Source organism: Lissotriton helveticus, chromosome 7, assembly GCF_964261635.1.
Source record: "Lissotriton helveticus chromosome 7, aLisHel1.1, whole genome shotgun sequence".
Classification (NCBI taxonomy): domain Eukaryota; kingdom Metazoa; phylum Chordata; class Amphibia; order Caudata; family Salamandridae; genus Lissotriton; species Lissotriton helveticus.
In genome coordinates, this window is record NC_136068.1 from 1,649,561,592 (window position 1) to 1,649,705,770 (window position 144,179).

Consider the following 144,179-nt stretch of genomic DNA (forward strand, 5'->3'; position numbering starts at 1 on the left):
CCCAAATATGTGCAATAGGAACGAAACGCTCCTTCGTATGCTTTCCTTGTCCTGAGGGCTAGACTCGCTGCCACGAGGTCTTGTAATCCGAGGCACCGATTAACCACATTGCTTCTGGGAATGGAGCTGCCTCTGGGTCTGCTGTGGGCAGATAACCCCTGAATGCCTGCATATGTGAACGAGAGAGTGCATCAGCCGCATGGTTCAGTACACCTGGCACATGTCTTGCCCTGAACAGTACATCCAGTCTCATGCACAGCAGCACAATCTCTTTCAACAACCTCAGGATCATTTTGCAGCGTGCTGCCTGTTGGTTAATGCAATCAACAACCGTCATATTGTCGGACGAAAACACCACTGAGCGACCCCTGAAGTCGTCAGCCCATGTCATCAGAGCAACCCAAATTGGGAATAACTCCAAGAACCCAATGTTACCTGTGAGACCGTTGGAGTGCCACCATGTCGGCCATGTTTGCGCTGACCATCGATCACCTAAGATGGCGCCAAACCCCACGCTCCCTGCCGAGTCGGTCCATAGACCTAATTCCTCCGAAGACTCTGGCGGGGAGGTCCAGACGACTCGACCGTTGAAGTCCGCCAGAAATGCCAACCAAATACGCATATCCTGGCGAACCTCTCCAGACAGTCTCGTACGGTGGTGAGCCTCTTTGAGACCACCCATAGCTTGCGCGATAGAGCGCGAAAACGGGCGGGCCATAGGAATCACCCTCAAGGCAAAATTAAGCTGACCCACTGTTTGTTGTAACTGGTGCAGGGTCACTTTCTCCCCCCCAAGGCATTGCATCAAGGAAGCCTGGAATTTGATCACTTTGTCTACTGGTAGTCGGAAACACCCCTCCACAGAATCGAGTTCAATTCCCAGAAACTCCAGTGAAGTAGATGGTCCGACCGTCTTACCTGGTGCCAATGGGACACCAAATTCATTCATGAGGATGCAGAAATCATACAGCGCCTGTGCGCAGTTCGTATCACCGGCTGCCCCCAAAAACAGAAAGTCATCCAGATAATGCATAACATGTCTATGCCCTGTAGCCTCGGTAAATGCCCATTCCAAAAAACAGCTAAACATCTCAAAATATGCACACGAAATGGAGCAACCCATGGGCATGCATTTATCCATGTAATAACTTCCCTGAAATGCAAAACCTAGCAGGCGCTGATCCTGCGGGTGCACCGGAAGCAACCGGAATGCTGATTCGATATCACATTTTGCCATCAGCGCCCCAGGGCCTAGGTGGTTCAATATGGCCACGGCATCGTCGAACGATGCGTATCGTACCGAACAAACTTCTGGGTCAATGGCATCATTCACCGAGGAACCCCTAGGAGCAGAAAGGTCATGTATGAGTCTAAACTCCCCCGGATCTTTCTTCGGGACAACCCCTAACGGGGAACAGATGAACTCGGCAACCGGCGGGCAGGAAAAGGGGCCAGCCACTCGTCCTAAACTGACCTCTTTTGCTTTTCTCTTTTCTGCCACGCCTGGGTTGTGCCGTACCGATAACTGGTTTCTACAAAAGGATTTCCCCCGAACTTCCCCCGCCGGGATGTGGAAGCCATGTAAGAATCCCTTCCTCAACACCCCAGCGGATACATGATCAGGGTATTTGTTTAACCACGGAATCATAACCATGAGATCAACGGGTGTAGGCAATCGGTTACAAAGGTCTACCTCACTCTTGCGTAGGTCCACCTTTTCCTCCCGTCCCGCCATTTTTCGATCTACATGCACTTTCCGGGTGTGAGGAATTCCCACAGCCGGCACACACATGCTTAAACTTGCATGTCCCCTGCGGTCTGTTACAATTGCCTCGATTGAAGCCCCAACAGACCCCTCCTTTTCCGCCATTCCCGCCAACTCTAGGCTGATAGCCCCCACCTGTGCCTGCTCGAAAGGGCACCCCAGGCTTTTGGCGGACCACCCCGGACCCGCTCCCGCCTGGCGAGGACGTACCTGTCGCCCCTGGCAGGAGTTGCTTGTGCCATGACACCGAGTCCAAACAATCCCAAGACAAAGAAGCATCATATTCTTTTGCTTTACGGAACTTCATGTCATAGCCTTTCCATTCTTCCCCCTCATACATTGAATAAAAATCCATAATGCGATTCTGATAGCAAACCAACTCAGTCATAACCTCAGGTTTACGTTCACCCATAACTGCGGTAAATATAGAGAAGGCCTTAACCCAATTTGTCACAGTCTCTTCCACCCTGAACTCAGCCATCTTGGCGCGCCAGACACTAGGGTGCCACAAATCTTTCTGCGTTTTAGCATACTCCATCTCACGATGGTCCGTTAACAATGAAAACATGTTGACATACTTGTCTCCCCATATTAACTCTTTCGTGGCCAAGGGAATGTGCTGTGCAACCTTTTCCCGCCTTGAGGGTATCAAGCCCTCCCCCACCATTGGCAATGCGAGCTTACCCGGATCGGCTGCTGTTGCCGCCGTCTTTTCTTGACCAGCTGCTGGTACTCCCGGCGCCACCTGTGGGGGAACAAGAGGAACACTCGCCTTCGCGACATCTCTCGATTGCCGCAACTGCTTCATTAACACTCTGGCTTCTTCGGCCGGATCTCCCGGGGTCGCTGTGCCCCCCACCTTTGTTTTGAGCCATGCCGTCAACTGTGCGGCCAATTCTGGGGGTATGTCATCGTCCTCGACAGAGGTGACCACCACCGGGATAGGCTGGCCTACATCTAGGCTTTGAACAGGGTTATCGACCGGTACGAGGGGGGCGATGAGAGGTACCACTGGAACTGGGACCCCCCCCGAAACCGCCCTTTCCTTGACCCGCTTCCCTCTTCCCCCGGGGACTATCCCCGGCAAAGCCGGGCCTATAACCTTTTTAGGCTGACCTGGGTCGTTCAATGCGGCCAATTGTTTCTTTACCTCCGCTAAACCTCTCCTGAGCGATTGGACTTGTCCGAGCTTTCGGTCCATACAAGCCATCCGATTCGACAACAGGCGTAACATCCTCTCTGTCTCGGAACCCTTTCCTGCTTTCTTGCTAGGCATGGTTTCGAGTCTTCCGCCCTTGGTCGATCCACGAGGTCCTGAAATCTGTGGGCCCTCGAAACTGAAAGAGAAAAAACAAGATTACCACATTCAAAATTGCTGCTTGTTCCGTCGAGGGCTCACGAGCAACGAGTGGGTGCAGCCTTCCGATCCGAGGAACAAGAGGACGATCTTCTGGATTCCCGCTCCTTTATCCATCTGCGGGAGGGCGTGTACCCGTCCCCGATACGCCTACTGGGCGTGGTCTTCCATCGAGGTGTCTAGGACAACCCCTCTCGGGCCGGGGAAGGCGCGCCCCGGCCACGCCGCTTTGGGCATACCAGCCGGGCAACGGCCACCCCGCCCAAAATGGTTTCCCGGGAGGTTCGGGCACCCATCCATACGTTCGGGGGGACCGAGTGGTCGCCCCTTTCCAGTAGCTTAACACGAGCAGCCAGGCTTATCTCCGAAGGCCCGAGTGTACAGTATGTGCAACCACGCTCAGAGCAACCCAATGATGTCTCCACAAAAAGACTCCACATAAGTTTTTATAATATGAGTATAAACTTTATTTAGGAAGGTATACAATATGATTACATGATACAAAATCAACATACAAGAATGGGTAGGATTCTTTCTGGTGGGTTGGTAGGTTCTAATCCCAAATACCGCTTCTAACCAACAGTTAAGTTAACTTCTAACCGTTTCCAAAAGGTTAGGCCAGTCATATTGCTAGAATCACACACATTGCAAATTAAAACAAATACTGCAATGCGTAACGATATTCTCTGGTACAGTGCAACAGAGAAACAATGCCATACATAGCGCCACAGTCATGTACGTTGCAATAGAAGGAATAATGCAATATGTATCACTACCAGCATGTCCTGTTCCAGGAAGAAACAAAGCAATGTGTCACGCTACAATCCTGTACTGTGCAATGAAGAACTAATGCACTGTGCCACATTATTATCAGATACTGTGCAATGAAGAAATAAAGCAATGCCCCACGTTACAGTTAGGTAATCTGCAAGGGAAAAACAACGCAGTACGTTGCGCACCAAGGATGTAGTTCGTCAGGCACAAATTAAGTCAGGCGTCATACGACAGTTCGATAGTTCGTTAGCAGCAATAATGCAAAGTGTAATACGACAGTTGGTACACAGTCTAAATATCGATTTTTAAATATCGACCTACCTTAATATTGAGTTTTGAATATCGTAGGGACAGAATATCAAAGTCAAGAATATCGTTGACCAGAATATCGACCTTAAGGTAAGTAATATCATTTTTTTTAATATCGAAGTAAGTAATATCGAAGTCAGTAGTATTGTTAGCAAAATTGTTGTTGTCAATAATATTGAACATTATTAAATAACTGGTAATTAATTATTAATTGGTAATTACGTTTTATTAATTGGTTAAATTATCATTATATTAATTATAACAAATGTATTATTAAATTGTATTTAATGTTAATGTTAATTAATTATTAATTGGTAATTACTGTTTATTAAGTGATTAATTGATAATTAAATTAACTATGTGATTTTGTATGTGTAATGGGTTGTGGGTTTATAATCAATTAATATTGTTATTGATTATTAATTTACTGGTAATTAATTTTTCTTTGCTAAATAATTTTTATTAATTGATTAATTATTGAATTCATAATTACATTGTGTTTTTTATGTGTAGTGTGTTGTGTGTTAATGTGGGAAGAGTGTGGGAAGTAATGTAATACTATTTAAGTAAATATGAATTTAATTTTGTTGGCAGTTTTTAATATTTGTTTTGTTAATTAATTATCAATATGTTATTTATTTAGGTCGATATTCTGACCTTCGATATTTTGTCAGTGATTCACGGCAGTTTAGGTGCTCCATTAACAGTTCCCCCGCTATGGATCAAGGATGACATAAAAGTACTGCTTCCCACTACAGCCCCAGTACTGCCCCTCCTTGAGTCAGCACAGGCTGGGATCCGAGCTGAAGCAACAGGCTCGCGCAGTTGACAGAAGCGAGAGGACGCGAGTGTTTCCCTCCAGGCCCGCTCCCCACCCCAGGTGATGATCCACGTTACCCGGAGGGGGGGGGCGCGATCCCACTCTCCTCTCTGACATCCGCGACTTGAGCCTTGATCCAGGACTCCGCCACGGGTTGCGGTGACCTCGGGCTGACAGTTCCGTTCCTCCAGGGCTGCCGGTCTGGGCTGCTGTGGGTCTACTCCAAGGGCCCAATGACTTGGCCCGCCTTCCGGCGGTCTCAGTCAACACCGATATTCGGCCTCAACACTGTGGAGACTTTACTTAAAATTTGGTGCACACCCTACCCCGGCACTCCTCAACAGCCCCTCTGGTAGCACCTCGACACGCACACCATGTGTACGAGACTCGCCTCTTCTCTGGTGCTCCCAATGACCCGGTGCTCTTCACCAATGCCCTGCTTGCACCTTGACATGCACCCTGTGCGCCCGAGTTTCACCTCTTCTCCCGGTGCACACAATGTCCAGGCGCTCTTCACCAATGCCCTGGCTGCACCACGACACACACTATGCGTGTCTGAGACTCACCTCTTCTCCCGGTGTACGCGATGTTCAGGCTCTCTTCACCAATGCCCTGGCTGCACCACAATACACACACTGCGAATCGGAGTCTCACTCTTCTCCCGGTGCACATGATGACCAGGCGCTCCTCACCAACAATTATATTTTTGACATCGATATTTTTTCCATGATATTTTTGTACTTACCATAATATAGATAGGAGGTTGATTTTGATATTCTTGCTGCGATATTTCTGTAGGTCGATATTCTGACCTTCGATATTTTGTCAGTGATACACGGCAGTTTAGCTGCTCCATTAACAGTTCCCCCGCTATGGATCAATGATGACATAAAAGTACTGCTTCCCACTACAGCCCCAGTACTGCCCCTCCTTGAGTCAGCACAGGCCGGGATCCGAGCTGAAGCAACAGGCTCGCGCAGTTGACAGAAGTGAGAGGACGTGAGCGTTTCCCTCCAGGCCCGCACCCCACCCCAGGTGATGATCCACGTTACCCGGGGGGGGCGCGATCCCACTCTCCTCTCTGACATCAGGGAATTGAGCCTTGATCCAGGACTCCGCCACGGGTTGCGGTGACCTCGGGCTGACAGTTATGCTCCTCCGGGGCTGCCGGTCCGGGCTGCTGGGGGTCTACTCCAAGGGCACAATGACTTGGCCCTCCTTCTGGCGGTCTCAGTCAACACCGATATCCGCCCTCAGCACTGTGGAAACTTTACTTACAATTTGGCGCACACCCTACCCCGGCACTCCTCAACAGCCCCTCTCGTAGCACCTCGACACGCACAACGCGTGTACGAGACTCGCCTCTTCTCTGGTGCTCCCAATGACCCAGCGCTCTTCACCAATGCCCTGCTTGCACCTTGACACGCACCCTGTGCGTCCGAGTTTCACCTCTTCTCCCGGTGCACACGATGTCCAGGCGCTCTTCACCAATGCCCTGGCTGCACCACGACACACACTCTGCGTGTCTGAGTCTCACCTCTTCTCCCGGTGTATGCGATATTCAGGCTCTCTTCACCGTTGCCCTGGCTGCACCACAACACACACACTGCGCATCAGAGTCTCACTCTTCTTCCGGTGCACATGACGACCAGGCGCTCCTCACCAATGCCCTGGCCAGGGAAACATCCTTTACAACGCAACTTTTACCACGCAACGCTTTTACATCGCAACTTTTACAACGCAAACCATTACAACGCATTGCACTGGGGGTGCTCTAATATTATTATTATTATTATTTCAGACTCTTATATAGCGCATGGCTACTCAGGAGCATCCCAGCGCTTGTACGGAGCCCAGAGGGTACACAGCGACGGGATCAGGAGCTATTTACATCACTGTATAAATCTAGCTTTATACTCTGCTGAAAAGCCAAGTCTTCAATTTCCTTCTAAAGATCAGCAGGTTGGGTTCATGTCGCAGCGGGGGGGGGTAGCGAATTCCACAGCCTAGCTGCGTTCAGAGAAAAGAGACTACCCCCGGTCCTGGATCTACGGATTCTCGGGATCTCAGCTAAATTCTGATCGTCTGAGCGCAGGTCTCTCCGGGCCTTATAGGGCCTAATCAAGGTCCTCAGAATGGCCGGACCCTGTCCATGCATGACCCTATGTGTAATACATAAGGCCTTAAAAGAAATCCGTTCCCTCACTGGGAGCCAGTGGAGCTTCTTCAGGGCCGGTTTGGCCGACATCCTGGGGCCAGTGCCTGGCAGGATTCTAGCTGCAAAATTTTGTGCGATCTGGAGCCGCTGGATTACCCCTGCAGGGGCGCCCAGGTAGATGGCGTTGCCATAATCTATCCTTGATAGAACCAGAGATTGGACAAGTGTCCTTTTTGCTGCCTCAGGTAACAGGGGGAGGATCTTACGGATCATCCTTAATAATCCAAAACAAGTGGCCGTGGTTTTCCTAGCCTGATAACGGAAGGAAAGCTCCGTGTCAAGCCAGAAACCAAGGCTCTTGATCTCTGGTTTCGGCAATGGTCCTAATCCCATACAGAGTGGCCAAGCCTCTGAGTTATCGAGGGAGGCTCCCTTCCCCAGGAGCATCACCTCCGTTTTTCCTCCATTTAGCTTTAACTGAGACTGGTCCATCCATCCCGCGACCACCTCAAGGCACATCCTCAGATTAACAGAGGAGGACCCGTTCCTGTTCAAGGAGACCACAAGCTGGGTGTCATCAGCGTAGCTCACCAGCTGGATCCCGAATGGTGCCACTAGTCCCGCCAGGGGAGCCATGTACACATTAAACAGCGTGGGGCTCAGGGAGGATCCCTGCGGAACCCCACACTGCAATGGTACCGGGCACGAGGAGATGTTTTCCTCGAACACCTTGAAGGCCCTTCCCTCCAGGAAGGATTTGAGCCAACTCAAGGCGCTCCCCGTGACTCCCAAGTTGTTAAGGCGGGCCAGAAGGGTATCATGGTTCACCGTATCGAACGCGGCGCTGAGGTCCAGGAGGATAATGGCCACGCTCCCACCAGTGTCCAGAATCCTCCTGGATTCCTCCACCACGCTCAGCAGCGCCGTCTCGGTACCCTGCCCTCTCCTGAATCCAGTCTGGGAAGAGTGAAGCAAGTTGTTGGTCTCCAAAAAGGAGGCCAGCTGATGGTTGATGTGCTTCTCAGTAAGCTTGCTAATGCCCGGGAGAAGAGAGATGGGTCTATAATTGGAAAAATCACTGGGGTCAAGTGAGGGCTTCTTTAATAAAGTTTTTACCATTGCCAGTTTCCAATCCTTCGGAACGACTCCTGCCCTAATAGAGGAGTTCACGAGATTGGCAATGGGTGTGGATAAAGCAGGAAGCATTGATTTTATTACGCTCATAGGGGCGGGATCAAGTGGAGACCCGCTTTTAACAGAATTAATAAGAGCCGGTAGGGCTTCCTCCTTAAGGATGTCAAAGGCCTCGAGTCGTGGCCTGTCGTTCCCTCCCAATATATCGGGGCAATCAGCTGGGCCAGCTAAGGAGACAGGGGGAATAGAAATCAAGATTTTTTTTAATTTAGTGTCGAAGAAAGCCGCCAGATCTACGCAGCGGGTGCCGACTTGATCAGGGGAGGAAGGGGGATCAGAAGTTTTTAACAGTGACCTAGCAATCTGAAAGAGCTCCCTTGGAGCATTTGAGGCAGTTTCAATTCTCTGGGCATAGTAAGATGCTTTGGCCCGAGTAAGCGCCGCTTTGTAGAATTTAATGGATGCTCTGTAGATGTTCTTTTTCTCAGAGTCGAAATCTTTGCGCCATTGGCGCTCCTCTCTTTTGCACGTTTGTTTCAAGGTCTTAAGCTCGGCATTATACCATGGTTGGTGATGATTGGTTTTTTTCTTGACCATAGTTTTTACCGGAAGTACCTAGGATAGGGAATAGATTTAATTTACTATCCAACACCTTCCCTACTATCCACGGGGACTGGAGTTGGAATAGTAAATTAAACTATTCACTGTCCAGCACCTCAAAGCGCTATGCATTGTAAAGGCATACGTTGTAAAACTTGCGATGTAAAAGCATGCGTGGTAAAAGCATGCGTTGTAATGTAATACATCCCCCTGGCCAGCACCACGATCCGCACACTGTGGGTCTGAGTCTCGCTTCATCTCCCCATGCACACCACGACCAGGCGCTCCTCACCAACGCCTCAGCCTGCACCCCGACATGTGCCCAGCGCGTTGGAGACTCAGGTTACTCCTGCATGCCCACAATCACAAGGCGCAACTTCTGAAGGCACACGCACACCGCATTGCTTGGGACTTCTCCTGAAACGTTTATGATCCTGTATTTCCAAACAGGGAGCCAGCTCACCTCGGGCCCTTTGGGTTACAAGACACAGCACAAAGCACTCTCTTCTTCAAGCAGAGGGACCCAGCGCCTCCAAGCACAGTTCCAACAGCCTCTCCCTTAGTTAGAACAGCAAACTGCAGACCAGCCCCAGATCACGAAGCAAGGATTGGTTTGTCCACAGCAGGTGCTCCTTCTTTAGCAGAGGTTTCTCTTGACCACAGACTGGGCCCATGCCTTCTCAGTCTCAATCCATATTTGTTTCATTCCAACGTTCAGGGGTTTCAACTCTCATAGTTATACCCCTTAATGTCTTTGAAGTTCGTGTGTGCTCAGGGGTCCCTGACCCCTCCCTAAATCAGTTATGGGTGTCTCGCTCCCAGTGTCACCTCTCTCCCTTTGATACTGGGGGTCTGGGTCCTTAATCACTCAGCTGGGAGAGGTCTTGACATAGGATGGGGTGGAGATGGCACCAGGCTGCCCTGCATCTGGACAGTAGGGGGAGAAGTCCTCTCACCTTTCAGATCCAGACAGACAATCCACACTTCAGCAGAGACACACAGAAATGATTAGAGCACAAAACTCAGCCACTTCATATAAGAGTGGCTTCTGAACACACAGTGACAAAACCACCTTCACAAGAAGATGTGTTATGACACTGCGAGTTCATAGATACTAAACTTCACCCCTCCATTATAAACTGACAGGAAACTAGGCTAACAAACACAACACCCAGCCTCCCCTATTCTGTCCTATGGGCAGAATGGCCTTTCATCACACCTTAGTATATGTCCTGCCTCCTACCTACACTGTACCCTGCCCAGGGATTACCCGGGACCTACCACAGGAGTGCCCCATGTGTATGTAAAAGGGAAAGTCAGGCCTGACAAGTGGTTGCACTATTCAGGACAATCATACTAACTTAGTATTCTGTGCGCCGGCCCTACACTGCAGGCCTGAGTTCGCTTCTCTGCGCGCCTTTGCATTACTAGCCCCTGCACACACAGTGCACACCATTAGGGACTTTACTAGTAAGGCAAACATACCAATCATGGCCAAACAATCACCATTACATTTTACATAGGGAGCACTTGTACTTTGTCACTGATTAGCAGTGGCAAAGTACCCACAGCACCTAGATTGCAACTCTGTGTTAGGAAACCGGTATAGGGGGAAAGCAAAAAGTTTTAGGAAACTTTAGGCAAAAAGGCCAAGTTTTACACTTACCATGCCTACCTACCTTACTAATTGGTGTCTGAGGAAGGTCTCCTTCTGCACTGTGCCTTTTGCACGACCGGTCTGTAACTATGTGAGGTGTATGCCAAGGATTGGAGCCTGCTTCAAGTCCATGTAGTTTTGACTGGTGCTTTTGTTTATATGTCGTTAAGTAGACATCTTTTGTTCACAGCCTTATAATGAAATTCATTGTGGGACCTTCCCAACTTCCCCTGTAAAATTGCATTTAAGCTGTATTTAGTTTTCAGCATTGTCAAAGACAATGTTCACCACTAAGTTCCCATAGTGTCTCTTTTAAATTTGTGGCAAGTTAAATTAAAACTTGACTTACAAAGTTGGAAGTTTTAATAAACTTCACACTTTATGACGCAGATGTTGTTTTCTAACGTTTCCTAACTTTACTTGAGGTAAGATGAATCCCTTCAGGCTTTGCAGGTGTGATGATTTTCTGATGTAGAATGCTCCATGTGGGACATCCGCCAGTAAAAATATGTTGGGTTTGTAGGCTACACATCCACCACCTCAGGTAAGAGATGTGGGAGTGAGGGTTCGGAGATGAGGCCAGTACATTTTTGTTAAAGAATTGCATTTCACAGTGATTGAGCAGTTCAGAAAATACACAAAGTTACGAATCAGTCAATTTTACAAATGTACACCCCCCTACTGTAAATCCCAACCTATTGATAGGATTTTAAGTTGGACTGTCGAAAGCTGATTGAATGTGGCTTTGAAATGAACCTTAAAAAAACCCACCTCTTTCTTTACATAGAATCATACAATGTGCACCCTGAATATCAAAACCAGAATATCTATGGGGCAGAATATTGAGGACAGAATATTGAATATGAAATATTGGCAGGTAAGTATACATTTCTATAGCTTATTCCACATATATGTAACTACACAATATACATTACTTTAAGGTACGTAGATGTAAGTTAGGAATAGTAAATCTATACTTTCTTATATGAACTTGCTTTCAATATTATGTCTTCGAAATGCTTGTTCTAGAATATTCTGGCGGGTCAATATTGAGTAGTACCACCAATAACACCAATTACAAAAATATTGTGTGCTTAAAACCTTTGATACTGCACCTGTTTCCCTACAAATATTTAGGAACAATTCACCTAGAGTGCACGGCTTTACAGTTTGGGAAATGCCGAGAGCCAGAAAATATACTTCTAGCTACAAGAAGTTGCACCCTCTCTACAACATGGTCACTACAGTGCGATTGCCTGAAGTGATTTAGCCTGCGGCTGAATCAACAGTGGAATTTCAGATATTTAGCTGGCCACTGCATAAATACCAGATATTATCTACTATTTAGCTTGTCACTGTGTAAATGGCAGAGATTATCTACTATTTGGGTGAGAGCCAGATAAACCGTTACTTCCATTTTAACACCCCTGATTCATCTAGATTCTGTGAGGTTTCTTATTGGAGTAGGAAGAGGTATGGCGCCGAGGCCAGGGTGACTGACTCTGGAATCTGGGGATCACGGTTCTATCCCCGGCAGATCAGCCCAGCACCATGTGAATCTGGGCAATAGCTTGCTTAATTGGACACTATTTCTTTGCTTCTGTGAGTGGGCAACCAATGATGATATACGTGGGCATACTGGCAAGATCCTGCTGGTAGCCTCACTGGTGTTGCATAGGTGAGGTGCCCTCTCACTTCGTCACTCATTTTCAGTAAGTGTTCTTCACTCACATGTTGTGGGGTAGGATATACACAGTTGGGCGGATTGACTGACAGCAGTTCTTCGGTTTCAACAATTGATTTGAGAGTTCTGGGACTGCAATATATTGGACAGGGTGCCAGAGAGTAGGCAGAGATAGATACCCCCACTTCAGCAGCAGGTCCTAAGACTGACACTTAATAAACTCTCTTCCAGCCAGGCCTTTAATGTATTGATGATTTATGAGAGGAGGGCGGCCTGGTGATTTCCCTCTATAGCTACTTAGTGTGAAGAATCTTTTTTTTTGCTGCCTCCTCTTTCTCTCATTTCATGGTAAAGGAGCTCTTTTTTCTCCCCTTTCAGGCTGCGGCAACTCAACCCCTACAGGAATGTTTTTTTTTTTTTAAAGTATCAGAACTGAATTGATCAAACGTCGTTCCCCCTTTCCCTTGGCCACTTCGGCCTCTGGGTTTCCACTCGCAATCGATAATCAATTGCGAGCAACAGAGGAACTTTCATCTTAAAAGTATACAGCTCTTCGCTGCTCATTCATGCTGGATGTTTTGCGGGTGAGTATATGGATAAATGAATGGAGTACTCAGACCATGGCTTCATTTCTATTGGAACAGATAAGAGCTTGGATGAATGAAGTGAGTTCATGGCTTTGTGGGTAGATGGATTAATGAATAGATGTGTGAAAATGGGAGATGTATTAATACATGCACTCAGTTAGTCATCCACTCATCGATTAATGCACTTCTTTATGCATGCCAGGATCTTTCTCACAGTCATGCACCCATCTATCCATGGATATTCACAAAAATTAGCCAATCAACAAAGAAGAACTTTCACTCATAAAAGAGCAAGACCTTGTATCTTTTCCAATGCTGGTTTGTCTCCTCTATGGAGCACACAATGTGGTGTATGTAGAGAGAATCCTCAACAATGATGCTGCCGACGCAACTGAACATCAATGCATTGTACAGCGATTTATAATGGCATTCTATCATTTGTTTCATGAAAAGCCTCTGTTCTTCATGCAGCATGTTTTTGAGGACTTTAGATATTGAATTCTATGCTTACCTCCCCCTCCCCCAGGTCTGTTGTGTGCAAAGTCTTTCTGATCAAATTCAGTATCAAAGCAAGTTAAAACGTTCACACCTTGAATGCCCCCACCAACTTCTAAGTCTTTGGGGAACAGTAGCATCACAGGGCATTTGCACTAACCTTTGGGGTTTCTAAAGCAGTTTTGTATTGCAGGTGAACCAGGAGCTGTGCTTCTGTGGACACATTTGTAATGTTCAATGTGAAGTGTGGACATTCTCTTGTTTGCTTATCTTATTTGTTTCAATATGTTGCTCCACACAAATGAGGGAGCAAACCCACCTGTGTTATAGTAATGATGCTGACACACAAGCAGAAAGGGGTTAGGAGTACATGCTTGGTGTTTGCCACCACGAACAGTGCACAGCTGCTGTGCCTATTGACAGATCATGAGGGGTCTCATATCCTCTATTCATTCTATGTACTGGAGCAGAGGCGTGATGGCCCCACATAGGTGGATGCAGTCATAGACTGGATACCCATGTGTCCGGTCCTTGTTTCCTTAGAAAGGCAAACCAAGATGCACCTGAGAAAACTTTGACAATGTAGCTCTGCTATGCTATTGTTTGTGTGGGCATGTGTGTGGATGGGTGAGGCTCTCTGTAAAGTTATTTTAAATTAGTGGCAAGTTAAATTACAACTTCACTTACATAGTTGACACTATTTAGTAAACTGCACATGTTACAAAGCAAGTGAAGTGCCCTACTTTACTTGAGGCAAGGTTAATTTTTTTTAGCCTTCAAGGTGTGATGATTTCCTGGTTCAGAATGTCCAAGGTAAGACATCCTCCAGCAAAAATATGTTGAGTGTAGAGGCTGAACATCCACCACCTAACGTAAGAGATGTGGAAGTGAGGGTTCTGCCCTGAGGCAGTTTCTATATTTTAAATTCATCCTTTGAATAGAGTTAAGTAGGCTACCACGAGGTTATGTGTAGAAATAATATATATATATATATGTATATTTATATATATAATTTTTATTTTTATTTATAGTACATTTATATGATTTATTCATTAAAAAATGTAATCAAATCTTACAAAATAAAACAATAATTAGCCTCTCCACTCCTGTACCGCCCATATTTAGTACTAAAAAGTAGTAGTGTATGTGGATATCTTCTGAGTCAGGGCAGAGATCTCGAAACATATAAGGTAGGGAATGCGGAGACCTACCCTTGTAGGTTAGTGAACAGCATTTTGTAGTATGTGAGCAATACTATTGTAGAACTACTAAAGGTACTACCAAATACAGTTTGTGAATAGGCCCATTCGTAATCTACACAGGGTCTGGTGTTAAATACCCACTGATAAATGTGATTAAAGAATGTATATGTTAGAAACAGAAGTTATTCACCAATTAACTTGGCAAGTACCTTACAGCATTCATCATTATGAATTACAGAGCAGTATGTTTGGGTGAGATACCCTTCTTCATCTATACAACATGATCCGGTCTCTAAGGCAATTCTATATTCATATATTTTTTAAACAATGTGCAAAATCCTGTAGTTTTCTACATAACAAACACTCCTCTTTTTTTATTTTTAGGAGGTAGTATGCAACATGTTTTCTTGCCTTTCATAAAAAACTGTTCTTGCAAACTACTGAAACATCTTTGGGCGCCATTATGGCGCCCAGCCTTGCATGTATTTATGTCGGGCAGTTTGAGGAGCACGTCGTCTATCAATCCACCAATCCCTTCCAGAGGCATGTTCACTTCTGGAAGAGGTATATAGATGATGTGCTCTGTATCTGGTCAGGATCTGAAAAAGATCTTTCGAATTTTCTTAATTGGTTAGACAATCAAGATCCCAATCTCAGATTCACATGGTCATACAGTCATGATACTGCAGTATATTTTGATATGGACATTGAAGCTAATGGGGACTCATTGAATACATGTGTCCATCAAAAACCAACTGATAGGAATTCACTTTTATTTTATGATTCCTATCACCCGAGTTCATTGAGGGACAATCTCCCTGTGGGGCAGTTCCTGCGTTACTGCAGATATGGCTCCTCCACGAAAGTCTATATGGAGCAAGCTCAGGAATTAAGTAAAAAACTCCAGGAGAGGAATTATCCTTCAAGAACAATAAAGCATACCAAAAAAAGAGCACTTAATACTCCTCATAGTATGCTCTTGGAGAAAAATGTAAAAGGAAAAGATTAATGTGTCCCGACAATCATGACTTTTGACCCGTTAGCAACAAAGATCAGGCAATCTATTCACAAACATTGGTCGCTGCTGTCTAATAAGGACTTTATGATGCCTCCACCCAGGTTTGCGTTTAAGAGATCAAGCAACCTCAAGGACAAATTGGTCCATACCCGCGCACTTCCTGTACAAAAATCTAAGGAAAGTACCATTCCAAAGGGTCATTTTCCGTGTGGATCCTGTTCAGTGTGCCCCCTTACAAAGAAGACCACAAGTGTGGTTTTAACATCAGGAAGGGAGTGGTTTCTCACCCATTTTAGTAACTGTAATACCACGAATGTGGTTTACAGATTACTATGTGAATGTGGTCTACAATATATAGGGCTCAACTCAAGAAAAATTAAGATGAGGGTACAGGAACAACTCAGCACTATAAAGGGGGATAAATTGACAACTAGATTGGTACAACATTGTCACACAACAAAACACAGCTTCACCTGGGTAGTACTGTGGTAACCCACACAATATTGGAAGGATCCGCCTCTCTAAAGAAGCGCAATGGATCTTCCAGAAGGAGAGTGACCAACAGGGGTTGAATGTACTTCTTGAGTGGAATAGGGTGGGTTAATTAGCAGTTTTGAAGTCAGTAATAGCTAAGCCTGGATCATGCCTTTGGATTGATACGAACTACTTTGGTATTGCTGAGAGGAGGAAAACATGTTGTCATGTCCCTTATCCCTATATCCAGTTCTCTAGTAGCTCCATTTATTGACTATAGCACCTATGTGCATTGAAAAGAAAAACTTTATTGACATTATAGTGGCACTCCATATTATAAAAAGCTGCTATTTTTTAAGTTAGAACTGTATCGGGTAGATGCAAGATAGTGGTCTGGATTCTACAGTTTTGTCAATAAATTCAATGACATATATAGGAATTTAAAATTTATCGAAATCACAATAATACATCGTTGGGAATAAGATGCCTTTTCTTTCTCTTTTTTGAAGGGAAAGAGGGGTGACTTTGCAGATTTGCCCGATTAGGAATTCACTCTATATTAAGAGGTCCTAACACTGAAATAATAATCTTTTATTAAATTCTTGCTAGTTGCGAGCGTTTCTCGTTTCATGCTCGGCTTTCATTCCCATTCCAAAATGGCAATTGTAATCTCGCGTTAGCAGCGTAAGCTTGCGATTTGCCGCGTGGTTTATTTATTTATTTATTTGCTTGTATAGCGCAGGAATTCGACCGCCGAAGGGGTATCTCCGCGCTTGTGTTCTTACCAAAGCTATGTACAAATAAAGATAATCAGGGCAGGAAGGGAAAATGTCTACATAGTCAGGAACAGATGAGTCTTTAAGCATTTCCTAAAAATGGCTAAATTGGGATTTTGCCTAAGGGTGAGGGGCAGGGAGTTCCAGAGAGTAGGGCCTCTATAAGAGAGAGCTCGGCCTCCCTGTCTTTCCTTTTTGATCCGTGGTACCTGGAGCAAGGATTGATTCTGAGAGCGCAGAAAGCGGCCTGGCTCATAAGGTCTAAGTTTTTCTGATAGGTACTTTGGACCAATGCAAAACAGGCATTTATGAATTGCACAGCATATCTTGAATTTCACCCTCTGGCGAATGGGCAGCCAATGTAATTTGTTCAACAGGGGACGAGAGGGGGATCTAGATGGAACGTTCAGGGTCAGTCTAGCAGCTGTATTTTGGGCTACCTGTAGCCTGCCAAGTTGCTCCTCATTCGCAGAAATAAGCAACCCATTACAGTAGTCTAATCTACTGATTACCATTGCCTGAACTAAGGTCTTCATTTGGCTATCCGCTAGATAGGGGAAGACCCTTCTCAGGAGTCCAATGACCCTAAGACAAGATCCCGTTACCTGATTAACATGCTCTTTGAATATCAAAGATTGATCAAGTCGGACCCCCAAGTTTTTTACTATCTCTTTGGGACAGGGGGCAGAGCCTAAGTCGGGAGGCCACCACTCAGGTGACCACAGGAGCGGGGCCTCTCCGAAGAGCATGACCTCCGTCTTGTCCACATTACATTGCAGGCAATTGGAGGTCATCCAGTTGGATACAGCTCTCATTCCTGCAGCGAAGGAGTTTTTAACTGCTGGCGTCATTGTCTGAAAAGGGAACAGAAGCTGAGTATCATCTGCGTATGATATCCGTGTGAACCCATATTCTCTCACAATTTCAGCCAAGGGGGCCACATACACATTGAACAATGTGGGGCTTAGGCATGAGCCCTGTGGAACCCCCATGGTGAGCTCCCTGGAGATGGAAAAATGGGGGCCCAGTCGACCACTTTGTGAGCGGCCAGTAATGAAACTTTCTAGCCATGCCAGAGCAGTTCCACCTATCCCTACCCTCTTCAGACGACTGATAAGAATGTCATGTGACACTGTGTCGAAGGCAGCGGACAAATCCAACTGCACCAGAATCATGGAGCCTCCTCTATCCTGTGCCATCCGGATGGTATTTGTCACAGAGAGGAGAGCTGATTCGGTGCTGTGATTAGGTCTGAACCCAGATTGAGAAGGGTCCAGACCGTCCGCTGCCTCGATGTATTTAGATACATGTGTATTAACATGTTTCTCAGTCATCTTACTCAGATGGGGCAAGAGGGAGATCGGGCGGAGGTTGTTCAAGTCTGACCATGGCAACGCCGCGTTTTTACGAATAGGGTTCACAATCGCCTTTTTCCAGACACTGGGCACTTGCCCTTCCTTAAGAGAGAGGTTGATTAATGTTCGAAAACCTGGGGAGAGCAGGCTTCCCAGAGGAGCTATCATTTTAGTGGGCAGGAGATCGTTTGGGGATCCTGATTTAATTTGACTGTACAAAGCATTGAACTCAGACAAACTAACCTCCGGAATCGTAGTAAATCGTCTGCTTTCATTCTTTGGTTTCCGAGAAGAAAAAGAGTCAGCATTGCTCTTACTGTTTGAGGATTGTGTTATTTTCTCATATATAGACTCAATTTTGTTCTGGAAAAATGCGGAAATGTCATCACATAACATTTGCGTAAAATCATCAGGGCTTTCGCAGGCCACAGGTTTTACAAATGATTGAAGAATTTTATAAAGTTCTCTAGAAGAATTCCCTGCATCCGCTAGTTGTAAGGCAAGACTGTTTTTCCTAGCCAATTTTATATTTTTATGATAGTTAGCTAGGGCCTCCAAGTACAACTTTCTACTACTGGGTGTGTGCGTCTTTCTCCAGGCTTTCTCCAACTTTCTACACCCCTGTTTCTCTACCCTCAATTCTTCTGAGTACCATACTTCCTGCTTGCATTTGGGATACTGTTTGTGCAGTTTCAAAGGTGCAAGCGAATCCACTGCCTCTAAAAGAGCTTCATTAAACTTAATGAGACCTATTTCAACATTGTCGTTCTCAGAGATAGAGGGTTCTTTCTAAGCCTTCTGAAGTCCTTCAAAGGTTATTTTATGCCATTGTCTACGCCATATTGCAGGGAGTGGCTTTTGATGTGGCAAATGAAGACCTAGTAGGGTAAATCCTACCATGTAGTGATCAGACCAACTAACAGGGGTTGGCGGACAGCATTTTATTTTAGGGCAGTTAGTTAGAATGAGATCCAGGGTATGTCCACCCAAGTGTGTTGGGCCACTATTCTGGATTTTCAGTCCTAATATCAAAAGATCAGAGAGCAGGGAAATTGTGTCTGGGTGATTAGGTAGGTCAGTGTGAATATTTAAATCTCCAAGGAGAATAAAATCTTCCTTGGCTTTAAAATAAGGGGCTAAAAGCTCCATAAGAGTGAGCGAAAAGCCTGTACACGGTCCAGGGGGTCGATAGACCAATGCTCCCTTCCAGTGTGTTTTAGAGGAGGAGCAGATCCTAAAAATCATGACCTCCATTTGAGCGCAACATCTTTGGTCAAGCAGGGAAACTTTCAGACCTTCTTTATATACCACTGCAATACCCCCACCAATTTTAGTAGGGCGATCTAAATTGAGAATCTTGTACCCAGCCGGAATCCCCAACATAATGGCAGGCACTGTGTGGGGTTTTAACCAAGTCTCCGTGAGAAAGCATATATCTGGCATAACTGTATTAATATGATCCTATAGTTCCTGGGAATGTTTGGGCAGGGAGCGGATGTTTAACAAGAAACTTCTTCGCCCAATTAACCCCATTTGTATAGAGTTTTCTTCGGTATTTCTACGGATGGAACGGTTCGTAGTAGATCTCAGACAATATAACTCTGCAGGGGCTGAGGTAGGAGCTGTAGTATAGTTGCCGATGACAGGGTGAGTAAGGGATGCCTGGAAGCGACAGATGATACAAGAGACAGGGCCTTCAATGCACGGCCAATTGTCACGATTACAGGCTACTGGGAAAACTGGTTTTAATCTTCGCAGTACCTGTGCTGAATAAGAGATAATATTGCTACCTGCTATTCCTGGGATCCTAGATATAGAGCCCATGGCCCCTGGTCCCGTCAGGTCGTGGACGGGCGCAGACGGGCTTCTCTTCGGCTTGTCTTAGGCGCGTTTTTAGCCGCACCACTGCGCGCACCCCTGCGCACAACCGCTGCGCGCTTGGAGCGAGGACGTGGCTAAATAGCCCTATGAGAATGACCACTAGAGCGCTAACCTCTGCTCTTAGCGGAAGTGCTTGGCTCTTACCTGTCCGCCCTCCGCTCTACGGCTCTAATTGCCGAGTCGGACCGGGGCGGGCAGGCTGCAATATCGAGCCCAGGCAATGCAGGGATAGTACTAACAATGTGGGTGACAGATTAGGCAAATGAAATTAGAATAAAAAATGTCAACAAATGCGGCGAAATTCTTAATAGCACATTTTCTGGCTCCTAATGGCCCCACTCATCAATGCCTGATAGTCAGATATTTCAAAACAGCTTACAGGTGAACAGCGGGTCGGGGAGACTCTGCCACCGTCCTCCCTTCCGCAGTCAGCCGGCCGCTCCTTCCGGTCTAAATAGCCCTATGAGAAGGAGTTAGTTTTAAAAAAAAAGTCAGGCCACGGGAGACACACAGGTGGAGACAAACATGCTTAGTGATGCCCCGGTTGGTAAGGAGTAGGGGGGCCTTAAGATATTGAATCGCTGGTCAGGGATATGGCCATACAACAATACGGATTCGGTAAGAGACTGCAAGATGCGAGCTACTTGCTTGCGCCTTCCGGTTTTAAACGGCATCTGTATATTGAAGTCTAATTGCGGGCGCCATGTAATTCAGTTAAATGCAATCAGCAACTAGGAATGCCTGACTGCAGATGTAAATGGTGACTTGTGAAAGTGATAATGGAAAGAGGAATTGAAGATATTGAGGAGTTAAACTTGGTCACGAGGAGACTACTGTAGCTAGAGTACTAGTTATGACGTTTTTAAACGCTTATATTTGTATTGGCAAAGATTTTGTGAACTCAAAACCCACATGTGCCTTTCTTTCTTGGATGGGGGGGCCTTGGGTTTAGATTCACATAACGACGGAAGGCTGAATCACATAGGAGGACTCACATAAGGAGCCTGTTCCTTTCTATTTGTTCCTCAAAGTCGGTAGGAGACACAGTGGCTGATTGAGTGTAAATATGACTAATAATGAGTGTATATAATAGAATTTCATGGAATGAGTAGTGTATTATTGACATGGTGTGTATTTTTATGTATGTTTAATTATCTTTTTCATTCGACAGACTATTAGAACGCTGTGTCCAACTTTTGTGCTGTGGCTAACTATCTGGCCCTGAAGAATTTGCCAAAAATGTTCCTGGCAAAGAAACATGTTGGCATTCGGTAATGGTATGCATGAATAGCATCCTGCCTAGTTTTTTAATTTGATAGGTTTCACTTAGTGAATAATAAAGTGGTTGCGAGAACCGTGTACCTGTCAATTTTAATCACTTCTTGTCACAACGTGGAGTGTGATTTCTTGGCACTTCACTGCATTTACACTTCTTTCGTTTTGGACACTTTTTCTTTTGGGCAAAATGACCCCCGATGATGAGAAAAATGGGCTTATCTGGTGAGTACCTGCCAGTTACCCTGTTGGTGGTGCGCCTGTGAGGGGTAATTTTGTCCCTGCACTTTTTTTTCACAACATGTGCGTTGGGTACTGAATGCATTTGGAATTTGTGGAAATAAACTTCAGTCACCTTTTGTAGTTCTTCTTGACTGTCTTTTGGGAAAAGGGCTTTTTATGAAAGGCAAGAAAACATGTTGCATACTACCTCCTAAAAATAAAAAAAGAGGAGTGTTGGTTATGTAAAAAACTACAGGATTTTGCACATTGTTTAAGGAATATATGAATATAGAATTGCCTTTGAGACTGGGTCATGTTGTATAGATGATTTTTGAGTGGAGGGCGACACGTGTTTCTTTTCCCTCTGTGCTCCCTATTGAATGTATGAGATACCCTTCAATTGAAAACTCTGTTTCATGTTTATAAGCAGACACAGTAAATTACAATATAAGTCAACATAGAGCGATGGTTTGCTGATTGTCATAATTTGAAATTGTTTAATGAAACTGTATTACACGTATAACTTTCAAAAGTATTCCAGTTGGAAGTGCAACAGTGCGCGTCAGGTCAAGCGGTTTGCGCTTGAATCGTTGTGTTATTAGTTCATGCACGAGAGGGACATCGTGCCTACCTACGCAGCACGCATAGATAAGTTAGAGCTAAGAAGTTTAATCATCTTAGATATAGGTGTGCCCAGCCTCTACCATATCAGTGAGATACCCTTCTGCCTGATCTGGACTGGCCCTGTGTTCCCACAGACAATTTTGCTTGTTGCTGGATCACACCCTACAACCCTAACAGGCAGCTGAGATCATCCCTTGCCTTCCAGGTCATCATCCCAGATACAAAAGAGAAAGAAGCGGAGGGAGAATGTTCTCTACTAACGCAGCAAGGCTCTGGAACTCCCTTCCACTTTCCATCCACTCAGAACCAAATATCCTACTATTCCGTAAAAAATTAAAAACTTTTTTCTTCAGGAAATAATTCCAGACCTGCCTTTCCACACCGTATTCAGTTATAGCGCTGGGACGCCTGCGGGTAGCTATCGCGCTTTACAAAAACATATTCCATTCCAAAAAACATATTCCATTCCATTCCATTCCATCACCAGACCCAATTATATTTGCTGGTAATTCCTGCCAGTAAAATTGCATGATTCTTTAGAGACACCAGCAGCCCAGCCTCTCACTCTGAATGAGCATTTTTATTAAAACAGGTTGTAAGTGTGAGCATTAAGGCCCCTAGAGCAGTGTAGACCTTGTGGAAAATCAGGCCCTTCTCTCATTGGGGGGAATAAATTGCAATTGCATAGTACTTACGGGGTACTACTGCAAAGTAACATTAACTGTGGAATTTGCACCATGCCACGAGTCCTGAAATAGTACATGTGACAACGAAATCTATCTTTAGTTATAATAACTTCTCTCAAAACTAAAATGAACTGCAGTCATCCTGGTGCTGTGGCAGAAAGTTGGAGTCATAAGGCACATAACTGGGCTTTCTTCCAATCTCTAAAAGCACAAGAGCAGAGAGCTGGTGCCAAGAATGCAGCTTCTGTCAGCACAGTGGATCAAACTGTGCTTGGGGCCATGTTAGAAATCCGGCTTGCTAACCTCTGTGAATCACTACAAATCGAAAGCTGCAACTGCTGATGAGGCACACTGAATCCTGTTTCTAGTGTAAATCCTTATTCCTAGCATTAACTCTTGCATTCACAAAGATTTTTTGCTCCTGCAACTACTAGTGATGCCATGTACATTCGAGCACGCCAATAAGGTTAGATGGGGCAAGTCGTATGATATTTGGTTACAAGTTGAGGAGGGTAGAACCCTACTCGGGCATAAACCACATTCCTTATCAGGGTGAATAAGCAAACCATAAAATAATCTGTGCCAAACCCCCTGTTAGCTTTGCACAGATCAGTCAGGTTTAACTTAGTGCAATGTGAAAAGTATTTTTGCTACACTGCAAACAGTAACACAGTGAAAACACACCGCAAAAGGACCCCACACCAGATGTGGAAAATAGATTAATCTTTAATAAATAAAACTGGACCAAAACGACAAAAATCCAATCATTTGATCTCGAAATAAGCAGTTTTAAAGATTTCAGTGAAAATAGCATCAAAAGTCACAAATTGCCAACTGTGGACACCTGAACATGCTGGACAGGAGACAAAAGTCCAAGCTTAACACAATGGAGCCTGGGCCAGCTACAGGGTCCCATTTAGGTCCACTAAATAAGAGTACCTTAAATCCTGGTGGCAGATTGTTGCTAGTTCCCTGTAAAGGATGCATTGCACAGCCAGTGCGATGTGACAGTTCTGAGAATTTGCGGTGCTGCAATGCGAGGTCCTGCCTCATCACTCAGGATCCTGCCTATCAGGACATGCAAAGTCTGGTGTGGAATTGTGTGGCACAGTCGAGGTGATGCTTCGGTTCCAAGTAGCTTCAAGGCTGTGATGCAATTGACAAGAGATTTCCCATGCGGACTACGAGGTGAATGAAGATTCCTTGCACCAAGAGAAAACTCGCAGCAGGGGCCAGACAATTTGCCCTTGGGGTCCTGGGTTCAATAGATACAGGTCCAGTCCTACTTATCCAGGCAAGGGATTAGCAGGTAAGTACAGCAAGGCAGCAGTCCTTCAGAGTAGCTGTCCAGCAGAGTGGCATTCCTATCAGCAGCACAGCAGTTCTTCTTCCTAGTCCAGAAGTATACTGAAGAGTTGGTGTCTGAGTTCCAATATTTATTCGTGGGCCTTCCTTTGACATGGGAGTAGCTTCTAGAGTTTTCCCCTTTAATGTCCACAGGCTTCCTACTTTCCCTGCCCTGGTTCCAGACGATAAACAGGGTTATGCGGTCCTTTTTTGTGAAGCAGTACACAGCCTATTCAAGTGTAAGTAGGTCTGTTTCCAGCTGCGCTATTACGTCGTGCCAGTAGTGGCCTATCCAGTATGTGTGGCTTTCTTTGAAGAATACACAAAGCCCAACTGCACCCAGTCATGTGACCTACAGAAAGATTATAGGCACTAAAGGGCTATGGTAAGAAAATGCCAACTTTCTAAAAGTCAATCAACAAAAGGGGTTAGGCCCAAAGGACAAGGATCAGGTAGGGCTGTGTAAATTATTGCAAAAATGGGGAAACCTGATACCTTATGAATTTTAAAGCAAATTCTTTGAAGCTACGATCAAACAAAATCCTTTTAGTTTGATCAGGTTATTTATTTAACCTTTCCATTTATAGATATTCATATTTTTTTTCCAAAGAAGTTAAATTGTGAAAAAGATAACATCACTTCAGAGTCATGTACAATAACCAATAAAACATTGGACAATTACAAAAAACATCATGAACAACACACATTGAAAATGTGACATCATTACATATCACAAATAACATGACTATTCTTACACCATTTCATAATATGCCAAATAGGCACCCTTGAGGCTACCAATTAATGTTATGTTATGTTATGTTATATGTTCTTGTATAGCGCACGGCTGCCCCAGCTAAGGGGTGTCCCGGCGCTAGATGTAGAGCAGAAAAACCAGCTGCCGCAGAATGGAATGGCGGCAATAACACAACAGCATTCTAGCGGAAGAGGTGGGTCTTAACGGCCTTTCGGAACAACAAAAGATCATTTAAGCCACGTATATGGAGCGGCAGCACGGAGTCGGCCCTGACTGTGGTGCTCAATAACATCCGCACCACAGTCAATAAGGGTTTGAGTACTCTGCTGATCCTGCTAGATCTCACGGCTGCGTTTGATACCCTGTCTCCCTTCGTCCTAACATCGCGACTGAGGGAGATAGGGGTGGAGGGGCCTTCTTTAAGTCTGTTGGCCTCCTTCCTGGACCAGAGGGAACAGAGAGTGAAGCTGGGGGAGTTCCTATCTCCATCCCTGCCGGTGAAGTGTGGGGTCCCACAGGGGTCGGCGTTAAGTCCGACCCTGTTCAACATCTATGTGACCCCACTGGCCAGGCTTATTAGATCATTCGGGATGGAGGTAGTTTCCTACGCCGATGACACTCAGATCCTGCTGTCTCTCGCCCAGCCTGCCAGCTCTTCTGCCTCCAAGTTTAGACACTGTATGGAGGCAGTTGCGCAGTGGATGATTGACAATTCATTGAGGCTAAATGGTGAAAAGACAGAGATCCTTGTTTTCGTCGAGAAGGAAGACATCTGGTCGACGGAATGGTGGCCCTTATCTCTGGGGACTTGCCCGGTTCCAACCCTCTTAGCACAGAACCTGGGGGTCATGATCGATCCGGCCCTTGCTATGGGTCATCAAGTCAATAGGACCATCTCCACTTGTTGGGGCATTATCAAGATCTTGCGGAAAATTAAGCACTATTTGTCCGTTCAAGCCCGGAAGCAAACTGTGGTAGCATTGATAGCCTCTCGGCTTGATTATTGCAATGCTCTATACGCTGGAGTTAATAAATGCTTGTTACAAAGACTTCAAACTGTGCAAAATGCCGTGGCAAAGTTTGTACTGGACCTACCCAGGAGGTCATCAGCAACTCTCGCCAGGAAATCCTTGCACTGGCTTCCAATTGATGCCAGGATTTCCTTTAAAGTTCTCTGTTTGGTTTACGGAGCCTTGAACAGAAAAGAGACTGGAGGAGTAAAAGATCTCCTGATTCCCTATGTCCCCTCTAGAAATCTCCGCTCTTCAAAGAAGTTTCTTCTATCAGTCCCCCGAGTCCGAAGAGCCAAGTGGGGAGGTAGAGCCTTTTCCAGTCTTGCTCCTAGATGGTGGAATATCGTTCCCCATGAAATTAGGACTCTGCCTTCAATACAAACTTTCAGAAAGGCCCTAAAGACATGGCTTTTTGCCAAAGCTTACCCTTAGTTCCCTGGTTTTGCCTTTTATGATTCTTTACAGGTGCATTGATGCCTCCGGGCAAACTTGCGCGTTATAAGTTTTATTTCATTTCATTTCATAGGGCAATCCACAGTTTCGCCACAAGATAGCGGAAAGAGCGTCCTCCCATACGAGAGCGCTTAATTCTGGGAACTACTGCCAGATACTGGCCTTCTGATCTAAGGGTTCGCCGCGGGGCATACGGGGTCAGGAGGGGACAAAGCACAGGTGGAGAGGCAGATTTCAGGATTTTAAATGACATGCAGAGAGCCTCAAATTGAATCCTCTTGTCCACCGGCAGCCGGTGAAGTTTGACCAGGGTGCCAGCCACTGAGTGAAAGTGCGGGAGCCCTATCAAAGCTCTGGCTGCCGCGTTTTGCACTCGTTGCAGTCTTCTGGCCTCAGTCTGGTTATCCCCTAGCAATAGAGAGCTCGCGTAATCCAGGCGAGAGAGGATCGAAGACTGCACCATGAGCTGGTGAGTGGGAGGATCAAAAAATTTGAGAATCGGTTTAAGGTTCCGAAGGGTCCCAAAACATGTGGCGGTAACGTTTTTTGTATGGTGGATAAAGTTGAGTGAGGTGTCAACCCAAACTCCTAGGTTTTTTACCTCACTTTTTGGCTCAGGAGGGTTACCTAGAATCTTATTATTATTAGGGGTATTTGTAAAGCGCATGGTTACGCAGAAAGCGTGTCCCCGCGCTGAAACTGGGGCTTAGAAACAGAAGGAGGGGGAGGCCTAATTAACTTTGAAAGAGGTGCGTTTTAAGTTTCTTTCGGAAACTTGCTTCAGAGGGGTCCAGGCGAAGGTTGAGGGGTAAGTCATTCCAACTTTTCGCCGCCAGGTAGCGGAAGGACCTCCCTCCCATGCGAGTCCTGCTAACCCTAGGGACTTTTAACAGGCCTCCGTGAGAGGAGCGCAAGGCGCGTGTTGGTGTATACCTGGTGATAAGGCTATGGAGTGGGGCTGGCGCCTTTCCAGCCAAAATGCGATGACAGGTGCATAGTGCCTTGAATGCAATTCTGCTTTTAACTGGCAGCCAGTGGAGGGTCTGAAGGGCAGCTTTGGAGTTGGATCTTTTGGGGAGATTGAGTATAAGGCGGGCTGCTGCATTCTGTAGCACCTGAAGGCGGTTAGTTGCCTTACAGGTTGCTCCCAGATACAGCAGGTTACCGTAGTCCAACCGTGATGTGACGAGTGCGTGCACCAGCGTTCTACGGGCGGACGTCGGCAAGAGAACAAGGACCTTCCGCAGGCTTTTCAAAACACTGAAGCAGACACCCACCACCCGGTCTATCTGGGGTCCAAAGGAAAGATCCGCGTCGAGCCAAATGCCTAAGTTTTTGACTTCCTGTCGGGGCGTTGGAGCTTCCCCCAGGCATGGTGGCCACCACGCCGATGACCAAGCAGACGGATTCTTCCCTCAGGCCACCAGTTGTCTTTGTCTCCCCAAGCGGAGACATCTTTTCCTACCAGCAAGACCTCAGTCTTGCTGGCATTGAGCTGTAGGTAGTTAGCTGACATCCAGTTAGTTACTGCTGTTAAGCCTTGTTTGAACTTGGATGCGCTCAGCCCGGAGTCTTCACTCAGCATCACCACCAGCTGAGTGTCATCCGCGTATGAGGTTATGGGTAACTCCCACCATTTGGCGACCTCAGCCAGTGGCTGGACGTAAAGATTGAATAACGTCGGGCTGAGTGCAGACCCCTGGGGAACACCCTGCTCAATAGACCGTTCCTTAGAAAGGAACGGGGGTGGAGACTCGGAAGGATCTTCCGGTCAGGAATGCTCTGAACCACTCCAGTGCCTGTCCACCAATCCCCGCCGCTTCCAATCTGTACAGCAGAACCTCGTGTGATACCGTGTGGAAGGCAGGGCTGAGGTCTAATAAAATCAGCGCTGCCGTCTGGCCGGAATCCAAAATGGTCCGCAGATGTTCCGTCACACTTAGTAGCGCAGTTTCGGTGCTGTTGCCTGCACGAAAACCATGCTGAGAGGAGTCCAGAATGTTATGGAATAGAGAAATTTCAGCAGAGTGTTATTGACGTGAGACTCAGCCACCTTGGCTGGCCAGGGGAGCAGCGAAATAGGCCTAAAATTCTCTGGCCTAGTGGGGTCTAGCGTAGGTGTTTTAATAATGGCGGAGACCCAGGCCTGCTTCCATCTGGTGGGTATGGTGGCAGATTTAAATGAAGAGTTGATAATCTGCCAAAGAGGATCGAGCACAAGCATGGATGCCTCTCTAAACTGGGCGGGCTTTAGAGGATCTGCAGGGGAGCCTGATTTAATTTTCCCACACAGTTTAAGGAAGTCATCCAAATTTAAATCAAGTATAATCATAAGTTTATTAGCTGGCTCAGTATTTGAGGGAGTAGGACAGGGTGAGGTTGGGAAGGAATCATAGATCGCCCGCACTTTGTCTATGAAAAAAGAGGTCCGTTTCTCACAGTGTAGGTAGGAGGCGGCCGATGATACAACCATTTTTGTGGCACTAAGATCCTTCAGAATCTTGAAAATGGTTTTGAAAGGGTTCTGGCTTATTCTGATCTCGTTAGCATAGTAAGCGGCTTGCGTCCTACAGATATTTCTATGGTAGTTTTTTTGTGCTGAAAGATATTGAGTCTTTATTACTGGATCATACGATTTTCTCCATTTACGTTCGATTACTTTACACATTTTTCTGAGGATGGTAAGCGCTTCATTATACCAAGGGCTGGACTCCTGCAAGCGCGCCCTGATGCAATCCGCCGGGATCAGTAAATCCAGAGCCTGGGTAAGCTCAAGGGAATGGTGAACACAGAGAACACACTTCTGCATACAACAGGGGATAATTATTATTTCATTGCCCTTAATCATAACGCATATTATTTCACAGTTCCTCAGTGTTATTGAATTCCAACGCATTTTGAGTCCCAGGCGAAAAGTACAGGGGCTCTCATCAGGGCTTATTATTTATGGATACTGGTGTGGTCTGATGGAGATTATTATCACAATCAGTAATGTTCTCACTGGGTCTTGAAGGGGATTTATATCAATCCTGCAAAGTTACACTGTTAATCCTTCTTGTGTCCTTTACGGGTCGATTTTAACAAATGTCTTATGGCTTCTGATATTATCTGCAACGGAGGGAATCTCAGGAAGCAGATTCGCTTCAGACGCTTTGTTCAATTGTAACATTTCCCACATTCCTGTGAGGATAACTCATGTCAGTTTGACATGAACATTGGGTCCTAACAGTGATGTATTCTACTCGTGGCAACTAGACACTTACTTCAATTAGACATGACTCTAGAATGAATAAGTGTTGTTTTCTTTTTCACAATTGAGCTTATTTGGAAAAGAAATATATGAAAAACCAATAAATGGAAAGGTTAAATAAATAACCTGATCAAACTACAAGGGTTTTGTTTGACCATTGCTTCAAAGATTTAGCTTTAAAATTGATAAGGTCTCAGGTTTCCCCCTTTTTTCTAATAACTTTCTAAAAGTGGCATTTTCAAATGTATAATGTAAAGTTCAACTTCACCATAAAAGATGACTTTCCTTTACAATACCAAATACATCAAACATAATCTGGGTCCCTGCTACCATCAGGAAGTTACTGCATATTAAATGTAACTTTATCAATTAAGTAAGGTAACTCAAATGTTATCATATAGGAGAGGTAGGCCTTGCAGTAGTGAAAAACAAATTTAAAATGTTTTTCACTATCAGGACATATAAAACTTAAAGGTGTATGTCCAACATTATATATACACTGCACCCTGCCCTCTCGGCTGTACAGGGCCTACCTTAGAGGTGATTTATATTTAGTAAAAAGACCAGACCAGTGTGTGCTTTGCAAAAGGTTTATTTTGCTAAAGCGGAATGGCAGTTTAAAACAGTCCACACAGGCTGCAATGGCAGGCCTGAGACATGTTTGATAGAGATAAATAAAATGTGCCAATTGGGGATAAGCCAATGTTACCATATTTTAAGGAGTGAGCATACACACGTTAACACTGGTTGGCAGTGGTTACGTGCACAAAGTCTGAAGGCCAGCAAAAGCAAGATCAGCAAAAATAGAAGGGATGAAGGCAAAAGGTTTGAGGGGAGACCACCCTAAGGTTAACAGGTCTAAAAAAAAAAACTAAAGGTCCATCATTTTAAGCAAAATCATGACTTGTGCTTCTCCATCAGGACCCACTGAAAGTGTCTATCTCTTTCAAACCTCATCCCAATGTACATACTTCAAATTCTCTTCCTTCCTTCTACACAGTTTTCTCTACCCATTCTGCTCCTATGTAGTGAATGAACAACCCTCTATTCTTTAGCACCCCATTGTGCAATTTTACTGCTTTGTAGCTGAGTTCACATTTTATATTTTCTTGATTTCCTACAATACACAAATGTGTCCCATCCTAATCTTTCGTGTCACAACCATGCGACCCACTAAAACAGTTTTTTCTTTTTCAATTCACCAGATGTTCTCTGCCCTTCTGGTGGAGATCTCCCTATGGTAAAGTACAAGAAAAGTTCATTAAACTTAAGAAAATATAAATATATATCTGTTAAATGTTAATGTAGATTAATGTTATATATAATGATAAATGTAGAACAATATAAACCATGCCACAGCACTACTAATGTAATTTTAATTTAGTACATTAAATTTAAAAAAAATAGAATTAATACGTGATGTATAGAATTTAACAAATGAATTCTAAATAATTCTTACAGTATTATAATGATCTAAGATAAAATAATAAACATGCTTGGTTTTAGAGAAAAAAATAACAAATTACATGTATTAGTAGTAAGTATGCCCCCTTTCCTAGCCACCTTCCTGGTTACTCCCACATTTACAACTAAGGAATAAACTTACATTTGTGAGGATATCCCCACACATAGGAGGTTAATGTCTCTTTGGATTGTTTGTGTGCAAGGCTGCATCTTTTTCTTCACAAAAACAAGCCAGCAAACAGTCCACATATCTTTGTACATATGAAGTAATTCTGGTCTCTCCCTTTCAATCTACTCAACTCAGCAAGTTCCCTTATTGAGATGAAAAAGAATGTTACGCTGCAACTAGACAAAAAGACCTGCTAAAAATGGTTGCTTGTGAGAATTTTACGGCAAAAATATCACCTTGCCAAAATATTTTGGAAAAAAATCGACAACCAGAATTTCATGAGATAAGTACACATAGAAAAATACTATGCTATGCATAATTCCTTGCCTATGTATTTTAAAGTATGAAAACTCCTTTTATTGACTCCTCCTGTCTCTATTTTCCTCACTTCTCTCTCTTGAAATTATCCACACTACTGTACAGCAGTCTGTTGCTTTGTAAAACCCTAACACAATACAAATGTGCATATATTAATACAGAGAGGAAAAGAGGGATGGCAATTAAGATGGACATAGAGAGAGGGAAAGGATGTCAGAATGTACACACTTTACAATTTGTATCCAACCTAGAGCTGTGTTCTTCTGCACTTCTCCAAAGTCTCTGCAAACCTTACACTGACTATATGCCTGTTGGAAGTAGAACCAGTGAAAGGAGAATTAGATAAGAGTGAGAAACATGGATCCTGTATAACCTCAATCAGCCTGGTTTCACAGCTGCGGAAGGTCTGCAGTGCAGGTGCAATGTTATAATAGGGCAGTAGGAAGCTTTCGGTGATTTTATTTTTCTAGCTCCAGCACCTAATTCCTCATGTAGTATGAGATACCTTTTCACAATCTCTGTATTTTCAACTCACTATATGAAAATCTGTGTTATCTTGGAGCTGAAAGACAATCTGAATCTATGTAACATTTCAAAAGAGCACTGTGAGCTTGTAAATGTTTATGGCTATAAACAACTAGTTTGAGATTGTATACGAAAATGTAATCATAATAGGCTCATAAACTGCCACATAATAAATGCACATTAATGTTAGAAAGCTTACCTACCACCAAGCAATAACTTTTCCGCCTAAGTCAATATCGTAATACCATATATGTCCCAAATGAAATATTAGCAGTATCCGTGCAAAGATGAGGATCATTTTTGCTCAGCTCATGGAAACAAAACACGACAATTATAAGAGTTCATAATCCTCAAAGGATGACTACTTCAATCAGAGAGCCTATTTTCCTAAAGACTTGTATTGTCCTAGAGCATTTTTCTGTATTTAGTTCAGTCTTTCATCGATTCCTATGATAATAACCTTCAGCACAGTTGCAAAACTTTGACAATAAGGTCCAGACTGCAGCAATTGTGTATCTTGATTGCCTAGCAAGGAAACTCTGGACAACAAGGAACACAATACTTATATTCAATGGGCCAGATTCAGAAGCTACATTTTATGTAAAGTACTTTTACAATAGTACTACTTACTTATTGAAAAATGCAATTCACAAACCTACGAGTGCAAATCTCCACCTCTCCTATCTTTTCTATGGGTGTTGGTCTCGTATGTAAGTTTAATATGTAATAGTTTATGTGGGAAAAGCTAGGGGAGTGACGGGAAAAAGGGAACACTTAGTACTAAAGAGGTTAGGAAGGAGCAAGAAGAGATTTAGGTAAGGCTAAGGAGGAATTTAGAGTGGGGCACCCTGTTCACAAACTTCACATCGACAGGTACTACAGCCGAAAAGGACTCAAAGCAGTAGTGCAGGTACTCCAAGTCAGACCTGGAGCAAACCCAGTACCACATATGGCCAGCCACAACACCCTCCCATAGAAATTCATTTTTAAAATAGTACTTCATAGGAAATCTAGGGTTTAGGGCTGTTTCGGGGGTTCAGTGCGGTTTACCATGGTTTTTGCGTTGAATTTGGTAGGGTTCCAGGAGTCTCTAGGGCTCAGGGCCCGATGCAGGCTCGTTCATAATGATGTTGGCAAGGTTTTAGGGGGGTTTGGCATTTTTTGGTCCAGAATTGGCCGAATATTTGCCTTTTTTGGTGTTTTGCGTGCGCGTATGTTTGGGTGAAAAGTCGTACACCTTCCAGTGGATCAATTTTGTTCTGCCTTGCTGAAATTCTAGGAAATCGCTGGAACAAGTGTCCTGGTATGTTTCAAGAGGATCGAAGTAGGGGAAGTGCTGAAAACAGCAATTTTTTGTCAAGGCGCGATTTATTTGCCATGTTTTGGGGATAGCAGTATTCCATGTTTTTCGGGGGCTGTTTGGGAGTGTTCTAGATTTTTGGGAGTGGGTTGAGGGGTCTGGGAGCACTGCCGGGAAGGTCTAATTTTGATTGCAAGTGCTTTGAAGAAAATCCATGGTAGAAAAGGGGGGTTTGGGCCTAGTTGCAGAGAGAGTTTTGGCACGATTTGTACTTAGGCCTAGCAGTACTGCATGTTTTTGGGAGGCTGTTTGGGGGTGTTCTAGATTTTTGGGGGTGGGTAGAGGGGTCTGTGAGCACTGCTGGGAAGGTCTAATTTTGATTGCAAGTGCTTTGAAGAAAATCCATGGTGGAAAAGGGGGGTTTGGGCCTAGTTGCAGAGAGCGTTTTGGCACGATTTAAACTTAGGCCTAGTAGTACTGCATGTTTCTGGGGGGCTGTTTGGGGGTGTTCTAGATTTTTGGGGGTGGGTTGAGGGGTCTGGGAGCACTGCTTGGAAGGTCTAATTTTGATTGCAAGTGCTTTGAAGAAGATCCATGGTTGAAAAGGGGGGTTTGGGGCCTAGTTGCAGAGAGCGTTTTTGCACGATTTAAACTTAGGCCTAGTAGTACTGCATGTTTCTGGGGGAATGTTTGGGGGTGTTCTGGGTTTTTGGGGGTGGGTTGAGGGGTCTGGGAGCTCTGCTGGGAAGGTCTAATTTCGTGTAAAAGTAGCAGTTTGGTCGTAGGTTGAGGGGAAAGGGGAATTTGGCCCTGTTTCTGTGGTGCATTTCGGCGCATAGGCTAACATTGCCGGTAATGCGTTATTGCAGATGTCACTGGAGACAACTATTCTGGCACTTTACGCAGCTGTAGTGTAGGAAAAGCACTATACATTTACCCAACGAGGTAGCACTTACCGGATTAGCCAGTAGAAAGTACTCCAGTAATAGTTATGCAAATCGCAACATAATCCGCGAGTTTGTAGGAAAATCTGCGAATTTTCAGATTTTTTTGCAATTTTGCACAAATTTGTGGTTTTTTGGCGATTTCGTGCGAATTCGCGGACCATAGATCCACAGTATTTCGCCCATAGTTACTAATTACTATCCTTGAAAAGGAGACTCAGAGTACGCACTTTCGAAATGATGCTTGTATGTAATACTGTCACCTCTGAAACTGAAAGTGTTATTTTTGCACTACACAGCGTACCTTATATGTTTTTCTCCGTAGTGTTTAATATCACTCCCTGTGTTTCCATCAACAATTACATGCCGGCTTTTACCCTGTGCCATGGAACAAACGATTAACTCAGGCTTACCATTAGCGATTCGCAATTCCGCATCAGGCAGGCAGTGTACAGTGTCTCTGGTCACCAAGATTGATCGACGGAGCGTCAGATGGAATGGAGGAGTACCGCGAATAAGAAGAATGGCTGGATGCATGCTACCTCACAAATTCAACAGGACAACTACAATATACAGTTACAGTATCCTCTTAACTTCTCCTTATCTTTTAAATGTTATTGTTGTGAACTTGAACTTCTACGAGTGTGACTCTGTGCGTTTGTTTGCTCTCTGCTTCAAATTCATCCCCCCAGCTATTTCATAAGTTACTTTGCTATTTATAAAACTAATTTAATGTACTAATAAGTGTTTATTCTCTCTGTGGGCAGAGAGGCAAGTGAAAATGCGTAATTATTCCTGCAGCCCTGTACTGTGAAATTGCTTCTTCATCGTTACTAGTAAGTTGTAGTAAGTACTACTTTTCAGTAACCTAACCATCCATTTAGCAAACAACTTCATGCATGCAGTAGTGCACTTCCTTTATGTCCCTTAAAAGATTTATGGATATCTTCGAATCCAAAGATTTGTTTTTCTTCATTTGTGCTATGTTTTTTTTCCTCTCTCCACAAAACTTTCCCAAAAAACCCCATTCCCATCCAATTTTCAAACCCTACCCCTTTTCCCCCGGGCTGTGTGGTTTTTCATTGATGTGTGACTAGATGACAACACTAAATTCCACACACTTGCTGGGGAGGATAAGGCCAAAGCAACAGAAAAATCATTCTAATCAGAATTTCATTGCGCCATCGTGGATTGATCATCAACAACATCCTCCTACTACACATGACAAATCGAATGCTTAATTCTTACGATGCTGTGTCCTTTTCCTTAATACTATTTCTTATAGTAGCCATACTCCACGTGACGCAACTAGTACTTATCTTTTGAATACTTTAGCACTGCTTAGGCTACAATTTATGGCACTGTTCTCTACCGTACTATTTATCGTATTGTTTCTAATGCTACGCTCAGGCCACTCAATGTTTCATTTCCTTTTTTTTCATATGATGCTACTGCCAGTGTGTAACACTACTACTACCAGCACAACAATGATATTTCAACCATCCAGGATTCAAGTCAACACCCAACCTTAATCGCCATTTGCCATGCAGCCAGCCCTGTGCCTAGCCCTATTCTCAAACACGAATCACAGGTAAGATAAGCATTTTGGGGAGGTAGAATAATGGGCTAGGACTCGGAGGAGAGGAGATACTGACAGTAGTACGGAAGTAAAACTTTATTGTTTAGGTTAATTAAAACCATTACAAAAGAATACATTGAAGGCAAGTATCCACAGATAAAGGTTAAAAGAAGAGGTTTAAAAACAAGAAAACTTTAGTTAAAAAGTAAAACTACTAAGAAACAGTGAAATATATGAGGTGGGCATTGTTCATTGCGGCTTGTCATGGCCATGGTTCGTTATGTTTAATCTGGGCCGAATTCATGGCTTATTTGTTTCCGCTCCACTCATTTCAGGAATTTCACCAACTTCCCGTTTAGTGGCGGAAGACCAGGATCGAAGCAAGCGAGGACTGCTTGTCTGCGTGTGCGGATATTATGTTCATTAAAGGCAGTTATTAGCAGGGCAACTCTTTCATCGTTCAGCGTCGGGCAGGTGCATAGCAGATGTTCGAAATCTTCATTCCCTGCACCGCACAGCCTGCATCTTGTCCCACAGTTCCTTCTCAGCCATGGTTGTAGATGTGGAATAGCTGTTAAAATTCCTAGCCTGTGTTTTAAAAAGGCTTCTTTGGCTTTCCTGCCATACCCCAGACCAAAATAAGCTTGAAGGCCCGGTGTCTTGTATGTGCACAGTGTCATCCAGACATGACGCCTGTGAGAAAAGGTGGCTTTGTCTGCCACATGCGAATGTCTCTTTAAGCTCTTATTTACTACACGCTTAAATTGCGCAAGCGATAGTGGAGTTTCCCATAGTTCTTTTAGTCCTGTGACAGTCAGGGACTCCTCTAAGTATTTTTTCGCCGGCATTTTGGAGGAGCTATTCAGATCTTGCCAAAGCTGATGGTTCAGTGTGTTTTCTGATGAGTTCTTTATTTTGTGCCAGCACTTTATGTATGACCCTCTTCGTGCAAGGGTTTGGCCGGTCAGTCCAAATTCTAACCGGATCTGGGCTTACGAGGTTGGCAGGTTGAAGAGAAGTCTGTAGGCCTTTGAAATGGTTATGTCCAGCAGTTTCGCGTCTGTGCCTCTTAGAGCCTCACTGCCGTACGTGATAGATGACTCTATTTTGACTTTGGCCACGCGAAGCAGTGGCAGAAGAGTATGGCCACTCAAGTTCGACTTTAGCTGTTTAAGTGTCGTAGCTATTAACATACCTTTTCTCTTGATCGCCTCTAGTTGGTTTGAGTAGCGGCCGCCTTTGTCGACTAGGATCCCAAGATATTTATATTCCGAGCAGTTTATCACTGCCTTTGTTCCAAAGAACCAAGTGTGAGGCTTTTTATACCCAGTTATGGACAAGACTTTGGTCTTGTTGATGTTTACTTCTAGTAGATTTTCTTCAGCGTATCCGTGCAGCGTGTTGATAATATTCTGAAGGCCTACTTTCGTGTGGCTAACCAAGAGCACATCGTCTGCATAGGATATGCTGGGCAACGCTTTGCCCCCCAATCGGGGTGCGTGCAAATTACAAGCCTCTAGAGCAGGTGGCAGATCGGATGTAAATAAATTAAAGAGGGTGGGCGCTAACACGCACCCCTGCTTTAGGCCTTTTGTGGTCGGAATGCGCTTAGAGAGGTGTGTTCCATTACCGAGCTTTACCTGAACCCACGTGTTCGTGTGCAATTCAATCAGGAGATTTAATAGAGACGCGGGGATCCCCCAGGAGGCCAGTTACCTCCAAAGTTTGCCTCTATTGACATTGTCAAATGCCGCCTTGAAGTCAACAAAGCAAAGGTGAATAGCCTGTTTGGTCACCCTTGCCTTGTCGATAAGTAGCGAGATAGCCACCAGATTAGTTGTTGTTCCCGTGTCTCTGCAAAATCCTGTTTAGCTAGATGGAATTAAATTACGGTTTGTTGCCCATTCACGCAGCTGGGTCAGTAAGAGCCCCGCGAAATATTTAGCCTCAATGTCTAGGAGAGCAATCAGGCGGTAGTTTTTTGGTAGCGTTCTATCCCCCGCCTTAAATATTGGTGAAATGATTGAGACCCTCCATGAGGCAGGAAGGCGCCCAGAGTTGCTGACAGACATATAAAGCGGGGTCAAGTTTTCTGCCCAGTATTCCGACTCGAATTTAAAGAGGGCCGGAGGGATTCCGTTTGGCCCTGCTGCGCCATCTTTCCTTCCTTTGGGGATTAGTTTCCTGAGTGAAGCTGCAGTGGGTTCAAATTTGGCTTCTTCACACGGTGTAGCTGTTTGTGGTGGTTGGCCCTCCGGAGCAACCTGGGGCTTGCTTGTTATTGCGACCTGTAGGTTGAAGTGTGTGTCTAGATAGGATTCCCATGAGGATTTGGTTATATAAGAGGTTATGCCGCTGTTTTTCGGATTCAGCATTTTGTTTATTGTGGACCAGAACTGGGCGCTGTTGTTGCCCTTGGAGTCGTAATGAAGTTTGGCCCAGAAGTTCTCTTCATTGGATCTTTTGACTGCCCATTTCAATTTCTTGAGGTTCGCCCGGTGCTTATGGAGCTGTGCAAGAAGGGCTCCATCCCACGGGCTTTTTCTCAACAGTCTTAGGGATTAATTAATCGCTTTTTTGTGGATTTTTAACACAAGTTTCTGGGTATATGAGATCTTCCTTGTGACACCGGAGCCTAGAGATGGAAAATGCTGAACAGTTGTTGAGTAAACGTTTGCAAAGCCGGTCGTGAATTGTTCCCATCCTGCTACTGGGTTCCCCGAAGGGTAATTTAAGCTGTTTAGTTAGTTTTTTGCTGCTTGAAGTACCTCCACAGTGTTTGCTACCGAGGTTTTGATTCGTTTGAGGTTTATGGTGTAACTGTCGTGCGGTCCTGTTGGATTTGAGAGAATTAAGTCCGGAAGGGCACCAAGAGAGACTTCTTGAGGGCGGTGGTCACTATCGCCCTTGTCCCCTAGGTTAAAGCCCAGTACGTGGTGAAAAATTGAAAGATAGACTAACGTGTAGTCTATTGTAGAAGTTGCATTGCCTGAGATGAACGAGGCCACCAATGGGGAATCTTCAGGAAATCTTCTGTTTAGAACTCTCAGGCCCGTGTGTTCCAAGTCTTCCAGCAGCTCCTTTTCAAGCTTGGGGACTTTGCTTTGGCTGCAGAATGATTGGGTTGGAATATTCCAGTGGTAAGACTGGGCCTGAATGTCACTATTTGAGGATGACCCTAAAATACATTGATTAAAATCTCCGGAAAGAATTAGATCAGATGATGTTTGAGTAGTCGTGATATGATGTAGGTGATCCATTAGAAGTTTCACCTCTTGTTTCTTCTTTTTTGGGTTGATGTAGGTGTTAATCAACTGGATCTCTTTCTTCTTTCCCCCAAAGTTTAGTGAAATCCCAACTGTGTTTATAGCCGAAGAGTTGGTGGTAAATGCCTGGCATTGCCAATGGTTGAGATTTTAATGTAGGTTGCTAAGCCTCCTGCCAGCCGACCAAACTTGCTTTTCCTTGTGGCTGGGGAATGGTAACAGGTGTACCTCTCTATGTGAACTGGCTCTTCCAGCCAGGTTCCCTGGAGGAGGATGATGTCGAATGATTTCACATATTGTAGGAAATCGGTATCTGCTACTTTGTTGTTAAGCCCGTTTAAATTCCATGAGCATAGTTTCAAGTGTTAGTTCAAGGGTAGTCCTGCTGACCGCCACAGCCGCCGGAGCCGATTGCCTCTTCTCATCTCTCGGCTGCGGCAGGCCGTGACCGGTGGGTTGGGGCTAGAGGCTTGAGGCTTGTGGCGTTAGCTGCTCAGTGCTGCTCAGTGCTGCTCTCTACCGCTCACAGGAAACGCTCACAGGAAACGCTCGCTCAGTGCTCTCTACTGACAGTAGCACTATAAAAGTACTAGTAGGGCAATTCAATTCACTAACTCTGTTAGTGGCACTTTTGTACATTTTTGGACGTTTAGATAATTCATGCTGGTAAGTTTGAAGAAAGCAAATGTACAGTAACCCCCGCCCACCACCACACAAAATATTATGAGTGCGTATACTATGTTTAAATATGTAAAATAAATGAATATATTTCCGCTAACAAAAATAAACTAACCCAACTCGCCCCCCTCCCTAACCCCAGCCAATGTCCAAATGTCCTTCTTCAAGTCTCTTTCCCCAACGCCCAATTCCCACCTCCCCAACAGTCTTTAAAAAAGGGGCAAGGGAAATTCACTTCCTCCAGCGGTGTCCTGTGGACAGGTGGTCCCGCAGCTCTTTGCGGAGGTCCCGGAGCTGGCGCTGTTGCTTCTCTGCTAATCGCTCCAGGTAGTCCACTCTCTTGCTGAGGCGGCGCAGACATGCCATCCAGGCTTTGGGGGGGGCAGCTGTTGTTTTTGCTGCTGTGTGGCGACTGCGGGAGGCTGTCGGGCCATGGCGCCATTTCGATGGAGGCTGGTGGACCCGGGGCACTGGAGGAGGATGCAGTAGTTACAGTCTCCTCCTGCTCCTGAGCCCAGAGCGGCTGATATTCTGCGCAAATGGCTTCCATCTTACGGGCCCTGGCCCGGACGGCCATCTCCTTCCGGGTGAGCTTGTTTGGTTGTGGAGCATCTATATGAAGAAAGAAAGAAAAATACTGTAGCCAATAGTCTTTAACATTAAGTCAGTAGTAACTTGCAAGCACAGTATAACATTTTGGCTTGTATCTTTCTGCCGTCTTTGTAGGCCTGTGACATTAGTGGGAGTTTCAGGAATTCTACTAGCAGCACTGTATGGACTCACTACTACATAGTCAGAGAGTCAGAGACTACACCAGTCTTCTTCTTTTTTTCTCTTGTTTTGCAAAATAAATTACTTGTACGTGAACTTGTGGTAGCCGGCATAATGCCAGCTCACTCAGCTTGCACGCAAGAAAAACAGACACAAGCCATGATGACGCAGACTCGCATTACTTTAAGCAGTACATGCAGGTGTGGATAGGAAGCTCTTACTTTTCTATAGGGGTGGCACTGGCCATACTCGGTTACATCAAGGGCTACTGCTCAATGAAATGTATATTTTGCACAGCCCCCCCCCCCGGCCTTGACTATTACAAAAGATAAATGAAGATTATTCATTTCTGATCATATACCCTGCCGATCACATGATCTTTGCTTATATGTGGATGACTTTAGGTGCTTTGTTCTGATAGATTGAGTGAACAACAGCAATAGTCCACCCATGACACAGCTGAAAGAAAATTATTAACATAGGGAGTGAGTGTGGTACACATAATTGCCAGAGGAAGGGACTTGACTTGATATAATGTCAACTATACAATACATATACAATATATGCTGTGCTTGCAAACTAAACTACTGTACTGTTAGTCAAGGGAGTATTTAAATTTTCTGAACAATCACAACTTTTAGTATTTGGATTTCCTCAGCTTTGCTACTCTGGCATGGACATGCTGTTCAAAGTAACACTGTTCATCCACTGAGCGTCTGCTCTACTACATACACCTCTGCTATCTATGAGGAAGAAGAAGATACCATGAAGGCTTCCAAAGTAAACGTCTATCATTCTTCTTAATGTCTCAACTGTACCAAGTTTACTTTTTCTCAACAACCAACTAACACCCTTTTCATTTTATTTGGTAAACCAACGTCGTGACTTGCATTTGTGTTTGACCCAAATGATATATTGCAATGCACACCACACATGCATTTTCTGATTCACCCACACAGGCAGTCATCTTTTTTTTCTCTTCCAAGCATCCTTGCTTCAAGCAGCCATGCATCTGATTCCTTCCTATCAGCCACCTCTGCTGCATTCAAAAACACGTATCATTCTTTACAGTCATAAATGTTACGACTCGCTTGTCCTTCCTTTTACCCTTCTTTCTCTTTTCGTTCTTCACATCCCTCAAGTTCATCTGATATGACTTGGCTTCACGATAAAAGTTTCCCAGCTGAGTTGAAGTCAAATAGAGGGGGCCATTGCTTACCCGAGAACTACTGCCGCTAATGCTATTATTAAGTCAAGGTTGACTGTCTTCTCCGTGATTGCCAAAAATTTAGTTCTAAATTAGTAACAGTACAGTGTACTTGTACTAGTGTACTGTCTACTGTACAGTACATCACACACTCCTTTGCGAGCCTACTAAAAAATGTCAATAAGTAAGGAGTATGTTAACTTACCACCGTCCGCTGCCGCTGAGCCATTCCCCACAGCTCCTCCTTGTTGTGCTGCCGCATCATCCCCTGGAGTGGACCCCTCCGACCTGCTGGCCCCGGCACTGGTGGTGTTAGGTGCCGCATCTGATGTTTCGTCTCGTAATGGAAGAAAATGTTATTACATAACATAACCAATTTTTAATTATTGGGAATGAAAAAAGTGACGGTTTTAGGGAGGGTGTTAACCTTTTATATGGTTAGCCATTAAATGCTACACTTTTTGGCACAACTGATGAATGCTTGCTTTTTAACGTGCACCATTTTTCTAATTACAGAGAGAAGATTCCATTGCCCTTCTGCCAACAGGACAATTCACCACCTACTCCTCGTCACCAGCAGTACTCTAAGTACTTTAAAGAAGGTGGGGGCTCCCGCACAGTTATTCTAATAATTTGATGTGTTAACTGTTAAGTTGAAGCATATTGATTCAAGGGAATGTTGTTTAAACTTTAACGTCATCTATCACCAGTGTTCGCTCGGAATACTGCTCTATTAAAAATAAAGAAATATTTTTTTTTATTTCTTATTTGAAAATAAAACTTTAACACTAACAAACACTGTGTGGTTTTTGTTCACTAGTGAGTGAGCGGAAGGGTTTGAACTACTGCACTTTGCAGGCATGTTTCCGTGACTCTTATAGGTCGGTACCTGGCGGTAGTCTTCCTCTGTTCTTCTGGGTCGTAATCATTGGTCAGACACACTAGATAGTCGGTCAGGGGATTGGGGGTTCAACTTCTGTTCGGGCTGAGGTATGTGGAAAGTCAAACTGTACCTATCATCAACAATGTCCTATTTCTCTTATCCATACTTCTGTATGTGCAGAATAGTCCCTGAAACGCTAGCGGTATGGTATGTGCTCCTATCAAATCAAAAAAGCCAACTACTAGCTTATTCTTGGTGGACACATTGAAATTTTGTTGTTGGAAATTGTCAAAGCACTTACATTAAGAAGACCAGAGTAGACAGCAAGGGCAACCCAGAGGTCTGCACTCAGTGCCTAGAGCTATTGCTGGATCAGAATTTTGTTTAACACCGTTTGCTGACTGGGCAAGCTTAGCTACCTACACAGACCGACTCATATTAATAGTGAATAGTAGTAGCACAGAGAGTGATGGTAGAGGCAGGATAAGAATGTAGAAACAGGCTAGAAGAAGATCAAAGACTATTTTGTAAAAAATAGAATTAGGAAACAGTTTGTAATGAATAGGAGCTGTAAAAGTTAGGGAAGTATAAGTAGTAATATAACAATAGAACAACTTACTGGGGCCAGCAGAAGAGCCTGCAGAGGACCGATCCTGCTGCCCACCTTGTTCCACTGGAGTCTCTATTGTGGAAGTCTCCTTGCCCCTGGGAGGTGCTGATGAACATGAAATAAACACAACATGATGAATGTTTTTTTATGTCAAAAATCTTTTTATTAGAATTATATTGCATAGAATGCATAGCATGGTGATCCAATAATGACATTCGGAGCTCCCACACAGGGGACAGGAAGGCATCATAGCAATCAATACATTTAGCAAAAGATAATAGTCACAGTAAATCAGCTCTGAAGCTACGTGGATAGCTACATAGAGGGTACAGCTGCTGAACATACAGAGCATTTCATGTGACATGACCCAACAGTGTCGTGGCAGGAGTACTACAGTGTCAGACAAACGGGCCACATGAGAACTCAGTCCTAGAGAGCTATGGGAGGTTAAACCTGGCGCAATCGGATATTTCCCACATGGGAGTGGCCAAACATGTGGTAGGGACTATGCGAAAACCTAAAAAAAAAAACCCAAGACAGAGAACACAAACCCCCCCCCCCTTTATCCCTCCCTCCCCCCGTGATGGCGGCTATAGCTAACTAGTAGATTACTGGGTGTAGAGTTCGGTTAATACTGAGGGAGATGAAGGGCTCTGATGGTGGGGGGACAAACTGCTGAGGGCAGGCCTCGCGAGAGGAAGGAAACCAAGGGGCCCCATTTGAATTCAAAATTCTTATAGTCGTCCCTGAAGATGTCAGCCATACGCTCTAGACTGAGCAGTCTCCAGAGGCGAGAATGCCAGAGGGTAATTGCTGGGGCCTCCCTTTTCTTTCAAGCAGCTGCGAGTGTCACCTTGGCCGCGCTAATGCAGAGCCACATGATTTATTTGTCAGCTCGGGTTTGGTGCTCTGGAGCAGGATCACGTAGGCTCAGGAAGGTCTCCGCTATGGTGGTGGGGATAGGGTAGCCGAGGATGTCCTTTATTTGAGCCAGAATTTCCTCCCTGAAAGGGCGGATGTTGGGGCAATCCCACCAAATATGTCGGAAGTCGCCCAATAACCCACAACACCTCCAGCACCTGTCCGAGGAAGTGGGGAAAATCTGTCGAAGTTTTGAGGGGTGCAAGTACCAGTCCATCATCTCTCTGAGGTCAGCAGAGTGATTGAAGCGTGAGATGTCGGACCAGAGATGTGACCATTCGGCCTCGGAGATAGGGCGCTGAACCCGGTCTTCCCACATGGCCATGTAGTGAGGGCGCAGTGTAATTGTCGTCTCAGGTAAGTGGTCATAGATAAAGGAAATCACCCCCTTCATAGAGGACGTTTTGCAGAGGTAGGCTTCGAATTTTGAGGGAGGACGAGTAGCGGCCTCTCGAACCTTAGGCGAGAGGGCCCAGTGCATCAGTTGTGTGTAGTGGTATTGCTCCCCTTTCCCAAGATCAAATTTCCATCTGCAGTCTTCGAAGGAGAGGGGTTCAGAGTTGTCAAATAAGTGAATGAGGGCAAGGCACCCGCCCCGTCTCCATGCTTCAAAGGGCCCTTTAAGGTGAGCTGGGGGGAAAGCTGTTTTGAAGTGAATGGGGGTAAAAGGTGACGGAAAAGAGGTCCATCTGTCATCACCTGAGACCATGTCCCATACTTTCAAAGTGGACCGTGTGGGGGTGCTGATATAAGTGTTTGGAGGTCTATCCTTACGAGGGCGCCAAACCAGATCCCAAATGGTCCTGCCCGTCACACTACGATCCATACGGAGCCAGTGCTTCTCCGAATCTTTCTGGGTCCATTCCACCAGTACTCTCAGTTGGGCCGCTATATAATATAGCTGGATATCCGGCAGGCTAACCCCTCCTTTAGTGTGGGGGCGTCGCAACAAAGAATAGGAGAAGCGAGCCTGGCCTCCCTGCCAAATAAACCTCAGGATCAGGGACTTAATTTTTTGGGAGAAGTCACTGTCTAGCTCGATAGGCAATGCCTGAAAAAGATAAAGCAACTTGGGCAAGAGAGTCATTTTCACAGCGTGAATGCGGCCCAACCAAGATAGGAAGAGTGGTTTCCATTTTGTTAGTTCGGCCTGGATATGCATAAGCAGCGGGGTAAAATTAGCCGTATAGAGCCCGCTTACCATGGACTTCAATTGGACTCCCAGGTATTGAATAGCCGAAGTGGCCCAGGCTAGAGTCGTAATGGGTCGCAGTGCGCGAACTGCCTCCGCCGAGAGTGTGAGGTTTAAAATGAAGGATTTGTTGGTATTTATCTTAAATCCTGAGACCCGCTCAAAGCGCTCCAGTTCCTCCTATAAGCTCAGTAGAGATGTTTCCGATTCGGTCAGGGATAAGAGCACATCGTCCGCAAATAAAGATATCTTATGGGGCTCCCCAGCAAAAGGAATCCCCCGAATAGTAGGGTTGTTTCTGATAGCGAGCGCCAGGGGGTTAATACTTAAAGCAAAAAGTAGGGGGGAGAGGGGACAACCCTGCCTAGTCCCTCTAGAGTGTGGAAAGGGAGGCGAGGGTACTCCATTGACTACCACCCTGGAGCACAGAAAGCGATAGTTAGCTCGAATCATACTCAGGAATTTGGGGGAGAAGCCGAAGGCCGTGAGTGTATGGAAAAGGAAAGTCCAGTCGACCCGGTCAAAGGCCTTCTTGGCATCAAGGCCTACAAGAACCGCTGGAATATGGCGCCTGTTTACCTTCTCTATAAGGTGGATAACCCTGCGCGTATTATCGTGTGTCTGGCGTCCTTTGATAAATCCGGATTGGTCCGGGTGGATAAGAATGGGCATGAGATCATTGAAACGTTTGGCAAGGATGGAAGAATAGAGTTTTGCGTCTAAATTCAATAGGACTGTAGGCCTATAGGAGGCACATGATTGGGGGTCTTTCCCGGGGTTGGGAATTACTGAGATCATGGCTTCAGCCATGGAGCCAGAGGTCGTCCCCTCTTCCGCCATTTTATTAAAGAGCATCACCAAATAGGGAGAAAGATCAGGAGCAAAGGTTTTATAAAAAAGAGCCGTGAAGCCGCCAGGCCCGGGTGCTTTGTAAGACTTGAGAGCGGCTATAGCCGCTGTGACATCCTCTGAGGTAATGGGCGCGGATAGGACACCATTCCACGTTTCTGAGAGCTGAGGGAGAGGGAGCGATCGGAGGTACTCGCGTTGCGCATCCCCCTCTAAGGTGTCTCCCGTGTACAGGTCCCGGTAGAAGGACCCGAAGAGAGGAGCCTTGTCCCCATCCTTATGCTCTAGCCCCCCCAGAAGGATCCCGAATGCCGCCAACATATTCCCTCTCACGCTTACCTCGCAACTGCCGAGCTAGGTGCTTACCCACTTTGTTCCCCTGGGCATATGAGTGGTGGCATAGCTTAAGAAGGGTCAATTCCGCTCTTTTAGTATAAATGGGCCGCAATTTGGCCCGCACCCCTGTAAGTTGCCGTATTATCTGCCTTGTGGGATTAGCTTTATGCCGCAGTTCTAGGGCGGAAAGTGCAGACTCCAAAGCCTCCCTCTCACGAGCGCGTTGCTTATTCAGGGAAGCATTAAGGGCAATACACTCACCCCGAAGGACAGCTTTTAGAGCGTCCCAAGTTATAAATTCTGTGGTGTCTTCAGGCGGGTTGGCCGTAAGAAATTCGGTGATAGCGGTTCGAAGTTTAGTACAGGAGTCCTTGTCGCGGGTGAGAGAAGGTGGGAAGTACCACTTGGGAGCAGCAGGCACGGGGCCACGCCAGTGGAGACAAATAGAAGATAGACCATGATCAGAGACGGAAAGGGGGAAGATTTTTGCTTCCTGCAGCTCACCTTGAAGGGACTGGCTAATAAAAATATAATCCAGCCGGGAATAGGTGTGATGGACATGGGAAAAGAATGTGTAATCCCTCGCCTGTGGGTATAGCACCCGCCAAGAGTCAAGGAGACCGAGATCATGCATTGTCTGCTGCATGCCCCCCGAAAAGGAACCCGTGACTGCACGTTGGGAGTGGGAGCTGTCCAAATCTCTCTGCCAAATCAAGTTAAAATTATCCATTAATATTAGTTGTCCCTCTGCAAAGTCCGTGAGTTTCCCCAGAAAGGTGTGTAAGAATGTTGTGTGACCTACATTGGGAGCGTATAAAGCAGCAAAGGTACAAAGACCCCCTCTCAAGTGGCCCTTGACCATGAACCATCTACCCTCTCTATCGGAATGAACCCCCAGGGGCTGGAAGTGAGTAGCAGCACGGAACAGTATGGCCACCCCTCAGTGCTTAGTGTGTGCAGAGGAGCGGTATATGAGAGGTAAAGCTTGTGCTTTAGACGGAGTTCATCGGTCCTGGCCAAATGTGTCTCCTGCAGAGCAACAACATCCAAGTGGTGGTCTACAATACTTTGAGCCACTTCTGTGGGGAGTTAAGGCCCTTAACTTTCCAAGTTGCTAATGTGACCGGCGCCATGGTCCCTAGAAGAAACCTCCCCTCCCTGCGTTCTAAACCCGTGGAACCCCTCTACCCCCTCCTCCCCTAGGAGTCCTAAGCCTGAGCACACTACACTGAGATAGAAAGTAAAAAAGCCCATACAACAAAAAAAAGAAAAAAACGCCACCACGTCCCTCCCACACCCACCCCAAACCCCACAATAACCCACAAACAATCACTAATAGAAATAACCAATGGAAAACATTGTCAGATCGCACAGTGGGGCGGAATCGCCCCCACATGGATCAGGGGGAACAACGGGTCCAGGGATCCAGTCCGCATCCCACCCCGGCGCGTATTCAAAAAGGAATCATCAGACCCCCAATAAAGCGAAATCGTACATGAACTACCCCAACATGCTACAGACCAACAAGCAAAGAGGCCATACCATAGGAGGGCAATCGTGTTCCAAGGCATCGGAGACCCCCTCCCCCTCGCGCCATCAAGAGTGAAAGAGCAGAGGCCGCTCACAGGTCCCAGAGTGTCTTAAGCCTCGAAAGTCTAGGAGCAGGTCATGCCGGAATAATCAGTAGAAGCTTAAGGCCCCAATTGAGAAGGTACACCGCCACTAGCTGTGCCAGAGTCCTAGCGTGGTGCCCCCCTCTGTCAAATAGGGAAGAATATTGGCTCACCTTACGCCGAAGCCCTGGCCTCTTTGGGACCTCTCTCCCATAAATGTGTCGGTTCAAGGCACAGCAGAGCCCCTTTGGAAGGCCAGGGAAACCCACCTCTATAGAGCCTGAGTCAATGTCATCAGCGCCTGCCCCTTCTCGAGCTCGGCAACCAGGTCGAAGTGGGTGATGCACCCTGAGAGGATTCTCCAGACGCCTCAGGAGGGGGCCTCCCCTCGTCCGACGGGAGGCCCAGGAGATTTTGGCCGTCTTTCAAGTCGGTGATATGTCTCCGCTTATTGCGATATTCAAAACTCAATCCAAAAGGGTATGTCCAGCGGTACCGGATGCCATCTGCCTGTAGTTTGGTGGTGATAGGCCGCAGCGCCTGCCTGCGCGCCAACGTATCAGGGGCCACATCTTGATAGATAGCACAGGAATAATTCTGAAAAGAGATGGAGTCCTTCGCCCTTGCTGCCTGCAGCACCGCTTCTTTGATCTTATAGGAGTGGAACTTTGCCAACACATCACGTGGCCGTTTCCGATTACCATTCTGCTGGGGTCCCACTCTATACACTCTGCCCAGTTTCATCTTAAGTTTCTGGGGGCTCAGGATTTCCGCGAATAGCCCTTCCACAAAAGCTGCAATGTCCGGCCCCTCTGAGCCCTCCTCCAGGTCTCTGATCCGAACATTCTCTCTACGTGCCTGGTTTTCAAGGACTTCAGCCTTAAGTTGTGTGTGCTGCAGTTGTTCTTTAAGGGCCTGTAGATCGTCCCGGCACTCCCCAGCGAACTGCCTATGCTCCTGGTACTGCATCTCTAGGTCCAGGACTCTGGTCCCGACCGAGTCTAAATCTTGTTGAAGAGATGTCAGTCGCTCCGATAGATCGGTTCGAAGTTGATCAATGGAGGACTTGATGTCCTGGCAGAGTTCAGTGCGTAGCTCGGTCCTTAAGTATGGACATTAAGTCCGCTTTCGAGAGGGCCATGGTGGTTTTGTCAGTTCTCCCCCGGAGAGTCGGGCGTTTATCTGCAGAAGCGAAGAAGTCCGACACCTTACTGTTCCCCTTGTTCATGCCCTTCTTTGGCGGCATAAGGAGGGGGCCCGCCCGGACAAAGGGCCCCAGATATCAAAGCGTCCCCTTATCCGGACTCGTGGCAATCATGGGGGGGAAGAAGCAGAGGCTTGCCTCAGTGCCCGACACCCCCTTCAGGATTAGCATAGGTTGCCCTCAGCGCCGTCGGAGTTCAGGATTGGCGGTAGGAAGAAAGCACAGCCGAGAGAACCAGGCCAAAGACACAAGGTTAATGGCGACCGGGGCCTCCAGACCAGAGCAAGGGAAGGGGGCAGCGCCCCGGGAGCCGCAGCAAGAGACTCAAGACCATCTGTGCACTAGCGCGCCCTCCAGGGCTCCACTCTTAACACAGGCTAGGCCGGGGGGAGGGCCCCTTCATTTGTGTTCCCTTCTCCCGCAGGTCGCAATGGTGGCTGGGCCCCAGGGGGAAATTCCTCAGAGACTCATTCCACAGCGCTCATAGCTCCTCAGATTCAGGCAGGGGGGAGCATGGAAAAGGCCCCCAGAGCCCCGCAGCACCTCGCAGGACCACCGCGGGTGCCATCTTAGAGTCAGGCAGGGGAGTGCTCACCTCCTCGCAATGTCCGCCGAGGTTCCAGTTCTCCGCCACTGCCTCGGGGCTCACCGCAGCAGTTCCCGCTGATCCGCTGTCCCCCGCAGCCCCAGGTAATGCCTTAACGGCCGTGGCGCGGCCCCCTTCACCGCCGCTCACTGCCATCCGTTAGCCGCCATTTTGTCTGCGAGTCCCCCTTTGCCGCTGCCACCAGCGCTTGGAGACCCCTCAGGGTCCTGGAGAGCCTTCTATACCCTGCCACCAGTGCTTCACATCGTCCGCTGCCCGAGGGTGCACTGGAGGGGGTATTCCTCTGCTAGAAGCCGCCGGTAGAACTCGCCAGACAAAGCATGGACCAGGAGCCGATGCAGGCTACGTCTGCTCGGCCATCTTGCCCGGCCACTCCCCCGATGATAGTTTTTTAGAAATATTTGATCTCTTTGACCACAATCTAAAATTATCACGGGGAAACAAATTACCAACAATTGCACTACATGTATTGACCTATCTGATCTGGTCAACTAGGAGGATAGTACAGTATTGCTGGATTTGCAGACCGTCTACTAGGAAAGGTATGTAAATCACTAACTACACCAGCAAAGGTTCTACTACGACTGCCAGCACTCAGCAGCACGCCACGTGACAGACACAGTCCGTCATCATGATTTCAGACCACTAAAAATGTCCTACTACTAAATAACAAGTGATAAATAATATACTCAACCTATCAATCCACCACTATCTCTTCTTAGTGGCAGCAGGAGTACAAAGGAAGGACTAGACTTGAGTCTCTAGTCTCTCTAGCATTACGCAGTTCTGAACTCAAATGAGCACAAAGTTGCAAACAAGTAAGCATAGTAGCAACGCCCCTGAGCAGGCGAACACCTGCAATCACAGAAGCTATTTAAAACTTAATTTACCTGCAATGTAATCGAATTGGCAGCATTCTTGCTCTTCGGGAAAAACAAATATTAGCAATATAACACAGAGCAGAAGAAAACAAAGTAGTTATTAAATAGGTACTCACCAAGGCCAGGGATCTCCACACCTAGCAGGTGGAGCAGGTACCTCTCCCAGTCAAGGAGGTCCGACCACCGGTGCGTCGCTTACTGGTAGGTGCGCCGGACCACCGACTCCCTACGCATGGCCCGGCACACCTTCTCCCACAGCTGGCGACGCTCCCGGAGGCCATACCGGGAAGCGAGCCTGCTCCCTGCTGCCACGGTCTTCGGGAGATGGTGCTCCACATAGAAGATGAGTGCGGCCACCTCCACCACAGTAAAGACTTCCCTGGCATGTACATTTACCACCCTCAAGCGCCCGCAAGAGAGCCGGCTACGGGGTGCGGGACCCTTACCCTTTGACTTGCCGGCTCCCTTTCCCATGGTCCTGGGCAAAAGAAGAAAAGAATAGGGGGAAAAAAATAAATAAAAGAGAGAGCTAAACAAAAAAAAGTAGTTATTAAAGCAACACAAAGTTGAAGAAAACACAAAATATAGATCTAGACAAATAGATAGATAGATAATGAGCAAAAAAGAGCATGAGTGACTGTGTAATCCCAGTGCACACAGAAGTTCACGAGCAGATTCAAGAACACACTTATTGGTTGTGCACTATCGATGTGATCGCCTTATACACATCCATCCCCCACAATGAGGGCATTGAAGCTCTCTTATGGAGCCTTCTGAATAGTGATTTAGAAGAGTCACAAAAAAATTATCATCATGGAATTAATGCAATTCACATTATATCATAGCTATTTTGAATGGCAGGGTCAATTTTTTAACCAATGCAATGGCACTCAATGGGCTTTGGGGGGGCGCCCTCATATGCCAACATTTTTATGCATAAATTTGAAACTGATCACATTCTACATGAACAATATTGGACTGAGGGTCTCATCATGTTTAAGCGTTACATTGATGATATTTTTTTAATTTGGCACGGTTCTAGTCATCAATTGGAAGAAAACATCAAAGTACTGAATACGTTAAATGATCGCATCAAATTCACTCATAAGATCGAACCAGAAACAATCCCGTTTCTAGACGTACAAGTCACATTGTGCAACAACAGCATCACTACTAAAGTCTATACTAAAAAGACGGATAAAAATGCCAGCTTGCTGTTCCAGAGCTTCCAACCGGAATCGTTAAAAAAACACCTACCTACGTCTCAGTATAACAGACTCAAAAGAATCACCACAAATGACCAGGACTTACAAGATTCCCTTGAAAAACAAACTCTCAAATACCAACAAAGAGGATATCCTCAAGATATCTTGGATACATCTCTTAAAAAAATCTCAGAATTACCAAGAGAGACATTATTACAAGAGAAGACAAAAATCACAGAGAAAAAAATTGTATGTGTTTTGAAGTATTCCACGGAGTCCACCAGAATCAAACGCATTATCAACAAACATTGGCCATTGATAAAAATGGAACCAGACCGTAAGGATTTATACAGTGAAAAAGTAACTTTTGCATTCCAAAGATCCAAGAATTTGAAATAATTACTAAACGTTCCTGAGAAAACCAAGGTAATATGGAAAGGAATGCAGAGATGTTTAAATTGCACGCATTGCAATAATGCCATAGTAGGGCAAATATTCACTCACCCCACACAAGGTCATCAAATTGCGTTAAGACACTCCAGTACTTGTGACACCACCAATTGTATCTATGCTATCAAATGCCAGTGTGGCAAAATATATGTGGGACAAACTAAGCGCAAAATCAAAGTTCGAATTACCGAACACAAGAGTAACATTCGTTTGGCCAATATGAAATCAACAATAGCCAGCCATTGGAAAGAAGCTGGTTGTTGGAACCTAATGATGTCAGGTCACCTAGGGTAGCCTGGCCTAGGGTAAGACATTATCCATAGAGGCACATGTGCAAAGGTTGCAAACCACCCAGCAGTAATCCAACGCAATATCACTCAAAAATGACGCTACACCAATGTTTGGAAAAATACGAGCTTGTTTATAAAAATATTCTTTGCTCTCTTGTCTTTACAAATTACAGTTCAATACATTTCAACACACTTAACCTTAGTACTTTATCACATTTAGCAAGTACCCCCTTTTTGTCTTTCAATTGGTAAAGTGCAACAATTCAGCTTCTCAAGGTTTTCTTCACTCCCCTCACAGGAATTATTCTCTTGCCACAAGTTTAGTTTATAATACCATAAGTTTCAATTGCGATACAGTGGAGGGCACAACTAACTCTCAGGAGGCTTAGGGCTGGCAATCTCCTAGCTGGACCCACCAGGCGTTAATCCCTTACTTGGTTTGCGAGGAAAGAAGGTCACACCCAACTAAGCCTGTTATAGAACACGTGAGCACAACCAGAATTACCACCCCAAGCCCCTCCTTTACATTAGCGTGAGCTTTCACCCTCGACCAGAATCACTCGATCCTGTTGAATTCCCGCAGGACTCTTCCCCGTTACTCCCAGGACGTGTGGGGGGTCACTGGAGATACTGTAGCTCAATATGGTACCACTCCTTAATACTGAAGGTTTTATGATCTTATACTGAACCCAGAGAGAGTGTTGTCTCTTTTTCAAGTTGGGTACTGTTCTGCTTTCACGTTCAGTGAAGTCCGCCTCTCCGGACTAGTTCCCCGCCCTCCCCACCTTCCCGGCTTACTTCAGCTCAGTCAGAAGTCGGAGTCAGACGCCTCCCCGACCTTCCGGTTGGAAAGCCACCTGGCCGGCAGTTCTCGCGGAGAATCCCCACTCTTCCCACGCTACCTGGGGAAGCAGGCGTTCCGCTGGCTCGCTTGGCCGCCCCTGGCGCTTCTTCAACAATGGGGCGAGATACCGTTACCTCACGGTGCACTCCGGTGTCAGCGAACCTCCGCACGACCCTCGGCGGCTCCCTCAGCGGCTCCTCCCACAGGGGGTCCGCCTTACGCCGAGCTTCGATACTGTGCCCCGCCTCCGGCCGTCCTCTTCCGGGGTATTCTCCACCTCCCAGCCGGCAGCTGATCTTCCGGTGACAGAACTTCCTCAGCGCTGCAACCCTCTTTACGCGTCACAGCAGCCTTCGTGAATGGCGCTCCTAATCGCGGAATTGGCAGCTACGGAGTAAGCTCTCTCCCACCTTGCCAACAGTCAGGGTTAGTGCCACGCTGCTGCGAGGGGGTGGGGGTCCAATTCGGCACCCAGTCGGAGAGTTCTTCTCCACGAGCAGGGGGGAGCTGTTTTCTCACAAAGGTGGTGTCACGCCAGAGCCCAATTCAGCACCCCTTTTTCCCTCTGTGTTGAGGACTTAAAGCAATCAGGGTTCAGTCCTTGGGTCAAGCGCTTCCTTTTTCAGGGACAGGGCTGGGTAGGCAAGCAAGCGGGCCCGTCAGTCTGCAGGGGAAAGCTGCCCTTTTGACCAGTCTCTCCCTACACCAGTGCGCGCTCCTTCTCACTAGTCACCTTACTCCTGTCCAGGCTCACTGCAAGACAAAATGGCTGACCAGCATTCCGCCTTATATAGGCTGTCCCTCTGAGGTCCAGAAGGGACCAGAAGGTTCTGGAATGCCCTACTCTTTCCTATGGGACTGGTTCCAGGTATGTCAGTTATGACAGTTGGTAGCCACCATTTTGTGACTCCAAGGGAATTCCTGTCAGGAAAGGCCTCTGAACTGAGGTGAATGATTATGAGGGTAAAAGAGCACCTATCCCCCCAGGACAACACCATAAAAATCTAGTGGACTCAAAAATAAATAAAGGCATGAGGGGCAGAAAGGGGACAAAATAAATAATAAATTGGAGGGACTACACAAAAGGTCAGACAGGACTAACACTGGTCATCAAATTTCGCAACTCAGATTCATGGTTTTGGAGACTGTAACACAACGTCGCGACATGGATCCTTTGAAACAGACACTAAGAATGGAGTATTTTTGGATTAAAAAATTTAACTCGATGCATCCGATCGGGATGAATGATCGGATCGAACATTCATGTTTTTTGTAATGAACTACTTTATTTTCAGCATTGACTTGAGAAATGTTCTGGGCCCTGATTCGCATCGCATTATCCGCTACTCGTAATTTCAAATTGTATTCACCTTGTTTTATGACACTTGTTTAGCAGCATATGTTTTTACTGTTTGTTGCACAAACCTCTTCAAGGCGTCCATTACTGTAGTCCATTCGTGTATATTGTTTACATTTGTTGTCATGATGTTCCGAGACTCACATCACATGGTACACCTCAGGGTCTATCCGGCTTTTTCACTGGTGTCTTTGCACGCGTCACATGACCCCTTAACGCTGATATCTTCCAATAACCAGTCTATTTAGGTAAAACCTTCTGCATTTTGAAACGCAAGAGACGCGGCACCGTCCAGTCCGATGTAAGTCGTTTATGGAATTGTTTAGCATTCGTTTATATATTTGCATGGAAACCACCGGTATTTGGAAACACGATAGGCGGTATTTCACTGATACTTTGATATTTAACTCGTGTATCGTTTGCACGTATCACAAGCACTTGGTTCCTTTTTCTTCCTGTTTTTAAATCGCACATTGATCCTTGAGCACGAAGCCAATATTCGCACAGCTTTATTTTCTTTGAATCAGACTTCTCATTTATTCGGCTCGCCTTTCAGTTTGCATGTACGCCTTTAACATTCTTTAATGCATGAAATGCCAGTATGATATCATTATGTGGATGTTTTGAACTGGTCCTGTTTAACTTCTTTTACAGACCCCTGATGAAGGGTCCCCGTTTTGTTGACCCGAAATGCATTGGGTATATATACAACACATGGACACCTATGATTTGAAAATTGCACCATAAGAACTTCATTATGTTTGCAAAGATACATTGAATCAAATGACTTTAAAATCTTGTTGAAAGCTTTAAAACAAACTTTGAAATATTGTGAAGAAACATACGTTTCAAGTTTACAGCGCGAACATTCTGTTGGGTAGATTCTTCTACCCACAACAGGGACACAAAAAAGAGCATGCCCAGAACCATAGCAATGAATGAAAAACAAGATGGCCGCGTCCATAGAGGACCGCGTGGGTAAGTTTGCGTCATATTTTCCCCACGAGCACGAAAAAACGCCCATGAACACGTAATCGCGCCCCGCGCACAACGCGATCATGCAACTAGCACCCGGAAACAGAAATACGCAATGCGGTCAAGATGGCCGCGCCCATGTACGACCGCATGGGTGCCCGATGAGCACGCTAAAAAAAAACAATCCGCAAATTCACACGAATTTGCGGATTATGCGAACGCGAATTCGCGCATTTCGCGCATTTCGCCCATACTTAGTGCATGTGTATTGACAAGGAGATGGCTGGACTGCATCAGCAGTGCTCAGGGGATTGTAGCAGTACATGTGTTAATGCCTGTGTCATTTCATGAGTACTTGGGTAGTTCCTGGATGATTACAGTACTACAAGGACATTGCATGGTGAATTTATAAGTGCTTGTGTTTTGGCGCAGTGATTAGATAAGTACATGGAACTGGCTGGGTGATTGGAGAAGTGCATGGTTAGTGACAAGGAGTTGGCTGGTCTGCATCAGCTGTGCTCAGGGGATTTTAGCAGAGCATGTGTTAGTACATGGGTTTTTGCATGAGTACATGGGTAGTGACTAGATGATTAGAGTACTGGAAGGAGAGTGCATGGTGAAAGTATAGGTGCCGGGGTTTTGGCAGAGTGATTGGATAAGTACATGGAACTGGCTGGGTGACTGGAGGAGTGCATGGGTAATCACAAGTAGATTTCTGGACTGCATCAGTAGTGTTTAGGGGATTGTAGCAGTGCATGTGTTAGTGCCTGGGTCATTGCATGAGTACATGGGTAGTGACTGGATGATTAAAGTACTGCAAGGAGAGTGCATGGTGAATTTATAAGTGCTTGTGTTTTGGGACAGTGATTAGAAAAGGACATGGAATGGGCTGGGTGATTGGAGGAATGCATGGGTAGTGACAAACAGATGGCTGGACTGCATAAGTAGTGCTTAGGGGATTGTAGCAGTGCATGTGTTAGTGCATGGGCCATTGCATAAGTACATGGGTACTGGCTTGGAGATTAGAGTACTGCAAGGAGAGTGCATGGTGAATTTATAAGTGCTTGGGTTTTGGCGGAGTGATTGGATAAGTACATGGAACTGGCTGGGTGATTGGGGGAGTGCATGGGTAGTGACGAGGAAATGGCTGACTGCATCAGTAGTGCTCAGGGGACTGTAGCAGTGCATGTGGTAGCGCCTGGGTCATTGCATAAGTACATGGGTAGTGACGGATGATTAGAGTACCTCAAGGAGAGTAAATGGTGAATTTATAGGTGCTTGTGTTTTGGCGCAGTGATTAGATAAGGACATGTAACTAGCTGGGTGATTGGAGGAGTGCACGGGTAGTGACAAGGAGATGGCTGGACTGCATCAGTAGTGGACAGGGGATTGTAGCAGTGCATGTGTTACTGCCTGGGACATTGCATACATGGGTTGACTGGATGATTAGAGTACTGCAAGGAGAGTGCATTGTGAATTTATAAGTGCTTGTGTTTTGGCACAGTGATTAGATAAGGACATGGAATTGGCTGGGTAATTGGAGCAGTGCATGGGTAGCTACGAGGAGATGGCTGGTCTGCATTAGTAGTGCTCAGGGGATTGTAGCAGTGCATGTGTTAGTGCCTGGGTCATTGCATGAGTTCATCGGTAGTGACTGGATGATTAGAGTACTGCAAGGAGAGTGCATGGGGAATTTATAGGTGCCTGGGTTTTGACAGAGTGATTGGATAAGTACATGGATCTGGCTGGGTGACTGGAGAAGTGCATGGGTAATCACAAGGAGATTGCTGTAGTACATCAGTAGTGTTTAGGGGATTGTAGCAGTGTATGTGTTAGTGCCTGGGTCATTGCATGAGTACATGGGTAGTGACTGGATGATTTGAGTACTGCAAGCAGAGTGCATAGTGAATTGTTAAATGCTTATGTTTTGGGACAGTGATTAGAAAAGTACATGGAACTGGCTGGCTGATTGGAGGAGTGCATGAGTAGTGACAAGGAGATGGCTGGACTGCATCAGTAGTGCTCAGGGGATTTTAGCAGTCTATGTGCTAGCGCGTGGGCCATTTCATAAGTACATGCATACTGACTTGGAGATTAGAGTACTGCAAGGAGAGTGCATGGTAGATTTATAAGTGATTCTGTTTTGGCATACTGATTAGATAAGGCCATTGGAACTGGTTGTGTGAATGAAGGGGTGGATGGGTAGTGACAAGGAGATGTCTGAACTGCATCAGTAGTGCTCAAGGGATTGTAGCAGTGCATGTGTTAGTGCCTGGGACATTGAATGAGTACATGGGCAGTAACTGGATGATTAGAGTACTGCAAGGAGACTGCATGGTGAATTTATAAGTGCTTGTGTTTTGGCGCAGTGATTAGATAAGTACATGGAACTGGCTGGGTGATTGGAGGAGTGCACGGGTAGAGACAAGGACATGGCTGGACCTCATCAGTAGTGCTCAGGGGATTGTAGCAGTGCATGTGTTAGTGCCTGGATCATTGCATGAGTTCATGGGTAGTGACTGGATGATTAGAGTACTGCAAGGAGAGTGCATGGTGAATTAATAAGTGCCTGTGTTTTGGCGCAGTGATTAGATAAGGACATGGAACTGGCTGGGTGATTGGAGGAGTGCATGAGTAGTGACAAGGATATGGCTGGCCCTCATCAGTGGTGCTCAGGGGATTGTAGCAGTACATGTATTAGTGCATGGGTCAATGCATGAGTACATGGGTAGTGACTGGATGATTAGACTACTGCAAAGAGAGTGCATGCTGCATTTATAAGTGCTTGTTTTTTGGCGCAGTGATTAGATAAGGACATGGAACTGGCTGGGTGATTGGAGGAGTGCATGGGTAGTGACAAGGACATGGCTGGACCTCATCAGTAGTGTTCCACGGATTGTAACAGTGCATGTGTTAGTGCATGGGTCAATGCATGAGTACATGGGCAGTGACTGGATGATTAGACTGCTGCAAGGAGAGTGCATGCTGAATTTATAAGTGCTTGTGTTTTGGCGCAGTGACTAGATAAGGACCTGGACTGTCTGGGTGATTGGAGGAGTGCATGGGTAGTAAAAGCTGATAGCTGGACTGCATCAGTAGTCCTCTGGGGATTGTAGCAGTGCATGTGTTTGTGCCTGGGTCATTGCATGAGTACATGGGTAGTGACTGGATGATTAGCGTACTACAAGGAGAGAGCATGGTGAATTTATAAGTACTTGTGTTTTGTCGCAGTGGTTAGATAAGGACATGGAACTGGCTGGGTGAATATAGGAGTGCTTGGGTAGTGACAAGGAGATGGCTGGACTGCATCAGTAGCACTCAGGGGATTGTAGCAGTGCATGTGTTAGTGCCCGGGTCATTGCATGAGTACCTGGATAGTGACTGGATGATAAAAGTACTGCAGGAAGAGTGCATGGTGAATTTATAAGTGCTTGTATTTTGGTGCTGTGATTAGATAAGGACATGGGACTGGATGAGTGATTGCAGGAGTGCATGGGTAGTGACAAAGAGATGGCTGACTGCATCAGTAGTGTTCAGGGGATTGTAGCAGTGCATGTGTTAGCGCCTGGGTCATTGCATAAATGTATGGTTTCTGACTGGATTATTAGAGTACTGCAAGGAGAGTGCATGGGGAATTTATAAGTGCCTGGGTTTTGACAGAGTGATTGGATAAGTACATGGAACTGGCTGGGTGACTGGAGAAGTGCATGGGAAATCACAAGGAGATTGCTATAGTACATCAGTAGTGTTTAGGGGATTGTAGCAGTGCATGTGTTAGTGCCTAAGTCATTGCATGAGTATATGGGTAGTGACTGGATGATTAGAGTACTGCAAGGGGAGTGCATGGTGAATTTTTAAGTGCTTGTGTTTTGGGACAGTGATTAGAAAAGTACAAGGAACTGGCTGGCTGATTGGAGGAGTGCATGGGTAGTGACAAGGAGATGGCTGGACTGCATCAGTAGTGCTCAGGGGATTTTAGCAGTCCATGTGTTAGTGCGTGGGCCATTGCATAAGTACATGCCTACTGACTTGGAGATTAGAGTACTGCAAGGAGAGTGCATGGTAGATTTATAAGTGATTCTGTTTTGGCATAGTGATTAGATAAGTACATGGAACTGGCTAAGTGATTGGAGGAGTGCACGGGTAGCGACAAGGAGAGGCCTGGACTGCATCAGTAGTGCTCAGGGATTTGTAGCAGTGCATGTGTTAGTGCCTGGGTCATTGCATGAGTATATGGTTAATGACTGGATGATTAGAGTACTGCAAGTAGAGTGCATGGTGAATTTATAAGTGCTTGTGATTTGGCGCAGAGGTTAGATAAGGACATGGAACTGGCTGGGTAATTGGAGGAGTGCATGAGTAGGGACAAGGAGATGGCTGGACTGCATCAGTAGTGCTCAAGGGATTGTAGCATTGCATGTGTTAGTGACTGGGTCATTGCATTAGTACATGGGTACTTATTGGATGATTAGAGTAATGCAAGGAGAGTGCATGCTAAATGTATAAGTGCTTTGGTTTTAGCGGAGTGAGTGAATAAGTACATGGCGCTCGCTAGGTGACTGGAGGAGTGCATGGGTAGTGACAGTGCGTTGGCTGGGCTGCATGGGTAGTGCGCAGGGTATTGTAGCAGTGCATGAGTTAATGCATGGGTCTTTGCATGATTGCATGGGTAGTGACTGGATGATTAGAGTGCTGCAAGGAGAGTGTATGGTGAATTTATAAGTGCTTGGGTTTTGGCGGAGGTCATTGGATAAATACACACATGTCACATCACGCCCGCCCCCTCCCTTCACCACAATGCAAACGTGCCTCCTAGCGGGTTGTAAGTTTGGGGATTAATTCCCCTTGAAGCCTGAGGGTCCCTGGGGGCCAACTAGCCCACCATGTACCTCCAGTAAATGCCACAGAGCTGTGTTGCAGAGAGGTGTCTCCAAGGCCACACCCTTATTACACCTCTCTGCAATGCAGCTCTGTGGCGCTTGCTTGAGGTACCTGGTGGGCTGGTTGGATCCAAGGGACCCTCAGGATACAAGAGTATTTCATCCCTCAACTTACAATGTGGCACAGGGCCCGTTTGCACAGTGGTGAAGGGAGGGGTGGGGCCTGATGTTACAGGTGTGCAATCGCTCCTGCGGCGCCTTTTTAGTGGGGGGATTGAGTCCCCTTGAATCCTGAGGGTCCCTGGGGCCCACTTAGCCCACTAGGTACCTTCAGTAAGCAGCACAGAGCTGTGTTGCACAGTGGTGAAGGCAGGGGGTGAGGCCTGGCTGCTCGTGCCAAGCTACTAAGGTGGTGAGCAGGGCTATCTCAAACGGTGTCCTTTCTTAGCCTAACATTGAGTGAGGAGTCCTGGGTCTCGTATTTAGTGACAGTGATGCGGGACGGGGACTCCAGCTTCCAACATAGATCAGACATGTTCAATGGGTGCTGAGTAGTTTCGGGAACCAGGCATTTGCATAGATGACACGTTTTAAGTTTCCTTTCAACTTGTTTGTCAAGATGCAGGAACCTCACAAAATCCCCAGTGGATCTTTCAGTTGCAGCAATACTACGATGTCTGTTGGGTGCCAGTTCAATAAGCTGTTGCCATAGGCTTTCAGGATTACCTATTTTTACACCATCATGAGTAACAGAAATCTCTTCATGAACATTTTTTGAATTTCAGGTATTCAACATCATCTGTAAGAGGTCGAGTATGCTACCTCCATTATTGTGTTGTAATGTTTTCATACATGTCATTTTCTCTCTCTCTCTCTCTAGATATATATGTTTATATATATATATATATATATATATATATATATATATATATATATATATATATATATATATATATATATATTCACTGACAAAACCATAGGTTTCAGACCTTATATAGTTAGGAATTAGCAATTAAAAAACCTTTGAAATTCACTTAAAAAAACATAGGTTTCAGGCCTCATATAGTTAGGAATTAGCATTTCAAAAACCTTTGAAATTCACTGAAAAAACCATAGGTTTCAGGCCTTATATAGTTAGGAATTAGCATTTCAAAAACCTTTGAAATTCACTCAAAAAACTATAAGTTTTAGGGGTGTTATAGTTTTCTGGACATTTCACTCATACAAAACCATTGAAATTGCTCCTATATAGTTAGTTGTACTAACTATATTTCGCGCACCCGCAATCCACTGCTGATGATGTCACATATTACATCATTCATGACATGGTCAGTGACATCACTGATGACATCTCCAATGACATCACTGATGACATCACTGATGACATCATCCACGTGACAATCACATACAACTTTTCATACACTAGTAAAATCTTTCATCACTCTTTGTAAAATAAAGAGTATCATATTTGAATCCATTGACACAGCAATACAAGTATCTAAAAACCCACTCAGTGATTCCTAGATGTATACACACATCTAATCACTTACCTGTAAATTCACTCATACATGCTGTCAATGAACAATAGAACACTATCAAAAATACTTATACACCTATATCGACATTACACACCAGCACACAACCTATTCACATATGAAGTTATCCTACTTACTTATGCAAACAATGGATCATACTTACATACTTACTTGGCTACACACTTATACAAACACCACTTCATCTATTCATTTAGATAGTAAGTCATACTTAGTGTATTATAACATCATTATTACAAGTGTACAGTCACTTACACAATCATTGAGTCTTATGTATACTTATACTGTCACATACACTGCCTTTTATTTTTCTAGTTTGTTGGACATGTACCATTGAGAAATATATTTGCTCATCACCACACCCATAAATATATTCACTCACCCAAACAACTGTTAGAATATGTAGTTTTAACTTCATATATCTACTGAATCAACTATTCACACATTCTTGGGCAGTCACACACCCCCCACCAAACCACACACACATTCACTCTCCCATACAAATACTCAGTTAACTAATTAATAACTAATATACACTTTCACATAGCTAGTAAGCAACTGGAGAACCAGTTTACACAACAACTGACAAAGTGATACAGATATTCACACAGTTTAGTCACTATCCACTATATTTAGTGAGACACTATACATTGTTAAAGTAAACAGTCAATTACACTGCTACTAAATCCTCCATCCAAATATTTATTTTTATATATACACTCATTCCTCAATGCAAATTGCTATATAAATAATGCATATTTAAATAACAAAGCAAACCACATTCACTGGATGATGTCATCAGTGATGTCATCAGTGATGTCATTTGAGATGTCATCAGTGATGTCACCGTACAAGTACCGTACAAGTACGGTGCGCACACCCTGCGATTTTTCTCCCCCCCCAAAAAAAATTGGGGGCCTGGGGGGTCCTTGTGGGACCCCCTGAGGAGGCCTAGGGGGTCAGGGTGCTTCTACACTACCCCCTTTTTGAGTTCTACACGTTTGTTTTTCTGCTTTCCTGTGCCTCAGCCTACCGAGGTACAAGATGGCTGCCTACAATTTCTGTTTTGGAGTGTTGACAAACATTGGCAGCCAATCAGAATGCAGCTCGTACTCGGGAAGGTACAGAGTACAGTAAGCTTACAGTAAGCTTATATAGATATATATTTTTTTTCAAATTCAATTTTCTCAACAACTACTGGAGGGATTTGCACCATTTAAACAAAAGGCCGTACTGCGTACCAGTCCCTACCTTTTTGCCAAGTTTGGTGTAATTCCGTTCAGCGGTTCGGGCTGTAGCCGTGTCTAATCGTCCTATGGAAAATAACATGGGGAAAACACGTTTTGGGACCCCCCTTTTTTCTCAGCCCCCACCTGACGAATCCCCCATAACTTTCAGTGAAGTAGCGGGCAATCTTCTTTGAGAAATTCGCGGAGATTCATCAACCGGCGTCAAAGTTATTCCCAATAGAATGTTGCGGATTTTCAATGGAAACTAGGTCCTAACTATATATACCTACTGGCGACCGCCAGTAGGTAATATATATATCTATATATACATATATATATAGATATATATATATCATCTCCTCATGGCTCCCTCCTTTCCCAAATCGGCGCTACAAGTGTGGTCGCGTCGCTCCTGCAGTTGAGCCCAACTGCTATCTATTCCACAAAGTTTCTCCCCCTCGAGGTAAAAAACATGGAGTCGCACTCAGAAAACCAATTCCAGTACAGCGCAGCGGTTATAATTCCATCATGGTTTTATTCATCCATGGGGTCAGAAAAACAAAAACCAACGCGTTTCGACAGCGTCTGCTGTCTTGATCACGGTCAGTGTGTGGATATTACTCACAGTATTTTGTAACATTTCCTTTTGCTGTAGGTACCGCCCCTTTTGGGTGTATCCCATTAAGCATTATGGGAGTTGTAGTTTTCCCCTTTATGCAATTCTTCATTTCATGATTTAACAATATTGGACAGATTTATAGCGACGTCCCGCCCTCCAGTGGGCTTATAAAATACATTGTATTGTTAACATTGTAAACCTTACCATGTGGGATATGTTAAGTCGATACATAATTATTATCTGCGTTCCATAATTCAATATAATTATAAATTATCCCAACTAATTTTGGAGATGACGTCCCGCCCTCCAGTGGGCTCACAAAATACATTGTGTGGTCAACATTGTAGAGTGGGCAATATGGGATGTTTCAGTCACTACATTACCATTTTAGGCGTACCACAAACCATTGCAATAAGTTACAATACTTCGTGTGAGTTTCTGTATCAAAAAGTGAGGGAAGGTGGTGTACAAGGAAGTTAAACGAAAACAAGATTTTTTAAAAAAATTTAACTGGATAAGCGAGGGGGAGAAACTTTGTGGAATATATATATATATATATATATATATATATTACCTACTGGCGGTCGCCAGTAGGTATATATAGTTAGGATTTTTTCTCTATGGGTTGTTTGAAAATTCTATGTCTAATAACTTTGGCGTTTGTGGACGGAATTGGCTGAAATTTTCAGGAAAATGGCACATTTTGTTTCTGAGCAGCCCTTGAAAATTTGGGGGGGGTTCGTCCAGTGGGGGCCGAGAAAAAAGGGGGGTCCCAAAACGTGTTTTTAACATTGAGTTTTCCATAGGGCGGTTGGCCTCACTTTTAGCCCGAACGGCTGAATGGATTTGCACGAAACTTGGCAAAATTGTAGGGACTGGTAGCCCGATGTGCCTTTTGTAGGTCTCAATATATGTGCTCCAGTGGATTTTGAGAAATTAACGTTTAAAAAAAGATATATATCTGTAACAGCGGACCAGTTAGCGCACTGGTTCGCGGACTTTTCGCGCAACGGAGCTTTGTGAAGCGAAGCTGATTGGTTCTCTGGCGTCTGTCAACATTCCAAAAAGTCCGTAGCGGCCGCCATCTTGTCTCTCGGTAGGATCGAGAGACAAGAGGAGGCCAAAGCGAAGGGGCAAATGACCATAAGGGGGAATAGTAGATCCTCGCTGACCCCCTAGGTTTGATGTGGAGGTTTTAAAAGGGCCCCGCGGGGCAAAAAAAAAAAATTATAATAATAATCTTACGGCTGAATGGATTTGCACGAAACTTGGCAAAATTGTAGGGACTGGTAGCCCGATGTGCCTTTGCTAGGTCTCAATATATGTGCTTCAGTGGATTTTGAGAAATTAACGTTCAAAAAAAGATATATATCTGTAACAGCGGACCGCTTCGCGTACTTTTCGCGTTACGGAGCTTTGCGAAGCGAAGCTGATTGGCTCTCCGGTGTCTGTAAACATTCCAAACAGTCCGTAGCGGCCGCCATCTTGTCTCTCGGTAGGATCGAGAGACAAGAGGAGGCCAAAGCGAAGGGGCAAATGACCATAAGGGGGCATAGTAGATCCTCGCTGATCCCCTAGGTTTGATGTGGAGGTTTTAAAAGGGCCCCGCGGGGCAAAAAAAAAAAATAATAATAATAATCGAACGGCTGAATGGATTTGCACGAAACTTGGTAAAATATTAGGGACTGGTAGCCCGATGTGCCTTTGCTAGGTCTCAATATATGTGCTTCAGTGCATTTTGAGAAATTAACGTTCAAAAACAAGATATATATCTGTAACAGCGCTCCGCTTCGCGGAGATAAAATTATATCTGTATTACGTAGCTGTTGCTAGCACCAGTTAGCGACGGCTAGTAGGAGATAGCGACCATCTTGGGCCCCACTTTGCATGTGAGTGATATTTATCACTAATGACATGCAAAGTGGGCATGCCAAGATGTTAGCGACTGGAAACAGTCGCTAACATCGCTATCTCCTATTATCAACTTTTGGAAATATTCGAGATAAGCGCGAATATCTCCAAAAAGTAACAGCTGCCCTGAGCAGTTCTTAGCCATGTTATCCAATGGGAGGTGGATAACATGGCTAAGAGCATTAGCTCGGTAATGCATGAATATCGCGGAGTTTTCAGCGATATTAATGCATTGCGCTCGTTTTTTATCGTATTTGCGATAAACCTTGATAATAGCAAGGTTTATCTGCGATAATTTCTGACGGTAATAAAATCTTTGCAATGCATCGTTAGGGATAAATATCGCTTAACTTTGGTAATATGCCCCAACGTCTGTTAACGTTCGATTCGAAGGAAATCAGGAATTGTTGAAAAACATTGTGTGCGCCATCTTGTCTTTTTTCAAATGCCACACTTTTGTCGTGCACGGCAGCCATTTTAGATGCCTTGACCAGATCCACTCTGTGCACGCTGTCGATCCTTAGCATGGCTCCCCACCCTCGCAAGCATCTCCCCCAGGCAGTGGTCACCCCCGCTCTCTGTTTTATGCATGGGTAATAAACCTCCCCCCATCTGCGCTGTTCTTCCCTGAGAATCACACCCTGTGCCCGCCCGACACCTCCCTTTCGCCCTATTCACTACCGCACCCTCTGACACTCCTTTTCCTCTGTGTCCGATTGTCCAGGCCGGTCCTAGGCTATCAGCTAGCCCTGCAGATGTAGTTTATAGCCACAGCTGTAAAGAATCACCCGTCTTCAAAGGAGTTATAGTAGATCAAGGCCCACACTCGATGAGATCCGTCACAGCAGAAGCGTTGCTATTATCTGAAAACCATCCTGTATTGTGATTGGGGAGGGGACCGAGCGTGAAGCAGAAGATTCCAGGGATGACTCTTTGTACATCAAAGTTTTTACAATTATGTGTCACATTAAAAATATATAGCACTCCGACAAAGTAGTAAGATTATAAAACTTTAATAATTTATAAATATATACAAGAAAACAAAAATAGTAATAACATATAAACATTTTTAGAGAAAAACAACGAAGTAGCGGTCGGCTGTGCGAATAGTCCCAACGCAGCACAACGTCCAGATTTCCGGCGTGGGGGGTCGCGGGGGGTGGGTGATCAGTAGCAAACTGTTGTGCGAATAGTTCCAAGGCAGCAGAACGCGCCGAAATCTAGATGACACAAAAGTGATGTCTAGTAAGTTGCCACCCAGCAAATAACGGCGTGGGGCGTCGCGGGGGGTGGGTCATCAGTAGCAAACTGTTGTGCGAATAGTTCCAAGGCAGCAGAACGATGGCACCAAGGTGATGTCCAGTAAGTTGCCGCACTGGTTTTGGTATCCTACAATGCTGCTCCGAATAACGGCGTGGAGCGCCCCGGGGGAGGCGGCGTGAACGGGCCTCTCCAGGTGGAGTCTCGTCTGTTGTAGTGGGGCGCCCCTTTACCGTTTCAGTTGCCATTCCGTCCGCTTTTGGTCCACTGTGTCAAAATCCGCCATTCAGCTGAGTTGCGCCCACTCTTGCGGTGCAGCGATAGGCGGCTGTCACAGGACTCTCAAAATGGCGGCAGGCTCTTTCCTTTTTGGGCCTGGTCCACTGAAATGGCCCTGGGACACCTTGGAAATCGGACGCTTGTCTGCTAGGTCTTGGACCCCATTCTCGAAAGCGTCCCCTCCGCCTTGAGAATTCATCAAAAGTTTTGGGGGCCCCGACTCCTGCAGGCTTCTGGTGGGGAGCGGCTGCCATGATTGCTCGCGGAATGACCACGACGGAGCTACGAGATGGTGGTGCTCTCATGGTGACGCCAGCTTCAGTCTGAAACATCCAGAAACAAGGTGGGGCTTTCATCGTTTGGGGGAAAAAAAAAGTTTTCATCCAATGAAAAGTGTTGTTTTTAGGTCATATGATCAAGCCTTCCATCATTAGGAAACCAAAAGTAAAATGAACCAATGAAAAGTTTTATAAACAAGTCACATGACCTGTTATGCGGCATAGGGTATAAAATGCGGAGAAAATACGTTGGCACGTGAGGCGGCGTCAGTAGCGGACCGATGTGCGAATAGGCCGAAGGCAACACAACGCGCCAAGATCCGGATGGCATCGAGGTGGTGTCATAGTTGAGAGTTCTGAGCAGCGGTTGTAACACTGTCTGAAGCTTATTTGCAGCTGCTGCAGCTTCACTACGCGCCAAGATCCGGATGGCACCGAGGTGGTGTGTAGGAAGTTGCCGCACTGGTGTGGCCATCCTACAATGCTGAAAGTCGGCGTGGGGCGCCCCGTTGGCCTGTGAGTTTGCGTCAGTAGCGGACCGATGTGCGAATAGGCCGAAGGCAGCACAACGCGCCAAGATCCGGATGGCACCGAGGTGGTGTCTAGTAAGTTGTCGCACTTCTGTGGCCATCCTACAATGTTGAAAGTCGGCGTGGGGCGCCCCGTTGGCCTGTGAGATGGTGTCAGTAGCGGACTGATGTGTGAATGGGGCCAAAGGCAGCGCAACAATATTTTCTACTATATTTCCGGTGTAGAAGAGACCACAAGGCGCTGAGATGCCAAGATCCGGATGGCACCGAGGTGGTGTGTAGCAAGTTGCCGCACTGGTGTGGCCATCCTACAATGCTGAAAGTCGGCGTGGGGCGCCCCGTTGGCCTGTGAGAAGGCGTCAGTAGCGGACCGATGTGCGAATAGGCCGAAGGCAGCACAACAATATTTTCTGACTGACACCACAAGGCGCTGAGATGCCAAGATCCGGATGGCACCGAGGTGATGTCTAAGTTGCGGACTGATGTGCGAATGGGGCCAAAGGCAGCGTAACAATATTTTTTGTATGGAAGATACCACTAGGCGTTGAGATGCCAAGATTCGGATGGCACTGAGGTGATGTCTAGCAAGTTGGTGTGGTCATCCTACAATGCTGAAACTCGGCGTGGGTCACCCCATTAGCCTGTGAGATGGCGTCAGTAGCGGACCGATGTGCGAATAGGCCGAAGGCAGCACAACGCGCCAAGATCCGGATGTCACCGTGGTGGTTTCATAGTTGAGAGGCACTTCATCTGCAGTGGGGCGCCGAGATCCGGATGGCACCGAGGTGATGTCTAGCAAGTTGCTGTACTGGTGTGGTCATCCTACAATGCTGAAACTCGGCGTGGGTCGCCCCATTAGCCTGTGAGATGGCGTCAGTAGCGGACCGATGTGCGAATAGGCCGAAGGCAGCACAACGCGCCAAGATCCGGATGTCACCGTGGTGGTTTCATAGTTGAGAGGCACTTCATCTGCAGTGGGGCGCCGAGATCCGGATGGCACCGAGGTGATGTCTAGCAAGTTGCTGTACTGGTGTGGTCATCCTACAATGCTGAAACTCGGCGTGGGTCGCCCCATTAGCCTGTGAGATGGCGTCAGTAGCGGACCGATGTGCGAATAGGCCGAAGGCAGCACAACGCGCCAAGATCCGGATGTCACCGTGGTGGTTTCATAGTTGAGAGGCACTTCATCTGCAGTGGGGCGCCGAGATCCGGATGGCACCGAGGTGATGTCTAGCAAGTTGCTGTACTTGTGTGGTCATCCTACAATGCTGAAACTCGGCGTGGGTCGCCCCATTAGCCTGTGAGATGGCGTCAGTAGCGGACCGATGTGCGAATAGGCCGAAGGCAGCACAACGCGCCAAGATCCGGATGTCACCGTGGTGGTTTCATAGTTGAGAGGCACTTCATCTGCAGTGGGGCGCCGAGATCCGGATGGCACCGAGGTGATGTCTAGCAAGTTGCTGTACTTGTGTGGTCATCCTACAATGCTGAAACTCGGCGTGGGTCGCCCCATTAGCCTGTGAGATAGCTGTTCTTTGGATTTGGGCCTGGCTCGTCTGCTGTAGTGGGGCGCCCCTTTACCGTTTCAGTTGCCATTCAGCTGAGTTTCGGCTGCTCTTGATGCTACAGCGACAGGCGGCTGCAACAGGACTCTCAAAATGGCGGCCTGTTCTTTGGATTTGGGCCTGGTCCACTAAAATGGCCCTGGGACACCTTAGAACTCGGACGCTCGATTTTTTTTTCCTTTCCTGTACATGCAAAAAAAGGTAAATGCCCGGTACGTTACACGCTTCATCTGCCACGATGAACTCTCCAGAGGAACCGAAAAAAAATATAGTTGTGGTAACTATACCATGCATCGTCATATGGAGAGGTGGCACCAATTAATTATAGTGCTGCATAAAAGAGAGATTTGGAGGAGAACCCCTGACCTGCTAGTACATTCATCAAAGAAGTGGCACTGAGAGCTTCAGAGGCAAGGGAAACGGTCCCAAATATTTAGAAGAACTTTGGAAAGATTAAAATGACATGTTTAGATTGTGGCAAATTAATTTCATGTGGACAGATGAGTGTTACTCTAATAAATACAGCATATGAACATCATCATAGTCGATGGTTGGTAGAGACATTTTGACTATATCCTGGACCTGCCCGTCCTCGCCCAAAATGGCGCCAGAATAAATGGGACTCGTAACTCCTTGTTGTGTACTGGTTGCAGAACCTTGAAATCACGAGATACGTATGCAGTTTTGAAGCAAATGGCGGGCGGGGACGAGAATTGATTGAATATTTCGACATCCCTATTGATATTAAGTTCTGATGTGTTATTGATTACTGTACTGTTGAAAGTTCGAATTAACGTCACCCATGGTACTTGCCCGCAAATGTATATCTAGATAATTTTATTGTAACTGGCCCTGTCGTATTTTAATTATAAAATGTACGTCCACCGATTCCGTAACTGTTAGACACCTTAGTTCTTGCAACGTAATGGCTCGCCCGTTACGTTCCTCTACAGTGTAAATGTCTATTCATCATATACGATTACAGTTTGCTCCGTGGCCGGCCCACGTGGTTATAGGCTCGTATTTGTATAATGAAATTTTCACAATAAAGGTTTTTAAAAGAAAACATGGTAGTAGTATATACATTGGTAAAGTTTTTAATAATAGTCACTGTTTTAGAATCATTAAAAGGCAAGTGAAATAAAGCAGACCAATTACATGAAGGGTAAAAGGTATAATACGAAGGAACGCAGTAAAGATAAATGGTCAAGGGCTGTTGTGTTTTCTATTCCTGCAACATAAAGTGATCGATAAGAATCTCATATTCAGGCGTATCGGCGACTAAGACAGCAGGTCGACCCTCTTTTGCTCAACGGCTCCGTCATGGGACGAAGAAACGCTCTTTTTCTCGAAAAAAGAATATATTTTACTTGCAGGACAGTTGTAAAATTTCCGGGAAAGTACATTAGCCTGGAACATTATAACATATATTTAAGAAAAAATAATGTTCGGAAGTAATGAAAAGCGTAATTTTTAGGTCATATGACCAAGCCTTTCATCATTACAATAAGAAAAGTAAAATGAACCAATGAAAAGTTTTATTAACAAGTCACATGACTTGTTATGCTTACGTTACGCGCTGCGCGCCCCGGATGACTTCCGGATGCGCTAACGCGGCGCGTCATATGACGCATTACGCGACAACGCAGGTACAGAATATAGTCAAAATGTCTCCACCAACCAGCGGTCGGAACACAACCCCTTTCAGCAGGCTAAATAGTTCTGTTAAATGACAACAGAAGGGACAGGCAACAAGAACCATCAGTCAAAGAGGGGAGGGCTAGTTCTTCTCTACCGGGTTACATTGGGGCGCTACCGGAACTGATCGAATTGGTAGTGTACAGTGTTTCTGGATGTTTCAGACTGAAGCTGGGGTTAGCATGAGAGCAGCACCATTTCGTAGCTCCGTCGTGGTCATTCCGCAACCAATCATGGCAGCCGTTCTTTATCGTTATTTTGGGCGGGGTGGGTGGCGGAGCCGAGCTGTTTTGCAGCCATCATTGTGTGGAGTTCAGTTCATCTCACTAGTTTTGTATTTGTCATGAGGGGTTGTTCCTAATGTTTCTATTTTAGCGAGGTCAAAAAGAGATCCCATTAGTGGCCTACTGATTTTGCTCGATTCCTTTTCTTTTTTTTTACACGATTTTTCGTTATCTGCAAAGACTAAACAGAGTATTGCGACTCTGTGTTTGTTTGTAAATAGAGAATGAACCAAAGAGAACTAATTCTAAAACAGTAAATACTTGGATAACAATGAATCAAATGGAGAGAGAAGCAGGCACGACGGATTACAATGGGGGCAAAGACCTGCGTTAACTACCTTTCACTATCTGCAAAGAGAGAGTACTCCTAATAGAAATGAGGGGGGGGGGGCACCATTCAAAGCAGATCAGTGTGCATAAACACGAAAATGTTTTCACTTACCACGTACTTGACATTCGACAGCTTATGATATTTGCTATTAAAAAACCATTGAAATTCACTGAAAAAACCATAGGTTATAGACCATATATAGTTAGGAATTAGCATTTACAAAACCTTGAAAATTCACTGAAAAAACCATAGGTTATAGACCATATATAGTTAGGAATTAGCATTTAAAAAACCTTATTTTACTCACACAAAACCATTGAAATTCCATATATAGTTAGTTGCACTAACTATATATCGCGCACCTGCAATCCACTGCTGATGATGTCACATATTACATCATTCATGACATGGTCAGTGACATCACTGATGACATCACTGATGACATCTCAAATGACATCACTGATGACATCACTGATGACAACATCCAGTGACTGTATGTTTCTGTAAAGTTAAAATGTGTCTTACATATTGAAGAATGAGTGGAAGTATAAGTGTCTGGACAAAGGATTTAGTAGGTGCATGACTGAATGCATGAGTGAGTGATTAAATGTGTCTCACTGAGTGCATGGGTTAGTGACTAAAGTGTCTTAATTTGTGCATCATTATGTCTGTTGTTCTGTAAACTGCTGCATGTTTTGATCAGTAGCTATATGATTAACTATATGGGTTACTGATTGATTGTCCAAGTATTTGTATGGGAGACTGAGTGTGTGTGTGGCTGGCTGGGAGGTGTGTGACTCTGTGCAGATCAATGTGTACTTGTATCAATGATTGTATAACAAGGTAAGTATGTGTTAGTATATGTTTGAAAATGTAAGGTGCTCTATGTTTAACTGTATAGACAAGAAAATGGAAGTGTCATTGATTCTTTACAGGACTGACTAGGTGTGTGAGTAACTCCATGGATGAGTGGCAGACTGTGAGTGTCTGTATAGGTGTATGAGTGCATATGATAGTGTTGTAAAGATGAGTGATTGTATGTATGAATGATAGTATGGGTGAATGAGTGAAGGTGTGTGTAGACGTAGGAATCAGTGAGTGCGTATGTAGTAACTAGTATTGGTGTGTCAATGGTTTCAAAAATTATATTCTGTATTTAACACTGGGTGAAACAGAGGTTATATTAAAATGTGAGGAGATGCATTGTATTGTCACATGAATGATATCATCAGTGATGTGGTCATTGATGTCAAATGAGATGTCATCAGTGATGTCATCAGTGATGTCATTTGAGATGTCATCAGTGATGTCATCAGTGATGTCACTGACCATGTCATGAATGATGTAATATGTGACATCATCAGCAGTGGATTGCAGGTGCGCGATATATAGTTAGTGCAACTAACTATATATGGAATTTCAATGGTTTTGTGTGAGTAAAATAAGGTTTTTTAAATGCTAATTCCTAACTATATATGGTCTATAACCTATGGTTTTTTCAGTGAATATATATATATATATATATATATATCATCGGTCAGCTGAATGAGGACTGAACGAAGCGGCCGCTTCCCTGATCGTCGTGGTTGATACCGCCGAGTTTCCAGTGTGGAGTGTGCAGAATCCGGGTTGTGGACACCGTTTCAACGACCGGATTCAATTGTGAGTAATTTACAGCCCATAGCGTTTTGCACCATGTTGGCTGACACGCTGAGAAGCAGCGAAGAAGCAGCGCAGGATATGTTTGCTGATTCCCCGGCTGGGGATAATGTTACCATGGTGGCCACAAACAGCCAACAAGATTCGCAGCCTAAATTAAAGGAGCTGTTCAAGTCATTGGAAAAGGCCAGTAAATCCAAACAGGCAAAATGGTGGGAGCATCGCTCCCTAAATAGGTATTTGGAAGTTGGGCGAATTCCACGAGGGCTCAGGGTCATGTTGGCTCTATCCTACGAAAATACTGACCCTCAGATGTTATCCGAATGGGCCAAAGCCAACTTAGAGAATTCGAAACGACTAGTCGAGATTCTAGTCAAATTTGCAGAAAGCGACAGGGTTGGTCTGCAAAAGGAGATTGATAACATCAATGCAGAGATCAACAAGTTACCTGTCACTGCCCTTATTACCAAACACAGGGATGAGATGGAAGTACGCTTACAGCACGAGGAGGCGGTTATTAAGAAGCGTAAAACATACAAGTTCCCGCGAGATCGGCTAGACTCTGAGCATGGCCAGATTTTTACTATTGCTAAGAAGTATGATAATCTGCAAATTAGCAAAAGGGACATTTCTGTCACACCAACGGCAGGCCATGCCACATCTGAAGCACCAGGAACATCCTCTGAAGTCAGTTTGAATGCTGACAGCGAATCAGACAATGAGCAGATAAGAGCTCAGCGTCTGGGGTTTCGCAAATTCACATTGGCCCAAGAACTAGATGTGGTCCGTCAAGACAGAAAACAGATCCTACGGTCAGGTGTTCGCAATGCCAGCACAAGCAAAACAACAACTGGAAACGCAGGGCAAGGCGTCGCTGCAACAAGCAACGGAAACAACGGGAGCAATCCAATTGTAAAAAAGACGAAACATTGGAAGCGTCGGTGAATGCATTAAACGCCGATAGCAACACCGTGATCAATCTGTCTGGCATCGAGCTCTCTAGTAAGGAAACGGAAATGTTGGCCCTAGGTCTCTCATACAGTCCACCTAGCAATTTCGACTATGCAAATACAAAGATTGACCTCTTCAAATTTGCAAGGAAGTTAAAGCTACGCAAATATCATGCTTCCAACAAATCATCAAAAAGTGCTTTGCCTCTGGACTCTGGTCTTTCTATTGTATCATCCACACCACCTGTAGGCAGTTATGATTTGTCACAGATCGTTCCTCAAATCCAGATAGGGGCAGCCACACCATCATTGTGTTCCGATACGGGTCTGAACATTGTTACAGCCCCAACACCATTCAAACCAAGGTCGACATTTTGCCCCATGATGTTGAAAGATAACATTGATCTATTCCAGGACAAAGTCTCTCTCGAGATGAAGCAACTGTTTATCAAACAGATAAAAACAAAGAACCAACACCGCTATTGTGATGCCGCATACCACCAGTTAATCAAAAAACTACAGGGCAACACTAACATCATTATCCGCCAATCGGATAAGGGTGGTAATGTGGTTTTGTGGCCCAGGAATCTCTACATTGATGAGGCTTGGGGTCAGCTCAATGACAGAGACTGTTACAAAAGAGCTAACATGAGTATTGTCAAACAAGCTTGGAACACGGTGACCAGCAAACTCATGGCTTGGAGAAATTCGGGTCTCTTATCGATGGATGAGTTCAAGTTTCTAAAAGTGACAAATCCAGTGATGCCGGTTGCTTATTTCATCCCGAATATACATAAAGACAACATCAAGCCTCCAGCACGCCCGATAATATCGGAACGCAAAAGTATCCTGGAGAATGTGAGTAAATACGTTGATTTGTTTCTCTAGGATTATGTCAGGAACTTACCATATTTTGTGCTTGACACTGGAGACTTACTCAAAAAATTGGGGGATGTTCTATGGCAACCGGACTATCTACTGATCTCACTTGATGTATCGTCCCTTTATACATCTATACATCGCAGGGACGGACTGAAAGCTGTACAGCATTACCTGAATGGCAGACCATCTTGCCTCAAAGACCATAGTGTAATGTTGTTGGATATGATAGATCTGTGCCTACATAACAACTTTTTCCTCTTTTCCAATCAGGTATTCCATCAGGTAAGGGGGGTGGCAATGGGGGCCTGCTTTTCTCCCAGTTATGCCTGTCTACATATGGGTTACTGGGAGGAGCGGGTCCTCTTGCCATCCCTCCCCGCAGTATTTTTCAACAAGGTCGTCAAGTGGCTTCGCTATATTGACGACCTCCTGATAATTTGGAAAGGCACTGAGGATGAAGCATACAGGTTTATCAATGATTTGAACTGCAATACCTTGAATTTGGGATTCACTAGCCAAATGAGTTGTACCTCAATATGTTTTTTGGATGTGGAGATTTATATTCAGGATTCTAAACTAGAAACTAGACTTTTTAGAAAACCTACAGCCGGCAATGTCGTGCTACATGCATCTAGTCATCACCCAGCCCATCTAATACGCAGCATCCCACATGGTGAGATGCTGCGTATTAGAAGAATATGCAGCAAAAATCAGATTTGGACTGCCGATTGGCTCAGAATGAGTGTAGGGCTAGATTCTTGGGGAGGGGTTATCGGTCTGAAGTATTAGATAAAGCTATGAACAGAGCTAATGTGGTTGAAGGAGGAAGAATGGAAAAATCATCTGAGCCAATTGCTTCCATCCCACCTAATGAAACTAGACTGATATTAACGTATAGCATTCAACATCTGGCTATTCGTAGACTTATACGCAGGAACTGGTCCTTGATTTCCAGTGATCAAGTCGTAGGACCACAACTGCGTAACCCATCTAGCATCACCTTTAGAAAATCTAGGTCGATGAGTGACAGTTTGGTTTCTAGTAGTCCTGAAGTCAGAGTAGTAGGAAACTGGCTATCTGGTAGTAAAGGGTTTCTTAAGTGCTCTGTTTGCAAGGCGTGCAAAAATTATATTAATAAAAGCGAGTACTTGATACACCGTTCCGCATCCAATCTAAACTAACTTGCAAAACTGAGTACGCGGTGTATGTGCTGGAGCGTCCATGTGGCCTACGTTATGTTGGCAGCATGAAATTACCAGTACATAAAAGGATACTCCAGCACTTAAGGGCTATTACCAACGGCGACACCGCGTACCTAGTGGCAAGACACTTCGATTAGGTTCACAATCAGAATCCCGAGGGCTTGAGGTATTTTGCGATCAATACAGTTCCTCCTCTTAGTAGAGGGGGTGACCGCGCGGCACTCCTACGAAAACTGGAGACAAGACACATAATACTGTTCGATTGCAAGATCCCCAATGGTATGAATTTTAGTGAAGATTTTTTTACCTGTTTGTAGTTATTACTGCTGTTTGTAACCTATCATTATATTGCTGCTCTTCCAACCTATTCAATTTTACTTTTTTATACACATTTAGATAATAAAAAAATGTTGACACTTTTTGTAGCAATCTATACACTTGGTTTGATATAGCGTGCTGATATGTATTTATTTGCGGAATTTGCACAGTCAATTGTATTTAATTGCTATTTGCACATTGAATTAAGCCCACTTGAGCTTTATCATCCTAGCAATTGAAGCAATGCGGATGGTTAGGACGTAATGATTGTTTTTAGGGTAAGGAAATCAAAATAGGTCCCTTTAAATTAGGTCCTTGGTTTTTTACCAATCTCTTAGCAGAGCTAGGTGTATGGTCAATAGATAACCGGTGCGATTTGATTAGGCATGTATATAGAGTTTTTGTTAAATTAGTATTCCAGTTTTTAGAATTTATTCAGGAATTACATTTTAACATGCTTTTACATTTCTTACTGCTCTTTTAATCATGCATCTTAGCCTTATTTATCATTGTATTTTACATGTATAATGAAATCCATTTGCATTGCATTCTCAACTATGGATGTTTTCTGACCGCAAGTAGGGAGACAACAGTCTGTCCTCTATGTCTATGTTTACCTATCAGCACGCCATCACTTTAAAAAGGTCACCTTACCTTCGTAGCGTTTGTCATGTGATCAAGGCCCTTCGCGGGCTGAAACGGGTCATGCTTGACTTGGTGTTTGGGCTCCAATAAAGAATTATTTGCACCAGTCCAGGGTTCATCTCGCCTCTGCAGGATTGCATTTTGAAGACGTTGAATGCCTCATATATATACTTACATATGAGGCATACAACGTCTTCAAAATGTATATATAAAAATAAAAATATATATATAAAAAAAACATATATATAGATATATATGTCACCGGAACAACACCGCAGGAAATCCTCAGGTTTCCTTACTAACAGAGTCCAAACGGCACCTTCAGCAAATCAAACCGGGACTCAGTGAAACTTCAACAACCAGCATGCCAGGTTATCACCACCAAAGGTGTCCACCAGAGGGCCGGCTACGCGATAAAAAGACTTTGAAGTTTCCCACTGACACACCCCTAACCACCTGGGCCAACCTTCGAAAAAGTTCGCAGCAGGCGAACGAAACGCGTCAGGACATTACAGCTGCCCATCTGTACTACTTACGTGCCACAAGCAAGGTGTTGGATGTGCGACTCCCTCTTCTTTTCCCTTCCAGGAGAAGAAAAACGCATGCATACAAAGCGGAGGGTCCATCCGCAGAGTCACGCACTACCTACGAAGAGCGCCGATACTCACCCGACTATGGACCACAACTTTTGCCTCGGAAACTAATTTAAGGGTGAACGGCAGCCGCCAAACACCAGAGTTTGGTAAGGGTCCAAACAGTCCTCAAATACGGTCTGTCACCAGAACAACACCGCAGGAAATCCTCAGGTTTCCTTAGTAACAGAGTCCAAACGGCACCTTCAGCAAATCCAACCGGGACTCAGTGAAACTTCAACAACCAGCATGCCAGGTTATCACCACCAAAGGTGTCCACCAGAGGGCCGGCTACGCGATAAAAAGACTTTGAAAGTTTCCCACTGACACACCCCTAACCACCTGGGCCAACCAATGAAAAAGTTCGCAGCAGGCGAACGAAACGCGTCAGGACATTACAGCTGCCCATCTGTACTACTTACGTGCCACAAGCAAGGTGTTGGATGTGCGACTCCCTCTTCTTTTCCCTTCCAGGAGAAGAAAAACGCATGTTTATATATATATATATATATATATATATATATATATATATATATATATATATATATATATATATATATATATATATATTTTACCTACTGGCGGTCACCAGTAGGTAGTTATAGTTAGGACCTACTTTCCATAGGAAAAGTGTTTTTTTCTTTTCCCAATAACTTTGGTGCCAGTTGGTGCCAGTTGACAAATCTTCGTGAAAATTTCAAAAATAGTGAGGCGCCCCGGTCAGCTCCTGTCTTGAACGTTTTAGGGTTGATTCGACAAGAGGGGGCCGAGAAAAAAAAAGGGGGGGCCCCTAAACACATTTTCCCCATCTTAATTTCAATAGGAAACTTTCAACAAAGCTACAGCCCGAACTGCTGAACACAATTACACCAAATTTGGCAAAACGGTAGCCCTTGGTCCAGAAAGAGCCCTTTGGTGTAAATCCATTCAGTAGTTTCTCAGAAATTCAAAAAATAAAATGTTTCGATATCTGGGCGGAGCCTAAACCCCGAGCACAAGCTTGGCTCTAATTGGCTGTCAACACTTCAAACCAGGAAGTGTTTGCAGCCATCTTGTGCTTCGAGGAGGGAGAAAGAAAAAGGTGAGAAAAAAGATTAAAAAAACAAGAAAAGGGGGCATGGTAAAAACACCCTTACCCCACAGGTCTGCTCAGGGGGTCCCATAGGGACCCCAGGCCCTAAAAAAGCATTTTTTTTAAATGTTCAGGCGGTGCCGCGCCGGGTGGACAAATCCATGCAAATTTTTTTGTAAAACAAAGCGCGGTTTCCCACGCTTCGTTTTCAGAGCCCCGGGTTCAGTATGTGCAACCACACTCACAGCAACCACCTGGCGACACCACAAATGCATTCCACACGAGTTTGATAAAACGAGTATAAACTTTATATAAAAAGATATACAATCAGACCACATGATACAAAAGCCAACATATAATAAAGGGTAATATTCATTCCGGCTGGCTGGTAGGTTCAAATCCCAACCACCGCTTTCAAAATTCTATGCTGGTCGTAATGCTAGAAACACACACGTAGCAATGGACAAACAATAGTGCACTACTTATCTATACAATCCTGTGCTTGGCAAAGAAGAAATAATACAATGCGTAATGATACACTCCAGTACCTAACAACGGGTGAAATAATGCAGTGCGTACCGCTACAATCATGTACTGCGCAATGAAGGAAAAATGCAATGCGTCACACCCCAATCATGTACTTTGCACTGAAGAAATAATGCAGTGCAGGCCCCTACAATCATGTACTTTGCAATTAAGGAATAATGCAATGCTTAACTACAATCATGTACTTTGCAATGGAGAAATAATGCAATGCGTAGCTCTTACAATTGTGTACTTTGTTATGCAGATATAATGTCAGACGTCATAAGATAGTCCGGCAGTTTGTTTGCAGCAATATTGGCAATGTGTATTACGACGATCAGCCTCTTCGATAACAGTTGCCACCCACACATATCAGCGATGACACAAAGTACAGTTTATTACTCGGGCCCCAGTACTGCCACCCCTTTTGTCAGTACGGCCCCAATCTGAGCCGAAGAAAAGGCTCATGTCGTCAGAAGGACTGAGAGGCCATGAGAGTGACCCTCCGAGCCCGCACCCCACCCAGGTAGTGATCCATGTTACCTTGGGGCACGACCCCAGTCTCTTATCCTCTTTCATCGAACTGGGCCATCCTTGCAGAACTTTCTCAATGAGCCTCAGTGGCTCGGCCTGGCAGCTCAGCTCCTCCGAGGCTGCCGGTCTGGGCCGCGACTATTAGGAAGGTCTCAGGTGGCCGGAGGGCACACGTACCCACATCCCCGAGATTACTTTATTCCGGGTGCACGTGCACCACAGCACCCTCCTCTGGCATGAAGCCACACACACAATGCAGATGGCACTCCAAGTACACGCTCACCAGGCACTCCTTCCTACGGCCTCAGTTGGCACCAAGACACGCACACCATGTTGTAGAGGCTCACTTTCTTCCGGTGCACACAATGATCAGCCGATCACCTTCACAGTCCCAGGTTGCACCAAAGCACGCACACTGCTTCACTGAGACTTACTCCAACTCCGGTGCCCCAATATCCAGGCACTCTTCACCAATGCCTTTGGCTGCACCACGACACGCTCACCATGTCAGAGCCTCACTTCTCCTCCAGTACACTCGATGACCAGGCACTCTTCACCAACACCTCCAATGCACCCCGACACGCACCCTGCACATCCGAGACGCACTCCACTTCTGATGTACATGTTGATCAGGCGCTCCTCACTTACGCCTCATGCATCACGACACGCATCCTGCACGTCCGAGACTCACTCCACCTCTGATGCCCACGCCGACCAGGGGCTCTTCACCAGCTCCTGCGGTGCACCACGACATGCACCCTGCGTGTCCAAGTCTCACTTCAGCTTCGGTGCACACGCTGACCAGGCGCTCTTCACTAATGCCTGTGGTGCATCATGACACGCACCCAGCTCGTCCAAGACTCACTTCACCTTCGATGCACACGTTGGCCTGGCGCTCTTCACCCGCACCTCCTGTGCCTTTGCGGATGACTGGAGGGTTTCTATTACTGATGTGAGAAGCTCCGGATGGGTTATGGCGGCACTGTGTCCAATCTTTTGGTATGATAAATGACCAGCTCCCAGATTTTGCTCTCGGTATGATATGCTATTACTGGAATTTAGGGTTGATGTTGTTCCTGTTCCAGTTTTAGCAAGTATTTTATCCTTATTATCCTCCTGAATGGTCGGCTCCCCTTCGTTAAATTTGGGGGGTTTATTGGCCGCTGCTGTTTTAAATTTGGATTTGGTTTTGCTTGAGTCTTGTGACGTCTCCTTGTTAACTGTTGTGCTTGATGTGGAACTTTGGAACTTCAACCATGAATTTTCACAGTCATTCAGGTTGTTTGCTTCTGCTATAATTGTCCTTAGTGCCTTGTGTATCTGGGCTTCTGTTCTCCATGCCTGTTTGACAGCTGGTTCATATCTTGATGACTTTGTTAGGGCGCTAAGTTATGTGAATTTTGGGAAGAAAGTTAATGCAGTTTTATGGGTTGTGTTTAATTATGGTTTTGTTGAGCTTTCTCCGTGTGTCTCTCCTTCTTTCCTCCAGTTGCTATCTGTGACAAGAGGAGTTGTGGCTGTTACCTTCAGTTTGCCACGGCCCTCTGCTGATGTCTCCAGCTCGCTTGCTGATGCTGATGTTTCCCATGTGCCAACCTTATCCGGGGTAGGTTCTCCCAACTGCTTGTTCTCTCCAATCTCCTTGTCTTGTTGTTTATTAACTTTTCTATCATGTTCATGTGGGCTTTGGCCGCTTGAGGTTGTTTGGTCCTCAGAAGGGGCTGTTAAACCCAAGGATGGCTGGGCAGTTAAAACACTCAAAGCAGTAGCTGGCCCTTTGTTGTGAACTTCCTTCTCGGTGGTTAGAGGGGCGGGCAGACCTGGCAAAACTCGTGGAGTCGAGAAGAGTTTGGCCCCTGGGTTTTTCAGGAAGAAGAAGGCCTTATTTATTCCTGTTGTCCCTCTCCCTTCCTGGTTCTTGTTCATAGTTGCAATTGGAGAGATTAGTGGGCTTTGTACAGCTGTTGATGTTCCTTTTTTGTCTGCATTGGGTTGTTGATTGTGATTTTGTTTTGAGTTCCCTTGGTCGGCGCTGGGAGTATTCTTCGCCTTTTGTGTTTTTCGAGGCTGCTCCGGCGTCCGCCTGACCTTGCCCGATCTCATCCTCCATGGGTGAGTGACTGTGTTTAGCCTTTTGACTTTTGACTTTTAACTTTCGATTTTCAAGTTCTATTTTAGCCAGTTATTTTTCTTCCCTTTTTTCTTTTTCCGTCGACAATCAGCAACTGCCTATTGTGGCCCAAGTTAGTCCCAGCCGACCCTGGCTTAGTTTTAGCTTAGTCCCAGCTTTTGCCTGGCTCTGACCCGTACTTTGTCCACGCCTGTGCCTGAAGTGTGCCAATAGTTAGGTACGCGTGACGAGATATGTTGGGATATTCAATGTGATGTTTGGTGTAGTAAACTACTTCTTAGCTCTTCCCACTGCACTGCTCAGCTTGAATGCATGATGACATCACAGAATGCCTGGGGGCCAGTGTGTGTCTGGAAAGGCAGTTGGTGAAACCAGGCTGAGCAGCCGGAGCCTGCTCATGGTAGGGCAACACTTTACCTTCTTTTATTCTCCTACTCTTATATCCTGCAACCAAGTTACAATAAAGAAGTATTCTACTTGTACAGCTCAACTCTGTATCATCCATTTACCACATTTGGCTTGTGTGTGGCTTACACCTGCACTTCATTGGTCCTACTTTCTGTGGCTCTTGAGGCTCTTAAAGGCTCTTAAAGCTCCTTGGCTCCTGACTGTGTCACACTGCGCCTTAAGGCGCCTTGATGCTGCCTTACTGTTGCACGGCGCCCAGTGACCAGGGGTCGCTGTTCCCCCTAGTGCACCCGCTGGTGTATCACTGTGTATCACTGTGGCGCTCCCTTAGACTTTGGGCCGGAACAAAACCTCACCCCTGCTACCGCTGCCTTTACCTCTAAATTGGCAACTCTATATCAGGAAAACAGTTTAGGGGGAAAGCAAAAAGCTTAGGGAACTTTAGCAAAAGCTTAGGGAACTTTAGCCCAAACAGCAAAGCCCTAAAATCTACCTAAGCAAGTTTGGAAGTAAATTGCTGTTGATTTCTTCTGACCTCTCAATAATAGACATCATCTCATGGCAGTTGTCGATGAGTACTCACATGTTCCTCTAGTGAAATACTTATCATCAACCACTCATGACAGATTCATCAAAAGGCTGCATGACATTTTCAAAACTTGGGGTGAAATTCTCCATTCAATACATAAAAGTAATCTAGATTACATCAGTTTTCATTAATTCTTCACTTATATCATTATTTAAAAAGGCTGGTTAATGACACCTCTATAACACGTGTATCATCTCTTTCATATTTTCTACTTCAAGTTAAGAATACACCAATGCAGTTTAGTGAAACATGAACCTATGTTATTCAAATGACTTATTTTCCCCACTCTACACTCTTCTGCATGCTTTTACAATGCAGTCACTAAATTCTCTTGAATGTTTCTCGAGTTTTCTCTTACGTGTGATTTGTGCACATTTGTCAAATTCCCTCAAAAGGTGTCAAAACTGTTGTTCAAAATGTTTAGCAGTTCTTGGACTGAATCACACACATTGTTGGGGTTACATTGGCTTCCTATCAGGAAGCGAATAGCCTTCAAGGCATTACGCATGGCTCATAAATCTCTCCATGGTACAGGGCCCTGAGTACAATTAAAACAACAAAATTCAAATGGTACACTCCTGGAAGAGCCCTCTGCTCAGCTTCATCAAAAACAGTATAGACTCCTAAAACTAATTAAGCTTCACCTCTGCCACCTGTAAACTTTGGGACAAAATGCCTCAGCACCTCAAAGATCAACACAATGTTCCCTGCTTTAGAAAACAACTTAAAAGCTGGGTCTTTACAACTAAGCTGCTCAAAAAGAAAAATACAATGTGAAATCTATCAGACATTAGCGCCAAGACATCTTCCAGACATTAGAGCCAAGATGCCTTTGGAAACTTCTGCACTTTATATACATTACCAATAAACATTAAAAACAAGTAGACATCCTTTGAGACTCAGTGAGGTTCTGGGCACAGCCCCCAATGCTAATCTGTCTACGGACGAGCCTCCCTCCCCACTCCCTGTGCCATTTATCCACTTTCTGGTCTGGGATTTATACACATTTTATCATAAGGGAGCCATCAGGGACCAGGTGACCTCTGGACACTGGCAGCAAAGCCTTTTAATTTTAGGGAGGAAAACATCAACTTTCCAAAAATGTAATTTCCAAAATAGTAAAATAAAATCTGACTTGACCATTAAGTTGGATGTTCAATTACTTTCAAAGTGATTTATTTAATTGTGCTTCTAGCTACTCTGAAACTGAATGTAGCACGTATTAAAGGTATAAGAGTAAACCAGTGCTATGGCTATTCGAGAGCCAGCCTCATCATAGGGAAAATGACTTTGTAAATGTTTCAGTGCGAGTACAAGTAAAACATTAAATATAATGCACTACTTTTAAATACCATGCACCCTACCTGTGCTTTTATGACCTACATTAGGGGTGACTTATACATATTAAAAATGAAGGTCTAGGCCTGGCAAAAAAGGTTTATCTGACATAGCAGGCTTGGAGAAATGTTTTTCAGGGCTGTTGTACGAGTGGCACAATAAATGCTACAGCCCACTAGTAGCATTTAATTGCCATGCCCTGTACAGGTGGTATAATATTCTAGGACCTTACAAGCAAATTAGAAGTGCCAATAAGAGGCAGGACTGGCTTTTTGGGGAGTGCCACCGCACCAGGCACCAAGCTGAGGTGCACCATTTGCACATGCTCTCTGAAAATATGCACCATTGGGAGCCCCAACGGTGCTGCTTTCAAAGTGAATGCACCAAGTTACTTGGTGGCCAGTGTAGGGGTGATGTACCTTTATTTGTGCTGCGCACTAATGTGGCCTGGCCGCTCATTGTGGGTCTTTCATGCATTCCTTCCTATTGGTTAATTGAAATTGGTGTGGCTGAGCGCAGTGAGGTGGGATGCTTGCCAGGTACAGTGCATAACCTTACTTAAGAGTGCATGTGGGTGGCGACAGTGCCTAGAATTTGCTCTGCTTTGGATGGGGCGTGCACTGGCCCCATTGTCCTACTTATGCCGCCTGACTGCTTGCCCTGCCTGTCTAATCTGTCTGAAGTTCCTTTGTTTAAAGCATTTCTTAAAGCTGACTGCAGTGCACGCTGTTTTCTGTTACCATCCACTATGGGCTCTGAGCTTGGAGCGGTTCCACCCTGCCTCAGCCTTGCCACCCTCCAGTTGACCCCAGGGGGAGCAGATGTGGTGCCCTGTGTGTGTAACAAAAGGAGTAGAAAATTACATATTTATGATTCTGTATAGTAGCACTGCACCTGTGCACGCATACAAGATTTTGCATGTTTGAAAATTTCACAGGGCACTGTGTTTATCATTGAGAATGACAGTGAGGGAGTGAATTCTGAAGTTTGATGGCTGGTTGTGTACACATAAAACCGTGGCGGTGTGCTACAATGTATCAAGGTTGTGTGTTTGAGAACGGTCATTGTGAATACCTATACAACAAAATAATTTATACATACGTTTGAGATTGCATAAGTATATGAATGCGGGGCCAATTCAATGATACGCCAGAGTGCAGAGTACAGTGAGTGCAATAGAAATATATGTGAGAAGAGAGCAGTGTGTGTCTGAATGGCCCGACAACTTGTTGTTTATGACACTCCTGTACCTGTGGGTACATGTTTGGAAGGAAAGTGTATATAGAATGGTGTGAAAGGGCTCAGTATGCCTCCGTAGATTATCGATGCGCTCTGACCCAGGTTAAGAGCTTCCCCACTGGGCACGAATTACTCAAACCATCAAGAGAGGTACACGCTCGAGGGTTAATTCCTGTAACCCAAACAATCACTAAAATGAAGAGTCGATCAGGACGTACAACAGGTTTAGCAAGCATCCACACGCGTGTCTCTGTGTTGTGTTGCAGGCTATTTACCTAAGTCACAGAGCAACGATAATTTACTGTGGCCTATTCAGTTACCTGGTTCCCATCTCCTGCGACTGACTCATACATCACTTTAAGGCATCTCCCATTTCCATGTTGTCCTGATTCATTTTGAGGAACCTTTCCTGGTGGCTCAACTGCGTCACACTTAACGTACTCCGCTTGAGATTCAATGAGAGTCCTCATATGTTTTGCCTCACTCTTTGAATTTGGATTAATACTTTGCCACACCGATTAGACCAATGCAACAGAACCCTTTGGGAATGCACTTATTGACTTTCTCTACATGCAGATCAGCAAATGGGTGTTTCTCCATCTGCGTCCTGATGATGACCCATTTGAACGCATAAGGTCGAAACTCTGACATAACAGTAGTGTACTGTTTTTATTTGATTCTGGAGCAATTCACTCTCTGTCAGAGTGTGCATTAATCACCCTTGCATTCTGAATCAGTCACTGTTCATGTACATAGACTGTATAGCACTCGTGTACTTTATACCCACTCATCTCACTTGCACTGTGCCATTGGGAGCACCAATTTATCTCTAATTGTCATGAATTTGGAAGCTCATTTTTTTTAATGTTTGTTGAACAACTGAATAAAACGTTGTCATTTGAAATAAAATCAATCTGTTCAGAGTTAATTATCTTTTTCCGAGGAATTAGAGGTTTGCACTCGCTCTCAAGGGACCATTGTTTCCTTTATCACTTGACTACCCAGGTCCTAGGGTTACTGGGTTACCTCTTGTTCTTCAAATAGATTGCCTGAATTAAGTTGTTAGACTTTCCCCGGATCTTTGAAAAATGGTTGACTGTGTAATACAGGTTTCTTCATTATATTGGCAGCCCCCACCAAACCATCCCGCAGAGCTATACCATTGCAGGGCTACTAGGAGTTGTTGGCAATGTAATTCAACTGATGCAGCAAGGTAATCTAAAATGTGGCAAAAAGCCAAATGATGCAGCACATACTCTATTAGCGTTCATACTATCACAGACCTAGCAGTGGTTACTGAATAATTTGCCAGGCACTCCCAAGATGGGTAAAAATGGGTTTAAAGACAAATGCCTCAACTTGTTACCACCCTAAGAAATACTCAGGGCAACCCACACCAAAGCAGATGCTATGCCATTCACTATAACAGTATTTTTCAACTTGATTGAAGAAAATAAGTAAACTCGATATATATCCTTCAGGGCACGGTTGTGGCAAAACTATCATATTCTAATTGTGAACAGAAGCCTCTATTAATCTAACTACATATATTTAGATATAGTCACATTGAAAGAATGTGCTGATCTAAATAACTATGTCTCGATATAGTTTCAAAAAATTAAAAACTACACAATACCCAGATTTTCATTCCATTTATGACGTTACACATGAGGAACTATGTGTCTCTAAATGAGAAGGCGAAGTACAGCCCACTGGGAGCCCGTCATCGCATCAGTTACCTTTGCTGGGGACTTCAAATCCCTGCCTGCTTTGCGGCTGGAGCTGCCACCATCAAGGACCTTTGACTGTGCCTGGAGGTGCACATAAGCTGCTCGGTGCTCCGGCTGCGCCCCTCAGCAACAGGAAGAGGCAGGGCCAACCCCCTTGGTTTCACCTCGGGGGCAACTTGAAATTGTAAGTACTGCACAATGTGATTCATGTGTTCTACTTGGAATTTCTTTGGATTTTCTTTTCCATTGCCCCCTTCCATCAATCGATCAATATGATGGGTAAAAGGAATGCATCCGACAAAACCATGGGCCCAGGCAGCACAAGGAAAATCCCACAACATTCAGCAGAAAATTGTACCCTAAGCAAAATCGATGAACCAATAGAGGTTGAGGTCCTCTTAGCTCCCAAACGAAGACCATCTGTCCCAAATAGCAAGAGGAAGGAAAAACTTGCTCTGGAGAACCGGCCCACAAACTCTAAAATCATAGCTTCTTATTTTGGGATTCCCCCAGGTCCGAACTCAGCTACTTCCTCCACTAGTCAAATCCCATGCAATGTGCAACAGCAACACCCTACCCTCCACACTGATGATCTCGCAAACAACAGCGAAGACTATTTAATCGTTAATGTGGACTGCGCAAATAAATATTCTCTCCTGGTTAACCAGTTGAGCGCAGGAAACGATCCCTTAAGTCCTTATAGGGAGGAGGTCGCAACAGCAGCATCTGCATCCCTAACCATTTTGGGTCTGGTAGATCAATTGAACGCTCTCAGGGAGGAAGTTAAATCCCTAAAGGTGGCTATGGAAAGGATGGCAAATCTGTTAGTTGAAAAATTGGACTCCTTCGCTAACACTGTTTAGGCCCAGGGACCAAAAAACTCACGAGGGAACAGCAACACCACAAGAACTGCACAAAACGAGCCCAGTAGGATGCCCATCAATGGGACATACAATTTGCATGTTGAGCATTACACAAATGTGTCTACCCACTCTCAAAGCCACAGCAGAAATAATATATTGCATGTTTACAATGCACCCAAAGGTGATTGTGCCCCTTTGAGGGAAATGACGCATGTTAAACCTGCTAATCCACTGAAGGTAGACTTGAATCACAAATCTCATACCTTTACCCCCCGGTTGTGATACAGCTTTCCGCAAGGCTCTCCCGGAATGTGTTAGCTCTTTGGCTATGGGCTGCGCAAATTTTAGCATACTCGGAGACCTTAATCTTCATCTTGACTGTGGCCATTTATCCGCCATTAGTAGTACCATAGCGGATCTGGAGGCTCTTCAGTTAAATCAACTGGTCTCTTTCCCCACCCATGTGGGGGGCCACACTCTTGACCCGTTTTTTACAAACTTGACTGGAGCTAAGGTGGCCAGACCCTGCCCAGTTGCTTGGACTGATCACTTCTTAGTGAAAATCCTTCTTCTGATCAAAGAGCACCCATTTAAACCCCTGGACAGAGTCGTGCACAAACGTCAGTGGAAGAAACTTAAACTCGAGGACTTTCGTTCCTTTCTGGAGGCCCATCCGTTAGGCCCTTTTCTTAATGTAGAATCTGGGTATGACCTTTTCTGTGATTGGGCCTCCCGGGCCCTGGATGCGCTGATTCCTGCTGCTTGGACTAAAGTTCGCATTATAGAACCCAGGCCATGGCACAACAGCTCCCTGGCGCTGTTAAAAAAACTGGCAGAAAGGGACTGGCGGAAATCTTATGAGACTGGGAAAAAAATCCTGTATTTCTCTAAAATTAAAATATACCACAGAGCTGTTGTAGAGCCCGAGCAGCCTACTATTCTCAGGAATTTAAAAATAGTCCCAATCCATCCAAGTTAATTTTCAAGGTCCTTAAGGACCTGACGGCCAAAAGAGCTCCTGCAGCGGAAATATGTTCAGTGGCTCACTGCGAAGATCTGGCAGCTTTTTTCACTGAAAAAGTTCAAGCCATTTATCGTGCTCTTTCCATCATTGTGCCGGGAGCGGAGCCTATTAGCTTAACATTGACCACTGGTGAGACCCTAACCTCTCTTCCTAGTTTGTCGATGGAGACTTTTATCACGCTGGCCTCCAAGATAAAATCTGGCTCACCAGCGGATCCTTTGAGACCAGCTCAGTTCAGAAACTCCGCTGCTATCGTTCTTCCTCCAGTATGCCATCTTATTAATCTTTCACTTGCCTCGGGTGTTGTTCCTATCAAGTGGAAACAGGCTGTTGTAACACCCATATTGAAAAATGCCTCTATGGATCCCCTTAAACTTGAGAGCTATTGCCCGATTTCTCTCCTCCCTTGGGCTGCTAAAATTGCGGAGGCCTATGTAAATGGGGTATTGTCTGAGCATTTTGTGAGGGCAGGGACTCTTGACTCTTCCCAGAATGGCTTCCGTGCTGTCCACAGCACTGAGACAGCCTTGCTCTCAATAACTGAACATCTTCGATCTGTGCTGGACTCTGGTCAAACTGCGGCACTAGTACTACTCGACCTTAGTGCCGCGTTTGATACGGTTTTGCACAGGATTCTACTCCAACGTCTTGGAGAGGCGGGTGTCTCGGGCACTGCACTCAACTGGTTCAGTTCCTTCCTCGCCGATCGGACCTTCAAAGTTGTCACCCCGCCTTGTGAGTCCAAGTCTTATCCTCTGGAGCTGGGTGTGCCTCAAGGTTCATCGTTGAGTCCCACAACTCAACGATGAACCTTGAATTCATCGTTGAACTCAAGGTTCAACGATGAACCTTCAATCTTTATGTGAGACCGCTGGCGGCTGTCGTCAAGCAGTGGGGCATGACTATGGTCTCCTATGCTGACGACACGCAGCTAGCGGTCGTCCTAAGTGGGAACTCCGACCTTGACGCCCCCAGATTCCAGGACGGACTACTGGCAGCAGCTAGCTGGATGAGTGCCAACTGCCTCCAGCTGAATGCTAAAAAAACTGAGGTCATGATTGTGGGCAAGAGGACTGATCTCTGGGGTGATACATGGGGGCCCCCTGAACTGGGCGCGACTCTTATTCCAGTCTCAGAGGTTAAAAACCTGGGGGTACGGTTAGACCCTGCCCTCAGTTTTTGTGCCCACACCAAGAAAGTGGTGGCCACCTGCTTTGGCATCCTACGAGGACTGAGACCTATTTTGAGGTTCTTTGATGTCTCCACCAGGCAGCTGGTTATACAGGCATCCATATCATCTCGGCTCGATTATGCCAGTTCGCTCCTGTTAGGGGCCAACCAGGCCAAAATCGCAAGGATGCAACGTGCTCAGAGCGTCGCAGCCAGAGCATTGGTAGGCTTACCGAGGATCTGCTCTGCGGAAAATACCATCCGTTCTCTACACTGGCTGCCTATGGCACAGAGGATCCATTTCAAGACCTTGTGCCTAGCTTTTAAGATTCTTAAGCTGGCCTCTCCTCAGATCCTCGACAACCTTCTGGTGCCTTATGTGACTACGCGCTCTCTAAGATCCTCGGGCCAAAACTTGGTCATGGTCCCTCGGTTCAGGTTGTGCAGGGCGGGAGGTCGATCTTTTCGAGTTCTGGCTGCTAAATTGTGGAACTCTCTCCCGTCCCACATTCGTGAACTTGATGAGCTCTTGAAGTTTAGGAGGGCGATAAAAACGTACTTGTTCCCTCATCCATCTTAGTTCTTTGTTCTGTGTGCGGCTGTCCTTGCTCTGCTGTGTTGTGTATGTGTACTCTGTCTGAAGCGCCGGGACGCCCCTTGGCTGGGGCAGCTGTGCGCTATAGAAGTGTTATTAACATAACATAACATAACTTTGCCATAAATAAACCTTCATAGGTGACATCAACAAGGGTATTCCCAATACCCAATGTTTTGACTCCTATAAGATTAATGTCCCAAAGTCCCAGAGGCCCCTTACTGAAACACATGAGGGCTTAGTGAACAGAGTGATCCACTGGATTCGTCATAACAGGGGATGCCGATCAATTACAAGGGTGGATATAATAAATGTTGGAAGGTTCTCATTAGGAAAATTTGAGTGGGACTACATACGTGTGGCGTTCAGGGACGTGGCCCTAGCAGTGGGTCTAATTGCAATAGAATTGCGCTTCCGACCAGACATAGATCTTCAAATATTCTTAAAAATAAAGCCTCCCTGTCACACACTGGATATATCCATTAAAATCCAACAAAATCAGCCATCCATTGCAACGCAGTGCAACTCTAGAGAACCTTCTGGCCTTTCAAACACCTCAGACTTCGATTGACTAATTATTGTTTGCCCTGATCCGTGCACTATAATTCAATCACCCTGTTCCACAGTTGATGAATGGGCCCCACCTTATGTAGCGGTAGACACTGATAGGACTGGTGGGCATAGGGGATCATACTTAGGTAATACACATAGCACCAAAGGGAGAATCATCCAAGACAGAGTGTGATTACCTGAAACAATTATCCTGGAACATAGTGGGTATCAAGTCCAAACTCTCTGACTCAGAGTGGGGAACTTTTATTGACTCACACCATATTATTTTGCTCCAAGAAATGTGGGCCATTGAACCCGTATCCCGCTCAGGCTTTGACACCATTAGTGAAAGCGCAATCCCACCACCGGCTGGGTGACCATCAGGTGGCCTCATAATATGGCTAAGATTGGACTTGTTCCCAGTGGTCAAAATGCTTCCAACTGAATCCAAAGATCTACTTGCCCTGAAAATTAACATTAACACCCGGTCAGGCTCTAGGCACATTACCCTGGTGAATATATACATCAGGTCATTACCCCCAAATGTGCAATCCTCCATAGTAGGAAAGGTAGATGCCCTCTTGGGGCAGTTTGCCCAGAGATCACTAATAATTATAGCAGGACACACTAACACCTGCATTTCTTCATCTTCGGGGTGTAGACATCCAGAAACATCGCCCCTTCAGGAACTCAAGAAAATAACAAAAACATCAAAGGTGGGTACTCAAATTGTTGATCTTATCACTGATCATGGCCTAAGAATTGTAAATGGCAACACTAAATCTGATTGTCTCCCCTGCTTCACCTTTAAAAGAGGTTTTAGCAAATCATTAAATGATTACATATTAGTGGACAACGATCTCTGGCCAGGTCTGCATGATATACAAGTTATTCCCAGACCGGACAGTGAACATCGGGCATTAAGCCCATGTCTTTTTATGACCTGTTTCAGAGATGTAAAACTGGAAACGGTGGTACCCACTGCGTTAATCACAACCTCAAACAATAACATAAATGTGGGCAGAACTGTTGGCAGATGAAAACAAACTGATGCTCATTTATAATCTGTTTGTGTTTACATTTTCCAAGGTCGACCCATTTATTGTTTATAACACTAATTGTGTCCCTTTGCACTGCAAAATCATGGACACACTAAGACCGTGTTTCATGAGGGAACAGAGCAGAGGAGTTTTTAAAAGGAAAACGCCATCCTGGTACAAAATGACTTGTCTTTAGGAAAGATCCACCTGTGCAATTAAAAAGGGCTTTCTTAGGCCTGAAATCATAAAGACCAGGCACAACTATAAAACCATGTTAGCCAAAGCTAAAAGAGCACCAATGGCTAACGATTGCTTAGGTCCTAGAGAAGGGTGACCATAAAAGCTCTGGAAACTAATAGCAGTAAAACCCTCTAACTGTTTAGATCCAGTGATTAAGCTCGACACTTGGGTCACCCATTTCAGTGGTCTAAATGACTGCCCGCAGGTAAACAACGTCATAGAGAGCACCCCGTAGAAGAGGTCAGAGGCCTTCAAACATCAAATGTAATTATTCCACCTCCTATCCCAGCTGCACACTGCACTCTCATGGTTACCCTATCCAAAACACATAAAGCAATAAAACAAACGGAATAGGGCAAGGCCCCAGGAATGAATGGCATCCCAGGAGACCTCTTTCTCTCTGAATCAGATATCTAGGCCCCCTATCTGAATGCTCTATCCAATAGTATAATAAAAGGCAACACGATCCTGCTGTCATCGCAAGGTGCCGCCATCATACCCATCTACAAAAAAGGTGAGGGAACTATCCCCTAAAATATAGGCCTATAAATGTACTCAACAACTCGCGAAAAATCTTTTGTAGACAGGTTCTATACAAATTAAATGAGTGGATACAACAAAACAAAGATCAGTACACTTGACCAGGTCCTAAGCTTCAAGGTGATAACCTGGAAATATATCACCTTGATGCGTGACCATCTATATGGCGCTTTCATTGACCTGAGAGCGGCATTCGACCTGGTCCCAAAAAGCACTCTGTGGGTGGTATTAGATGGGTATTGCATTCCCTCAGATCTATTAAGAATACTTAGACTTCTTCATGAAAACACATACACGAGGATGAGATGGAACACCACAGGGGACACGAAAGTCAAGATAGAGATTCTGAAAGGGGTCAGTCGGGTGCGTTCTGGCTCCACCACTGTCCAGCCTATTCATCAATGGCACAGCGAAGAAATTGAAGGAATGCAAACACGATGCCCATAGAGTTGTGAGAATACCAACTCCAATATTAATGTTTGCAGATGACACCCTGTTAATCTCCCGCACCCAAAGGGGCCTCCAATCTGAACTGAACGCCTTTGCCAGTTTTTGTGGGAAAAGAGGACTAGAACAAAATTTGTCTAAATCCAAAGTTATGATGATTAACTCCTGCAAAAATTCCATAGGCATTGTGACTGTAGAGGGGCTTCCTCTAGAGGTAGTCCATCATTTTGACTATCTTGGGCGAGGCTAAGTGATACCCAATCTTGGGGTCCCCAGGTGGAAAAAGTAAAACCATTCTCCAACAGAAATCCTCTGCCGTAGCGAGGGGTTTTAAGGCAGCACTGGGAGTAGCTGTCTCCATATACAAAGCCTCAGCATCAGAAATTTATGGAGCTGAAATCTGTGGATAAGCTGCTGCAGAAAGTTTAACAAAAGTAGAGTATGGGTTCGTTAAAACACTTTCCAAACTTCCCTTAAACTCCCCTGCCATCACTGTGCACCTAGACCTGGTCTTCAACCCCATCCATTTAACAGCTGTATTAAAACCGCTGTTATATTGGGTCACACTATGGTCTACTCACGAATTCGCAACATATAGAGAGTGTGGGAAATATCTTCAGGCCCTCAATAGAAATCTGAGAACACTTGTTGAAACATAACCAAGAAATAACACATAGAATAGGCATGAGTGAGTTATGGTCAGCCCCTGACTCAATAGTAACAAGCATTGGCATAGCCAATAGGTCTCGCCGTTGGGACCTTATAAGTGTTTAGCCATGCAACAGTTGATGTTAATGCACCAAGGATACTGTACTACATAACTAAATACTTATAAGGTTCCAAAGGTGAGACCTATTAGCAATGCCAATGCTTGATTTTTCTCCTTGTGGTGTAAAGGCGCAGATTGGATACATCACAGTCAACACACGTTTCGGTGGGTATATATTTGTTCTATCACCTTCTTCAGGACAGTATTAGCTTTAACTGTGTACATAAAGCATCAGGAGGACAAATGGGTAAATCTAATAACAAAACAAAGAAATAATGTGTACTACTTTTCAAATATTATGATATACCAGTTCTGGACATGTTCACAGTATATTATTTTTGTTAGCCTCTAATTCCTCGGGATCAACGTGATGTAAAAGAAAGGCCACCTCCTGATCTATCCAAACCTTGAATGCTATGATAGCCAAAGGTTAAGGAAGGATCAGACGAGGGCAATAAAGCCCGCGGGGAAGGGAGGGAACAGCGGGGAAGGAGATCTGAAACGACAAAACAAAAAACGAGAATGAAACCCTTCCTCTCTCTATGATGATCACAACACAATATGCAGTATCTTAACTTCCTAATCTGTATCAACATCTACCTGTAAAGGAAATGAAAAGGCTGATAACTGTGGAAGGTAATGCTCTTCACCCTCTTCCTGACCAGAGAAGACTGTAAGCCATACCACTCCCACCTGCAACACAAAGCACAACCACAGTCTCACACCCACTGCTATTTGAGAACAGGAAGTAAACAACTCAATGGATAGGTTGCGTACGTACCCCCTTTTGTAATTGTCTTTCATACAAAAGGAGAGTCTGGGGAAGCTAGCGTGGCCAGAGGTAAGTGTAGACGTAAACAAAAAGAACCAGTTCGAGTTGCTTCACTCGTAATAAAGAAAGTGCAAGTCACAGTACCTCTAGTCTCATGATAGAATCTTCGGTACTTGTGGATTCCAACTCTGAGACACTCAAAACGGGGCAGCAAGACGCTGAGATCCCAAATGAAGAAAAAAAGTTTCCACGCCTGATACCAGGTGCTGCTGTGAAGAGATAACGTCCTCCGCACGAGCCAAGGGCCAGGTTCACCAACGGAGGGCAAAAGAAGAAACGTGCAGCAATGAACAGCAAGGTCGGGAAACAAGGATTTGGATTTATCGTCCCCCGCATGAGCTACAGCAAGCTCGTCCAACGAGAGGGCAATAACAGATGAGACACCGCGATTCTGTGAGAAATCGTCCTCCGCATGAGTCTGCCTGACTCGCCAACGGAGGGCAATGTAGGGCTCTATTAAACAGCAAGATGATCAACAATCCCGTCCTCCGCATGAGTCAGCCTGACTCGCCAACGGAGGGTCGGGAATACAAGATGGCACAAAAGCACTATAACCGATAGCGCCTCAGAACAGGGAAGTAGCTCGTAACAAGAGCAAAGAGAACGTCATCCAGCGTCTCTTCAGTATGGTCAGTGGTGCAAGAATATCCGACAACAGGAACAGGAAATGAGTTCCCTTTGTAAACTTCCTTTACACCGCAAAGGACTCTGGAACATGTAGTTCGTTATGACAGGTCGCCATCAAATTCCGTTGTGGCGGCGCTCGACCAACATATAACAATTTTAGACTAAAAGTATTTGCCAAATAAATTTAAAAACAACACAGTGGCATTTATTCCTGTGTGATAAGTAATTCAGGGTAGTCGGACCTTTCTTCCATCCATTCAATATATAGCTGAAGTCTCAGTAGGCCATGGTAAGGGTCAGTGTACACATTTGGCCCTTGCGGTGACCATGTGCTGCACCTATCCTGGCAGGGAGCATTGCAGTGGATCACAGGCGTTCTCTAAATCACAAAAGACCCCTCTCAGGACAAAGGGTGCCAACAAATTGTTTTTCCTTTCCAGAGGTTACTTTGAGCCGGTGGTTTCTGGTGCTCTGCACCATCACTTAATTGTCAGCACCAGCTCTTTTGGCAGCCCACCACATGGAAGTGCTTTCAGAGATGAGCACAACAACCATGTTTAATAAATCAAATAACATTTAAAAGGAATAATACCAGCCTCTCAAGCCACTATTAAAGCTTCTGTGGCCTGAAATTGTCTGAATTGTCAAACTTGGAGGAGTGTGATGGTGAGGTGTTTTGTTGGCAGTGTCATTGAAACGCTGGCAGGGGCATTGTATGGTGCAGGTTGCAGTGGACTTCCGAGAAGAGCCCTGGTGCTTAATTTATTACAAATTAAGAGCTGTTCCTATCTCAATGTATGTTCAGACACTTTCAACTGGTGCTGCTTGCATTGCTCGCCCATTAGCAGGGATAAGCAGTGCTTGCACTTGAAAAGCAATCTCTGCCCTCGGACCGACCGCGCTGTTTACCCTGTGATTGTCTATAAGAAAATGGGCAGAAAGTCAACAGCTACATTTTATTTTGCATTTCACAAGTCTGCCCAGTGACACTAGTATATATGAGACCATCAGACATCCCTGGCTTTTCAGCTAACAGTATGTTGCATTGTGGGGCTTGGAGTTTTGCTTTTTACACTTTTATTGTGGTCTCGGAGCCCCTGCATTTGAAATGCTGTTGTCTCAAATGCCAAAATGTCTGACGGTATTATACATAATATGGAACTACTTGAGTTGTTAGCTATGTCTAAAAGATTTTACAAAATCGGGTAGTCCATAACAAAAACTACCTATTTCACTCATAACACCAAAAGTAAAATATGCCCACATGTTAAGTGAGAGTTTACTCACGGCATGCATTAAAACAAGCATTGACAATGTAAACTTTTGTTTTTGTGTGGTGGAAAGGATTGTGTAGAGTTTCGCAACACAAAAGAAGATACAATATGGACAGCAGTAGTGCACGCTTCCGTACCACTAAGAATAAGTAATAGGCAGATGACAGTAGTCAAAGGAATATCACACATTTGTTTCATACATACATCACTGGGGCATGACACGTAGCTAATACAGCAAAGAGGGAAGGAGAGATGCTGAAGGACTGTTTTATGCTTTGTGAAAACAGACATACACAAAGAAGTACAAAACCTCGAGAACAGACAGCCATTTCTCCTATGCAATTACCATGTATTCATGTACTAATATAGGATGATGAACCCTAGCCTACCTAGTGTGGTATGCTTTATCAGTGGGTTCCATATCTAGCCCTAAAAAGCATGCAAGTCTGTCATTCTTTACTGTCTACAGTCTCCAGTTATGGGTGAAGCTAAGTCCCTTATGTTGACATTTATGTTCTACCTCTGTTCTACGTGGTGAGAGAAATGGTTTAAACTGTTGTCTCCCTACCACGAGGTTAAAGAAGGGTCGAGCAATGAACCCTGCTTCCCTTTTCCATCAACATGTTTTGGCATTCAAACATTAGTAATCTGGATTGTTTCACTTTAGCACATTTAAATCACTGCACTGAGTTGCTTTCATTCGAATTAGTGAACCGCACCACTTCTGCTCTGATAATTTTATTAAAGCCTAGAGACGAAGTCTGTTGTCTGGGTTCTCTAATGTGAGCTTTTATTATTATTGAAGGAACAACATTCTTGTGTATTAAACCACATACAATAGTTTTTTTTTAATTATTATTATTTATTTATACAGAAACACATGAGTCGGTTGGTACAGAAACACAGAAAAAAAAAACAACGAACGGGAAGACAATTTTTCCCATCTAGTATATCTCCAACTCTTGACATTTTGAAGCAAACAAAAATGTAAATAAACAGAATTATATAGAAGAGCAGAAATAGGAGAGAATAAAAAAACTATTGCTAAGTATAGTTTTCAAGGAGGCAATCTTAATTAAATCCAGACAGGAAATTATACAAAATCTAAATAAATTCCCCCGTTTACGTCTCGAGATAGTTTGTAACTAACCCCCAAATCTGTTCCCCGATCTTCTTTCTGCGGGAGCTCTTTAAGGCATAGAGACTATGCTCCATATTGTGTATCGAGAAAAAGCGAGCCCGCCAGGCTTCAAAAGCGGGCGGTTCTTGTTGCAGCCATGCAGATGCAATACATAGCCTGTACACTGCAGTTACTAAAAATATAAGTTTAACATATTTCTTTGGGATGCTAATACTCACTGTACCCATTTCAACACCCAATAATATCTGCGTTACTGATAATTGTATCTGGCTACCCACAATTTCCGAGACACATTTTTCTATCTGAGACAGCAAGGGAGCTAACACAGTACATGTATAGAAGATGTGAACATCATCCGCTGAAATGAACCCACACCGAAAGCATTTACCTATTACATCTCCCGACCATTTGGACACCTTATCAGGGGTATAATATAGATTATAGATTGATTTGAAATGTTGAGCCACCAACTTTGCCGACAAGAATAGATCTTTGGCCATAAGTAATGAAGTTTCTATTTGAATGTCCTGTCTGCCTAGTTTAGCACACCATTTACTGTTCTGTTGCTCTAGATCATTTTCTTTAGTGTCTAACAAATGTTTATATAATACTCCAATTCTTACCCCTTTCATAATGTCTTCAATCAGAGAATTCGGTTTAAAGTTACCTCCCAAACCCATTAAATAGTTACGAATCTGTAAGTATTTTGCAAAATGGTCTCTAGGGAGAAAATATTGTTCCCGTAATGGTTCAAAAGATTTACAAAAACTAGCATCATACAAATCCCCCACCGCTCTAATGCCTTTCTCCCTCCAATTAAGTACAATTCTATCCCAGACATCTAAAGGTAGGAAAAACGACGATGTGAATGGAGTATACCATGTTATTTTCCCAAGGCCCAGTAGCCTCCTAACTGTATGCCAGACCTTATATGCAGCTATCATTGTCTTAAAACGGGTACGTTTGTAGTAGCTTTGTTCAAGATACTTAAATAAACAGTTTTTAACTTTTACCCCCAGCAACATTTGATAGATCGATGGAAAATCTGCAGGTCTTGTTGGATCTTCGCCGATTAATAAAATTCCCATTCCTTGCAACATACACGCATAATAATAAAGTGTGAAATCCGGAACCGACCAACCTCCCACATTTCTTGGCAGAATCATAAAACGCCTAGCCCTTCTAGCCTTCCCTCCAGACCACATAAAACGCATACATACTGTCTGCAGTTGTTCCAGACTGGTCTTCGGGACTTCTAGGGGTATACAACGGAAAAAATATAAAATTTGCAGCAGAATCAGCATTTTTAATAGGTATTATGGGACGCCGAGAAGGCCTTCGACCGTGTGGCTTGGTCTTTTTTGTGGGATAACTTGAAGAGTCGAGGTTTCGGTCCTGAATTTATCAAATCAGTACAGGTTTTGTATCAGCAACCGGTAGCCCGGATCAGCACCATGGGCCTGGAATCTGCAGTGGTGCAAATAGGTAGGGGGACCAGACAGGGGTGTCCCTGTTCCCCCTTGCTATTTGCTCTATACATCGAGCCTTTTTTAAGAATGCTGGACTCTAATGTTAATATCACTCCGCTAAAGGTACATATATATCATGTTAAGGTGCTAGCATATGCTGACGACGTGGCAGTGGTCACGTCTAAACCCATCATGGCAATGCAGGCTATAGAGCATCTGGCCCTAGAATTTGGTAAATCATCGGGATATAAATTAAATTCAGCAAAAACCCAGCTACTCAGTATAAATATACCAAGCTACACCGATGCTAGACTATGTCAGGAGGTGGTATATCTGGGAGTCACGTTGCGAGCTTGTACAACTTCGTTAGTTAAAGGTAATTGGGAGCAGCTCTTAGTCAGTGTTCGGAAAAAGTAGATCAGGCAGAATGTTTACATCTTTCATTAGTAGACGCTGAGGGTGGAGCGGTGGGGGGGATTGCGGCCGCGAGCACACAGAGCAATTCCCTTGCGGGAGCGAGCAGGGGCACCATCCAAAGCTCACTCCCGCAAGGGAATCGCCAAATGTGCACGTGTTGCTATTGAAAGCAATGCAACACGTGCATATTTTTTACTGAAAAAGCGAATCGATTACAAGAGGTCCCCTAAGCAGTGCATGCGCGCTGCATAGGCGAGACCTAAAAAGGGGACAGCTTAGAAGTGAAACAGTCTTATTGGGAGGCAGTTTTAGTTCAAATGTGGGAAGTGCACTGTTGTATTTCCTTTACTTGTATTTTGTTGTATCGCTTTAAGATCTACATTCAATGTAACTGATGTCATATGGTGCTTTGGTTTGTCTGGATTCTAGCCTGTCAGTTAGCTCCCTGGCTTTCTGATGGGAACACCAGTTATTCTCTGTAGCATTCAACCTTTTATCTATTTCTACTCTGGTATCCGCCCCCTACTTCCATTACAACACATGGCGCTGATGAGTGAGGGGAGCTGAACAGCTACAGAGGGAGGAGAACTCCACTGGTGAGAAAAGAACCACGCAAGATTGGAAATTGATTACTCGGCGTAAGAAAAAAAAAAAAAAAAAGAAGAAGAGAAGGAAGAAACCTGTGGAAATATACAGCAAGAAGCTGTGGCAGGGAGAAGAAAAAAATATAACAAGAAGCTGTGGCCAGGAGAAGAATATTTAAAACAGAAGAAAACTGGCAAGACCTGAAAAGAAAAGGAAAACTGAAAAGGAAGACGTGCCAGTAGCCTACTTCAACAACTGGTGAGTTGGAGAAAAAGAAGGACTCAGTGTGGGTGAGCAGAGAAACTACAGTGCAGTCTGCTTGTGTGACAGTTAAAACCGTAGCGAGGCAGAAGAAGAAACAAAGTAATGCTGTAGCTGATTCTGGACATTAAAAGAAAACTGAGCTTTAAATAGCAAACTTTAATCAGCATGCAGCAGTAGCAGAGCGAATGTGGAGAATTCCTGGTAAAAGAAGAGAAATCGGCGCGCTTGTATTTTCGGAGAGAAAAAGCATCTTTTTAAAAAAAAAAAGAAGAAAAAAAGAAAAGTGTGGCTCGAGCAGAGAAGCGCGAGCCGACTACTGACTCACTGTTGGAATCTTGAAGTGGCTCGGCATCTTTCGAACCAGGAGAGCAGCACTGGAGGAGACAGAGGCTTCTTTGGAACCCGGTGAGAGTCACAGTAGGAAGCGGAAGTGAGCGTCACAGCAGGAAGCGGTAGTGACGTAATCACGTTACAAAAGAAAACGTGGCGGCCATCTTAAGGTAACAATGTGTTGCTAGGCAACCTGTCTCCGAGAAGAAACGGGAGAGTTATCACAGTCGGAGCTTGCCGAGTGGAAAATATAAGAGCAGCGAGAGGAGAGAGCGATGATTAATGGCAACATTTGAAACGAAGTGCCTCAAAAGGAAGTAGGTGCCGTTTTATGTATTTTGGTTCCTTAAAGAAAAAAACGAAAGACTTTAAAGAAAGGAGTGTCTGCTAAAAGTACAGGACATTGAAGTGTCAGTCTACAAAGGAAGTGCCAGTGCGCAAAAGAAGAGATAGTATCTTTTGAGCACAAGATTTGTGTCTAGAGTACAACCCAAGGACTAGTGACTTATGAGGTACAGAGTGAGGTGTGTTGAAAAGTTGTTTTAATAAATTTTGGAAGAGACAAAAGAAGAGGAAGCAGCGATGGAGAATCAGAATGTCATCATGCCGCCTATGTTTTTACAAACAAGCGGAGATCCACCCATCGAGTGGGATGAGTGGGTAGACATTTTTGAGAATTACATCGAGGCGCTGGATGGGAAAGATTTTAGCGCCACAAGAAAAAAAAGCTCTTCTGTTAAGTGCACTAGGGAAAGAGGGTCAGCACTCTTTCAAGTATTTACCAGTAGGGTTGAATCAGGATGGTAGAACGATAACAAATGTTTACACAGAAGCAAAGGCACGAATTAAAAAGCAATATTCAAAAGAGGTAAACATTGTTATGGCAAGGCACAAATTTTACACGCAACCGCAAAGAGCAGAGGAGTCAGTTGATCAGTTCGTAACCAGATTGCGTGAACTGTCTATTAAATGCAATTTCGGGGAAATAAGAAATGATAAGAGACCAGTTAATAGTGCAGTGCAGGAACAAAAAAATGCAGGAGAAACTATGGGCAGCATAAAACCCTACCTTACAAGCGGCTATAGATATAGCGAAGGTGGTGGAGGAGTCGAATGCATGCATGAAGGCGATGGAAAAAAAGATAGTGTAAAGGAGAGTGGGCATGGAAATGGAGTCTCATGTGTAGAACAAGAAGAGGTTGCTGCTGTAAATAAGAAAAGTGTGGACTCAGGGGAGAAAAGTGTAAAGAGATTTAATAGCGGGTATGCCAGTGGGGAGAGAAGTAGATATCAGGGAAGGATGTGCAATAGGTGTGGGAGTACGTTTCATACCTCAGAATATAAAAAATGCTTTGCCTTGGACAAGGTGTGTAGGAAATGTGGGAGGAAAGGTAATTTCTTTAGAATGTGCAAAGGAGTGAATAGCGAGAAGGTGGCAGTTGTGGAGAAAAGAGAAATAAGTAGAGGAGAGGCTAGCGTTGAGGGCGCTAAAAAGGTATTGTGTCTGGGCGGAGATGGTGTATGTCAAAAGGAACGATGTAGAAGGGAGAGACCTAAAGCACAGTTCATTATTGATAAGAGGGAGGTAGAGTTAATGGTCGATCCCGGGTCATTTTGGACTATTATTCCAAAAAAGATGTACTTGGAAAATTGGAAAGAAGTGCGCTTGTTGGCCAGTGATATTAGCCCTTGTGGATATCAGGGAGAGAGAATAGAATTGATTGGATACATGGTATGTGAAATATCGTTTAAGGGTCGCTCTGCAAAAGGGAAAGTTTATGTAGCAAAGTCAGGACCTGCTATCTTGGGTTGGGGACAACAGTATGACCTCAGTATTATTATTAGCCCGAGGGCTGAACAGCAGGTGATGGTGGTAGACAACATAACTGCAGAGTCAATAGTTGAAGGAATGACAAGTTTGTTTGATGAACACATTGGGGAATTGAAAGGTTACGTACATAAGATTGTGTTGCGTGATGATGCTGTACCCATGCAACACAGGGTGAGGAAGGTTCCGTTTATTGCACGAGAGGAGGTAAAGAAGATGCTGAAGGAGATGTTAGATCAAGGGGTGATAGAGCAGATAGAGACATCACCTTGGATTTCGCCGGTTGTCATCACGACCAAATCTGACGGCAAATTCAGATTTTGTGTGGACCTTGGCACCTTGAACCAAAACATTGTGGTAGACAACTTCCCACTACCGAATATCAACGAGTTAGTTTTGTCGCTAAAGGGTGGGAGGTATTTTTCGAAGCTGGACCTCCGTAGTGCATACCACCAAATTATGTTGCACAAAGACTCAAAGGCACTGACTGCTTTCATAACAACTGAAGGAATTTATCAGTTCACACGTATGCCCTTTGGGCTTGCGTCTGCGGCAGGGGTCTTTCAACGAATTATGGGTGCTGTGTTAAAGGGGGTGAGCAATGTGGTATATTTTCAGGACGATGTTTTGATTTTCGGAGAGACTGTGGAAGAACACAATTTAATTTTGAAAGCGGTTTTGGAAAGGATGGAACAGGCAGGGTTGACGTTGAAGAAAGAGAAGTGTAAGTTTGCGGTAGAGGAAGTGGAGTACCTTGGCTATACTCTGTCTGTAAATGGGGTGAGACCAAAGAGAGATCTGTTGGAGTCTATTAGAGGTGCACCAGCTCCATGTGACAAGGACCAGTTGAGGTCTTTCCTTGGTCTCATAGAGTACTATGCGAAATGCGTAAGGAATTTTGCAGGGAAAACTGAGAAAATTAAGGTGCTATTGAGGAAGGAATGCAAGTTTGTGTGAGACGTGGAGCAGGAGATTGCTTTCAGAAGATCAAGAAAGCAATATGTGAGGCTGGTATTTTAACACCTTTTGATACCAGTCGCAAGTCCGTTTTGACAGTGGATGCGAGCGCTGTGGGGATTGGTGTGGTGTTAGCTCAGATGCATGATTCCGGGTTGAAGACAGTTGCTTTTGCATCAAGAACTCTCACAACTGTAGAGAGGAATTATTCTATAATCGAGCGAGAGGCTCTAGCTGCAGCATGGGGTTGTGAATACTATAGGATGTATTTGTGGGGGTTCAAGTTCACGTTGTTGACGGATCACAAGCCCTTGGTTAAAATGTTATCACCTGGTGGGGCTGGAAAAGGATCAGCGAGGTTAGCTAGACTGGCTGCGAGGATTCAGGAGTACTTGTATAGTGTGGAGTACATTCCTGGATGGAGGAATAGCCAGGCTGATTGTCTTTCTAGACTTCCGCTACCTTGGGAGGTGGTGGATAAGCTGGGGGTGGAATCACTTAATTCGGAGGGGTCTGTGGCAGCCGTGAATGAAGTGGTGGATATGTATGCTGGGGCAGTGAGTAGGAGTTGGTGGAATACCTGTATGGTAAATGATGAGGTGCTGAGAGAGGTGAAGGATTTAATTGTGAAGGGTTCAAGGAGAGAGAGTTGTTTATCTCCTGCTCTTCGCCCGTATTTGAAAGTTTTGGAGCACTTGTCGATTTTAGACAAAGAAGGTTTCATCATTTTGAAGGAAGACAAGTTTATTCTCCCACAGGAGGTGAGGTTCACCCTATTCAAGATAGCTCACGGGGATCACCTGGGGCAGTCGCTTACTAAGAGGAGAGTGAGGGAGCATTTTTGGTGGCCAAGCATGGATCGGGCGATCTCTGAGTGGGTTGAGAGATGTACGGATTGTTTGGAGAGTGAGAAGAGGCTTAAGGTTCGTGTTTAGAGTGGGTGTGGAACAATAGAGGACCCAGGGTTTCCGTGGCATACTATATGTCTTGATTTTATTGGTCCTTTTTATCAGCTGGGTCATGATATGAGGTTTGGTTTGGTGGTCGTAGATGTTTGTTCGAAGTGGTTGGTGGTCAAGTTTACGAATTAAATCACTACGAGAAGCACGATTGATGTGTTGAAGGATATTTTCAGGGAGGAAGGTTTTCCCATGAAGATTATCACTGATAATGGGACGCAATTGACTTCAGTGGAGATGGTTAGTTTCTTGGAGAAGTGTGGCATTGTGCATTCGAGGACGTCGTTGTACAACCCACAGGGGAATGGCATGGTTGAGAGGGCGAACCGGATGGTTAAGGGGGCAATCCAGATGGTCAAAAATATCAAAAAAGGGAGTGAAGAGGTGGTGCAACAAGGCACCGCGGTGGGCTAATCCTCCTCTTATGAACGCTTAAATAATCAACAGAGACCACCTGAAACAAATATACAATACATATTCCGATGGTGTTGGAATACACTCAGTGTGTTAAAATACCCCTCACACACCAAAAGGGCCCTTGGTGTCATGCTTCATCATCGGGGTCTTCCCGCCCCCGCTGCGGGACGGGGCAGTGCTGCGACAAGCGGCTACGCCGGAGCACCTTTTAATTGTGAGTACTATGTGAGTGATGATGGAGTGAGTGTCAGTGAGGTCAGGAGTGATAAACAGTGAAATTAAAAGATACCTGGCCTGGTGTTTAGAAAAAATTATTTAATAGGCACTGGCTGGTATCGTTAAAAGGGGTGAGGCGGAGGGCAAGAACGGGTTACTAGTCTTGCTCTCCTGTGTGGGTCAACATGTTTCGGGGCGACATGCCCCTTCGTCAGGACCGGGTTATATAGATCCCCCTGTCACTCACTAATGCGCTCCCACAGATAGAGGGTGTTATGTTTGATCAATGTGTATAAATAAATTAAATACACGTGAAAAAAGCTCGGTCAGTAATACTGATGATGTAAGCCTGCAAGGATAAGAACACAGGATTTTAGAAAGAGCGCGGATCCCAATGCGCTTTACTAATGAATACCTGTAAGGAAAGAAAATACACACAGGGGAAGGAAACACACTTAGGCTGTTACATGTCACGCCAAAGATTTCTTGGGGGGACCAGGTTTGCCGAATATGGAAAGAAAAAATATATAGAACTGTGGAGAAAAGCATTCATGGGCTTATTGCCTGGCAGGCCAAGGATTTCCTGGAAGGGCCAGGTGACAACACAGGGTGAAAATGGGGAGGAATAAACACACATAGATATATATATACACACACACAACAATATAAAGCATCAAAAACTAGCAGTAAGATGCCTATTCAACTTTGATACATACTTATTGAATGAGGAGACAATGCCCCATGAGCCAAGCTGGGCGAAGGGTATAGAGGGTCCAACTGTGGGGAGAAATGGAGAAATAATAGTGCCAGGACCTAGATTAGCAATTTACACTGAATGGATTAGGGTAGTGTATTCCAGGTCAGGACTGTCGGCTATGCCGTACTTACTCAACCCCCACACCTCAGTGCTTCCTCCTTCGTCAGTGGCTTCCGTGGTAATGGTAAGCCAGGGCGAGGCGAGTCTTTTATAGTCTGGCAGAGGCTTGTTAACAGAGCCTTAATTGATTAACTCGAAACCGATGTGCGCGTTCGGTCGAGTAGTTGGGACGTGTGACCAGAGCGGCCATTGTTAAATGTCCGAGGTCGGCTGGGCTGGGGTAGATTTTAGCAAGGATCTGTTGCATTTCTCTTAAGGTAGGTAGTAGTAGGCGGAGGGTGTTGATAAGTTGGTAGGGTACACCCTAAGTCCGCTCTGATGCTTGTATCGGCGTGTACGTCGACAAATGCGCCTGCGCGGTGAAATGTATTCACTACGCGCATGCGCAGTGGTGCTGCATTGTGAGTATCTTGCCGCGCATGCGCGGGAGAGAGGTGTTCCTCCGCGCTGCTCGTCAGGAGCCAGGAGCGATTCATGGTATTGGACACACGGAGGGACGCATAAGGAGCCAGGCATTAATTATTGTTACAGTGGAACATGAGAAATTATCATCTGTCTATGCAGGCAATGTTGTACACAGGTCAAAACACATATTCTCTGATCATGTTCCTCTTATTAATAGGTTGGAAAATGAAGGCGCTCTTATTAGGTTGCAGCTGTTCAGAGGGAATAACTCTGATTTTTTGCACACAGTTTAAGAAAAAAATAAATAAAAAAAATAAATAAAATTAGAGATTATCATACATATTTACACGGCATGTCGGCCAGCACCACCTTGCAGGTTACTGTGATTGCTGGTGGGACACGATGGTGTTATGTTTTACATTGGTACTGTATTCAAGTCCCGAACTGTGACCAGGCGTTGGTTTAATCATGCCTTAAATTGCGACCAAGGAATATCATCATTTAATCCTGTGAGATGCGTGCCCAAGCGATAGACCCAACGTTGCTCTTTCGCAAGAAGGTCCTTGTCACTCCCGTAGGCTTCTATGACTGTCCATTGCAGGTCATCTACACTGTGACCCATTGTGGCATAGTGGGTGGCCATTCTTGTGGTAGTTTTTTTGCAACGTACGTTGCTGCGATGTTCGCCCATTCGTATCTTGACCGGTCGTGTGGTCATGCCAACGTACTCTTTCTTACACGGGCAAGTGATCAAATAGACCAAGTTCCGGCTGTTGCAGTTGGTAAAGGAACGTTGTTCCCAAGTGGATTTGTTGGAAAAAGTTATATTACGACTTTTTCTTGTGTATTGACAAGATGTGCATGAGCCACATGGGTGGTGCCCTCCAATGGTTGAAATAGCAGAGGGTCTCTCGTTAGTGAGTTGTTTAGGTCTCGTGTGGACCAGCAGATCCTTCAGGTTCTTACCACGCCTGTGTGCAAACATTGGTTTTGGGAAATCTAGTTTCCCGCAATTTAGAATTTTCCAGTGTCTGTTCACAATCTTTGTGATCTGGTTCGAATTAGTGTTGTACGTTGTGACACAAATCGGGCGTTGGTCTTGTTCTTTTTCTGCTGTAGGTTCCAATAGGGCATCTCTGTTGTTATTCCGTGCTCTCTTAAAACCCTTGTTGACTACCTTGCTAGGATAGTTCTTGTTACTGAGCTTAGTTTTCAAATCAGCTGCTTGGGTTTTAAAGTCTTGGATAGCGCTGCAATTACGCCTAAGGCGAAGAAACTGGCCGTAGGGTAAATTGTCGCGTAGATGTCGTGGATGGAAGCTACTATATAGCAACAGGCTGTTTTTAGCCGTGGGCTTGAAATGAGTACATGTCTCTAGATTGCCATTAGAGGGGTAGATATTCAAATCAAGAAAAACTAGGTTTTCATTAGAGGCTGTGTGGGTGAACTTGAGGAACCGATCTTGTTGGTTCAGCCAAGTCATGAATTGAACCACAGAGTCTTGATCGCCCCTCCAGATGACTAACACGTCATCTATGTATCTTTTCCATGCGACCACATGGTTCTTATAGGGGTTCTGGTCGTTCAGGATTCTGGTGGCTTCGAGATGGTGCACATAGAGCCCTGCTAGGCTCGGCGCACAGGTGCTGCCCATACTCGTGCCGTGTTTTTGTAGGTAATATGTGTTTTCATACATGAAGAAATTCTTTTTTAGGGTCATGGAGATGCATTCTAGGACCACTTGCCTCGGGGTGTGGTACGCCCATGGGGTTGAGAACAGAACTTCCTCAATAATTTCGAGAGTCTCTTGGTGGGGGAGGCTCGTGTACAGACTCTCTACATCTAGTCCCAAAAGGAGGTCGTGTTCGGGGTCAAAAGGTATCTCTTTTACCAACTGTAGGACTGCTTTCGTGTCTTTTAGATAGGTACTTGTCTTCTGTACTATCGGTCTAAGGAAAGCATCCGCAAATTTTGATAAGGGTTCAAGGATTGATTGTATTCCCGATACTATAGGGCGCCCAGGTGGATATGGGGCGTCCTTATGAATCTTGGGGATGGTGTAAAAATAAGGAGTTTTTGGATTCTTTTGAATCAGAAAATCGCTCTCTTGTTTTGTGAGCCAGTCGTGTGCCATTGCTTCTTCAATCATTATGAGGATACAGATCCTGACTTCTTCAGTCGGGTCTTCCCTCAGTATTTGATAATTGCGTCTGTCCTCAAGTAGTTTCCTACACTCCCTATCATAGTTGGTATATGTTTGTATCACCGTCGCTCCGCCCTTGTCGGCAGGCTTAATTACAATAGTTTCATCATTTGCCAGTTCATGCAGGGCCGTTCTCTCAGCTGTGGAGGTGTTGTTAAAGACATCCCCACCGTCAGTGGTTAGCTTCTCCAGATCTGCCATAACTGCCTTTTCGAAGGTTAACAGTTCAACCGGTAACATAGAGTCTAGAGGTGTGAAAGAGGATTTGTTTTTCAGGCCTGTATCTGTTTGGACATTCGTTTCATTGTTAGAGTCCTGAAAAAAAGCTTTTAGCTTAAGTTTTCGCGTAAACTCTTTCATCTCTTGGCAGAGTTTGAATTTATCCATTTTGTGGCTAGGGACGAAGCCCAAGCCCTTACTTAGGACATTCTCCTGAGCTTCCGTTAGTAGGTGGTCAGACAAGTTTACTACTAAGTTCCTCGACTGGTTGACGCTGTTTGACTCCGGGTTGATACCCCTAGGGGTTGGGCTGGCTGTTGATTCCAGTGTACCTGTGTACCTTTCCGATTGCGGCCCTTTCTTGTTCCTTGGCGCTGGCCTAAAAAAGGCGGTTGGCCATAGTGGTTGAAAGGGGGCATTTGTTGGTCCCACGGTGGGAATTGATTCCCCATGAAGACAGGCCCTGGTGGGTATTGCATGAAACCGGGAGGTCCTTGCATGAAGGGAGGTGGTCCTTGATATGGGCCCCAACCTCTCCCACCTCGTGGGTAGCCTCTGCCAGAGAATTGTGTTCCTCCTCGTGTGCTCTGGTTGCTGTTCCTACTGGAGTTTGATCCGTTGGAACTAGTATCCGACATGTCAGTGTCCTGGTCATTGTTCTGATTTTTGGACACATGATCTTTTTTAATGTACGGGTAAATACGTTCATGCGTAAAGTTCTCTGTGTCTTTTTTGTGTTTTTTATACTTATTCTTTTTGAGGGTGCACTCAAATTCTGTCATTTCTTGATTTAGTTCCTCCAGTCTTTTTTTCAGAGCGGTTGGGGATAGGTAACTTTTTATCTTCACTTCTAACTGGGTTATCTCTATTTTGAGTTCTTGTGTTAGTTTGGTTGCAGTTTTTACTATAAGGACTAGCCAGTCCCTAGTACACTTCCAGCTTATAAGAGACCAATCCCTCTTAAATTCCAGATCATGCGTGAAGATAAATGGTTCATTTTTCACTATTAGGCCAGGAGGGGCCGTTTTTGATTTCAAATACTCGGACATGAGAAGGCCGTGCAGGGCTGTCTTTATTTGCGTTCTCCTCAGGGCTGCCAACTCGTCCCAGTCACCTTCGTTGATGCCCGGTTCAGTGTTGCTCAGCCCTTCGAATGGGCGTAGGTTTGCTAGGATCCTATCGACCTCCTCATCGTCAAATGCGAGGCCTCCAGCTTCCTCCATCGAGGCTAGTAAGAAGTATGTATACTAGGTGTGTGTGCGTGGAAGGTTGAGACTATGTGTGTAGGGAAGGGGTGAAAAGGAAAGAAAAAGTAGAAAGAACCGAGTTGGCTATTCTACTAAAGTCCAGAAGTTCTGGTAGGCTCTAAATGGAGCGGTAAAACTCCCACAGCTGCGCGCTGTCTCAAAACTCAAAAATATCAAAAAAGGGAGTGAAGAGGTGGTGCAACAAGGCACCGCGGTGGGCTAATCCTCCTCTTATGAACGCTTAAATAATCAACAGAGACCACCTGAAACAAATATACAATACATATTCCGATGGTGTTGGAATACACTCAGTGTGTTAAAATACCCCTCACACACCAAAAGGGCCCTTGGTGTCATGCTTCATCATCGGGGTCTTCCCGCCCCCGCTGCGGGACGGGGCAGTGCTGCGACAAGCGGCTACGCCGGAGCACCTTTTAATTGTGAGTACTATGTGAGTGATGATGGAGTGAGTGTCAGTGAGGTCAGGAGTGATAAACAGTGAAATTAAAAGATACCTGGCCTGGTGTTTAGAAAAAATTATTTAATAGGCACTGGCTGGTATCGTTAAAAGGGGTGAGGCGGAGGGCAAGAACGGGTTACTAGTCTTGCTCTCCTGTGTGGGTCAACATGTTTCGGGGCGACATGCCCCTTCGTCAGGACCGGGTTATATAGATCCCCCTGTCACTCACTAATGCGCTCCCACAGATAGAGGGTGTTATGTTTGATCAATGTGTATAAATAAATTAAATACACGTGAAAAAAGCTCGGTCAGTAATACTGATGATGTAAGCCTGCAAGGATAAGAACACAGGATTTTAGAAAGAGCGCGGATCCCAATGCGCTTTACTAATGAATACCTGTAAGGAAAGAAAATACACACAGGGGAAGGAAACACACTTAGGCTGTTACATGTCACGCCAAAGATTTCTTGGGGGGACCAGGTTTGCCGAATATGGAAAGAAAAAATATATAGAACTGTGGAGAAAAGCATTCATGGGCTTATTGCCTGGCAGGCCAAGGATTTCCTGGAAGGGCCAGGTGACAACACAGGGTGAAAATGGGGAGGAATAAACACACATAGATATATATATACACACACACAACAATATAAAGCATCAAAAACTAGCAGTAAGATGCCTATTCAACTTTGATACATACTTATTGAATGAGGAGACAATGCCCCATGAGCCAAGCTGGGCGAAGGGTATAGAGGGTCCAACTGTGGGGAGAAATGGAGAAATAATAGTGCCAGGACCTAGATTAGCAATTTACACTGTGAATGAAAACCTAGTTTTTCTTGATTTGAATATCTACCCCTCTAATGGCAATCTAGAGACATGTACTCATTTCAAGCCCACGGCTAAAAACAGCCTGTTGCTATATAGTAGCTTCCATCCACGACATCTACGCGACAATTTACCCTACGGCCAGTTTCTTCGCCTTAGGCGTAATTGCAGCGCTATCCAAGACTTTAAAACCCAAGCAGCTGATTTGAAAACTAAGCTCAGTAACAGGAACTATCCTAGCAAGGTAGTCAACAAGGGTTTTAAGAGAGCACGGAATAACAACAGAGATGCCCTATTGGAACCTACAGCAGAAAAAGAACAAGACCAACGCCCGATTTGTGTCACAACGTACAACACTAATTCGAACCAGATCACAAAGATTGTGAACAGACACTGGAAAATTCTAAATTGCGGGAAACTAGATTTCCCAAAACCAATGTTTGCACACAGGCGTGGTAAGAACCTGAAGGATCTGCTGGTCCACACGAGACCTAAACAACTCACTAACGAGAGACCCTCTGCTATTTCAACCATTGGAGGGCACCACCCATGTGGCTCATGCACATCTTGTCAATACACATGAAAAAGTCGTAATATAACTTTTTCCAACAAATCCACTTGGGAACAACGTTCCTTTACCAACTGCAACAGCCGGAACTTGGTCTATTTGATCACTTGCCCGTGTAAGAAAGAGTACGTTGGCATGACCACACGACCGGTCAAGATACGAATGGGCGAACATCGCAGCAACGTACGTTGCAAAAAAACTACCACAAGAATGGCCACCCACTATGCCACAATGGGTCACAGTGTAGATGACCTGCAATGGACAGTCATAGAAGCCTACGGGAGTGACAAGGACCTTCTTGCGAAAGAGCAACGTTGGGTCTATCGCTTGGGCACGCATCTCACAGGATTAAATGATGATATTCCTTGGTCGCAATTTAAGGCATGATTAAACCAACGCCTGGTCACAGTTCGGGACTTGAATACAGTACCAATGTAAAACATAACACCATCGTGTCCCACCAGCAATCACAGTAACCTGCAAGGTGGTGCTGGCCGACATGCCGTGTAAATATGTATGATAATCTCTAATTTTTATTTTTTTTATTTTATTTTTTCTTAAACTGTGTGCAAAAAATCAGAGTTATTCCCTCTGAACAGCTGCAACCTAATAAGAGCGCCTTCATTTTCCAACCTATTAATAAGAGGAACATGATCAGAGAATATGTGTTTTGACCTGTGTACAACATTGCCTGCATAGACAGATGATAATTTCTCATGTTCCACTGTAACAATAATTAATGCCTGGCTCCTTATGCGTCCCTCCGTGTGTCCAATACCATGAATCGCTCCTGGCTCCTGACGAGCAGCGCGGAGGAACACCTCTCTCCCGCGCATGCGCGGCAAGATACTCACAATGCAGCACCACTGCGCATGCGCGTAGTGAATACATTTCACCGCGCAGGCGCATTTGTCGACGTACACGCCGATACAAGCATCAGAGCGGACTTAGGGTGTACCCTACCAACTTATCAACACCCTCCGCCTACTACTACCTACCTTAAGAGAAATGCAACAGATCCTTGCTAAAATCTACCCCAGCCCAGCCGACCTCGGACATTTAACAATGGCCGCTCTGGTCACACGTCCCAACTACTCGACCGAACGCGCACATCGGTTTCGAGTTAATCAATTAAGGCTCTGTTAACAAGCCTCTGCCAGACTATAAAAGACCCGCCTCGCCCTGGCTTACCATTACCACGGAAGCCACTGACGAAGGAGGAAGCACTGAGGTGTGGGGGTTGAGTAAGTACGGCATAGCCGACAGTCCTGACCTGGAATACACTACCCTAATCCATTCAGTGTAAATTGCTAATCTAGGTCCTGGCACTATTATTTCTCCATTTCTCCCCACAGTTGGACCCTCTATACCCTTCGCCCAGCTTGGCTCATGGGGCATTGTCTCCTCATTCAATAAGTATGTATCAAAGTTGAATAGGCATCTTACTGCTAGTTTTTGATGCTTTATATTGTTGTGTGTGTGTATATATATATCTATGTGTGTTTATTCCTCCCCATTTTCACCCTGTGTTGTCACCTGGCCCTTCCAGGAAATCCTTGGCCTGCCAGGCAATAAGCCCATGAATGCTTTTCTCCACAGTTCTATATATTTTTTCTTTCCATATTCGGCAAACCTGGTCCCCCCAAGAAATCTTTGGCGTGACATGTAACAGCCTAAGTGTGTTTCCTTCCCCTGTGTGTATTTTCTTTCCTTACAGGTATTCATTAGTAAAGCGCATTGGGATCCGCGCTCTTTCTAAAATCCTGTGTTCTTATCCTTGCAGGCTTACATCATCAGTATTACTGACCGAGCTTTTTTCACGTGTATTTAATTTATTTATACACATTGATCAAACATAACACCCTCTATCTGTGGGAGCGCATTAGTGAGTGACAGGGGGATCTATATAACCCGGTCCTGACGAAGGGGCATGTCGCCCCGAAACATGTTGACCCACACAGGAGAGCAAGACTAGTAACCCGTTCTTGCCCTCCGCCTCACCCCTTTTAACGATACCAGCCAGTGCCTATTAAATAATTTTTTCTAAACACCAGGCCAGGTATCTTTTAATTTCACTGTTTATCACTCCTGACCTCACTGACACTCACTCCATCATCACTCACATAGTACTCACAATTAAAAGGTGCTCCGGCGTAGCCGCTTGTCGCAGCACTGCCCCATCCCGCAGCGGGGGCGGGAAGACCCAGATGATGAAGCATGACACCAAGGGCCCTTTTGGTGTGTGAGGGGTATTTTAACACACTGAGTGTATTCCAACACCATCGGAATATGTATTGTATATTTGTTTCAGGTGGTCTCTGTTGATTATTTAAGCGTTCATAAGAGGAGGATTAGCCCACCGCGGTGCCTTGTTGCACCACCTCTTCACTCCCTTTTTTGATATTTTTGAGTTTTGAGACAGCGCGCAGCTGTGGGAGTTTTACCGCTCCATTTAGAGCCTACCAGAACTTCTGGACTTTAGTAGAATAGCCAACTCGGTTCTTTCTACTTTTTCTTTCCTTTTCACCCCTTCCCTACACACATAGTCTCAACCTTCCACGCACACACACCTAGTATACATACTTCTTACTAGCCTCGATGGAGGAAGCTGGAGGCCTCGCATTTGACGATGAGGAGGTCGATAGGATCCTAGCAAACCTACGCCCATTCGAAGGGCTGAGCAACACTGAACCGGGCATCAACGAAGGTGACTGGGACGAGTTGGCAGCCCTGAGGAGAACGCAAATAAAGACAGCCCTGCACGGCCTTCTCATGTCCGAGTATTTGAAATCAAAAACGGCCCCTCCTGGCCTAATAGTGAAAAATGAACCATTTATCTTCACGCATGATCTGGAATTTAAGAGGGATTGGTCTCTTATAAGCTGGAAGTGTACTAGGGACTGGCTAGTCCTTATAGTAAAAACTGCAACCAAACTAACACAAGAACTCAAAATAGAGATAACCCAGTTAGAAGTGAAGATAAAAAGTTACCTATCCCCAACCGCTCTGAAAAAAAGACTGGAGGAACTAAATCAAGAAATGACAGAATTTGAGTGCACCCTCAAAAAGAATAAGTATAAAAAACACAAAAAAGACACAGAGAACTTTACGCATGAACGTATTTACCCGTACATTAAAAAAGATCATGTGTCCAAAAATCAGAACAATGACCAGGACACTGACATGTCGGATACTAGTTCCAACGGATCAAACTCCAGTAGGAACAGCAACCAGAGCACACGAGGAGGAACACAATTCTCTGGCAGAGGCTACCCACGAGGTGGGAGAGGTTGGGGCCCATATCAAGGACCACCTCCCTTCATGCAAGGACCTCCCGGTTTCATGCAATACCCACCAGGGCCTGTCTTCATGGGGAATCAATTCCCACCGTGGGACCAACAAATGCCCCCTTTCAACCACTATGGCCAACCGCCTTTTTTAGGCCAGCGCCAAGGAACAAGAAAGGGCCGCAATCGGAAAGGTACACAGGTACACTGGAATCAACAGCCAGCCCAACCCCTAGGGGTATCAACCCGGAGTCAAACAGCGTCAACCAGTCGAGGAACTTAGTAGTAAACTTGTCTGACCACCTACTAACGGAAGCTCAGGAGAATGTCCTAAGTAAGGGCTTGGGCTTCGTCCCTACCCACAAAATGGATAAATTCAAACTCTGCCAAGAGATGAAAGAGTTTACGCGAAAACTTAAGCTAAAAGCTTTTTTTCAGGACTCTAACAATGAAACGAATGTCCAAACAGATACAGGCCTGAAAAACAAATCCTCTTTCACACCTCTAGACTCTATGTTACCGGTTGAACTGTTAACCTTCGAAAAGGCAGTTATGGCAGATCTGGAGAAGCTAACCACTGACGGTGGGGATGTCTTTAACAACACCTCCACAGCTGAGAGAACGGCCCTGCATGAACTGGCAAATGATGAAACTATTGTAATTAAGCCTGCCGACAAGGGCGGAGCGACGGTGATACAAACATATACCAACTATGATAGGGAGTGTAGGAAACTACTTGAGGACAGACGCAATTATCAAATACTGAGGGAAGACCCGACTGAAGAAGTCAGGATCTGTATCCTCATAATGATTGAAGAAGCAATGGCACACGACTGGCTCACAAAACAAGAGAGCGATTTTCTGATTCAAAAGAATCCAAAAACTCCTTATTTTTACACCATCCCCAAGATTCATAAGGACGCCCCATATCCACCTGGGCGCCCTATAGTATCGGGAATACAATCAATCCTTGAACCCTTATCAAAATTTGCGGATGCTTTCCTTAGACCGATAGTACAGAAGACAAGTACCTATCTAAAAGACACGAAAGCAGTCCTACAGTTGGTAAAAGAGATACCTTTTGACCCCGAACACGACCTCCTTTTGGGACTAGATGTAGAGAGTCTGTACACGAGCCTCCCCCACCAAGAGACTCTCGAAATTATTGAGGAAGTTCTGTTCTCAACCCCATGGGCGTACCACACCCCGAGGCAAGTGGTCCTAGAATGCATCTCCATGACCCTAAAAAAGAATTTCTTCATGTATGAAAACACATATTACCTACAAAAACACGGCACGAGTATGGGCAGCACCTGTGCGCCGAGCCTAGCAGGGCTCTATGTGCACCATCTCGAAGCCACCAGAATCCTGAACGACCAGAACCCCTATAAGAACCATGTGGTCGCATGGAAAAGATACATAGATGACGTGTTAGTCATCTGGAGGGGCGATCAAGACTCTGTGGTTCAATTCATGACTTGGCTGAACCAACAAGATCGGTTCCTCAAGTTCACCCACACAGCCTCTAATGAAAACCTAGTTTTTCTTGATTTGAATATCTACCCCTCTAATGGCAATCTAGAGACATGTACTCATTTCAAGCCCACGGCTAAAAACAGCCTGTTGCTATATAGTAGCTTCCATCCACGACATCTACGCGACAATTTACCCTACGGCCAGTTTCTTCGCCTTAGGCGTAATTGCAGCGCTATCCAAGACTTTAAAACCCAAGCAGCTGATTTGAAAACTAAGCTCAGTAACAGGAACTATCCTAGCAAGGTAGTCAACAAGGGTTTTAAGAGAGCACGGAATAACAACAGAGATGCCCTATTGGAACCTACAGCAGAAAAAGAACAAGACCAACGCCCGATTTGTGTCACAACGTACAACACTAATTCGAACCAGATCACAAAGATTGTGAACAGACACTGGAAATTTCTAAATTGCGGGAAACTAGATTTCCCAAAACCAATGTTTGCACACAGGCGTGGTAAGAACCTGAAGGATCTGCTGGTCCACACGAGACCTAAACAACTCACTAACGAGAGACCCTCTGCTATTTCAACCATTGGAGGGCACCACCCATGTGGCTCATGCACATCTTGTCAATACACAAGAAAAAGTCGTAATATAACTTTTTCCAACAAATCCACTTGGGAACAACGTTCCTTTACCAACTGCAACAGCCGGAACTTGGTCTATTTGATCACTTGCCCGTGTAAGAAAGAGTACGTTGGCATGACCACACGACCGGTCAAGATACGAATGGGCGAACATCGCAGCAACGTACGTTGCAAAAAAACTACCACAAGAATGGCCACCCACTATGCCACAATGGGTCACAGTGTAGATGACCTGCAATGGACAGTCATAGAAGCCTACGGGAGTGACAAGGACCTTCTTGCGAAAGAGCAACGTTGGGTCTATCGCTTGGGCACGCATCTCACAGGATTAAATGATGATATTCCTTGGTCGCAATTTAAGGCATGATTAAACCAACGCCTGGTCACAGTTCGGGACTTGAATACAGTACCAATGTAAAACATAACACCATCGTGTCCCACCAGCAATCACAGTAACCTGCAAGGTGGTGCTGGCCGACATGCCGTGTAAATATGTATGATAATCTCTAATTTTTATTTTTTTTATTTTATTTTTTCTTAAACTGTGTGCAAAAAATCAGAGTTATTCCCTCTGAACAGCTGCAACCTAATAAGAGCGCCTTCATTTTCCAACCTATTAATAAGAGGAACATGATCAGAGAATATGTGTTTTGACCTGTGTACAACATTGCCTGCATAGACAGATGATAATTTCTCATGTTCCACTGTAACAATAATTAATGCCTGGCTCCTTATGCGTCCCTCCGTGTGTCCAATACCATGAATCGCTCCTGGCTCCTGACGAGCAGCGCGGAGGAACACCTCTCTCCCGCGCATGCGCGGCAAGATACTCACAATGCAGCACCACTGCGCATGCGCGTAGTGAATACATTTCACCGCGCAGGCGCATTTGTCGACGTACACGCCGATACAAGCATCAGAGCGGACTTAGGGTGTACCCTACCAACTTATCAACACCCTCCGCCTACTACTACCTACCTTAAGAGAAATGCAACAGATCCTTGCTAAAATCTACCCCAGCCCAGCCGACCTCGGACATTTAACAATGGCCGCTCTGGTCACACGTCCCAACTACTCGACCGAACGCGCACATCGGTTTCGAGTTAATCAATTAAGGCTCTGTTAACAAGCCTCTGCCAGACTATAAAAGACCCGCCTCGCCCTGGCTTACCATTACCACGGAAGCCACTGACGAAGGAGGAAGCACTGAGGTGTGGGGGTTGAGTAAGTACGGCATAGCCGACAGTCCTGACCTGGAATACACTACCCTAATCCATTCAGTGTAAATTGCTAATCTAGGTCCTGGCACTATTATTTCTCCATTTCTCCCCACAGTTGGACCCTCTATACCCTTCGCCCAGCTTGGCTCATGGGGCATTGTCTCCTCATTCAATAAGTATGTATCAAAGTTGAATAGGCATCTTACTGCTAGTTTTTGATGCTTTATATTGTTGTGTGTGTGTATATATATATCTATGTGTGTTTATTCCTCCCCATTTTCACCCTGTGTTGTCACCTGGCCCTTCCAGGAAATCCTTGGCCTGCCAGGCAATAAGCCCATGAATGCTTTTCTCCACAGTTCTATATATTTTTTCTTTCCATATTCGGCAAACCTGGTCCCCCCAAGAAATCTTTGGCGTGACATGTAACAGCCTAAGTGTGTTTCCTTCCCCTGTGTGTATTTTCTTTCCTTACAGGTATTCATTAGTAAAGCGCATTGGGATCCGCGCTCTTTCTAAAATCCTGTGTTCTTATCCTTGCAGGCTTACATCATCAGTATTACTGACCGAGCTTTTTTCACGTGTATTTAATTTATTTATACACATTGATCAAACATAACACCCTCTATCTGTGGGAGCGCATTAGTGAGTGACAGGGGGATCTATATAACCCGGTCCTGACGAAGGGGCATGTCGCCCCGAAACATGTTGACCCACACAGGAGAGCAAGACTAGTAACCTGTTCTTGCCCTCCGCCTCACCCCTTTTAACGATACCAGCCAGTGCCTATTAAATAATTTTTTCTAAACACCAGGCCAGGTATCTTTTAATTTCACTGTTTATCACTCCTGACCTCACTGACACTCACTCCATCATCACTCACATAGTACTCACAATTAAAAGGTGCTCCGGCGTAGCCGCTTGTCGCAGCACTGCCCCGTCCCGCAGCGGGGGCGGGAAGACCCCGATGATGAAGCATGACACCAAGGGCCCTTTTGGTGTGTGAGGGGTATTTTAACACACTGAGTGTATTCCAACACCATCGGAATATGTATTGTATATTTGTTTCAGGTGGTCTCTGTTGATTATTTAGGCAATCCAGATGGCCCTGTCATCTAGGGTGAATGTGAGGGAGTCGGTTAATGATTTGGTTTGGGCCTATAGAACCACTGAGAATGGTGTGACTGGGAAGATCCCTTTTTGCGTGATGAGAGGGCGTTTGGCCGGTACCAAACTTGTTGCGGCATGGATGAAGGAGTGTTTGCGTACCGGAGTTTTGGATAAGTGTGAGGATGAAGGGGAGGCGGCGAGTAGGTGTAATTTCGCGGTGAATGATTGGGTGAAAGTGAAACCTGGACGTGTTGGTGTTGGATTAACGAAGTTCAGAGGCCCGTTTAAGGTCAAGTCTGTGCATAAGAGGTTTGTGACTTTATTTAATGGGGAGCATTGGAATTTGAGGCGGGTGACTCTGTACAAGAAAGCGGAAGAGGGGGTTGGTTTGTCTCAGTCTAACCGGGCGTTGGAATCGAGTGAGGGTGGCAGTAGTGGTGATGTGGGAAGAGAGCAGAGGGAAAGGAGACCACCGAGGTACTTGCAAGATTTTGTTTGTTAGTGAGTGTTGTTTGCGTAATTGAGGGCATGAGCATGTTTTGTTTTGTTTTTTTCTTGTTTTCTAAATTTTGTTTTTTTTTCTTTCATGGGAAGGGAAGAGGATATGTTGTATTTCCTTTACTTGTATTTTGTTGTATCGCTTTAAGATCTACATTCTATGTAACTGATGTCATATGGTGCTTTGGTTTGTCTGGATTCTAGCCTGTCAGTTAGCTCCCTGGCTTTCTGATGGGAACACCAGTTATTCTCTGTAGCATTCAATAAATACCTTTTATCTATTTCTACTCTGGTATCCGCCTCCCTACTTCCATTACAACATGCACCAGACGAATACCCTGACAGGCAAGTTCCTGAACCAGAAGAGCACACCAAGGTTCAAACTATACATGAACAGGATGCACCCATACCAATCAAAATATTTGTATGTGCAATATATATGCAGGGTTCTGCCCTTAAGATCACACACATCTAAATGGGCCAATGTACCTCTCCAGTCTGATTCCTGTCCAAACTGTCCAGATGTAGAGGAAACAGAGACCCGTTTTATGTTATTCTGTCCTCTATGCAGGAAGGAACAGAAAAAATGGTTGTTGGACTCATGCAATCTCATGGGCATGAGACATTACTGGGAAGTGGCAAGACTCTAAGATGGATACCGGGGAAATTTTAGCCTTTGTAGTCTCGCAGTATTTGCACATCGCCTGGGTACTTAGGAAGAAGGCCCTTCACAAACCCGAAGCATGATAGAGAATTCGACAAGCACAAGTCCTGCCAGGATACTTTGTGTCCATATCGGTCTTGTTCCTTACCTCCTACTTATTGATCCCTCTTCTTATCTATCAAACTAATGCCCATGATATGATGGTTATATTTTCCCTGCATAGCCCTCCTTGACAGCCACTTTGCACCCCACCCCCTTCCCAGGGTGTAAATATACGAATTTTTCTTGACTGGTGGGAGTGCTCAGGTCTGTGTTTTTATTTTAGAGATTGTTTGCACTAGTGAGATTCAAGGAAAGCAGTCAAAAGCACTTTGGTTGGTTACTACGGGCAGTAGGTGGGTGGTATTCCACCCCAGCACTTTATACCTCCCCGTAGTAATCATTAAATTGTATAATTGGTTGACATGCCAGACCCACAACCTATATAGTCAGATGATGTCTCTTGCTCTCTTTTTAATGTCGATAGATTGACTTTTAACCGGTTCTTTTATAGTATGGCAATTCTACCATGATGTTTTTATACTGCATAACCTGTCAATGTACTTAAGAGTGCTTTTGCTGTATTAACTTGATGTATTTTATGAGCTGTGCCCAAAATAAATGATTAACCACTACAAACCACTAAATGTCTTACAGCAGGTTTATCAAATATGAGCGATGTTTACCGCAAAATGAGTTCTATCAAATTGGACTGCTATCTACCTCTCTTCAAACCCCTGACTTGGCCTCCATGACTTATAAAATCATAACAAATTAAATAATTCAACTACTGGAGAAACACACGCAGGGTTGGTCGTGGGAGATACATTCTTCATTCAATTATTTAGCACAATTACTTGTCTGTTCAGACAACTAGCATTAATATGCAAATAGTTCATACCTATCATCGAATTGTAATGAGATTTTCTAGTCACCAGCAAACAAAGTATCTTGTGTAAGATGAGAACGTGTATTGTTGTTATAAGCTGAATATAGCATTTCTTGACTTGACTATTCAAACTATAGCTACAAAAGACAATAACTGCTACTCATAGGCCAGTCTAGTACACATTTGTGAACTACATACAATTTATATGCTGGTGTATGCTAAGTGCTGAAAAAATAAATTTGAGAGCCTTTCTTGGCGTTAGCTCATCTGAGTCAATTTTAATGTCTAAGCCCTTTAATGTCTCAACATGGACTACCTGAGAGAAAGCTCCAGATATATGGATCGCCAGGAGCTTAATGGTGACAATAAAGTAATACAAACATCTGGAAATCTACTGCCTCATTGATAACAGAATACTAAATTCCTGACCCTCCCAAAGAGATCCCCTGTTCAAAATGTCAAATATTAACCTCAGGTTTAAATGCAATAGGAACAATTTATTTGACCTCTTTGACTAAATGAAAATACGCCATAGCCATCATTAGACATTTTGTGACAAGGCATTGCATATCTATGATATTCTTCACTGACTGAATAATTCAACTCAGTGTATATGTCTTAAATATAGTTCATCATATTAATAATTCTTATGGGTCTCATAACTGTTTGGTCTTAGAGTTGGCTTAGCACTGATGGTAGAACTTGTAGACCCTTATCATTTCATTTTAGAATAATGTAGTCTGGAATGGCAGACCAGCTTGTAGTATATTTCAAGAACTCTTTGCTATTGAACAAAAATGCTTAGGGTTTTCCGACTCAGCATGTTGACATCTTGTGATCTTGGTGTGTTATCTACTGTGCATTAATTGTTCTGGAGAAAGAGGCTGGGTAATCTGTTCATGCTGTGCTATGACCCTCAGTGTTTATGGGTGTGTGAGATCACAAGCACAAGGGATAATGTGCAAGCCAACCGGGTGCTGGAACACTGCTCCACAGGGACAGAAATAAGCATAACAAAGCAATAAAACGTGGTACAGTGAGAGTGGTAATTAGCAATTACTCCGAATTTCTTAAACTAGATGGAGGCTAATTACAAGAAAGATCCGCAGCAGCCTGGAATCCCCAAGGCTTTAAGCTTAGGGCTATCATTGAGGAAACAGGTAGAATGAAGCTCCACACTCAGGTACTGTTTACATTAAATTGGGCCTAGTAATGGATTGGGACGATGTGTGATTCTATGCAAGACGAAAAACCTACATTCAAATGTCAATAGACCTCAGAGCAACCAACATTTGAAACTCCAATCAAGAGATCCATACTGCGTGATCCACTCCCAGGACAAGATTTAGGATTAAATCTATGAAGGTTTATTGAAAATTAAGAATAAAGAAAGAAAGCAAAAGGCATTGGCTAATCATTTCAAATCAAATGTTAAATATGTGAATATATGTAGGAAAGCAATGATAGCGGCCACTAAGCCCTATTCTAATCAGTAGCTAGAACCTAACATTGTCTAGCACAAGGCAAAGGAGAATCAAAGAGCATTGGTCATAGGACTGCTCAGAAGGACAGGAGAATCTGTAACATATTGTAAGTACATAGGTACAGAGTGATAAGCAAACTGTCATGGAGCCCTTTTCTAAAGTATCCGGCAGGAGTGCTCCGGAATAATTCTAAACACAAAGTAATAAAGCCTTTAACTTGAAGTGCAGGGAAGAGGGAAAGACATCTGGCTCGACCATAAAATGGTGAGCTTTATACATTTGAGATAGAGAACCTGTGCTGTCCCTGTGATGTGACTAACAAAGAAACATTGACTAATCCAATTGGCACATAGAAAACACACCACTTGGTAATATTGACATTTTCCCTAAATCTAATGAATATACTGTACTATGCCATCTACAGAAAACAATACCACCTGTACAATATAAATAGCACCTCTGTTTTGACTGAAGCAAGAGACTTTAAATTTGAATGCAGTTGTACATTCTCTCCTCAACATGAATATCATTAACACAACAACACATTACATTTAATTAATGTTACAGAGAAACCAATACCTTTGAGCTAACTGAATTTCATACTATTAAATAAACAATGAAGGTCATGTCAGGGCAGAGTCAGGGAGGGAGAAGATGAGTGTGTGTCAAGCACTGAAAACCACACCTATTAAAAATATGCAAAGATAAACATTTAGGAGGCCCAAAGGCTTACTCATGTCAATCTAAGCATTCTAGGTATGTAAAGATTGGATCAACTGTGGAAACTATGGCCAGAAAACATACAAGAAAGGCCAGGCACAGCAGCAGCAGAGCGTCACCATATCTTCAAGCTTAGAGCTATCATTGAGGAAACATAATGCTCTGTAGGGGCATAAAGCTTAAATGGAGCTCCAACTTATTTTCTGAGTCTTTTGAAGCTGAACATCAGCTTCTTTTAAATAACCATCCTTTGTTGTTTTCTAAATGTGAGTGTGAGGGCCTGATTTGACAGTGCAGCTGCCACCAGACAATTATGTGAAAGTTACTAGGAAAGGGGACTTGTCTCCACCCACATATTGGGAGCCAGGAGTACATATTATGATTGGGCAGAATTGGTGTGCTGCCATAAAAAAAGTCCCTACCCTCCATGTAGCTGTGATCATTTTGTTTATTTATCGAGCTGCCTGAGCTTGAGCTTTCAGAGGCCCACACATGACATTGTAATGCTCTAAACGTGTCTTGGACACTAGATAATTGATGGTGTTTTTCTCTGGCTGCAACACAGATGTGAGGAGGGCAGCCATTAACCTACATGTATTTTATGGTATGGCATGACAATGCACTTTCAACTGCATCCCCAGAAGTCAAACACCCCACAGGATCAACTCAACTGACTCCTGATCGATGCCAGATCACTTTGCAAACACACCATTGAAATCTGGGACACCATCTTCACTATTGCCCCCGACGTAAACTTCATCATTGAGGCCTGGCTCACCCCAACATCCGCCCCAGACATCGCCACAATAACTCACAATGGCTACAAGATGAAACATTGAGACTGCACTAACAGACAAGGGGTAGACATCACCATCGTACACAAGGAATCAATCACCTGCACCACTGCCAATGACGTCACCACACCGATGATGAGACACTTGGATTTCCAGCTCCACACCGATGCAAAAACCACCATCAGAGGTACCCTCACTTACAGAACACCAGGATCCTGAACTGGCCTCAGCAACCCCACCGCCGAACTTATCAACAGAATTAGATACAGCCACCCCTTAGGACTCACCTGGACAGACCACTCCATCACAAACTTCAGCCTCACTGCTCCACTGCGCACCACCCCAACCAAGACAGAGCTCCTTACTGCAGCTGGACCAAGGTAACTTAGCAGCAATGGACCGATTACCTCAGCACCGCCCAGCCCAACATCCTCTCCAACCTGGACCACACAGTAGACAATTTCAATGCCTGTATTACCATTGCTGCCAACCATGTCGCCCACATCAAACCAGCCAAATCGCACAGGCCCATCAAACGAGCCAGCTGATACACACCAGAACTCAGCGCAAACAAACGCAGGTGCAAACAACTGGGAAGAAGATGGTGAGCCAGCAAGAACAACAGCTACCGAGTCACCTGTATATCAGCCCTCAACACCTATGACCACCAGCTCAAAGTTACAAAAAAGAGGCCCTGAGATGCCGGCCCGAAACCAGCACCAACCAGACCTAGGAACTCTTCGCTATCATCATAGACTTTACCTGCCCATTAGCCACAGAAAAAGCCATCACTCCCTCACAGGAACTCTGCGACTTCCTCACTGACCACTTACACAAAAATATAGCAACCATCTACAGAAACTTTGAGTCCCAACCCTCCAACCTCTTCTGCAACCCATCAACCACAACCACCAGCCACCTGCTTACCAGAAGGGAACAACTCAGCTCACCAACAACTGCCACCCTGCTAAACATCATCCTCTCAGGAGCACACACCGATCCATGCCCTCACCAACTCTTCAACCTCGGAAGCTGCAAGAACAACAACCAGCTCACCAACATACTCAATGCCTCCATACCCACAGCTACAGTTCCAGATGCATGGAAGCATGTAGAGTTTAAACTCCTCCTCAAGAAACCTTCGACAGACCCCAGAGTACTACAGACCTACTGTCCCATCTCCCTCCTCCCGTTTCCTGGCAAAGTCCTCAAGAAGGCCATCAACCTCCAACTCAGTGATCACTGGAAAGAAACAAACAGCTGGACCCATCCAAATTAGGCGTCAGAGCCAACCACAGCACAAAGACAGCCCTAGTGGCAGCAACAGACATTCGAGCCATACTCAACAGAGGAGAATCATCAGCCCTTATCCTCCTGGATCTTTTTGCTGTGTTCAACATGGCCTCCCACCCCACACACATCGACCGACTATGCCAGATTGGAATCACAGATGATGCACTCAGATGGATGGCCTCCTTCCTCACAGGACCCACCCAGAGTGTCTTCCTCCTGCCATTCATCTTGCAACCCAAGCACACCATCTTTTGAGTACCCCAAGGCCCATCCCTCCCCTCTTCAACATCTACAGGACTCCTTTGGCAGACATCCTGGCTCATCGGATAATACCTGCATCACAGTGCCTGGAAACCCCCTGAGGTGATTAGTTGTGCTCTACAAATACCATTTAATTGATTGAGTGTAACCTTTGATCTGACCTTATGGGATCAAGCACAACAGAGCTTTTCAAAGACCTACTGAGAGAGTGCCTCACTCACATGTAAGTCACTCTGACTACAGGATTTGATTGGCCCGAGTTTGTAAGCTTCTTGTAAAAAGACTGCATGTATTGTACTATTTTGACTTGTGGCAAAGCTTATATTCATGACTGAGCTGGTTCTGGTGGCAAGCAGATTGTCATGGCTATAGGCTTGATCTCTTTATTATGGAGGGGTTATGATAAAGATGGTAGGCCTGATTTATTTATTGTGAAAACCATATGTAAAGACAATTATCCTTTAGGTTTGAATTGGTATTACTTTACATTAAAGCCAAAAGATACGTATTTTGTTGTATGAAATCTCACAAATTACTGTAGTGGGCAAGGGTTTTGACATTGATCACGCATTCTGACAAACTATTGGAGGTTTCACTGTGATGATTATTGTTAGACCCTTTTGAGATGGCTTGTATATTGTTTCTCAAGCTGTATTTTTCTGCATATTTATAATTTTATAGCTGTATGCATAACTATTGCCAGTTTATGTGCACTTCAATAGGCCGGTGTTGGGTAAAGAGTAAAGCCAATGTTAAAGAGTAAACACTTCATCAGTACATTTGGGAATACATGCCAGATTTCACAGATTTCATCTGGTTAATATGAAATGTTATGACAAAGCCAGCAGGCCTGACTTACTTATTGTGGAACGCATGTGTTATAGATATTAGTATTTTAAGGATGGATTGTTATTACACTGTGCTAAAGCCTGACGGCATGTACTTTGTTATAGGGGATTTCACAGATTGCTGTATTATGCAAAGGTTTCGGTGTTGGAGATTTACCCGAAAAAGATCTGCAATACAGAGATAATATTTTGCTTTCCCTTCTGTATTTTTTAATGCATTTTTACTTTTATGACTGTATGCTAAATGGTTGAGTTGTGGAAATTTTAAGCTTGGCATAATGGGCTTAAGTTGGTTACCATGACAAGCCAACAATAAAGGCTACATGCGTAATTGTTTATTATGAAAAGTTATCATAAATGCAGTAGACCTGACATATTCATTGTGAGAAGCATATTTTAAAGTAAATAAGCATTTAAGAGTGGATTGTTATTACTCTATATTAAAAGCTACCTATATGTATTTAGTTATAAGGAATTGCATACACTGCCTTAGTAGGCACGGGTTTTAGTGGTGATTACCACCTCTGACAAACTATGGGCATAGAAGATTTGTACTGTGGGAATCCTTGTTAGGCCCACTTAGGAGAGATAGTATTTTGTTTTGACAACTGCAAGTTTGTATGCTATGTCATTTTATGACTTTATGCATGATGGTTGCCTAGTAGGAAAGCTTCTGCCTTCTACAGAAGCCCTACATTGGTTGTGGTGATTACCCACTGATAACACCTACAGGCCTGATTGCATCACTAGGAAAAATATTTTTGATTACGAAAAACTACGATGAAAACATTAGGCTTGACATATTCATTGTTAAAAGGTATATAAAAATTGACATGCATTTATGGGTGTTTTGTTATTTCTCTGTAATGAAGTTCACAGGGAAGTATTGTATCTCACAAAATGTCAGATTACCTTCGTAGGGAATGGTTTTGGTGTTGGATACTGCTGCTGACAAACCCTAGGGGGAGAAGATCAGCCTGAAAAAATTCTAGCTTTAATCTCTTAAAAGATATCTGTCAGTATCCTGTAATAAAAGCCATTAAATAATAATTACATCCCTATATATACATTTATATCCATATAGATAAAATGTCTGACAGCGGGGTCCGAACAAGGAGCACACAAGAGAGTGCAGGGCGCCCTCCCAGAAGAGACAGAGCCCCCCCGAGGAAGAGGGAGCAGAGACCCTGATAAGAGAGAGAGCAGAGACAGAGCCCCTGAGAGGAGAGAGGCCAGAGAGACAGAGCTCCTGGGAGGAGAGGGAAAGTCAGAGGGGACAGAGCTCCTGAAAGGACAGAGTGGGGACCGCGCAGTGCGCACTCCCAGATGAGACAGAGCCTTCCAGTGGAGAGGGAGCAGAGACAGAGCCCCTGAGAGGAGAAGGGGCAGAGAGACAGAGCCTCTCGAGGGAGAAAAAACACAGAGACAGAGCTCCTGGGAGGAGAGGGACAGTCAGAGGGGACAGAGCTCCTGAAAGGACAGAGTGGGGGCCGCGCAGTGCGCACTCCCAGATGAGACAGAGCCTTCCAGTGGAGAAGGAGCAGAGACAGAGCCCGTGATAAGCGAGAGATAAGAGACAGAGACTCTAGGAGTAGAGAGCGAGTACAGACAGAGACATTACCTCCCGGAGGAGAGAGAGAGAGCAGAGACAGGGCTCCGGGAAGAAGAGAGAGCAGAGACAGAGCCAGAGACCCTGAAGGTTACATTTGTGGATCCCTGCAGATTCTAAAATTCCACTTCCAGACAGGTGAGAAAAAATTTGTCATTTTAGGCAAAGCTTGAGGTTTACAGGGCATAGTGAGTAGCAACAATATCATGGGATCCACACAAGGCACAGCACTCTGTACTTCCCTTTGAGGGATGTTTTAAAAAATGTCTGGGTTTGGTAGTTTTTCCTGGGTGGTGGGCAGGCCTTGTACCGATAACCACAGCTACTCACATCACCAAAACAGGTTATTTTATTTACAGGAAAGGCTCAGGAGATATTTGCATATGTTGACAGGTCAAAGGCCTGCCTATGTATGCATCAGGCATCATTAGTGTCGTCACTGTGCTGTTTTTGTTTTTAGTTTTATTCCTAATGTTTACTGTCATTGGTAGGGGGGTGTAGTGAATAATTGGTGGCCATGCATCTAAACAGTGCAGATGTCATACTTAGAATTTCCAGTGTTATTACTGCATTTTTCCAGTGATCTTTAAAATGTTAGATTATATTTTGTTCAATACATAGAATACTGCATTCTCTGTATGAAACCTGTTTCGATTGCACATACTGATGTATCATTGAATCTGTACCAGTTCTGTCAATGACTCTTTACCTGTAATTGACAGAATCTTGTTGATCTACTTTTTGAAAGTAGTGCTTCTCAGAGTGTTAGCATTTCCTAGTTAAGTGGAGGCAATTAACCCATTTCAGCTGCTAGAGCATTTGTCTGCCTACACAGTGAGTGTACCTAAAACAGAAAAGAATATACTTGTTTTTCTTATTTTTTATTTTAGCATTCACCTGTTCTCTGAGCTACTACGATGGTCTGAAGTTTTAAGCCTCCTTTTCCGATATGCTTCTTAAGCTAAGGCATGCTCAAACTTGTGGTAGAGCGAGCCAGGCTTGCGTCAAAATTTGTACACATTGCCTCATCCCATTGATTACAAAAGCTTATTCTTAGCTTGTTGAGCAAATATGCTGCCCCATTGCTGGTGGAACCTGTCAGAAATCACCTGCCATTGCCTTTCCGTATAACCAGTTCAGTGTAAAGCTAGATTATTTTATAACTATTCTACTCCATACTTAGAAGCACACCTACGAATGACCCAGGACCACCTCTCCTTCAGGAAACACCTCAAGACCTGGCTTTCGAGCAGTAGTAGCACCCACCCCCCTTTCAGCGCCTTGAGACCCTCACGGGTGTGTAGCGCGCTCTATAAATGTTCTGATTGATTGATTGATTCCTTCATTACTTTTAATTTGCATTACATTTCTAAATTTTATTAATCTACAATCTTCAAATGACAGTCATACAGAGTATAATGGTAAATGCCATTCTTAGTTTAGAAGACTGCTATAATTCCAATAATTAGTCCTTGCTAATATATGTCTTGTAATGCATCTGTTACAGCAGCCAGCTCGTGCATGCAAACATGTTAGTATTCCAATATGAATAAACTTAACCCTGTATAGAACAGTGGAAAGTAATGTAACTGAGGTGATATGATCATTACTCTCCCCCCTTCGATAATGCATATTCTAATGTTGAGTGACTTTACGGAGAAAGAGCACACATTGGCATTCACCTGAGTCTCATGGGGCTGTGTTGACTCTTGTTCGCTGAATTAAACCCCTCAAGTGTTTATTTTCAGGATCCTGTTTCATCATCTGCATTGCAGTCATGAGTTGGTCACAAGTTATTTTTTCTCACAGAGGCAACACATTTTGCTGTTTTTAATAGGAGATTCTAGACCTTCTGCATAGTCATTTCTCTGAACAGAGATAGCAAAAACTGCAGCCATGTAAGATTAGCCCATAATACTCTATCCCCCAAAAATCGCCAAAAAAAAACACACATATATCCATAGACACAGAAACACACACCACTGATCAGCACATACAGACACCCAGGAATAAACACGCTCACACACGCTCATGTGCACACTCTTGCATGCAGATACACAAACACATAGGGCCTGATTCACCGAGGTAAACTTACATCAGAAGTGTAAGTTTAGAGCTGAAGTCTAAGTTTAGACCTAAAGTATAACTTGACTCGTAGTAAAGTTAGACCCCATCTAAGTTTAGACCCCATCTTTAACTTTGACCAAAGTCTAACTTTAATAGTTTAAAGTTTGACTTTTGGTCTACATTAGACTTTAGGTCTAAACTTAGACCAAAAGTCTAACTTTACTAATAGCAAAGTCAGACTTATGTTTAAACTTAGACTTTTGGTCTACGTTTACCTTTGTGAATCGGCCCCATAAAGTTGCCACTACTAAACCTGAACCATCACCTTCATTTCCTTGTGAACAGCAGAATTGAAATTGTACCATGACTTTCTGAGTCACAGTACAAGGAATGGAGTTACAGGTTGCATACTACTTTTCATATAAAAGAAATAGTGCCAGTTAGGGGGAGGATATAGTGTAGATTAAGTGTTTCATGAATTAATATAATATTTCAAAAACATAAACTCGCCCTTTTTTCCAACACTCTGCAATGCAGCTCCGTGGCACTTACTACCACTTTTGGCCACGGGGACCCCATCCCCCGGGGCCGGCCCTTTTAAAAATGTATTTATTTCTTTTTTGGGGGGAGGGAGGCCGCGTGGCCCCCCTCCCGGGCCATTAATAGTCCCGGGGACCCCATCCCCTGGGGCTGGCCCAGTCTGTTGGGGACCGTGGGGGTCCCCAATCCCCCCACGGTCCCAGCCGGCATTGATTTTCCATATGGGTAGCAGCTAACATGCTGCTCCCCATATGGAAAAGCAATCTGCTTTCCTATTTGGAAGAGAGAGCAGGTTCCCTGCTCTCTCTTCCTAATAGGAAAACAGTTTGCAATGGCAGGGTGGGAGCCGCAAGGCTCCCACCCTACCATTGCAAACAGCAGTGTCCCGGGGGTGGGCACCCGGGACACTGCAGGAGCTGGCCCTGGGGGGTGGAGGTCCCAGGGCCATCGGGGGCTCCAGGACGGGGGCCACGCGGCTCCCACTCCCACATTTTTTAGAAGCCCCTGGAGTGGTGGTCCCCGGGGCTGGGGGGCCTCAGAGCCTCCCCACCCAATTTTCCTAAGCCCTGGGGGGATGGCGGTCCCGGGGGCTGGGGGGCCTGAGAGCCCCCCTCACCCATTTGTTTGAAGCCCCGGGGAGCCCCCCGCATATATTAACTTAGAACCCCGGGGTCGGCGGTCCCCGGTGTAGTGTGGGGGGATTGGGACCCCCCATACTTTTTCTTTTAATAATGCCCCCGGGATTTAGCCCCCCCGGGGGCAAATGTAAAGATTTTGCGCGGGAGACCACATTTCTTTTTTTTTTAATCACTGGGATGCACGGATCCTATGCGCATCCCGCAATTAAAAAAAAATAAAAAATTGTGGGACCCCCCTGAGCAGGCCCAGAGTGTCAGGGTGTGGCTACCCTGCTCCCTTTTCGTGTTTTTCGCGTTTTTTGTTTGGTTTCTTCTGCCTCGGTTCTACCGAGGCACAAGATGGCTGCCAACACATCCTGATTTGGACTGTTGACAAACAATTAAAAAGCAGCTCGTGCACGGCAGAGTGCGTGCAGGCTCCGTGAGCCCATAGATATATATGTACTTTAACTGTCATTTTCTCAGGAACAACTGAACAGATTTACACCAAATAAGCAAAAGGCACGAGTCTGAACCAAGGACTACCTCTTTGCAAAATTATGTGTAATTCCGTTCAGCAGTTCGGGCTGTAGCTGCGGCTAGGTCCTATGGGAAATTGCATGGGGAAAACGTGTTTTGGGGCCCCCCTTATTTCTTGGACCCGGCTTGATGAATCATCGTGAAACTTTCAGGATAGGAGCGGACCAGAGCTGGCCAAAAGTTTGGAAAGATTTGTCAACCAGCGCCACAGTTATTTCAAATAGAATGTTGCGGATTTCCAATGGATAAAAGGTCCTGCACTCGAGTGATCTGTACCTGCTGTCCGTGAACTTTTTCACTACAGGATTGTGAATTTCAATACATTACCTACTGGCGGTCGCCAGTAGGTATATATAGTTAGGATTTTTTCTCTATGGGTTTTTTGAAAATTCTATGTCTAATAACTTTGGCGTTTGTGGACGGAATTGGCTGAAATTTTCAGGAAAATGGCACATTTTGTTTCTGAGCAGCCCTTGAAAATTTGGGGGGGGTTCGTCAAGGGGGGGCCGAGAAAAAAGGGGGGTCCCAAAACGTGTTTTTAACATTGAGTTTTCCATAGGGCGGTTGGCCTCACTTTTAGCCCGAACGGCTGAATGGATTTGCACGAAACTTGGCAAAATTGTAGGGACTGGTAGCCCGATGTGCCTTTTGTAGGTCTCAATATATGTGCTCCAGTGGATTTTGAGAAATTAACGTTTAAAAAAAGATATATATCTGTAACAGCGGACCGGTTAGCGCTCTGGTTCGCGGACTTTTCGCGCAACGGAGCTTTGTGAAGCGAAGCTGATTGGTTCTCCGGCGTCTGTCAACATTCCAAACAGTCCGTAGCGGCCGCCATCTTGTCTCTCGGTAGGATCGAGAGACAAGAGGAGGTCAAAACAAAGGGGGAAATAACTATAAGGGGGCATAGTAGATCCTCGCTGACCCCCTAGGTTTGATGTGGAGGTTTTAAAAGGGCCCCGCGGGGCAAAAAAAAATAATAAAAATAATAATTGAACGGCTGAATGGATTTGCACGAAACTTGGCAAAATATTAGGGACTGGTAGCCCGATGTGCCTTTGCTAGGTCTCAATATATGTGCTCCAGTGGATTTTGAGAAATTAACGTTCAAAAAAAGATATATATCTGTAACAGCGCTCCGCTTCGCGTAACGGAGGTTTGCGAAGCTGATTGGTCATTCTGTCACTGGGCTATAGTTGGGCTACATCTGGCTGATATTTGGGCTACATTTGTTTTTTTGTGTGTCTGGCGGCCATCTTTGGGCTACATTGGGCTACATTGGGCTTCATTGGGCTACATTCGGCTAATTAGCAAATAGCTCATCGCAAACTAGGAATGGTAAAGAATCGCTATTTATTCCTTAAAGTTCGCTATTTAGGAAATGCAAATAACTTTGATGATACATATGGCGGTTCATCTCTAACAAGATAAGAAGCATAGGGATAGATTTATGATGACTGGCGCATCACCAGGGATGTGTTAGTCATTCTGTGCCGCTGTTCCGTCACCTATGGTGTGCTGCATTTACAATGCGGCGCATCACGGGGCAAAAACAGCACAGATGCGTGATGTATCTGTGCCGTAAAGGTGGCGCATTGCTGGAGTTGTATCGCAAGTGTGATGAAGCTCCAGCAAGGGTCGGGGGTGCCCCTGTCGCAGGGTTTCTGTTCTCACACAGAACTGTGGACAGAGGATTGGAACCTCGGCGAATTAGGGTGTCCCAAAACTCACGTTAGTAATCAAAAACTATTTAGCAAGCTAGGTACAGTGTCACATTGGATATAACAAACTCTCAATGTTTAGACAATCCAGAATATGAACTTATAGTACCTCAGGATACGTGGAACTCATGAACAGTCGGTCGTTATATATTTCTTAGAAACCAGAACATGGAGTTAAGAAGAACACATGTGTATTTGAAATGTTTATTTACTAATGCCGTCTTCTCAGGCGTAGTACCTTAGATAATAAAAGTACACATATTATCAGTAGCAAAATTACCAGCATAGTTACTAGTACATAAAAAGTGAATGGTGATAGTATGTTAACATGCTGTAAATGAATAAGAGTTAGCAACACTTATAAGCAGCCGCGGGCCGTGGAGGGAGTTACGGTGAGGCATGGAGGCGGGGAGGGGGAGAAGCAGGGTGGAGAATACAAGTACACATATTATCAGTAGCAAAATTACCAGCATAGTTACTAGTACATAAAAAGCGAATGGTGACAGTATGTTAACATGCTGTAAATGAATAAGAGTTAGCAACACTTATAAGCAGCCGCGGGCCGTGGAGGGAGTTACGGTGGGGCAGGGAGGCGGGGAGGGGGAGGGGCAAGGTAGAGAGGGCTCCACCCTGCTTCTCCCCCTCCCCGCCTCCCTGCCTCACCGTAACTCCCTCCACGGCCCGCGGCTGCTTATATCTCACCCTCCCTAATACACATATTATATTATTTGCTAAGAAGGTCTCTTTGTGTTGGTTTAGGGCGTGCCCATACTTTAGTGTCTTAGATTTGAAGGAATCACATCAGCATACACCAGCTCTCTCTTCATGTGAACCGCATCAACTGTTGTGTATGTGTGTTCGGCAAAGCAATATAAAACCCGCCTCATGCCCAGAATTGGCAGAAGTTGCACTTATGTTATGAGTATGAAGTCGTGGAGATCAGACCTCATAACAATTCTGTATCGTGTTGTTCTTGAAACTTTAGCACTCGCTGTACAGATATAGTTTAACAAGCAAAGCAGATAGTAGAGCAATAACATATTATTCTCATGTAAACCACGATGAACTACTAGGTGGAAAGCTAAAGCAACAACTAAATGTCGTGTGCAGAAGTTGCAAAAAAGGAAAAATGGCGTTTAAACCGGTAATGAGCCCATGCTAACTTAACACGGTGTAAAGATATCCAGGACCTAGATGACACCTCCTCATGATCCGGAAACGAACTGAATAAGATAATAGAAGTGCCATCTCATGAGAGCAGATTGCAAGTTTATATGTGGACGGTCCGCAAGGTAAAGCATTAAAAACTAGGAAAATTCAATGCTAAAGAAAAATAAAACAGCCAAGTACTTTATCGAGTCTTAAGCCAATAGGCAAGGTAAATAATAAAAACTTGACAATTAAGTCAATGAATTGTCAATGAAATGCTAGTACTCAGCATATGAAACATGAAAAAGGTCTATGACATAACTGTGTATGCAAAATAAGCTGCAACAGCCTCCAACAGGAAGTCACCGTCTTCATCCGAAAACAGTTCAGCCATCCAATTTAAAAGCGGAAAAGAACATACGTGCTCTCCCAGCACCGGATCCTCTATCACCATCAGAGGACAGCTCGGTGGGTTTTCAAGAAAGCTGTGTTCCAAGAAAGACTGTGCTGCCGCCAGTAAATTCCAGGGACCAAGTAGTCCATGCATCAATGCCACAGCCATAATCCTTTCGCCAGGACAAATCAACTCGTGAGTAATGATAGGAGTCATCAGCTGATTAAAGTCGACGTCAGGAGAAACCGGTCCGCAGAGACACAAATCAATGGCCCAATCGAAATCACAGGTCAGGCAGTGAAATACAGGCTGGACACAGGTGAAGTAGGAGAACCGAAAAGATAATCCATATGCCGTGCTTAATATCGCCAACGGCATTGTGCCATAATATTCTAGCATGCGATTGCGGAACAGTGTCAGCAGCTGCAGGGTCGGAGGTTGCATAGGAGGGACATCCATATTTAAAAATGTAAAAAAGTACAAGAGCGTCCGCTGGTAATGCAAGTAAAAATGCAATCCACGAACCAGAGTGGAGAAAATGGAATGAAAGGGAGTAGGGATGACTCCAAAGATTTTCTCAAATGAAGTCACGAGACCACTGGTAACAACTTTAAAAAAGTGTGCCAGGGATTTTGTGGAGGATGCGTTAAAGATAGTCGGAAACATGTTGCTGAAATTGAAAGGCAAACCTGTGTACGGGTGTTCGCTATGTGAAGTACGAAAGTTTCACGGGCCGAACTCAAGGCCACCTCTCTCTGAGACAAAAGAGCTCTTATTCTTGTCATGCTGTTGAAACGTGTCCCAAGGTTGGTATTTGTGGCCAGATTGAAAACTCCCTATGTTCATGTGTGGGAGGAAATAGAACATTTCTGCAGCAAATAACCCGTTCACTTACTGTTACGATAAAAGGAATACTTTTAATTAACTCAGAACAATCTTCATTATTGAGCATCAAATAACTACCATTTTCCAACAACTTGAACGTGGGGATGATAGCAGGAACTGGCGTGCCTTGCATCACGCAAGCCATATTTGGTCGCTGTTTGTTGCATGAATCGTGTAACTGTATGTGCCTACACATTAGTGAATGATCTGGCGTCTCAGTGCATTCCTCTCCATTCAGATAAACTTCTTGATCATCTTTGAAACATCTGTATGTGTATGGAAGCGACCAGACCTCATGAACAAAAGCACTACCTAAAGGTTCATAAAGACCTATTGGTATATATTTCATACAATTTGAAAACTTATATAAAGCAAAAGGCAGCGTTATTAAACCGTCGATAAGGCATGTTGCCAAAAAACCCGCAATCCTCTGCTGATGATGTCACTGAGCATGTCATGAATGATGTAATATGTGACATCATCAGTAGTGGATTATGGGTAATAGTATCTCTAGTTTACTCCCCTATAGCTGTCTTTCTTTTAACATAAGTGTGTGTTTCCTTCCCTTATACTTACTGTTTTTGGTTCGCTTCCAGTTCGCGTACCAGCGAGCGAACTAGGAAGCGAACTAAGAGAAATAGAGGTTGGCACAGTTCCAAATATTGTACCAATTTTTTAATAACGGGGAGGTAGTTCTGAAAAGAACTTTTTTTTTTATTTTTCTGAACATTTTTTTACTGTAAGGTTCCCGATTCGCGAAGCGGGAACGAAGAAAAAAAAATATTTAAAAAAATAATTATTCATAAACATATAAAATATATTTTTGGATTTAAAGAAGAATAAATTTTACAGCTACAGATATTAGCTGTTAAAAAACCAATGAAATTCACTGAAAAAACCATAGGTTATAGACCATATATAGTTAGGAATTAGCATTTACAAAACCTTGAAAATTCACTGAAAAAACCATAGGTTATAGACCATATATAGTTAGGAATTAGCATTTACTAAACCTTATTTTACTCACACAAAACCATTGAAATTCCATATATAGTTAGTTGCACTAACTATATATCGCGCACCCGCAATCCACTGCTGATGATGTCACATATTACATCATTCATGACATGGTCAGTGACATCACTGATGACATCACTGATGACATCTCAAATGACATCACTGATGACATCATCTAGTGTCTGTGTGTTTTTGTAAAGTTTAAATACGTTTTACATATTGAAGAATGACTGGATGTATGGAAGACTGAGTGTGTGTGTGGCTGGCTGGGAGGTGTGTGACTCTGTGCATATCAATGTGTACTTGTATCAGTGATTGTATAAGAGAGTAAGTATGTGTTAGTATATGTGTGAAAAGTATGGTGTTCTGTGTTTAACTATAGATGAGGAAATCGAAGTGTGATTGATTCTTCACAGGACTGACTAGGTGTATGAGTGCATATGATAGTGTTCTAATAATAACTGACTGTATGTATGAGTAATTGTATGGGTGAATGAGTGAATGTGTGTGTAGACGTACGAATCAGTGAGTGCGTATGTAGTAACTGGTATTGGTGTGTCATGATGTCATCAGTGATGTCATTTGAGATGTCATCAGTGATGTCATTTCAGATGTCATTAGTGATGTCATCAGTGATGTCACTGAAGTATGGTGTTCTGTGTTTAACTGTATAGATGAAGAAATGGAAGTGTGATTGATTCTTTACAGGACTGACTTGGTGTGTGAGTAACTCCATGGATGAGTGGCAGTGTGTGACTGTCTGCATAGGTGTATGAGTGCATATGATAGTGTTGTAATAATAAGTGACTGTATGTATGAGTTATTGTATGGGTGAATGAGTGAATGTGTGTGTAGACGTAGGAATCAGTGAGTGCGTATGTAGTAACTGGTATTGGTGTGTCATGATGTCATCAGTGATGTCATTTGAGATGTCATCAGTGATGTCATCAGTGATGTCATTTGAGATGTCATCAGTGATGTCATCAGTGATGTCACTGACCATGTCATGAATGATGTAATATGTGACATCATCAGCAGTGGATTGCGGGTGCGCGATATATAGTTAGTGCAACTAACTATATATGGAATTTCAATGGTTTTGTGTGAGTAAAATAAGGTTTAGTAAATGCTAATTCCTAACTATATATGGTCTATAACCTATGGTTTTTTCAGTGAATTTTCAAGGTTTTGTAAATGCTAATTCCTAACTATATATGGTCTATAACCTATGGTTTTTTCAGTGAATATATATATGTATATATATATATATATATATTTCTTCACACCAACTTTCGTAGTTCAAAGAAGGAAACTCGAGCCTCGAATTCATAAGCGTGATGATTTTAATTAAGCAAAATGGTCAAAAACGCCCGACACTAAATAACACTGTGGATTCTGATAGACATTCAAAGATGGCCACCATTTTCTGTCTTAAACTTACTTGCTAAGGACGGGTAGTCCTACTTTTATGTTCATGTTTTTTGAACTTTGAATCACTTTATAAAGCACAAATGAACAAACTGATGTTACCCGTGACCAAGGTGCGGCTGCACCGAAACGCGTCGGGCGTTTTTTACCATTTTGCTTAATTAAAATAATCACACTTATGAATTCGAGGCTCGAGTTTCCTTCTTTGAACTACGAAAGTTGGTGTGAAGAAATATTGAGGGTCGCCTCCTCACTCGAGCCCGCCGCCATTAAGAAGGCTGAGAGATTGGCGGACTTTGCTTCTTGAATTATTTTTCCTTGTGAAAAAATCCCCTGGCCCACCTACCTGCGGTGAGTCGACCAAACGATACACGCGTTGCGGAGCGATTCGCACAGTGCTGGGAGACCGCCGAATGAGGAGGTTTCTACGAATCTGCAGTAACAACGCAAAATGGATTTGTTAAACAGAGAGGCTTCGAGGCGGGAGGCGGCGGAAACGCTGTTCATACCGCTAAACAGTGATTCAGCTCGGAATGGAGTGGCAGCGACATCGACTCGAGACAAAGCTGCAAGTAAAAAAGAATTGTGGGATAAACTTTGGAAGTGTGCCAAAATGGAGCAAGTAAAGTGGTGGGAGGCCACCACTTTGCAGAAATACGTGGACTACGAACGAGTTCCACGCGGCTTGCGCATATTTATCACCCCCACATTTGCCGACCCGGACCCAGAGTTAATTGAACTATGGGTTCAGAAACAACCATGACTGCTTGACGGTCATGTTAAAATTACTAATTAAGGGGCTCATTATGATCACGGACGGACTTGAGTCCGTCCGCGACCATAGAGTAGGAGGGAACCTCCGCATGGCCTGCGGAGTTCCCTCCTGTCCAATTAGGATGTGACCGCCACCCTGGCGGTCACATCCTCTATTTTTAACATTGCGGCGGGTGCGGCTTCAAGCAGCACCCGCCTCAATGTTAAAAATGCATACATTGCATTTGTATGCAGAAAGCAGCAAGCACCGTGCGGTGCCTGCCGATTACTGCATACAAATGCAGGGGGGTACCATAGGTACCCCCATGTGCACCCCCCACCCCCCTTCACCCAGGGGGCCGGCAACAGGCCCCCGCAGTGAAGTTACACATGCTTTTCGACGGCGGAAAAGCCGCCGTGGAAAAGCATCTCTTTTACGCCATCCTAATATGGCTGGCGGTGTCTGATAGACACCGCCAGCCATGTTACAGCTTTTCCGCCGCGGTTGTAAGTCAACCGCGGCGGAAATGCGTCGGACTGAAACCAGGACCCACCAGCCATCCTAATGTGGCGGTGGGTCTTTGGTGGGTCTGCAGTGGATTTTCCGCATCCTGCGGTGGCTTCCGCTGGCCCGGAGGATGCGGAAAATCCTCCATCATAATGAGCCCCTTAGTTTGCACTCAAGGACACTGAGAGGCTTTCCGAAGAGATCACACGCATCACACAATTACTCAAAGAGCAAAATTCTAAAAATGAATTCGAGACGGAAATGAAGAAATTATCAACCAGACTACAGAAAGATGAGGAGGAAATTAAATAAAAAAAAACAAAGCAAGTTTTACTGTGATCAGTGTAGTGTAGTTCCTATCTTCCCAATAGGCTCTGCGCATTGGAATAATACCTACAGCAGTAAAGGCCTAGGCCAGACGTTAACTAGGTCTACTACTGTCGATACTAGACTTAAAGTTTTGGGTTTGCCAGCTTAGCTCAGAGTTCACTAGAAACTTTCTCGAATGTTCAGGAAAGAAGTAACTTCCCTGATTAGACAAGAAGGGATTTAGTTTCTGACAACCATAGAACATGACAACTTTGCTCTCCCCTAATCAAGAGTAAATCTCGAGAGTCGTGTGAACAAAAGGCAATTATTTTACTCAGTCAGTACGTGCATTCTTAGTCTCATCAGATTGTAGAGAAAAGGAAGAGACAAGCGTGTTCAATAAAAAGGTGGTATTTATTGATCAGTCTCTTTTCTCATACATGAGAAATGGATCGATATTATTGCAATACTTATAGTTAAGTAAAGTGCATACATTAGAAGCAGAAGTATAAAATAATACTGTAAAAACATTTATATGGTTTCTAAGCCATATGAAGGTTTAAAAATGATTAAAATAGATTAGATACATATATACATTTGACTAAACGTACTCAACTGGTGTTTCTAAATACGCCTACCCCGTGTACCTGACCTAAGTCTAATACGTGGGCGGGAATAGAAAGTTACAGTTTAAGTTAAGTTTGTTTTTTGCCAAGTGGATAACTAAAGAATTCTCTGTGAGGGGTTATTCAGTTCTGTACCTGGAAGTTGGGATGAATGAGGAATGGTATCTCTTTCTCTGCTCTCGATATTCCTGGCTGCCTGCGAGGGCTGCCCAGAAACGCCGGGGCTGGATTTCTCGGCAGGAGAAAGCAGCGCGTCTCTCAGCGCGTCAGAAAGGCGGGGCTGCGCCAGCGGGGTCTGCTCTGCTCTGGGCTTCGGCAAGTATGGCTGCTCCATCTCGTCACCACGCGTGTGTTTGCATAGGGCAAGATCGGTAATATTTATACCTTTAAGGTGCCGAGATTGACGTAAGGATGGACATAGATACGTCAATAAAGATGTCATACGACTTGCTCGTTAGCACATTCTTTTACTGAAGTTCTCTGTGAAATCAAAACAATGGCCGCACGGTTTTTCCAGGTTGTCATAGGTTTGATTTGTTATGAGAACTCCGTATGCCTTATCAGGGGCTGGAGGAATATCGCTTGTCTAATTAGATCGCAAGCGTTATGACCTAATCAGATAACACGTTCCTGTGCCGTAGTGTGACTGCGTCAGATAACGGTATCTGCATCATGGGGGTTTTTCTTCCTCATGGGCTGACTGCTAGTTAACTTGTTGGTTTGTCTAACTAGAATAGGATCAGGAATAGGGGGATCGATTCAGAACCTATAGGAATACATGACACCCACTCCACGCTAACTATGGTCATATTTACTAATCTAGGCATAGTATAACATAGTACAACATACTATAGAGTAGTGTGTATACCTTACCACCCCAAAATACATAAATGCATTTTGAAATTATTTCAAATATACGGAAAAAATTGCAGATATATATATTGTATGCACTCAAGCTGTAGAATAATGCCAAAGTAATCACGCATTTGTATACATTATTGCTTATTTTGTATATGAGAATTACACATGAAATGGTTTCTTGAAAT